At 37.3% G+C, this 144,179-nt stretch overlaps 2 protein-coding genes across 3 annotated transcripts; one reads left to right on the top strand and one right to left on the bottom strand.

Annotated features, from left to right (window-relative positions):
* The first annotated feature begins 49,886 nt into the window (after positions 1-49,886).
* LOC149804308 (uncharacterized) lies at positions 49,887-70,207 on the top strand. Its single transcript, XM_089932492.1, has 2 exons — positions 49,887-50,146; positions 69,038-70,207. Exon 2 carries the CDS (start codon positions 69,079-69,081, stop codon positions 69,805-69,807), a length of 729 nt encoding a protein of 242 aa, XP_089788618.1. The 5' UTR covers positions 49,887-50,146; positions 69,038-69,078; the 3' UTR covers positions 69,808-70,207.
* Positions 70,208-82,581: 12,374 nt separating this feature from the next.
* On the bottom strand, positions 82,582-139,916 carry LOC149804307 (BTB/POZ domain-containing protein 9-like). Of its 2 annotated transcripts, none has more exons than XM_089938659.1 (12): positions 139,834-139,916; positions 133,888-134,082; positions 132,393-132,528; positions 127,558-127,788; positions 108,771-109,035; positions 103,535-103,754; positions 102,702-102,821; positions 100,154-100,263; positions 94,503-94,692; positions 91,386-91,493; positions 89,521-89,599; positions 82,582-85,365 (listed from the first exon to the last, which is right to left on the bottom strand). In XM_089938659.1, exons 2-12 carry the CDS (start codon positions 134,070-134,072, stop codon positions 85,126-85,128), a joined length of 1,884 nt encoding a protein of 627 aa, XP_089794785.1. In that variant the 5' UTR covers positions 134,073-134,082; positions 139,834-139,916; the 3' UTR covers positions 82,582-85,125. The 2 variants fall into 2 exon arrangements, with proteins under 2 accessions (XP_089794785.1, XP_089794788.1); XM_089938662.1 differs by lacking the exon at positions 139,834-139,916 and adding an exon at positions 139,448-139,808.
* Positions 139,917-144,179: the final 4,263 nt, after the last annotated feature.

Genomic DNA, 144,179 nt, shown 5'->3' with positions numbered 1-144,179 from the left:
GAGTCGATGCTAGAGTAACTCCCGTCAACAATTTCATGCATTCCTTGTTCCGTAAAGTGGATTTGTATTTGAATAACAAACTGGTCAGCAGTAGCCTGGATACTTACCCTTACCGAGCGTACCTGGAAAATCTCTTGACGTACGGAAAAGAAGCCAAAAACACTCAGCTGGATGCTTGCGTGGTATGGAAAGCTAACACAGCAGGTGAGAACATGTTTAACGACACAGCCCTGAGAGCAGATGACGATCCTCACAATGTAGGCTTTAACGACCGTAGAAAGAAAATCCTGCAATGACGAAGTTTAGAAGTGATGGATCGTTTGCATTTGGACATGTGGTTGCAAAAGAAGTATTTGCTGAACGATGTGGATATCCGCCTGAGACTGAATCGTAGCAGTACCGCATTCCATTTGATGACCCATGCTAACGAATACAAAACCATCATCCAAGAAGCCAGACTGTACGTGCGTCGTGTGGACGTGTTACCTAAAGTGGGAAACGACATCCGTCACACTTTGAGCAGAACAACCGCCAAGTATCCTATACGACGTGTGGAAGTGAAAACTTTCACCATTGTCTCTGGACCCCGATCCAAGATCGAAGATCATCTGTTCCAAGGACAGTTACCCAAACGTTTAATTGTTGGCATCGTGAGCAATGCAGCACTCAATGGAGCCCACGATCAAAATCCATCCAGTCTAAGCACTACAGAGTCTCCAAAATCGAAGTCAGTCGCGATGGCAAGGCCTTGTATACCCGACCTTTCCAACCTAACTTTAACCAGAAGAATTACTTGAGATCGTACTTGTCCCTGTACGAAGCCACCGGACAGTTAGGGACCAACACCAGTCACGGCATTTCGTACAATGATTGTGCAGGAGGCTACACTTTGTGGGCTTTTGATTTCACTCCAGACCAAGGCAGTGACGAGGGACATTTCCACCCTATAAAACCTGGTCAACTGCATGTGGAACTTCATTTTGCAGAAGCTCTACCCCAGACGGTGAACGTCATCCTGTATGCAGAATTTGATAATACCCTAGAAATCAACAGTTTGAGAGAAGTCATTCTAGACTATTAGAAGCCGTGGAAGACTGCTGTCCCTCTTTACATAGTGCAGAATCTTTGGACATGGAATCTGAGGAGACCATGGAAGGAGAACCCCCAAAACAAAGAGGAAAAGGAAATCGTGATAAAGTCGAGATGGCCTGAACAAGAACAGCATTTAGTCTCCTGCTTTGCTACATACTGGCAGAAACAATTACGGAATGGATCAAGAAAGATTGCTATGAATGTCAAAACGATCATTCCAGTCAAGAAGAAAAATTGGACGAATAACTGGACGAAGCTTAGAGTCTCATCTCGGAAGAAGACGTGTTTCATCGGTGGTATAAAGGCATGCGTGAACATTCCTGTCCTTCATTAACGACTCAAGAGATATATTATATCGAAGCCCTCATGGATCAGAGTGCAGAGACAATACGAAGAAACGGTTACTTGTCAGACAAATTCAAAGAGAAAGTCAGGATCGAATTGATCACTTATCACCTGTGAAGATAAAAACAAGAAAAAGAAAACATCACAAACATGGATACCTGGGAACTTTATTACCTTTTGAACCAAAGTTCGTACACTGCTTCTTGGAACCCTGTCGTGCGCGTTAAAGATGAACTACCTCATCGCAAACCTCAAGACCATCAAGCTTATGTGATCAATACGGACGACAGTCATCTCCCAGGAACCCACTGGGTAGCCGTCTACTTTCCTCAAGAAGGATGTGTGGAATATTTTGATTCGTATGGATTGCCCCCTTTGGAAGACGATATCATTGACTTTATGAGAAGAAATGCGCAGACAACACTATTCAAAAATGTGAAATTACAACGCACAGATTCATTGTTGTGTGGACAATATTGTGTGTATTTTCTGCATCAACGCAGTCTGGGATATTCTTTAGAACATTTAGTGACTTATTTTGGTCGTCATTCTTTTAGAAACGATGAGAAAGTAGATCGATGGTTTTGTGACCATTATGGTTATCTTTTGTCTCTAGCTAGGAAACATAGTGTACATCAATGGCCCAATGCCTTCCAACAGTGGACATCTCAATTTAATTCACAACGTTGTCAACCTTGTCCAAAATAGATAGTTTATTGAGAAGAAAAAAAATTATTGTTGAATTGAATTATTAATTTCTTAAAAATTTGTTAATTGTTAGTTGTGAGTTATTTGAATAAAAAATGTTGTGCTTTGAAAAAAAATGCGTGTCATTTGTTTTGCCATTGGTATCATGAACCATGCTTTTTGACTTCTTTCTATCCTTCACATCAAACTATTTTAGTGTTCCGACTCGAAACCGTGTAGGTATGTTTTCGTTCGCGTCCACGCTTTTACTATAAAAACAGCGGTAGTCTCCAGTCTGACCATCCATTGTCGACTCATCCTCCTACGAAGATGTGATCAAAATTAGCCAAGCTGAACGAAGCCTAAGTGAATTTGCATCGTATCAGACAAAGTCTGATACCAAAGCCTGAAGAGATAGAGAATGTCAGAATGTTAAAAGTCACTGAAGACCTAATAGAAGAGTTCTTCAGAGAGGAAATAAACAGGGAAAAAGAAGAATGGACAGAGAAGTACAGACTTCAGAAACAGCAGAGAGAGCAGAGAAAGCAGCAGCAACAGCAACAGGAACCTGACAGAGGTTTTGTCGACTGCCGTGTCGACACCAAAGAGTTCTCCTTCTCTTTCCGAAGAAGCAGACCTTATCCTGTGAGAAAGTCTGTCACCAGAGTAGACCGCGGTCTTAGACCATAAAAGATAGGCAGGATTAAAGAAGAAGAGAATAAAAGGAAGAAGGAAGAGGATAAGGAAAGAAAAAGAACGATCCTGCCTCACCAGATGATAAGACCAGTGTATGAGGTGAAGCCATTGTCCCCTCCAGAGCCAGTACCAGTACCACAACCACAACAACAACGTCAACAACAACCACAACCAGTACAAAGACTAGTGGTTCACCAGAGAGAAAAATGGGAGGAGGAGCTAGAGAGAGAACGGGAACAAAGACAATGACAGCATCCTAGGTTGCGGGATAGAAGAAGAAGAAGACAGAGGGCAGTTTTCACTATCCCAGAGACAGAAGATTTAGCCTCTGCACTCCCATCTGGTACAGTCAACTGGGATAATGACTGGAGCAGGAAATGTGTTTGTGGGGCAAGACCTGGAAGGTGTCATCACTGACAGGTGCATTTGGAGTTCAAGAAAAAACAGCCCTTTTCAGGGCTAACCAAAACTCTTGAAAAGAGACTATTCAATTTGCCAATTGTATGAGTGTGGAGTAGTGTCATTATAAACACTTACTCCTTTACGAGTATGAATGTGTGTGTGTGTGTGTGTAAGTGTGTGTGTGTAAGTGTGTTTTTATTTTGCTTCTTCGCGTGTGTGGATAGTATATTTTGGGGTTTGTAAGCACTCACGTTTGTGTGGATAGTAGATTATTGGGTTTGTAAGCGTTCACGTACGTTTGTGTGGATAGTAGATTATTGGGGTTTGTAAGCGCTCACGTACGTTTGTGTGGATAGTAGTGTGTGATGTTTTTTAACCTTACCTTCTGTGTGGATGGTATATTTTGTGTTTGATTTTGCTTCTTCGCATGTGTGGATAGTAAGTTTTGGGTTTGATTTGGCTTCTTCGCGTGAGTGTATGATAGATTATGGTTATGATTTGGCTTCTTCATGTGTGTGGATAGTAAATTATGGTTATGATTTGGCTTCTTCGCGTGTGTGCATAGTTTCGGTTTAATTTAGCTTCCTCGCGTTTGTGGATGGTAGATTATGTTATGATTTGGCTTCTTCGCGTGTGTGGATAGTAGATTTTGGTTATGTTTCTGCTTCTTCGCGTGTGTGGATAGCATAGTTTGGGTTTGATTTTGCTTCTCGGCGTGTGTGGATAGTAGATTATTGGGGTTTGTAAGCGCTCACGTACGTTTGTGTGGATAGTAGAGTGTGTGGTTGTTTAACTTTCCTTCTGTGTGGATGGTAAATTGGGTTTTTGTTTTTGCTTCTCCGCGTGTGTGGATAGTATAGTTTGGGGTTTGTTTTTGCTTCTCAGCGTGTGTGGATAGTAGATTGTGATTATGTTTTTACTTCTCCGCGTGTGTGGATAGTATAGTTTGGTTATGTTTTTGCTTCTCCGCGTGTGTGGATAGTAGATTTTGGTTATGTTTCTGCTTCTCAGCGTGTGTGGATAGTATAGTTTTTGGGGGTTGTTTTTGCTTCTCAGCGTGTGTGCATAGTATAGTTTGGGTTTGATTTTGCTTCTCAGCGTGTGTGGATAGTATATAATGTGGTTAGATTTTTGTCTCATTACCTTTTGTGGATAGTAGATAATATGAGAAGAGAAAAGTAGGAGGATGTTTTCCTTCATGTCCGTGCTTTACACATAAAAACTCAAAGCGTTCGCCCTTGCACCATTCTATGCAATAAGCGCAAAGAAGATGGTAGCAGTCACAACAACTTAAAAGACAGTTGTACTGGATAGTGGATGGAGCCTGTTTAGTGTAAAGGCTTGAACATGAATGGAAACATTCAGTTACCAAAGACGTTGTGACAAGTCAAGCAACCAGCCTCAAGGTAGCTATGGATCTTGTCCAGGGAATAATAGAGGAAGAAGTAAAGAGATTAAGAGGCTTCATTCACCCTCCCTATGTGAGAGTGGGAACATTGAAGGAGGTCATTGATCATGCCACGAGAGTCAGGTGCTTCTTAGAAGATATCTTGGAATGGAGTGAGTGGTCCTTTGTAAAGTGGGGAGTAGGTCAACTCAAGAAAGCAGAAGAACTGATGAGGAATGTGCTGACAGAAGAAGTCATGAAAATCAAAGAAACCTGGACTAAAGAGAGAAAGGAAAGAGACAATATAAAGAAAAAAGACGTTGAGAGGCTTAACAATAACTGGATCAAAGTCCAGGAGAAGTTTAGAGCATTGGGCCATCCAGACTGGATGCCAGAGTCGGAAAAGAAGAAGAAAGGAATAGTGGGAAAGGTCAGGAGATGGATGAAGAAATGGAGGAAATAGAAGAAGAACCCACAGGCCCTTTTCAGGGCCCCTCATATGCTTCGAAAAGAAATTGCTTTCTTGCCTCCCCCAAACAAAAATTTGTTTCCTGTTGTATAAGTGTTAGTTTCTTGTCTGTGTTATCTCTGTCTATATTATCTCTACGGTAATGTATTTTTCCCATTGTCCCTAGACAGTCCTAATACCTTTTGTCCCTCTATAGTCCCACCCATGTTAAAGTCCCATTGTCCCTAGACAAGCCCACCATGTTAAAGTCCCATTGTCCCCAGAATTGATATACCCTTTTCTAACGTTAAAGTCCCATTGTCCCCAGATAAGCCCACCATGTTAAATTCCCATTGTCCCAGAATTGATATACCCTGTTTTAAGATTAAAGTCCTATTGTCCCTAGGGTGGCCCCATTCACTACTCAGGTACTCTGGCTTGCTATGATAATCTGCACACGAGGATAAGACACACTCCGTTGAATATATACAGACAGGTACTCTGGCTTGCTATGATAATCCGCACGTGAGGACAAGACACACTATATTATACTGGCCGAGTACATGAACACTTGTAGGCAGAATATTCTTACAGTAGTTAGGGTGCCACTATCAGGGTCAGTTTTGGGACAAGTGATTGCTTTATATAAATGCATTTGAAAATTGTGCTTAAAATTCCTTTTCATAACAAAAACCTTCCTTTTTTGAACAAAATGTATCAGTACTAATTCTTTTACTTGAGTGTGGAATTTTTACCCAAACCTTTCATTTTGATAATAGATCGTGCTAAAATAATTCGTCCCTTATCTTGGAAATTTTCATGAAAAATTCTTTAATCCTCTGTAATTTCATTTCATGAATAGATTCTATACTATGACATTAAAAACACATTGCTGTCTGTTCATGTTCACATTTGATTCATTTAGCTTCATAACACTGTTCTGAATATGCCTGTCTGTAATAATTATGTCCACCTCCACACTGTGGTTCTGTATCTGAATATGCCTGTCTGTAATAATAATGTCCACCTCCACACTGTGGTACTGTATCTGAATATGCCTGTCTGTAATAATAATGTCCACCTCCACACTGTGGTACTGTATCTGAATATGCCTGTCTCTAATAATAGTGTCCACCTCCACGCTGTGGTTCTGTATCTGAATATGCCTGTCTGTAATAATAGTGTCCACCTCCACGCTGTGGTTCTGTATCTGAATATGCCTGTCTGTAATAATAGTGTCCACCTCCACACTGTGGTTCTGTATCTGAATATGCCTGTCTGTAATAATAGTGTCCACCTCCACACTGTGGTTCTGTATCTAAACATGCCTGTCTCTAATAATAGTGTCCACCTCCACGCTGTGGTTCTGTATCTGAATATGCCTGTCTGTAATAATAGTATCCACCTCCACACTGTGGTTCTGTATCTGAATATGCCTGTCTGTAATAATAGTGTCCACCTCCACACTGTGGTTCTGCAGTTTTTTGTATGGTTCTAGAAAGTCCCTCTTTCTCCATGACTACTCTTCGCTTCATTGATCTAAAGAAAAGAGAAAACAAATGTGGTGAGCAAAAATAACAATGCTTTTATTTCTTGAAATGTGACGTCATCTGTACATAGCTTAAATGTGTTTATCAACATTTTAAAAATGTACTTATGCATAAGTAACATTGTAAAAGTAAGTTTATTTTCTTGCATGAGTGTCATGTAGAATGCTGAGTAGTACATGAAAGTTTGCAATGCCTTTGCTCCTTCTCTTAGGTGTGTATTCTGATCATCGTAGCTTTCATACAGATGAGGATTTCTCATGAATATGTGTATCATTTAAAGTGTATCATTGCTAAATAATAACAAGTTCACAAGTGCTTGGTCTACCGAGTCAAACGCTTACATAATCATTCTGGGTTTAGTTAATACAATGTTATATGTTTCATTTGCATGTTTTTTTTTTTTTTAAGTATCCTATCAGTCTGACATTGAACAGCAATACTGCATGATGGTGAATTTAGTCCCTGTAATAAGAGTATGAAAAATGTGTTTCATGCTTTGCAGTAGATATAGTAGTCACACATGAAGTCTTTTGCATATCTGAATAATAGTTGACAATTGCACCAAATCTTTTTGCTTACTTTTACAACTAAGGGTTGATCATAAAGTTTGACATATCACCAATACATTGCAGCTTTTTCGGCAATAAAAAAAATTACATAACTTAATTATTGACTCATATGCTGATACAGTGTGAGAGGCCTTAGAAATCCATATGAACTATGAAGCTATACAAACCATGTAAACAGGGAATCAATGGAAAGTTCACTGTGACATCAAAATGCACCACAGGATATGTCACACCATCTACTGTCTTCAGTTCTCTCTAGTGCTTTATTTTCCGGGTACTTTTCTCAAAATTATGTGTGTGTGTGTGATTTGGATTTTTAACGTAGCTTCAACAATTTTTCAGTCATATCGCTACTATGTCTGCAGTGTGGCAGTTTATAGTGATGTTTAGCACTGGTGCATCATGCCGCAGACACGTAGCATGATGTCCCACCCAGGCCTAACACTAACCTCTTAATGCTGAGCGCCAAGCGAGACAGCTGTTAGTACCATTTTGTAAGTCTTCGGTATATATATATATATATATATATATATATATATATATATATATATATATATATATATATCAACATTAGGAGGCAAAATCTTTACACCGACAGCATTAGGGTATATTTTTTTTTACTCTCCATACTGAACGGATATTAGTATTCACACTCACGAGCTATGGGTATATGGGCTTGACTCTGACCTCGACCGGTATCCACTGACACAGTTGTGTATCTTTTGACAAACAAGATAAGTTACTCCCTGTGCCTCAGTACAAAGGGGTAATTAGCCTTTACAATTAAACACAATCAATACATCAAGTATTCACAACATTTTGGCTTTAGCAGAAAACTTGTGTTGTCATTATTATTATTGTTGAACAGGCATGAAATAAGCATGGGCATTGCCGAGCACGAAATCGGCTAGAAGCGTTGTCCATTGTGCGATAAAAAAAAATCGATGTTTTGTGGTCAATATTGTCATTAAGGATGAGATAATTGACATAATACACATCAAAATAACATCTAGAAGATTATCATACAAACGAGTTATGTGAGCACACTGGTAGACCTTTAAGTCCGCTATTTCCAGCTGTGTCTCCAACGGCTGTTGCTTTAGTTACAGCTGTTTACAATTAAGGAGTATTGAGCATTTGTTTCAAGTCTCACTATGCAATACTTTATTTTCAAACATTATGTATGACTTGGGAGAGGTGTACGGTGAAAGATTGCGCAATGGCATTGTTGATAATGCGGTCAAGGTTGGTGGGTTTAGATTGGTAAATGCAATAGAGACGTACTTATGCAGTGCAATTTTCTGCGCTTTACATTTTTTATTCCATTTCTAAATATATTGTTTAGAAAAATGTATTTTGCTAGTTACGATGCGATAGCCACGACTGGAAATTGAGATAGGTCAAGTATTACACGAAATATATGCTCAGAGAATAATCTATGTCATAAATCACTGATTCATTCTGACAGAAATTACTACATTTATGTAGATATTAAAGAGCAATATTAACATGAATAAATGTGCTCTGCTGTAAGGTAGATAGTAGGTTTACCTGGTCGCTGTTAAATACTGACGCCATTAAGAGATTCTTTTTAGCATAGCTCATGCTGGAACTTAATAACATTTTCCTTTTAATTTAGTAAGGCATTGATGATACTTCGACTTTAGGATATATTTTACTTGATATAAAGTAATATTAACATTTCGTGAAATTTCGCAACCGAAATATATAGTATACTGTAAACATGCAAAATACACCAATACACTTATAAACTTTCTGAAACATTAATAAATGTACGCTACTTGAAGTGCAAATATCTAAAAAGCTGCTGTGTTACCACATTGAGAGAGAGAGAGAGAGAGAGAGAGAGAGAGAGAGAGAGAGAGAGATTAATCAATAATTGATCAATTAACGATCGTGGCAGAAGCTGGACATTTGTACATACACCAAAATGCATTCAGTCGCTACAAATTAAGAAAAGCACGTTTTATTGATTAAATTTTGTAATTAATTGTGTAGAGAAATCACATTGTGAATATTCCGTAATTATGTAAAGCGTTTCGTGTCTTTAATGTATGTTTGGAACAGGCCAAATAAATTATTATGAAAATTCTCTGTAAAGTCAGATGATCCGGATAACAAATTATTTGTCGTCGCTGGTACATGGATATGATTTAGATTCTGAACCGTTGCCGGATTACCAAATAGGCAGATTATGCACCGGCCCAGCCCCGCGACAAAGGATCAAAATAATATTGATAAAACGTATTAGGAGATAATTTGCGAGGGGGAGCCCAGAATTTCGACTGCCTAAGGGCCTTCACATGGTTCAATCCGGCACTGTTCTGAAGCAATTTCCTACGCTGTTTACTACTGTAATTACAAGTAAATATGTAATGGTATGTATTTTCGATGTCATCCCCTCAAACACATAATGGATTATCCCTCAAATGATTAGAATATAGATCATTATGTCAATCACTACAATTATTCTAATTCTACAGAATGGATAATTTCATGTTTCCAACAAAGAATAGGTAGGCACTCGTGTTGTCTAAGTCTATATTTTACCTCTGAGATCGAATAGTTACTTTCACTTTTTAATGAATCTGGAAGTGAATTCCAAACACGAATAGAAGATTGTAAGAATGAGTTTATGCTTATTTTGAGCGTGGCATTTATGTGATAAAGATTATTCTGGTATTTAGGTTATACCTGTTTCTCTCACCAACAAGTGGCGGTAATAGGTCTGCTAGATCAGAAGGAGAGACTCCGTATACAATTTTATGAAAGTAACATAGCTGATGGAACTTTCTTCTATCTCTCAAGGTACACCAACCAGTTTCTTCATAAATCATATGACACCAGACACTTCTATTATGCCTAGTTACAATTCTCTCTGCTTCTAATTGTAATATTTATAATTTGAGAGAGTTTTCTTCCGAACAAGCAGCCCTTACAATATCAGTGTAATAAATATATTTTCTAACGACTTTTGGCTAAATTTATGTCTAAGCGTTTTTAGGGTAGCTATGATTTTTGAGTCGTCAATTTGTTTGGTCCAGTTTCCTAGACTACTGAAAGTTCCCCTAAGATGTCTGAGGAACTCAGCAAAAGAGATGATTTCGTTTTTGAATTTTGGTTTAGGGGTTCTAGATTAAGCTGGATTATTTTTTCAGTTATTGGTTGGATTAAAATCAACTAACCACTGTTTTCATATAATTGATGATTTACTAAAAATGAATTATTCCTAGCACAAACTTCAGTCTTAGAGGAGTCAAATAGTTGTGTGTTAAAAAAAAAAAAATTTTAATTTTTCATTGGAATTACAAAGTGTTCTGACTATAGGATTTTGGGCTTACTGTGAATTCTTTTAAAGACATTTTGGATTATATCACTGTGATAGATTGAACTTCATTCGGAATATCACTGGAACTCTCATTTGGAATATTTGATACATTTGGACTTGTGAAAGGTTTCTTAGGACTATATAGTATGTCATTCGCCATACTGTACGTTAGTGTTTCCCAAACTTATAACATTCTCGTACCCCTTTCGTGACATCGGTTTTATCGGTATACCCCTTCTCCCAGTGCCGTAGTGTTTTTTTTTCTAATGTGAATTTAAGCCATTTATTTCCTGCCAAGTACCTCCTGAGACCCTTTATCGCACCACCGGTAGTACGAGTCCCTAAGGTTGGGAAACACTGCTTTAAGTTATTTTTAATTTTTCACTTTCTATTTTAGGGAAATAAATTATAGTTTGAATTTTATATAACTTCTTGGTTTTCACTCTTTTATGTTACTTAGTTTGATACCATAGAGTCTTAACATATGAGTTCATCACAATACTACGCATACAGCTCTGGGAATTTTGAAAGACGTGCAACTAGTGTCTAACACTCAGTTCATTGGCTTGGATATTGCCTGTTGTTAAAATATGTATCTTGTCTTTTTGAACTACTACTGCTAAATAAAAGTACCCCCCAACAATACTTTTCAAAACATTATGGCTATCAATGCACCATTCCTGACAGATGGAGAATTTTTTCATCAAACTGATATTTTATTTTCTTATTCAAGGTTATCAAATTGAAATGACATGTATCAATCACACAGTTTTGCAGGTGCGATAATTTACCTATATCACACAGATATTACGCAAAAAGGATAATTAAATATACCCATGTATTAAAAAAAAATTCTGACAAAGTGTTCTTTCCAAAATTTGTATTGCAAAAATAGCAATCGGTATCTATTGTGTTACAAAAAAATTCCACCCACCTGTCCCAATTATCTATTTCATTGATTGCTTTCTAAAATACATATATGAACAATTAGATCAAAATCTTTTTAATGTAAAATGTTGAAACTTAATGTAAAATAACGGTGAGATACTTTCGTTTAAACTTTGATTCAAAGAAAGCATGTGTGACACACACGCACAAATAAAGCACGACCATACGATTTCGCAATCTGTCACCTTACCCCATACCCACCACCTCAGACATAATGGCTGAAAATGACAGTACTGCAGAGTGACAATTTAAACAAACAGTATTCTTTACTTGACATAATTTTAGCCAATACTGCGGTAAAGCCGGTGGCGACACATTTAAATAACTGATTTAATTATATTTCTTTATTGCCAACCTATTTTTTTAAAAATATTTCCGCCATCTTTAATTTCTCTACACGTATCAGATAGTGTAACAGGATGAAGCCGGTGGGATTGAATCTAGCGACGACAGTTAACACAGTCACATATGATATGTTTATTTATAATGCCGACTAATGATAAACGAAGCTGACACACTAACCGTGCACACAAATTTACCGAGGATATAACAAAATGGCATCGTCTCTCATTGGATACAATCAAAGCATTAATTTTCAGCAAATAATCATAAATATTCTGGTAGGTCATCTCATATGGTCAAAGTATCATCCATCTAAGCAAAGTCACCATTGATCGCATCATCATGGTTACAAAAACGAATCCACAGAATTTGACGGGTTCCCGTAACAGATTTACAGCCGAAGATTCATACCGTGAAGTGGACAGCAAGACTGGTTCGTATATTTGACGGTACAGAGCAAATTTTGACTATAAGTACAATAATCGTAGTCACATCTACGGCCAGAGAACTCAAGTAAAACGAATTCCCACCGTCGGCGCTGTTTGCGAGAAACAGTGAGTGAACAGTTCCATTACAAGTGACACAAAGAAATTCAATTGTTTTCGTTATCCGCGGAAGAGGTTTATATAGCTTTTAGGGACAATGGATATTAATGAACACTAGCATTATCATTCCATGAGGGAATGGCGGGAACTAAAAGAAAGTAAGAAAGATGGTTTTGTGAAATAAATTGCTCCCAAATCAACCAAAAATATTATCATCACCTAACTCGCATCCAATTCCATGCTAACAATCGGCGGTGGTTTGGTATTCTCTTAAAGGACAATGGTTTTGCATGCTGGGAACGCTTCTTAGTCCTCCATCTTTAGTTTACACATTCCAATTTTCTACATGTACTTGCGTACATCTTGCAGATGTGTAATGTACTATTCACCAAGGGCATATTTTTGCAGTCATATTAATGAGACATTTTGGTGCATAGTCTGGCACAGACAAAAGTAATATTTTCAGTTGGGTCTATCAGTCACTAATCTAAAGTTATAAACTAGTATCGTTTTTGAAAAAAAAATGAAAGTTATCGATTTATAATAAAAAAGCGAATACAATTGTTTGAAAAGTTTATTATGGTCGTGAAGATTCTTCGACGTATGATAAAAAAAATGAGTGAAATGAGAAAAAGACAGCGTGTATTTACACATCAATTTTAACACATAAAACGACTTAAACGGAATGATGGTCATACCAAAAATTGGTAATCTGTCAATGCATAGTCATTTAATTAATTAAGATTTTTGTCGGTGTTTCAATCACCTTTTCCACGTATCAGACGAATAATAGGCCCCAAACACGTGAATCAATCCTCGTCAAAGAAAAGCTGGAACTATTTTCTCTCCTTAGCTTTATACTTTGTTGAAACGTTATAACTCAAGGAACAATGTGTGGACAATCTGGTATGTGAGTGTCCATTGCTTGTGATAAAATATGTGGTTTCTACAGTGAACTCAATACTTTGTGCCTAGGATAAACAAATTAATTTTCTAAAATTCAAAGCGTGAATCTTTATCCAATGACTTTTTCTCCTGCGTGTCCACTGCTACTATGATAATTCAAATTGTGATTTATTTTTGTCTTGTGACTTTCTGTCCCATGTATATTTGCGACCTTTTATCCTGTTCATTTCTGTCCGTTTACCCTTCTTTTATTTCACAAATAACATAATCGTCACATTTATGACAACACATTTGCACATGTGACTGCTAAATAAACAATCAGCATATCAGTCCCGCTTTCTCAAAGCCCATTTCAATCAGGTATCTCAATGTGCTACTTTGTTATGCATGCAGATAAGTCACTTTGTTTGAATTGGCCTGAGGGCAGATGTTTTGAGGTCAACCGAGACCCGATCTGAATGTACTTCAGTTCATTTAACTGATCAAACACCTGTGTTAAATACCACTCGTAAAGTCATATTTAGTAACAATACGTTCTGGACCAATAACAAATCTGCATTAAAATGAAAGCCATTCACCTGAACTTGACGAACTCAGTTTTGTTACACAAGAACAATGTTACCCAGCAAAAACAGGTTCCCACTCGGCGATGTTGGCAATGTTGTTAGATTTTCAGTTATTGATTTTGTTCAAGCGTCTAATCCCTAAATGTGGAGAACTTTATGCTTTGATAGCGGGCTTTAAAAACACTGTAGAACCTAATTAATTAAGATTACAGTAATGGTATAGAAAGTCGGAATTTTATTTCAGATCTCCGCATTTACGCCTGATATCAGTAATAGATAACTTAATGACTCAACTTAATTACTACTTTCCGGATTATAACTGTTTGTTCGCACTTGGAAATGAATGTCGGTACGCTAGTAAACATAGACAAAGACTTATGTGACATATGCATCTTTTTTGTGTTTGTGATAAATCCTCGAAATTAGGTACACTCGAATATGCATTTTTTAAAACCCGTATCATGAAATTTGAAACCCGTGAAAATAAAGTGTTTTACAGTATATCTAAGATATATTGTTGATTGTATTCATCTACAACATATATTACACGCAAAAAAATTAATAAACAGCAGCATCATTGGATTGACTATCTTGTGCTAGGCCTGGATAGGGTACATATGTCCTGTAGAACTACTCCATTCTTCATGCGATCAAGGGACACTACATAGCGTGATTGCCTTCACTTAATGATTCATTCTCGTCTGACGACTTTTTATACTTGCACTCGAGAGCTCACTGAAGCAGCTAATCAAGTATAGTTAACACAAAAGTACATTGACATGCTTTACTCAATTAGTATGAGTAAATTAACGTGTTTTACTCATTTGTGTATGAACATTTATATTGAATAAAACATGGAGTCGCAATATTTTTTGTTATTTCATCAGTATATAATATATACAAGTCTTGAGATTGTGTTGAATCAAATTTGTTGACATGCGTTACTGGTCGTTGCTGTAGTCTGAATATACCTCCCCGTTTGTATGAATCTTTCTACTGATTTCAATAAGGAAAATCTTTAATATGATAAAAAGTACACATAACGTAGTCAATTCATTCATTATTTTATAATTTCTAACCTGAATGTGACCAGACTGGTTGACCAGAGTGGTCCTAACACTGGCATTTTATGCGCCTTTCATGCTTAACGGACTTCAATACTAACACGGTACCATGTTGCGAACACTATGGGCGAATTGATTTCCTGATATACCGGTACCAATTGCGCAAGTCCAGGTGGGTGGAACCTAAGGTGTAGGAAGATTGCATTCAGAAATAAAGAATAACACCAGCTGTGATTGGTGCATTATATAAGAGTCGTACTTTCTGTTAGGCTTTAAAAAAAAGTTGAACCTCTTGGCAACATGTGAGTTTATGTTAATTTCTATCTAGATCATATTTTGTATTTTTTATGATTTTTTAAAATATGTTACACATGGCTGAAAATGTGCCTGTTGTGACTAGATAACTATTACCCCTGTCTAGTTCCAGTAGAGTTATCTCTCTTAAATGCAATGGAGTACCTGGTTCTGTCATTGTCAAATTGACAATCTAACACTGCTCTCTAGAAAAGTATGTGACATGCACGCTAAAGTAGGATAGAAAATATATTTATTTCCTCAAACATTAGCATTAAGGTCTATGGAAAAACAATTGGTACCGTGATACCTCCTCAGACAACATTGTGACGTGGTTCATCCTATTCGGTAACTGCTGGATAATTCCGTAAATTACCATAATGTTGAGAGCTTAGAGTTATATCCCTTTAAACACATGTACATAGAAATCACACCGCTTGCTAAATACAAATTTGTAGTTGTCTTTCAGCAGCAGGGACGGCGAACCCTACAAAATGTAGGAGGTTCCAAAGGTCGAAATAAACCCTCCAAAAAAGGGATTTTAAATCGAAAATAAACTATCGACTACGTTTCAAGAGGAACCTTAGGGGGAAAAAACCCAAGAGTTTCTCTCGAGTTAGTTTAAATATGATGTTTTGGTTGAAAAAAAATTAATTCATGGCGTTTCGATTACGAAATGAACCCAAGTCGTTGTCGTCGCGTCCCTGCTGCTCTGAAGTAAAAAATTCTGTAACAAATAATGGCTAATATCGGAGAAGCACATTCCGCTAGACTAGCTCGAGAGCGATTAGAAGCAATCAAAAAATTTCTTCCTGTGAGAGATTCTGTAAGACAAAAATTACAAGCGCGGCAAGAAGCACAAGTTGAATACGCTGCAAGTACAGAACAGTTGTTTAAACCCGTTACAACAGCTACTGAAAAAGCTGCTGCAATTACTGAAAGAGCATTATTGGGAGATATTAAGGATGAGGAGGAAAGAAAAAAAGGTATTCTTCCAATATTAAAACAGACCGCTGAGCAAGCTGAAAAAATAGCAAGAAGAACTAAACAAACAAAAAAGATTTTACGAGATCTTTCGACTGATACAGATGAAGCTCAACCTCAACCCGGTGAAGAAATACTTGAAGATATTGAGCAAATTCGTACTGAAGTCGCTGACATGAAAGAACAACTCACGCCTAAATCAAAATCAAAAAGAGATGTTAAGTTAATTGACAAATTTCACAAAGATGCACTTGATGAAATTAAATCAACAGATGTGGATGATTTACCCTTTTTAATACTGCAAAAATTGAGACGACAAAATACAGTTTAAAAACCAGGATATGACAAGGTAAGTGAATCCAGATTTATAAAGTGGATATATCGCGTGTATTTCGACAAGTCAAAAGTCAGTAATAAAGAATATAGTGATTTGGTAGGTAAAATAAGAGACATTCAGCGAACGCCACCGCCTCCTTATACACCACTTCAGACAACTCCACCATCGCAGCAAACTCAACTCCAACTCCCAACCCAACCCCAACTCCAGCTTCCAACCAAATCCCAAACCCAACCTCCAACTCAACCTCAACCCCGATCTCAACCTCGTATTATAAGGTTAGCACAACGACCTGAAATGTTGTTTACCAGAAATGCTCTTGATTTTTTTAATAATCGGAGTAATTTAATTACTGCTGCTGCACTACATTATCCTCACAAAAGCAATTTTATGAATCCTAAAGACGTTGAAAAAGTAACAGAGGAAAGTTGGCCTGCTGCATTATATTTTGCCTCTAGAAGATCAAATGTTGACATGAATGACCCCGGTTACTTAAGATTTAAGCAAGATGTCAGGAACTATAGAGTATATCACAGGGGGGAAAGGGAGGGGAAAGGTCTAGGAGGTGGTTTTATTGACTATCCTGGTTTAGGAAGTGGTTTTATTGACTGTCCTAACAATATCATTAATGATGTTTCGCGGTTAGAAGTTCTCATAGGAGGAAAACGAGCTGGAAATAATTCACCAGAAATAATTAATGAAGCAGCTGATATTTGCAGACGATTATTTCAAGGTGGTATCATTGAGGCTGATATTTACCGAGAATTTATTGATGAGCTCGTTGACGATTACAGCGATTAGATAAATAATAATTAGATAAGATGATCATACATGACTCTAATCACATGTCCCAACGAGTTAGGGTGGTAAATTCGCGATATCCTGTCTACAGTGCGTATTACGGAGACGGACTTGGAAATGTTATTCAAGGATTATTTACAAGAATAGCTCCAAAGGCGGGGCCAATTGCAAAACAGTTATCAGCAAAAGCCATTGATATTATTCGCGAAAAAGCTCCTGGCGCGATCAGTGATGTTGCTAGTAAGGCGTTTTCGTCAATCAAAGACAGAATAATGCAATTATTACGACGGCGAAAAATGGTTCAGCAGCAACCAGTAAAATTACAAAGCACAGAGGTTATGCCTGCGGATGTAAGTAAAGTAATAAATCAGGCTGCAAATCAAAAACTAGCAGCACTAATAAATCAACAGGTTGGTGTGCCTTTCTCCAAAGAAACATAAAAAATATAACTTAGAGTTTAATAGCAGGAAGTGGTCTTCATGTTAGACGATGATTTAAATCAACACAATTACAATAAGATGTTTCAACGTGTATCCAACGTAGCATTCGTAATGGATAAACCAGTTAGAAAAGATGAATCCTTGCGCGATTATCAATATTATTCCTATGATGCAAAAACACCTAACGCGCAGGGGAGAATTGAATTTCAAGTTCATGATACAAGTAGATATTTTCTACCTTGTGAAGCATATATAGAAGTTGTAGGTAAAATCGTAAAAGCGGATGATACTGGATATGGGATAGGCGATCGTGTTGGTTTTGTTAATAACGGCATAATGGCGCTATTTAACAGAGCCACATACTCGATTGATGGAAAAGATATTGAGTCGTGTTTGGATAATGTCGATGTTGCCACGATGATACTTGGTCTTGCAAGATATTCCAATGACTACACAAAATCGGCTGGTCCAACGATGATGTTTGCAAAGGACACAACTAGTAATCCAGAAAACAGAAATGTAAGGATGAATACGGCTGGGGATGCAGTTGCATCCATGAATGAAGATTTTAATTTGGGTTTTGCCGTACGTCGAATGATGTTAAACGAAGATGAAGAGTTTTCCTGCGCTATTCCACTATCTCATATTTTTGGATTTTGTAGAGATATCCGAAAGGTTATATTCGGCGCTAAGCATGCAGTAGTGCTTGTCAGAAAAAACTCTGATAATGATGCAATATGGCGAGCTAATGGAGTTAATCCTGGTAAAGTAGTGTTAACAAAACTATCTCTGTGGATGCCAACAATGACTCCATCAGTCACTGAAGAACAACGGTTACTTTCTTTTATGAATCAAGGTGGAAAATCATTGTTATCATGGTTATCAATGACAACAGATAGCACTTCTATTAACGCTGCTGGATTGTTCACGTGGCAATTAGGATCACAACAGGGGGTGTCAGCGCCACGACATATATTTATCGCGTTTCAGGCAAATCATAGAATAAATAACCAAGAAGAAACTATAATGACATTTGACCCATTTGGTGTTTCTGAAATTTCATTAAAAATAAACGGACATCAAGAGCCCGCTGAAGACATAAATCTGAATTTTGACCAAAATGATGTTGTGTGTGCATATGATCGATTGATGTCTTATGATGGACGTGATCAAAACGTTGACACTGGGTTGCAAATATCTCAACGTGATTTTACAACGTTGTATCCGATCTATTATTTTTCGTTGGAACATTTGGATTTATTCAGAAAATCTGTCGTTGATATAGTTATTCGGGGTCACCTGGCTCGAGTACCAGCAGGAGTTCCACCAGCAGTCCCTGGAGGTGCTAGGGCAATTGCTGTTATACTTAGCGATAAAGCAATGTTACTTGAAGGTGTTGGTGGCAGAATGAGAGTCGTTGATGCACCAGTGGTAAACATGTAGTTTTCAAAGACAATTAAATCAGTCGCGTTTATTATAAAATGTCATATAGTCACGTTAATGTTACTTTGACTTCTGGTCAGATAAAGAAATTACAATCGAAAAACGCAAAAGTATGTTGGGCGGCGATAACACTAAAAAACGATCAAATCGCTGGTGGCTATCCAAATAAACTGTCATTAACTAAAACCCAACTAAAATATTTCAATAAAGCAAAGCAAGCAAAAACCGGAGTTCAACTTGATGTCGCTCCAAAAGCTATCAAAGATATGATTAAATCAGGTGGTATATTTCCACTTCTCGCAGCAATACCAGCACTGATAGCTGCTGCTGCCCCAGCTGTCGCTAAAGCAGCCGCGTTGGGAGCTGTTGGAACAGCTGCCGGAATGGCATTAAAGAAAGCCACTGGAAAAGGATACAAAAAAAGGACGAGGTCTCAGACTTCCAGGAACTCCGCCTTCATGGTACCCAAAACGATTCTGAAAACCGCTGATTTTCTACCAATGTCCAATTTTGATTTGCTCGATGCTGCTAAACAATTAAATATAAAAAATTTCAGAGGCGTCTTTATGAGAGATCAACTACCACGACAACCGAATAATCCAGAAACCGGAATTATTAATCTTGATAACAGTGACGGTCCAGGAACTCACTGGGTTGCTTACGCGATCGATCCACGTGGAATTATCTATTTTGATTCGTATGGGTTAGCACCACCAGTTGAATTCCTAAAATATGTGCAAAGTACTCCAACTCCAATTCCAGTTTGGTACTCAACACTACCAACACAAACACTGACCGATCCACCGATATGTGGCCGTGAAGTATTAAATGTTCTCACCGCGATATCAAAATCAATCAAACCACCTCATAAAATCGTGCATGAGTATATCTCGAGTCGATTTAGATAATCCTTAAGAGAATAATGGTAGATATTTACGGAAGATCTCTTCTCAACAGAAAAATGAAACTCACTGATATAGATTTATCAAAATATGCAACCAAAGATGAAATTGACAATCTTTTAACGTTAACCGGGATAGACCCAGATGAGGTTGTTATTTTTCAGGACCGATACGGAAAATTAAAAACCAGCGATATCAAATGGAATGATATAGTTCGCAGGGTTCTTGGAGCTACCCCGGATAACATCCCTGTGTTTACTGACAGTGGAAAAATCAGAGACTCTAGTATATCTTTTGCAACCATCAGAGATCAAATCTCAGCAAGTGTAACTAACCGCTTAAAAAATACCGGTGACACAATGACAGGTGAACATAACATGAACGGGAATAAAATAGTAGCTGTAACAATTCCAAAATCTGACAATGATGTTGCAAACAAACTATATGTTGACAACGTAGACAGTAAATTATCCACACTGCGGGCTGAGTATGACGTTCACGTGGGCGCTTTTGGAAGATTTCGCAGAAACCATCAAAAAATCGCAGAAGAATTCTTCGGTTCTCCGTACACTGTTGACATAAAACTTTCTGATATCAAAACCAACATTGACACGATCAAACAAACACAGCAAGGTGTCAAACCAACATTAACACGATTGAAAAAGAACAACAAGATATCGCAAGTGGAATTCCTGATATCGTTAACAAAACCAGTTTGATTAAATTCCCAACTGGGGTTACTCCTGGTCATTTTAATAACATAGTATACACGATATCATCTGGATTTTCAACATGGTCTAAACAAAATAATACTATCAAATATACCGCAACAGTTACTGGCGTGTACAGGTTTTCTGTGTTCAGTGCTACAAAATTTGAGATATTTACAAAATATCCTTGGCGACATTCCACTGATAAGTTTTCAGGGGTTGTGACTGTCATATTAAACAAGGAAACCGAAGAGGAATTCATACTAGAAGCAGCCGATAAGAAATTAACCGCAACCTCTTACTGGTGGTGTTTGGAATTTGTAGCTGAAACACCTGAATTGGTTACTGCGTAAGATAATAAATGACGTCCTTAACAGCATCAACGACAACATTAGATGCGCAACAATATAGATACGATCAAGTGCGTGAATGGCAATCAGAGTTAAAAACCCTCATCGATAAATATAACCTAAAAGTAAAAAAATATAAACGACGAGCGGTTATCCTGGATGCGTTAGTGTACTCAGTATCCGCGTTAGTTGCATCTACCGGAGCAGTATTATCAACACTAACACCAGTAACAATCGTAGTAACAATTGTCTCTTCATCAACTGCCATCGCAGGGGTTTTTAATATAATCGCGAAAAAAAATATCCTCGTGCACGAGCAGAAAATACCACGAGTATGTCATGCAACTAAACACAGTCACAACCGCATGCTCAAAATTATCGTCGTTGATATCATCAAGCATCGATGATACAACAATATCAGATTCCGAATTCTCATTAATGGTTAAGATATACGAAGACTGCACTCGTCATTTAAAAACAACCAAGAACAATAATGACGGAATTACTTCATCGAGTTCTGCTCGACATAGTCGAAAATACAAAACCCGAGAGAATTTCGATGATAACGGTAAGTTCGACTAATCCTGAATTTAGTATTAATTTTCCAACTGCAATTCCCGTAAAAGAATCGCACTAGCCCAATTACGAGTATATCACAGTTGCCCCAATATCAGATCAAAATCGTTTGGTGGATTACCAGCGAATAATTCGTTTGTGTTTGCACATAAAAATAAACCCGATGGTACTCCCGACTGGGATGTCATTGGAATACCAACGGGGTCTTATCAAATCGAAGAAATCAATGAGGAATTACAACGTCGAATGAAAAATATCACAGGAAAGGAATCTAAAATTAAAATGACTGTTCATGAACCAACCCTGTCTTCTGCCATCGAAATAAGCACCCCAGACTACGCTGTGGATATATATCAGAGTTCGATCAGAACAGTATTAGGATGGCCTGAAATTCCACCACCAGCACCACCAATACCACCAGAACCGAAAAAGTCTGATTATATCACGGACGCACAGTCATACCACGAAATTGAACCATCGTATAAAAATAGTTTAGCTAAAATAAAAAGTGCAATATTGGGTGAAATTGCGAATTTTCCTGATAAAGATCGTGTATCATGGCGTTTTATTTATGTATTATTACGTAGAGGAGAAGCAAGTATATCCGAGGTTATTTACCTACCTGAAATAATTAAGTATTTTAAAGAAATTAATCAATTACATAAAACACAGCTACAACGACTACGGCAATATTTCCAAGAACATCTTTTTGATATAACTAGTTTACGCAGCGAAATCATTTCACTTATCGATATACTAAATCAGCTCGCATCTGACATGGAATATATCAACCAACGAGTAATTCAGGCAACAATTGATCATGCTGACAGCAATAGAAATAGATATAGACAGCAATTTTTGGAAGCATATTCACTGACAGAAGCTACACTGCCAGATTATAAATTTCCCGGGTATAATGTTCCCGAACTAAAAAAAATCAGTTACTGATCTCATTGATGAATATTTTCCTGATATACTCGCTGCGTGGAGAAAAACACTACCACCAGCAACTATTCTCCGACACAACAATGACTCGGAAGAGACAGGCCGGCATGTATCTCCAGTCATCGTAAATATAAGCGAAGTGGTCGCGGTCAATCTTGTGTGTGATGTCATTGATGGCAGCTACAGCACGGACACCACAGTATCAAATCAAGCTCAGCAAGGATATGTTCTTTATTCATTCACCCCGAAAGACCCACCTGGATATCAGATTGTGCAAGAGCCGATCAATCAGGTTTACTTACGGTTTCATAATCCACTGTTATCAAGAATCAATTTCAGACTAATAGACCAATCTAACCATCTTCTGGATTTAAGACAAGAAACTTTGCATATTAATCTGCTTGTGAAATCTTAAAGATTTTTAATCTTAAAGATTTTTCAATCTTAAAAAAAATTTCACATAAAAATCCTGACAGTGTTATAAGAATTTATTTTTTTACTGAAAAACTGTCAAATTTCTCAATTCTGCAGGGTAATATGCCTATCAAAATCATGAAAATTGTCCAATTTCTCCATTTTGTAGGGTAATATGCCAATCAAAATCATGAAAATTGTCAAATTTCTCAATTCCAAAGGGCAAATACCCCAGCATGGTCATGAAAAATCAACAATTTTCCATAAAACATAAAATTTCTTATAATAAAAAACTTTGATTATGTTAATTATAAGAAATTTATATTTTACTGAAAAATTGTATAATTTCTTCATTGTGTAGGGTAATATACCTATCAAAATCATGAAAATTGGATAATTTCTCCATTCTGTAGGGTAAAATACCTTTCAAAATCATGAAAATTAATAAATTTCTCCATTCTGCATGGTAATATACCTAACAAAATCATGAAAAATTATTAAATTTCTCCATTCTGCACAAATTCAGTTATAAAAAAAATACCTATGAAAAGAATTTTATTCCTGACAGACTTTCTAATTAATTAAACGAGTATCATATAATGTACCAGCATGTGAAGGTTTTTATTCACGACAAGCAAGCACTTCAAAAATATATCAAGAAGGTGTTTGTACAACTCCCTGTCGGCACGGTTGATTTGGTGGTTGATATATTCGGTAATGAAGATTTTTTATTAACGCAGGAACAGTTGGATGAACTACAGCAAAAACGTATTTGTATGATCACATGTGATAGAGATCAGATTTTAAATTACGCGCATTCGTGTATGACACTTACTGAACTTAAAGACATTTCATTTAACCCTGTGGATGAAATTAATCCAAATCCCGATGCAGAAGATACAAGTGAAGATAACCTACCGGATTGATGCAGGTCAGATTAATATAGGTAAAAAAAGCGAGTAAAATATTTTTTTTCTGTCCAGTAGACTTCTACTTTCGATTTCCACGTACCGGGTTTACTTTCATATCCACGTACCAGGCCTACTTTCAATTTCATTTCTCAGTAATTTCATCCTTGACTTCATCCTTGATTTCATCAAGGCAATTTAACTCACGGTCTGACATAATTTTTTCAACTGCCTTACCCGCGTGCCTATTATTTTTTTAGCCTCATACTCTTGGGATAACACTAACCTGATTTTTTTCTATGGCACGAGATAGAGAGACAAATTCATCTAGTTGCTGTTCTTGTATTGTAGCTAGTGATTTATACAACGCTGTTTGTATTCTCTTTATAAATTTATACTGAGCAGACAAAATATACCGACCTTCTAATATAACGCTTCAAAATCAGACATGATTTTTTCAGGATTTAAGTCAAGATATATGAATTTTATTTTCTTGTAATTTTTTAATAGCAGTAATTACTTGGTTGATATTTTCGTAGTTCATATTTATATAATTATATCTTTAAAACAAAAAATAAAATATTTTTAAACAAAAAATAGACAGTTTCTTGATGAGCGGTTATCAAATCATTGGTCTGGCCTGTGTATTTTCACGAAGGTCCTTTCAGACTTTATGTCTTACAGATCGTTTCTTATCGATTCTCGGCATCCTTCGTGATTTGTTTCTTTCCTTGACTTTGTCAAGGGCCGCATTCTTTCTGAATGTGAGACCCATGTGACGTAGAGCTTTCTGCATCCAAGGCAACTGTTTATTTTTGGGGGGGTCACAGACATACCTCCAGCGAATTCTCTAAACGAAAGCGAGGCAAAATGTTAGAGTATTCAGAAGTCTGTCTGTGTTTTCATGTACATACCCACCCCTGGAAATTAAATCCTGGGGTGACAAAACGTCACCCCACGATTTAACGTGAGGTGGATATGTACATAAGGACCCTTTTTGGGTCCCCCCAGTCTTATAAAAAACCATCAGGATCGGTCCCGTCGAACCAATTGTCCATGACGAGATTCGATCCGAAGACAGTGATAAGTCACAGAGACAAAAGTCAAGTGAACTAACCACTGCGCCACGGTCACAATCTGAAAAATATAAGATTGAATAAACATCATACAAGTAACTTGACAGAGCTTGGCAGCTGAATTCTATTCTAAACTAGATTTTAAGTTCTGAACTAGATTTTAAGTTCTGATTTTATGAAAATAACGTTTATTTGTACTGACAATCAAATGCGGAAGTATCGCTAGCTAGTGTGTATACAATTACAAATGGCCGCATACAGTAGTTCTACTTGCCGCTGGATAATACACCTTTTACAGTGTTGTGCAATCATCTGAAACATTTTACCTGAACTGACAATCGCAAGGTGAAAATAGACTGTTGTTACAATTGGCTGTGTAAAAAAAAATATCTTATAGTTTTGTTCACTGCATCATTGACTTTTACACAGCCGCTGCAGAGTTATCTCCGTGATCTGCATCTACAAAACGAAATGAAATATAGTTATTAAATTTGTATGAAAACGTTGATTTGATTTTATTTTCTGCAACACGTTGGACTAATATCGGGTAAATACCGAAATACTTGCTAGCCGCGCTCATTGACTTAAATATTTTTTCTTCACTGGTGCTTATGTTGAGAGATATGACAACCCTGGGAATTTTTACAAATTTACCAGTCCCCCCTCGTGCAGATTTTTCACTTTGTGAGATGGCTTGTAAATTTTGAAAAGAGTTATTAAGTCTATCATTATCTATATGATCGATCACAAGTCCATCTTCGATCACTCCATTAAATACCTCAAACACGAAACGATGACAGAAATAATGTTTCTTTCCAGCTCTGAATTTTAGATAACCAAAAATACTAACAGTACCAACTGGTTTTTTGAATCGGCAATTCCTAACTGTGCCATCGCGTGACGCTTCGTAATTCTTGATGAAAGGGTGTCGGACAAATTCTTGGGTCATTATAATAATGTTATTTGTCTAATTTATATTTGTCTGAAAACTTAGTTATATAATCGCGCTGGCATTTCAATATATCATTTTTATTTTTTTTTGTTATAATATCTTTAAAGCTCGCGGTATCGATTACCCCCACACTTTGCGCATAATTGTGTTTTACCTCTGACCCCAATACCACATTTTAGACATGGAATTGGTCCTGACTTTCCTTTTTTGATACTTTGGAAATGCTCTCCGCAGAATTCTTTTTTGCATGATTTGTTACAGACAGTCACAGACCCTACTCTGAACCACCTGCAATGGTTCATTATCTATATAATATTTTTCTTATTTAAATGTTTGCCTTAAATGTAATATGGAGGAGTTTGAGAGATTATCTGCAATCAAGCCTAGAAAAGCTTCTAGATTTGATCTTGACAGACTAACCCCTGATTCGCGAAGACGAGCTTTAACTGATCTGTTTAATATTATCAGAGATGCCAAAAAACAATTTCGTAAAGATGGAGCATCTCACGTGTGGTCCACATTCAAAATTATACCCGACACTGACTCTGTCGACGAAGTCATTGATGCTATAATGAATGATGCACGAGCGAAAACAATCATCGATTATCTTGATATTCATCAAGACAATCAGAAATACTATTTCAGAATAAAGTTTATTGTGCGCTCGGATGATGATACTTGGATTATCTGTGATAAACGTGACCCTGTCCTTCCTGATAGAAAAACCGCTCTATTAAGTAAAGATTCTAAACCAGGAATACTGACCGGGATTGACAAACCATATTACACTCGAGCGTATCCTTTAACAGCGGTCATTTATGGAATTTATCCGATTAAAAACCTAACAAAAATAAACTTACTCCGATGAGATTTTCATCTTTGACTTTATCAAGGTTAATTTGTGTAGCCGAGCGAGTAATAGAACATTTTAAAAATGCGAAGCGTGGATGCGGCTTAACTGATCTGCTACATGAAAAAATAAACAAATGGGCTGAATCAGTTAAGGATACAAGAGCTTCAATAAACGATGTTGCTGAGTTAGAAAAAATACTAAGATTTCCAATGATAATAAAAACATTAACGGGAGAAATGTTATATAAATCGAAATATAATCGAAATGGAGCGCCAATTGAAATTATTGACCATAACTCTCACGCTTGGACTAATGCAGTCACAATATTTCCACGAAATCGTGTGTGAGATATTACTCGTCAGATAGTTTTTGGGGTGGAATATTTGATGCTATTAGCCAAATAAGCAAAAACGACCCTGTATCAGTGTGGTTGTTTAAAAGTTCTGAAGAAGGTGAGTATGATCAATTTGTAAGACCTAACGGTGAATTATATCGTAAAGAATCTCTCCACGAAGAAATGAGAAAACTCGCACAGAAATATTCAGACAATACTGAGCAGTTATTAACGAATTGTTTTACAGTTCCGTCAATTGCTGCCCATGCCTCTCGAGAAAGAAATTCATGGATACCAACACACGCTGAGTTTCTTGAAGATATCCAGAATAGTTGTATCGAATACGGACACGGCTGTTTGTGGAACACTCAGTATAATATTAGTGAGATGATTTCTGTAGACATGACTGCGTGTTATCCTGGAAGTTTTCTTGGGATGGGCGAGTGTGCTGGATATTTTACGAGATTTGGTCATCCTTGTCATGAGATGGTCAGAGTATCAATTAATGGTCCATTACCTGATTTTGATCTGACAGGATTTACTCGTGTAACGTCGTTTAAATTCACTATAAATCTTCATCCGATTTGTTATGTTTGGTTTGGCAGACACTTCTCGGAGAAACGTTGGGCGCCAATAGTGTTATTACGATATATGCTTGACATTAAAATATTAATATCGTTGACGGTCAGTGAAGCAATTATATCATACCGAAAACAAATTTCGGTTTGGTTACCAACACCGGAGTGTATCAGTCTTGAAGACTGTAGACAGGAATATCCAAATGTATCTGAGGATGTTATAGTTGATATTCTTAAATTTAAACTTAGCCACAGTGAAAAAACCGCAAAAGATCTCGTGAGAAGAATAATTGGTAAATTTACTCAAGGTGGTGCATATGATCATAAACGACATCATTCACGATTGATTATGGATGAGGCTGAATTGGATTTTATAATTGCTGATACCACTACGAGAGATATACTTTGTAATCGAGAAGATGCTTACTTATCTGACGGAACAAAATTGGGTACTATTGTTAGTTATATCGAAGGAGAATCCCCTCAGTATACTCATTTAAGATCTTCGATGCTCGCTTATGTTTCTATAAATTTACTATCGATGATAAATAAATTTCCTGATACTGCAGTTAGAGTCGCTACAGATTCATTTTATATCGATAAAAAGTATTCAGAATTATTAGTTCATTTCATAAGCAATGATGAATCATGGAGTTCATGGAGAATAAAAAAAGAAATGTTACACTGCTATTGTGAATCCGCAGATGTCGAGATTAAAGATAGTTATTATAAATCAGAATTATCAGAAATGTCGAGTGCACCAACTGTGTACGATCCCGTAACCAGACACAAAACTGTTTATTTGAACGGGGCGGGAGGGTCTGGTAAGACCACTCGAGTAATCGAATTATTTCGACAGAATTCAGATATAATCGTACTAACACCAACACACAGACTTGCCAGGGAGATGAAACAACGAGGAGTTAATGCTAGTACTTATCATAGCTTTTTCAAATACAGTGGTGGTGTGTGGACTCCAGATCGAATGGGAGAGAAATATATTCCAAAGGTTCTTATTTGGGATGAAATATGTACGGTACCGTTAGAAACATTACAAATATTTCTCGATTGATTATTAACAAAAAATACAGCTGTGGTTATGTGCGGCGATCACGGTCAACCACCTCCGTCTGTTGGACCATCTCCACACGATTGGTTAAAGAATTTTGTGGATTATTACGAAGTAGTGACTGATGATCATAGATCTCTCGATGCAGAATTAAAAGAATTTAAAACATTAATCAGACTACAACCGAATAAAATTCAGTGTGAAATTATGCGCGAGGTGATTTCAGAAACTTTCTTGAACGACTTTTGGAAAACATGGAAACCAAACGATTTGATAGTGGCAAGTAGAAAGATAGTCAGAGACACACTTCAACGGCAGTTATTTCAATTATACAAAGAGAAATTCCCAACATTACCAGTGCCATTGTGTTATAGACCAGCTGATACGCGGTTACAGAATATTGACATTGATATGCCAGGACAGACCGAGAAACAAAATTTAGTATTAAATGATGTTGTTACAGTGGATGTCAATGTTGTTGAAGATGTATTAAAAATAAACAAATCCCCGTGGACGCTAGGATACGCAATGACAATTCATTCATCTCAAGGATTAACTATCTCTGATACAGTTGTTTGGATCGTTGATGATCGTATCGAGTGGTCAAATTTAGTCTACTTGGCTGTATCCAGAGTCAGAAGAATATCTCGACTGCGAAGGATTATCTTGGATGAGTCAATAGCTGATGAAATTAATAATGAAAACATCAGTGATATCATCAGAAAAAAATTAGCTGGTTACAAACAGAGTGACAAAAAAAAATAATCGCAATTTTGACCTCGATGTTGAATTTATCATGACACTGAAAACAACAGCAGAATAATCACTGTGCGAGTTGTAATTGTATGATGTTATGGCAGTATTCGGATAAACATTCAAGACAATTTACTGTAGATAGAAAAGATAATCGTCTTGGTGATACACGAGAAAATGTGATGCTGACCTGTCTTGAGTGTAATCGAAGTCGAGGTGCTAGTTAAGTGATTTAGGCGGTAATTGTGTATCCTCGGGAATTACTTGTAATTGTTCACGTGTAAATCCACGTTGAGGAGCAGTTGAATCCAACCTGTAGATTGCTGGTCTACCAGTAGATCTAGTTATATTAGCTATCTTGTGTGTAGTGATACTCCAGATAGGATCAGTCGCTCTTTTTTTACCCTTTTCAAGTTCACCTGGTTCATATAAATATCTCACAGTAACATCACCCAGTATTGGTTGTGCTGTAAAATCACGTCGTACGGGTATATGTTTTTAGGTAATTGCGTTAATAGGTTTCATGTTGGTCGTTCAAGTAATCTCGTTATTTAATGCAGCTATCACGCTTGGTAATCTTGCGACCCATTCGCGTGATCTTTTATCTTGAATAAATTCCTTCGCGTATTGATATCCAAATAACCGCTCAGCAAGTGTTCGATTAAATCGCTCAACAATTGCCTGATCACGATGAATTTCAGTATGCCCTCGTTTGATGGTGACGTTATGTTACTGCACCCTGAAATTCTTTGCCAGGATCAACTTGTAATAGATTTGGCCATCGTAGAGGTCCTCGTTGATAAATTCGTTCAAAAGCACTATCTACTTCAGATGCTGTTTTAGTCATTAAAGGTTCAGCATCTTTGTATCTACTTGCAACATCAACTACAGTTAACGCGTACTTGTATGTATTTTGACGTCTTCGGATTTTAATAGCATCGTGTGGCAGAAATAATATATCAGCTTGATGAACTTCATTTGGCACACTAACATTAAAATGCGCAAAGTGAATTTGTTTAGGCGGTGGTAGATAAATTTGCCATATTGCCTGTTTGGATAACCAATTTTTAGCAGTATCGCGCGTAACTTTTGCTGCTTCAGCGAGTTTATTAATTGCTGCGCTACCTCTCCAATATCCTTTTGGGGAATAATAAATCGACTCCATTATAATTAATTACCAGCACCTAGTGCTAATTTACCTTTCATCGCGGATTTTATTAACCAACTAGCTAATTTTTCCTTGAGAGATTTATCAGTGATGGAATTTAACGCATGAATTAATTTTACATCCGCTAGAGGCCTATCTTGTAGATTTTTACCTTTATAGGCTACATCATGAGCATGACACGATTTATCAATAGCGTTTATCGGATACTCACCTGGTTTGGGTTGATCCTGGTCATCAAGTCGGATATCAAGTCGGGTTCCAGGGCCGCAGTAACTATATCCTGGAAGATGTTTTTCTCCTGGGTATTTAGCCCACGGAGTACCGGGTAGTTTTGTTAATTTTGCTGCAATATCACCCCCGTGTTGCTTTTTTCTTACTTGATTTTGACCTTGGTTTTGACTTTGGTTTTGGTTTTGGTTTTTCACCTGACTTGCCAGTGGAGATAAATTTAAATTTCTTTGTACCGCATCGCTCACACTTGCCCGTAACCGCAGATCTTTTATTTTTTGTTGTAATGGTTGTTAGATCACTTGTCGGTGTGCGCGCCCTACATTTCACACAATATAAATCCATATTCTTTTTATATATTTTCTAATGGAAATCACTAACTTTTCTGCTACAAAGCGACGAGAACCAGTTAAGCATCAAGCAGCGCTACCAAATTCTGTTCGTATGATTATTATAGGTCCATCTGGAAGTGGCAAAACACAGTTGTTACTTAATTTAATAATGAAATTGATGAAGTGGGATAAATTATATTTGGTAGCACCATCTGTAGACGATCAACGTTGTTATGATGTAATAAAAGATTATAACGAAAGTGCAAAATTGGTAAGTGAAGATGGAGATGATGTTGTTGAGTTTATTACCGACATTAATGAAGCACCAAGTATCGATTCTATTGACGGATCAATAAACAATTTAGTGGTTTACGATGATATTATGCTGGATAAACAATCAAATCCTGCCAGGATATTTTCCAGAGGCAGACACAAAAACACGGATGTCATTTATGTAACCCAGCGGTATACACAAATTCCTAAAGTAATCAGGGATAACTGTAATATCCTTGCTGTCTTTAACGGAGTGGATACTCATACGTTACGAAATATACATCAAACTTGGTGCAGCGGTGATATGGATATAAATAAATTTAAAAATTTCTTTAGGCGTGCTAAAATAACTCCGCACGGATTTGTAACTATAAACTTACATGATCCTCGAACACGGTATCGAATTGGGTTAGATAAAATGTTTTAATTCAGAGCAGCAGGGACGCGACGACAACGAATTGGGTTCATTCCGTAATCGAAACGCCATGAATGATTTTTTTTCAACCAAAAAATCATATTTAAACTAACTCGAGAGAAACTCTTGGGTTTTTCCCCCACTAAGGTTCCTCTTGAAACGTAGTCGATAGTTTATTTTCGATTTAAAATCCCTTTTTTGGTGGGGTTTATTTCGACCTTTGGAATCTCCTACATTTTGTAGGGTTCGCCGTCCCTGCTGCTCTTTCTTTTCCTTTGCTTGATTCAGTATAGTAAATATCGGGAGCAGACGACATAGCATTTTCTTTCTATGTACATCTATGTGTATTCGTGATTCCACCCCTTCACTGAAAATGGAGTTGTCCAGGAACTGGAAATGACTGGCGAACAGTGTCATCTTTTACACTGAAAACTTCCGTTTGGAATGAAACGTGCAGACGATAACGGTGTTACCTGGGCATAATCATTTTTGAACTTATAAATCAATAAATGAACTATGGTCTGTGCATCTTTTTATCTGATTTGTACTTTTCGTTTTTATTATATTGGTGGGGGGGGGGGGTAAAAAAAACGGGATGTGTATTCAGACTATAGTTGTCGGCAAATTGAGAATTTGTCCATCATAAGTTTCACAGTTTAGGTTGCAGGGTCCAGTTTCGTAAATTGGCTCCTGGCAAATTTTTTAACTTAAGGCTGTGGTGTGACTTTTTCAGGAATTAGTCTTTACTGTTTAAAGATATGGATATATTTGTGAACTAGGTGTTTCGGACTTGTGTTTTTCTTGAAATTGACGTCAGCCATGTACACCTTCCATAGTTACTCTGCAGTATGTTGATAGTCGTCTAGGAAGAAGAGCTAGCCTCCCATAACAGTAAACACATGGGTTTGAGGTAAGTAGAATATCTCAAAAGCGGCTTGGATGACAACTATTTTCATCAGCCTGTTTAGTACACAATGTTTTGTAGAATTGTCATCTGGGAAAAGGGCTTGTGTTTGCACTATGAGCATCACATGGTGTCAAAAATGACCTTCGGACATGAAAATTGCGGGTAGAAATTTGGGATTGGGATGCATAAACTTCTGCTATGAACTGTCATTGACTTATATGATCAAGTGGATAATATTCTTATGCTTGTTTTAATATAGGTATCTAAAAATATTGACCTTTTTTTTACTTCACTTTTGTATTTGATTTTTATGCCAGGTCGCTGATTGGGGCATTAAATTTATACATAAAATCTGCCCCCTGCCCCCTGAACAGTTTATCAATAAGAATGGGGGATGTGACATCATCTTCAGTTTTCCGGCCTGAGTTTCCCACGTTGATTTACAGCAGCTATACTCGGTATACTTTGCAACAATAGGTATGGGGCATATGCAGGGGTTTCTGTTACATGTATTGTGCAGTTGCTTTTGGTTGGCAGTTTCAATGGGAATATCATCCTAACATAATTAAAATGTTAAGGCTGATGAAATCACATGACCCTATGTCCCGAACTATTCATTTTCTAAGTTGGGCAAGAAAACATTCATGCCGCTAGTCCTTTTAAAATCATTTCAGGCAATCGATGATTTTCATGATTTAATTACTTTATCTGTCTATAATAATCATTAAAACACCCACCCCCGCGTACTGAATGCCAGAATCCACCTCTATTTATTCACATCTTGTAAAATCTCACACATACCGTAAGTAGTCATTGACAACTGTTGCATGTGCGTGGGTTCTAGTTACTGATTGTCTGCATGTTGAAGAAAGCGACCGCATTATCATCTTCGCTAGCCAAGGTTCCGATATGATAACCCTTTCTAAACCTTGGCGTATCTAGCAGATATTTCCGTGCTTCGGGTCTGTGCATTTCAATGAATGCGGTGGCCACCGCATCCAATCAAAATTAAGTTGTTCAAGTTTGAACACTGTTCCTACATGATCGAGACAAGGGGAGCACACAACCTGAATGGACTGATAAAAAAGTAATTTTCCACTGCCAGTCCGTATTCGTACATATACATGTACATTTCACTCAAATACGCCTATAATGGCACCCCTCTAGTACGTAGTCATACTTTCGATGTTAAGCTTATAAAGTATCCTTCTTAACTCTACTGCCTCTATCATTTCCAGCAGATGTACAATGCACCTTTGTTACACGCTATTGGTTAGTTGGCATTACATACTAAGGGATTCAACTCATGAAAACCTATAGATGTCGCTAGGACAAAGCACTAAAATATCTGTTCGATCCGCCAAAGTGTATATAGGGTTATCATGTCCCACACCCTCTTCGTTAATCGAGCCATGATGGTGTTTGCTATCATGTCGAAACCTTGGCTATCGAAGATGTCGTATTATTGGCCAGTTATAATACTTAAGACCAGACAAAGCCAGCATGATTAGTTAGCAATGCTTTAGTTTTAGAGTCTTGTTATAGCATGTTACTTTATTAATCAATGTAGTTGCCACATGAAACCAGAAATGAAGATGTCCTCGTGAAAAATCAGAAAATCCATTTTCATTTTTCACTTGCAATACATAATACCTACATGTATCATTTCATTGCACAGCTGTATCATCATCTATTTAGTGAATGAAACTTTTTGCAAGTATTCTTTTATTTTCTTTCTTTCTTTTCCTTTTTAACCATAACATCACTTAGTCAAGCCGACCTCGCGACTCCAGATGCAGTTAAGTACATATTTTAAAACTCGTATAGAGGCGGATATCACTGCTATAAAGGTCTCGATGACTACAAAAAATTAGTACAAACCAAATATATCTGAGGTCTACCCGGGAGGATCAGCCGAGAAGGGCGGAAATTCTCAAAGGCCTAGAAGTCAAAGCTTTAGACGTGACACGTGCGGAGGGCCTACATAATATAGGGTACGGTCATTTCCTGCTCGTTCCTAACGGACGACTGGGAACAAAAGAAACAAAGAAAAATTGAAATATAAGTAAGCACTCTATTAAAATTTAAGACGAGATTAGAAAGATGATGAGGGAAAAATAAAAAAAAGATGACCGATCAAGGACAAAGAAAGGCTTGAAGAAAATAAACAGCTCTAAAGAAAACAAATAAGAACAGAAAGATTGACTGGCTGTACAAAAGAAGGACGAGGAATATTTGAAAGAGGAGAACGAGAAGACCTGAAGACAGGGAATCAACAGACCTTAACATAAAAGGAGAAAAAATACGGAGTAAGGATTTAATTATAGGAGAAATTTATGTATATTATCAAAAATATATGTAAGACAAATTATAGACCCAGAAATAAAACAAGTATAATGTACGGAAAAGTAACATATAATGTGATATCTGCATTACACTATTAGAAATAAAAAAGAAATTATACAACTAAACGACGACAAATCTCCAGGATAGTGATGGTGTATTATATATTTTTTTTAATTAGTCCGAACTTATTCGAACTCTAGATAGGGTCTGTAATATTGTCTTCTTACGGCATAAAATGTTATAAATAAAATAAAAAATGTTTAGTACAAATTATAATAAAAACCAAACGTGTGGGGATAAGGGGCAATTGCGAATAAAAACCTATCAATAAAGTATATATTAGACTACATACAAACCACTTGTAACAAGGGAGCAATGAATTTAATTCATTAAGAAAATGACTTTATAGGTGTTTAATGTAATTAAATGATGTTTACACAAAAATGGAGTCCAGCCAGGGCCCGTGATGTGGGTCAGTTCAAAGTCAGTTCAGTGGACACGCACACTAAGTTGGATTAGCGATCAGCCAATCAGAGACAAGGGTCTGCTGTGCTGAGGTAGCTGACAGCAGTCATTCACTTTACAAGTGATCAGCATCGAGAGTGGTCTGTTTTTGTGGGGGCCCCGAGTGGCCAAGTGGTCTAAAGCGCTGTCCGTTACGGATCATTGCCATCTCACCTCTGTCTGCGCCGGTTCGAGTCTCGGATTCAGCCAATGTGGGTATGTGAGAAAGCTTGCCAGAAAGCTTCTCGTGGGTCGGTGGTTCTTTTCGAGGGTTTCCCCTGGTTCTTCCTCCACCATAAATACTGGCCGCCATGTATAGCCTATCCTGTGCTGAAAAGTGGCGTTAAACCCCACAGCAACAACAACAACTGTTTTTTTTTTATATTTTGTTGTTCGTATCCTCCACCGCCCCCACCACCGCCTGCAGTTCTTTTATATCTGGCTCACCCTTCGCCTGCAGGTTTTATGATTAACCTCCCACCAGCATACTAATTCCACTATCTCTGGAGGTGGCAACCAGACCTCTCATACTAATAGGCTGCTCTTGACGTATCATCGGGCATTCTGTCCCCGATCCACTCGACTTACAGACATAACAAATTTTGGCGACTCTGCCTCAGTACAGCGGCAATTATGCCATAACAGTTATGTCAGTCAATCATACTGGCGAGTCCGCCTCAAAACATCGGTAATTCTGCCTGGACATAAGTCAGACTGGCAATTCCGCCTCATAGTTACTGCATGCTTCTCTACCATCTTACCACAACTAACCTTGTACAGCGGAGGGTGAGACCCAAGGAATGCCAAAGATGTATACTTATGTACTGTTTTATAATGCTAAATAGTTGTTGATTAAAGAGTTTGAGACTACCTCTCTATTAGTTCTTCATATGCTTTAATATCATATATGCAGTTCACCTGTCAGTCAGTCCATCTAGAGGTACATATGGTCCACCTGTCCACCATTCCATATATTTTAGATTCTGTAAGACGGATTTATCAAAACTGTGTTTAAAAAGGTTGTTTTTTTTAAATGTTGGTTTTTGTTGAATGTTTGTAATTGGGTTAAAATAGTATATGCTGAAAACAACAAGTAAATTTGAGATTTAAAAAATAAAGATCATTAAGGCAAGGTTACGCGCTGTCCATGATGCTATTTGTGATTGTGATATAATAACAGTAACAAAGGAATAAAATATATCAGAAGAGACTAATAGATTGAATTTGTAGATGAGTGCATAAACGTTATGTCAGATAAATATTAGTCCCACACCGTACTCCCAAAAATATAAGTTGTGTGAAAAATTGATCCTGTTGTACTCAAGTGAAGGTGAAATACTATACAAAATGCTGCCTAAAAATAAAACAAAAGAAATATGCCGTCAGCGACAAACTTTGCTTGGCGCTAAATAGCAATTGTTGCCGAACACACACACACACACACACACACACGCCTCTAATGAGGAGCTGTTAGTGTTTTTTTTATATTGAATCCACACAAAAATATAAGTAGTACTCATGCGATAAGATTTGTATTATGTACATAAAATCAGTTTATAACGATATTTTGGCAAGGAAGTTAATAAGATTGATTCAGAGAAAGTAAATTCAACGGAACGTAGAGGAATACAATATAAGGCTGCAACTGAATCAGGGGTAACTATGTCCCCACAGGACACGATCGGCTCTTGGTAGCAGCAAAGATATGAAAACCATCTCAACACTTAGCGACAGAAACATTTTGAGCTACATTGGGTTGATAATTACCTATGGCATAAATTCAGTAAATGAAGAATATATGTTTTGCAGCTATTGCAAACAATATGACAGCACACAGTTATCATCTGCTGCCTTAGTACTGACCCATGTGGAAGACATATAGGTGGATCTGCTGCCTTAGTACTGACCCATGTGGAAGACATATAGGTGGATCTGTTGCCTTAGTACTGACCCATGTGGAAGACATATAGGTGGATCTGCTGCCTTAGTACTGACCCATGTGGAAGACATATAGGTGGATCTGCTGCCTTAGTACTGACCCATGTGGAAGACATATAGGTGGATCTGCTGCCTTAGTACTGACCCATGTGGAAGACATATAGGTGGACATTCTTTAAATCCAGCTTTAAATACTAAAGTAGCAAAAGTGTATCATCAGCCTCTGTTTTTGAAACGTTAAGACATTTGAAGAAATAAATACACTGCACACGTGTTCCGTTCCTTCTTTCCATGGATTAAACTGCATACATAGGCAGTTGATTCAAACCTTACGAAAAGTAACAAGGTATGTGGGATACACCAATTTTCTGAAACTACTTGCCCTGGACAAGTTGAAGAAAGTGTATGTTAACAGCCCTGACTGTTGACGTTTAGTTTTTTCTACAGATACGTTAATGGGCATGGTAATCATCCACTCCAGAGGGTACCTTCAACACACACAAGACACCTTCAACACACATAGGACACCTTCAACATACACAAGACACCTTCAACACACACGACATCTTCAACACACACAAGACACCTTCAACACACACAGGACACCTTCAATAAACAGAGGGCACCTTCAACACACACATGACACCTTCAACACACACAAGACACACACAATACACCTTCAACACACACGACATCTTCAACACACACAAGACACCTTCAACACACACGACATCTTCAACACACACAAGACACCTTCAACACACACAGGACACCTTCAATAAACAGAGGGCACCTTCAACACACACATGACACCTTCAACACACACAAGACACACACAATACACCTTCAACACACACAAGACACATTCAAAATACACAAGGCACCTTCAACACACACAGGACACCTTCAACACACACACGATACCTTCAAAACACACAAGACACTTTCAACACTCACAATACACCTTCAACACAAACATGACACCTTCAACACACACAAGATACCTTCAACACACAATACACCTTCAACACACACAAGACACCTTCAACATACACAAGACACCTTAAATACACACAGGACACCTTCAACACACAGTACACCTTCAACACACACAATATACCTTCAAAACACACAAGACACCTTCAACACACACAGGACACATTCAAGACACACAAGACACCTTCAACACACACAAGACACCTTCAACACACACAAGACACCTTTGACAAACACAATACATCTTCAACACACACAAGACACCTTCAACACATACAGGACACCTTCAATACACACAAGACACCTTCAATAAACAGAGGTCACCTTCAACACACACATTACACTTTCAACATACACAAGACACCTTCAATATACACAAGACACCTTCAACAGACAGAGGTCACCTTCAACACACACAGGACACCTTTAACACACACAAGAAAACTTCAATACACACAAGACACCTTCAACACACACAAGACACCTTAAAAATAAAACAGGACGCATTCAATACACACAAAGACACCTTCAGTAAACAGAGGTCATCTTCAACACACACATGAAACCTTCAACACACAGAAGACACCTTCAATACACACAAGGCACCTTCAACACACACAAGACACCTTCAATAAACAGAGGGAACCTTCAACACACACAGGACACCTTCAACACACACAGGACACATTCAATACACACAAGACAATAAACAGAGGTTGCTTTCAATACACAGAGGGCACCTTCAACACACAAGACACCTTCAATAAAGAGAGGGCATCTTCAACACACAGAGCACTTTCAATACACACAGAACACCTTCAATAAACAGAGGACACCTTCAACATACACAGGACACCTTCAATACACACAAGACACCTTCAATAAACAGAGGTCACCTTCAAAACACACAAGACACCTTCAACACACACAGGACACATTCAATACACACAAGACACCTTCAATAAACAGAGGTCGCCTTCAATATACACAAGGCACCTTCAACACACAAGACACCTTCAATAAAGAGAGGGCACCTTCAACACACAGGGCACTTTCAATACACACAGAACACCTTCAATAAACAGATGGCACCTTCAACACACACAGGACACCTTCAACATACACAGGACACATTCAATACACACAAGACACCTTCAAAAAAAGACGACACTTTCATCACACACACAGGGTACATCAAATACACACAGGGCACCTTCAACACACACAGGACATATTCAATAAACAGAGGACACCTTCATCACACACACAGTGTCCATCCAATGCACACAGGGCACGTTCAACACACAGAGGACACCTTCAATAAACAGAGGACGCCTTCATCACACACACAGTGTCCATCCAATGCACACAGGGCACGTTCAACACACAGAGGACACCTTCAATAAACAGAGGGCACCTTCATCACACACACAGGGCACCTTCGATAGACAGAGGACACAGTCATCACACACACAGGACACCTTCAATAGACAGAGGACACACTCATCACGCACACAGGGCACCTTCAATAGACAGAGGACACACTCATCACACACACAGGGCACCTTCAATACACAAAGGGCACCTTTAACACACACAGTATACCTTCAACACACACAAGCCACCTTCAACACACATGACACCTTCAACACACAGAGGGTACATTAAACACACGCACACATGCCACCTGCAATAAAGCGTTTTGAAGCGCAGCTGGTTTTTTATTGCAGTGTAGCGTTCATCTTAAGATAATAATAATAATAATAATAATGATAATAATAATAGTTGATTATGTGTATGCTATTATTATTATTATCATTATTATTACTCTACCAAAAGTATATGTACATTAAATTCACCAGTACTTTCAAAATACAAATGTCATGATTTTAAGTCGATGTGGTAATGTAAAATTAACACGATGTCTTACATCTGTGTAATTTTGACATTCTAATTAAGGTGTTAAGTTGATTCAATATACCCATCTGTACTGTGAATATAAATATCAAAATAAGTAATTATTAAAATATATCATTTAGCTCTCAGTTGCGCATTCTGGACTCGCACCACACAGACACCATCGTAATAATTAGGAATTGCATATTTATCCCGATTCGGGTACTCACTGAAATTTTGAACAGATGGGTTACTTAATATATCTGCTGGCAGTGAATGTTGATACAATGTTGTTGTCGTCATAGCGCACCGAATAATATCTGGTGATTAAGTAGTGTATTTCGCCAGAAATTTGCCACTTCACATAGGCCCCTCCTTGAAGAGTAAAATCAGGGATTTTTCTCTCCAAATTTTTGGAGATCTAATCTTATTCAGTTACACGACCTCAGGTAAACCCTTCACCTCAGACGTCCCTAGTCTACTTAAGCAGTCAGCTCCTACATTCTCGCTGCCTTTAATGTATCGTACCTGGACTTGGTACTGCTGTAGAAATAATGACCATCTCATTAGTCGTCCATTTGTCAGCTTAGCTTGAGCTAAATAGGCGAGTGGTAGGTGGTCAGTTTCCAAAATAAATTTTCGTCCATACAGGTAACGTTGAAATTTAGATATCCCAAAGATAATTGCCACGCATTCTTTCTCAGAGACCGAATAATTGCGTTCTGCAGTCGACAATTTCCTGCTACTGTAAGCAACTGGGAATAAGCTTCCGTCATGCTCTTGTAATAACACTGCCCCTAAACCTCTATCACAAGCGTCAGTACGTAAGACAAAATCTCGTGTCACATCAGGCAATTTCACTACTGCGTCTGACGTCAGTCTGTCCTTTAACGTCTGAAATGCTCCTTCACATGCGTCTGTCCATATAACTTTCGTCGGAGTTTTTTTCCGAGTTAAGTCAGTCAGAGGGCTTGCAATAGCGCTGAAGTTAGCAACATATCGACGATAATACCCTGCCAGTCCCAAGAAAGATCGAACTTCCGTCTTAGTGGTCGGTCGTACTGCATCCCTAAGTTGGTCGACCATTGAACTATCTGGGGTTAACGCGTCTTCACTGAGGGTATGACCTAAGTAGGTTAGTTTTCTAAACCCTATATGGCACTTAGATGGTCGTGCGGTCAGTCCCGTTTGTCGAAGTCGCTCTAAAACATTTTTAAGCAGAATGATATGATCGTCACAAGTAGCTGTCGCTAAGAGCAAATCGTCCATGAAGTCTGAAACTCCACAGTCCCTCTTAATGGTTCAAGTAGTTTTCGCATCATACGTGTGAAGACACTCGGCGCATTCTGGACCCCGAATGGCATGACTACCCACTGGTAGGTCCCATCTGGAGTTGCGAAGGCGAGTTCTCCTCTGTCTTCACTTCGAACTGGTATTTGCCAGTATCCCTTAGACAGATGGATTTTCGAAAAATACTTCGCATTGGTTACCCCGGCAAATATGGACTCAGGGTCAGGTAAAAGTTCCACTTGGAATTCCGTGATCTTGTTCAACTTCCTGTAATCGACGCAAAATCTGTGTGTACCGTCTTTCTTCTGCACCAACACAACAGGAGAGCTATACGCCGACTCCGTGGGTTCTATAACTCCCAGGTCTATCATAGCTTGAATTTCATTTCGGACCGTTTCTAATTTCGCATAGGGTAGCGGATATGGCTCTAACTTCACTGGTTTCTTATCCAGTAATTTCAGGGTGAACTCCTCCAACTCCGTCTTGCCAGGTCGTTCTGTCAAGACGCTTGAATAATCTTGGAGTAACGACTCCACTTCCTTACGTTGCTCTAACGTTAACGTCCCGTCAAGCACAACGTCGACGTAGGTTTCTTCCCTCGTCAAAGGACAACTAGGGAGTACACGAATGGTCCCCTCCATGAAACTTGAAGTTTGTTGTGCTCTAACGGTAGTAACAACGACACCTTGTCACACACCTCGAAGTGACGTTCCTTCGTCCTTTTGTTGTAATATTTGGCCTGACGCCCCCTTGCGTCACAGAGATTCTCCTGAGCCAATTTGGAAACCTCTTCCAGCTTGTTGCGGAGATCAACAACATATTGGTATGTTGTTCGCACTTCCTCGGATGCTTTCTCATCTGTCCATAATTGTTTTAACACAGCCATTGGTCCCCTGACTGTCCTTCCATATACTAATTCAAAAGGAGAAAAACCCAAACTTGCCTGTGGCACTTCTCGATACGCAAACAGTATCGCGGGAAGGTATCGATCCCAATCCTTAGGCCGACCTTCACATAGCTTCTTCAGAGCCTGTTTCAATGTCCCATTGAAACGCTCCACCAAACCATTGCACTGCGGGTGATACGGGGTAGTCGTCAGGTGTCTAATAGATAGTAATATATTTACTTCTTCCATCACCTGGCTCACGAACTGCGTCCCCTGGTCAGTCAGCATCTCCTCAGGGACACCAACTCTAGACCAAACTCCTAACAAGGCCTCAGCCACCGTGACTGAGTCAATGTTTTTCAAGGCCACTGCCTCTGGGTACCGAGTGGCGTAATCTACTATCGTTAGTATATAACCGTTACCGCTTTCTGTCGCCGGCTTTATCGGACCTACCAGGTCCATCGCCACCCTCGAGAAAGGTTCGTCAATTAGGGGGTGGTTCCTAGTGGCACCGGGCGATGAGAGGTCTTAGGTGCCACCCGCTGACACTTGTCGCACGACAAACAATACCTCCGAACATCCCCATACACACCTGGCCAGTAAAACTCCCTCACTAACCTATCTCTGGTCTTCGCCACGCCCATGTGGCTTCCAAGTAGACCCTCATGTGCCAGCCTAAGCACTTCCGCTCGCTTCGCTCTAGGCACAACAACTTGCTTGAACGTATCGGTGCCTTTCTTGGCGTACCGATACAAAATACCGCGTTTCGTCACGACTTCACCTCGCCGTCTGGCATTTTCCGTATAGACCCATCCTTTGAGTACCTGCGTACCTTGTTGAGAGACAAATCTTCCTCTTGAAGTTTCCTCAACTCGCCGGGTAGCAAATTGTCTATGGGCGAAGTCGTGGGTCGTAGAGGCTTTGACCCTGACCTTCGCTTCATATCCCTCGTCTCAACAGAACCGACGTATACAGGTGTACACATCATAGGGTTAGGTTGTGGCAACACATACCTACACCCTTATATTACATCATGAGACAGGCCAGACAAACACGCTGATTGAATTCGTCTCTTTACATACGGCGAATCAAGATCAATGCTAACGACCGGAAGCGAATCATTCGTCCGGTTAGCAAACTGGACTTCAACCGTCTCGCCTGTATAATCCCCAGGCTTGACATACTTACTATCCACCAAGGGAGGATAACTGCAGCCAGTATCATGCAGTACGGTTGCCCTCTCACCGTTAACCGTAACTACCGCTGTATTAGTCAACTCCACTGTTTCTTGTCTCTTAACAGAGTTACCGAATTAATCGTTGTCGGACGATACTTCCTACAATCCTTAACGACATGGCCTGGTATGTTGCAGCCGTAACACACCGGCTCACCTTTCCTGCCCGTGGTATCCTTCTCTGCCCCCTGAGTCTTCCCCGACCCACGGAAATGTTCTCGGCTGTGATTTCCGGCCCCTGGCCTCCCACCATTCTGTCCATTCCGTCTTTGGGGTGCCACCTCAGTGGTCTTTCTATGCTCGCCGATTCCAGGTCGGTCCCTGCCACCCCAGGTGGTTGGACGCGAGTGCGCGCTATCATAGCGCTCGGCCATCACGCTTATATCATCCAAGGTCGAGAACTCATGCTCCGCTAAGAACACTATTAAGCCCTTCCTGTACGTACTTAGGACGTGCTCTTTCAACATTTCTTCATCATACGTTAGCGCGGTGCCAGACATTTTCATCCATTTATAAAAAATTACGCGTACTCGGCTATGGAATTGCGCGTGTGTTTCGGTAGCTCTCTTCGACGATTCTCTAAAGAGTTTCCGGAACGTTTCCGCCGACAGCTCATAGTGCCGTAGTAGCGCTTTCTTCAGAGCATCGTAGTCGTCTATCTTCTCCGGTATCATATTGTGGTAGACGTCTTTCGCGGCTCCCTTTAAGAATGCTGAAACATTGATAGCCCACTGGTCTCTGGGTAGCTGATGAACCAGTGCCAACTTTTCGAACTGTGTCAAAAAGTTGTCAACAATTTCGTCCTTGTCATTGAACATGGGCATGGTGATCTATATTGGTTGTCTGTTTTCAGATCGTCTACTTGCGGACCCTGAACGTTCGTTCAGATCTTCACTCCTCCTGATCTCGGCTTCGATCCTCAGTCTCTCCATGGCTAACATATGTTCGCGTTCTCTAGATTTCTCCTCGGCCTGCAATCTGGCTAGTTCCAGCTCTCGCTCAGCTGCTTGTCTGTCTTTCTCACGTTCACGCTCAGCTGCTTGTCTGTTTTTCTCTCGTTCCGCGGCTAATTGCTCCTTGTGTTCCCTAACACTTCGTTCGACAAAATTCCGCTAACTGGGCTCCATTGTACCCTAACTCTTTTCTTCCTATTGATTTAAATTCCCTAACTAATTGTCTGTCTGTCGCCATCCTGGTCTACTTGTAAGGTGACACAAGAATTAAGTCTTTTACCTATAACTTAGGTTCTACTGCCCTATTTGAAAATAGTCCCTCACGTATTTATCGTATGCCTGACTCAGAGTTACCAGACGGTCCCTGTACCAATCAATCAATAAATAAACGGGCAGTACGCAGCTGGAATGACTCCCCAAATTAGTGCAGCGCTTACCCACTAACAAGGCGTAATTTATTACTGCTGGTTTTGCCTAAATATCTCTTCTCACAAGAGAATAGAAAGGTAATTTTCCACTTGCTCGACAAATTTAGAATACGACTTGACAGCAAGGTTATGTGTCTCAGTTCTTACAATATTTTCATCACAATATGAAAAGAAATGGCAAGAAATTCGCATGCACAATATATATGTATTTTAAAAATATAGCAGACAATGACTCGATTCACTCTGATCCTTATTTCTTATAGTAATAATGGAATTATTACTATCTTGATACTGATTTTGTTCTATATTTGCTCAGACTCTTTTACTCGAATGAAAATATTCTGATCCCGGACGAAGGCCCCACTTGTAAGGCGGGGTTGTTTTCTGGTGGTGACTTTTGCTGGGTGTCCCGCTTAATTTTGGTTTCTCGTTATCTAGGGGTTGACCGCCCTTGATGTTATTGCCCGGTTCGAGTAAATAAAAATATAAGTGGTGAAACTTGTAGGTGAAATAGATAGAGATCTAAGCAGATATATAGAACAAACTAACACGAGCCCCCCCCCCCCCCCCCGTACATGTAAACAAACAATTTAATCAATTACATAAAACAACTGTGAAAATTCATTACATCTTTTAGAAATAAAACTTTCACCGAATTACAAAGAAAACGCAAACAGATTTAAATAAAATAGCCGATCTGTTTACTGATAGATTTAGTTCATCATAGGATCGAGTGAACAATCGAAGTCAACGTCTTGTACGATTGCATAACCTGCTCGTCCCCAGTTTGTTCTGCTTCCACTGTAACTGTTCAGAACCTTGGATCTCAGGATGATACTTTCCACCATCCGTCTCAGGATACTCTCAGAATACTTTTCAGAAATTAATACGTCGCAGGATTGCGCCACAGGATTAACCGTCTCACTGCACTTCTCTCTATACTTCTCAGTATACATCTCAGGGTAACGTCACATCATATGTCACAGAAGCTATTTTCTCCCTTTTAAATAAATATAAATAGAGACAGCCTAAATGTCCTGTTATTTATGATACAGGGGATTTTGCATTATTCTCCCTCGTTATCAGATTATGCTATCAGTGTTAGACAGATGCTAAGGCTATCAATCGACTCCATTATCCTATAATGACCCTAGTCAGTCAAATGGCTAATTCGTTACGCATTGACATCACACATTAACACACACGAGGCCTGGGGTTCTGAGCCAGCCTCAATTTACACAGCGAATAAATGGGATACATTACATCAATTACTAGATCATTTCAGATCAACACACACTTACTCTTAGTCATACGTGAAATCTTCTAAATTCGGTGAATTCACACGGATTCTCGTAATCATATTAACTAATGTAATGCATTAAATTCTTAGAACCTAAATCTTATGCAAACAAGACGGCAAATTCAAAAATTCGTCAAACTTATCTAAAGAAGATTAATGTACGACTTCCTATGCATAAACTCAACACAGTTATAGGTTGGGTCGGGAATCCGGGCACTTTTTCACATCCGGTCATTTTCAGTGCATAGTTACGACCGCCAAGGTGAAAACGACCGCCATTGTTCTAGTGACTTTAGGAACGTGTGGGTGACATTTATACATTTTAAAATATGCCTAAGATTTGCAATTATTGTTATAAACGCAGTGTGGATAAATGTACATAGGTTGAAAAATACGCAACTTTCAGTACTTATTAATCAAGGTTTAATATGACAAATAAAGAATAATAATTATGGAAAAATATGAATTAATGAGAACTTTCAAAAAATAATTATGATCACAAGTAATACCGACTGAATATTTCAGATTTTGATATAGTTTAATTAAAGAAAAATAGGTTTGAGAAAAAGTGTTCAATTACTTCAACAAAATATTTTGTCAAAAAACAAACTTACCAGGTGTATCTGTAAGATAGTTGCAAATATTAGGCCAAGTCATTTCAGGCCATTTTGTTGGGTAATTTACCCAAATAGTTGCTGGAAATTTAAAAAGGACAATCATTAATTTCCACAACTTTTAAGTTTCTGTAAATATCGTGCATTAGCATCGCAATCCAGCGTCTCTTTGTAAATGTAAGACATTGCAAAAATGGCCACTGACCTTATGAACCTTGCATTTATATTCATTTTATAAATGAAAAGTGTACAATACACAAATTATATAACAAACAGCCTTCAAACTGCCTTGACACTAATTGGCGTATATTGTCGTTTACACATGTACATGACACGTACCGCAGGAGTCTGACGTTTTATCAATAAAGTACGGCAAATCTCTGACAATATGAAATCACCTTATCGGTAATATATTCTCCTTTTCTATTGTTTTTTTTCTTCTTCCCCTTCTCTCAATCATTTTCATCATCATCATAATAAATAGTACATCTCTCATATAAGTGTCATATTTGCTTCTCCACTATTATTTTCTGTCATGAAAAAAAATATCAGTACAAACAACAGATAATCTTACCAGGTGGCAACCTCTAGAAAATCAATAAAACACATTGGATTCTAACAGAAAGGGTTTGTGACCGTAATGGTCAAAATAAAGGTTAATTCGGTGGATTGGATTCATGACATGATCGTCCGAGAGTTATGCGTACGTCACTGTCTTTTGAATGTATATGTGTAGTTTTTCAGTCTTCTTGCGATTCTGAAGCGATAAAAGACGCGTGAGAAAAGTCGAATCGAGCGGAGGGTTGTGGTCACGCTTGCACTCCTTGTGTTCATTTATATTACCGATAAGGTGATTTCATGTTGTCTGAGATTTCGCCGTATTTTATTGACAAAACGTCAGCCTCCTGTGCACGTACACACCACTACCACCCTTATCAACCTAAAATATATTACGTCTATAACAATATTCAACAGACACATTCGTGGTTTTATATCCTGCTTTTACAGAAGACTATCCAGCACTTCTGAACAGAAAACAGAAATAATAAACAAAATACAGTTAAACTAAAATGGTTTGCATAGCGAACATAACTAACGCTACTGTACTTTTACTCAGCAATTGTTTTCACCTCCGCAATATGGCGGAAAGTAGGTCGCTAAGCTTGTGACGTCATGCCGACCCAACCTATACTTCATAAAGCAAATTATTACACGAATGTAGAAAAAAAAATTCATGCAAATACAAGTAAATAAATTCATCAAAGCATTATATATGGCATCAACAAATTACATGGAATTGTCACACTACCTTTGCTTTCAACGTTCCTCCCTCTAATCGCCAAATTATTTCGTCGGTTTCTTTGGACAACAGTTCTTTTACGAGGAATTTCTCGCAAATCCCTGGAGCCTACTCGGGTTTCTCTCGCAGAAAAGCTTAGACTGATTAAAATTTCCGATGTGGCGATATTAAAACCTAGAGAATTTTGTGTGGGGAAACTTGCCCCTTATTTAACGTAACCAATCAGAATCAAATATCTCTGCCGCCTTTTTCAGAGGCGCCAAAGTCGGGGTCAGCTTGACCTGGTAGTTTGAGTAACAGAGTTTCTGCGATTTCTCAGTTGTGACAACTTTACCGCGAAAATGAAGTTTACAGTGTCCCTAATAGTCCGTCTGGCTGCTGTATAAACAAATGCTTAATTAGGAACAAAATTATCTCTCTAAAGGACATTTCCGAACACGGTAGTATGGCGATATGATACGCGCCTGTCTCCATAAATCTAATTAATGGTTCTCTGGTCTCAACTAATGTATTCTTGTTAGATCGCCAGAAATTTGCCCCTTCACAACATTACAATCTGCATTTCGAATTGTCCATGCAAAAACCTATATTTCTGTTTTCAGATTGTACATTTGACGACGACTTTTGATTATACTATTTTATTGCACAGAATGGCCTGGCAAAATTGCTAAATTGTACATTTGACGACGACTTTTGATTACACTGTTTTATTGCATAGAATGGCCTGGCAAAATTTTAAATTACTAAATTGTTAAATTGTACATTTTAATAGCAAATATCAGATTTTATACGATTTTCTTGAAGACATTTTCTCAATAAAGAAGAAAATATCGATCAATTAAAATCGTTTAGAATGCCTAAATCCGGCAATAAGAAAAAAAAATCTATTAAAGAAGCCTTCCCAAATACAATTCTTGTTTTTATTTGATTTTATCTTGTAATTCGGTTTCAGTACCATAAATGTGCCATACGCTCGTCCAATCCAAGGTGAATCAATCGTCGCAGCGATGCCGAGAGCGTTTCCATGACAACCTAATTAAGTGCTTACTCAGTGTCACTGAGGGATGTATTTCAATAACTGTTGATAATTGAATCGTTTCGACACGCTGACATAAACTAATTAGCAAGCTAATTATTTCCAACCGATTACAGCATGCCAACATTCTGTAATATCCCGGTGAATTGCCAGCCAAGTGAAAATACATAAAATAAACCGAGTATTCGGTCTGGAATAGTATGTTAGTACAAAACAGAGCAAGAAGACAGTGAATTCGGTTGCAGTGCCAAGTCATCGAAAAACATGTAAATATTTCTCTCTCTTTTATTTGCAATGGAAATCCGTGCTGATAAATCAGTCTTAGAACTAATATTTAATTGACCTTTCCATATCATCCACAATACTAAAAAGATACAATTAGTCACGAAAACAAACACTTCTTACTGTATGTACGGCGTAGACTTCAACCTCAACCACTGTTGGACTAATTTCATCCTACCCGACACTCTGCAGTTCTGATCATAAGGTACGTTGTTTCTGACAGTGTACTTTTATTTACCTTGATCTTGATACATCGGCATACCGTATTATCTTACTCTCATCAAATATTTTTTTTTAAATTTATATTTTTATTTGCAGACAAAGGAACGCAATAGATTCTGATGATATGACTGAAATCTTAGTCACACATTTAAAATATTGGAGAATATTTTTCTCCTCACTGAAACCATCTAGTATTAACAACAATTGCATGCCATTAAGTCGGGAACATAATATCCCATTTGTTACATGGGTATAAATTTAAGAAAGGCCAAAATGTAATAGATTGTACATTCTACATTGGAAAATATATACAAGTTTAAATTACGAGTTATGTTCGTAGCCTGTATCTGACAATAAGTATTGGTGTTGAGGTGAAATAGAGACGGCAAAACACGTTATTCTTGACTGTCTTAAATAACATGATCTTTGAGATCACACCTTACATCTGGGAATTCAACCTTTATTATTTCGCAACCTCATACTACCCACAGAATATAACATGCAAATATTTTTGGTCAGGCCCGGCCCTAGGATGTGCGGGGCACAAGAGAGCAAAAGCACTTGTGAACTTGTATACGTACGGTTGAAACGGAAATGTCACATGCACCATATGCAGTGTGGTTCAGCGAAGCAGCAGGGAGGGCGAATCCTACAAGCTACTTTTTTGATACACCCCATCCACTGAAACTTTTCCCGATAGAAGCGTTATTTCCATGAAATAACACTTTTATTCAGAAAACGAGACAAAAAAAAATGTCCTTGAAAATGCTTTGTATTTCCGCTGATATAACGCAAGTTACTTCAATAAATCCGACTCGTATCCGACATAATTTCCACGGTGAGGTATCATCGAAAAATCAGGTGTAGTTTGCACCCTCCCTGCTGCTGTGGGAAGACGAAGATTTCCAAGGAAACATTTTCATGTTAACGGAATTAAATCATTGATAAATAAATAATGGCAAATATCGGAGAAGCACTTACAACTAGATTGGCACGACAACGACTAGCCGCGATTAAAAAATTTCTTCCGGTTCGTGATTCCGTCAAAGAAAAATTAAAAGCAAGACAAGAAGCGCGAGTTGAGTTTGCAACATCTGCGGAGGAATTATTTAAGCCTATTACAGCAGCTACTGGTGAAGTTAAAACTGCAATTGTAGGAAAACCTGATCCTGCTGACCCTACCAAATCAAAACGAGGGCTACTTCAAGCAATAGAAGAACTTAAACAGCAACAGGCAGATGCAGGTGCCGCAGCTGATCCAGGTGCCGCCGGAGTAGTGACAGTTGCTAAGGAAACATTTATTAATAAATTTACCGAAGATGGTATTACTGAAATAAAAAATATTCCGCTTACTAACATAGATGAGCTTAGGAAGTTTTCTACTTGGATTGTCTTAAATTATCCTAACCGGCAAGATTTTCTAAAACCAGGAGCTGGCTCGGGTATGACTCAGGGTGAGTGGCGGGATTATGTTTATAAAGTAAACCGAGGCATTTCTCGAATAGCTAGCATTGATGATACCTATAATTTTATAAAAACTGGCGTAATTGGGGTTAATAAGGAACTAAGAGACCAACGAATGAAGGCAAAGGAAAGGGAAAGGCAGGCAAAAATACAGGAAAGGGAAATGAAAAAGCAGGCAAAAATACCGGCGAAGAAAACACAAGCTCTAAAACAGACCCGGCAAATGACACTGCCCGATCCAGTGCCTGAATTTTTATCGCCTGAACAAATGGGCGCTAGTGCTCCCGATGATGATGATGATTTTTCCACTCCTGTTTTGTCGCCCATTCCGCCGCCCGAACAAATAGGAGAATTAATCATGAAAAAAGATAAACTGATAAGGGAACAGTTCGATCTTTCAATAAATAAACAAAAAACAGAAAAACTGGACCAAAGCAATCCGGAAAATAAGGCTAAGCACAAAGCCGCAATTTCTGCATATTATAGAAATAAAAAAGAAATTAACGCAATAAACAAAAAAATTGCTGAATTAGAACAACAAGAAAAAGAGAAAACAGGCAGCGGATACGACCACATCTGTCCTGATAGCGTCGTCAACGATGTGTCCAGACTAGAAGTTCTCATCGGAGGAAAACGCGCCGGAAACAACTCCCCAGAAATTATAAATGAGGCCGCAGGTATCTGTCAGCGACTATTTCAGCGTGGTCTTATGGATATAAGTACATACCGGGGGCTCATTGATGAACTCACGGATGGTTACCACAGCGACTAGTGAATTTAGTTAGAGAAATAATAATTAAATAAATGATCGTGCACAATTCTCAACCCAGACACGCTAGCGTGTTACCAGTCCGCGTAGTGAACTCACGATTACCAGTATACAGAGCAACCTACGGAGATGGTCTCGGTGATACAATTACTGGTTTGTTTTCAAGAATAGCCCCTAAGGCATTACCGATTGCAAAACAATTGTCGATGAAAGCTATTGATGTCATTAAGGATAAAGCCCTTGGATCTGTTGGTGATCTCGCCGGGAAAGCATTCGCGTCAATCAAGGACAGACTGTCACGGTTAATTCGCAGATCAAAAAAACCACCACCGGTGAAACTGGCGAGTACTGAACTTATGCCAGCGGATGTCGGTAAAATAATAAATCAGGCCGCCAATCAAAAACTTGCAGAGCTTGTAACCCAAACACCCGAACAAATAAATACAAGCCTGATATCAGGAAGCGGATTTCGTTTTAGAAGACGATAATTTTATATAAAATGTTTAAACCTATATCTGATCCAGCGTTTGACATGGATGCACCAACACTAAAAGATGAGTCCGTGCGCGATTATCAGTATTATTCTTATGAGGCAACAGTACCTAATCAACGCGGACGAATTGAATTACGAGTCCAGGATACAAGTAGATATTTCCTGCCCGCTGAAGCATTTCTTGAAGTCACGGGTGAACTTGTAACAGATGTTGTCGCTAATACAGCATACGGAGCTAATGTTCGAGTTGGTTTTGTTAACAACGGTATCATGGCGCTGTTCAAAAGTGCTTCATACAACATTGACGGAAGAGAAATTGAAATAATTCAGGATAATGTTGACGTTGCTACAACAATCCTGGGATTAGCGAGATACTCAGATGATTACACTAGATCAGCTGGTCCGACTATGATGTTCGCTAAGGATAATTCTGATCATCCCGATCACAGAAACGTTACTGTAGGTAATGTAAGAAACGCAGCTGGAGATAATCCAACGCCCGCAGTATTATCGATGAATGCAGATTACAATTTAGGTTTTGCTACACGTAAATTAATGTTATCAGGTGACCGTAGGAGATTTTCATGAGCAATTCCACTGTCTCACATCTTTGGATTTTGCAGACATGTCAGAAGGGTTATTTTTGGAGCCAATCATACAGTTGTACTTAACCGAAAAAGTGATGACGTTGACGCTATCTGGCGAGACGATGATGCTGGTGTCGCTGCCGGTAAAGTAATATTATTCAAGCTTGCGTTGTGGATGCCAGTGATGTCCCCATCAATCACTGAAGAGCAACGGTTACTCTCTTTCATGGACACAGGTGGTAAATCATTGATATCATGGTTGACAACATCTACAGATTCCATTCAGGGTGCCGGTGCTGGGCAATTCACGTGGCACATAGCATCACAGCAGGGGGTGTCAGCACCACGACATATTTTCGTGGCACTCCAGACTAACGCAAGAGTAAATAGTCAAACACGATCGCATATGATATTTGACAAACTTGCTGTCTCTGAAGTTTCGCTGCGAATAAACGGACATCAAGAACCATCCGAGGATATAGCGATAAATTTTAAAAATAATCAAGTTGCACGTGCGTATCATCGTTTGATGACATTTATGGGACGTGATCAAAATATTGATACCGGGTTGCAGATATCACAACTAGATTTTACAACGCTGTATCCGATTTATTACTTTTCGCTGGAACATTTGGATCTAACAAAACAATCTGTCGTTGATATACACTTCAAAGCTCATGTAGGTGAGTTTCCCGTTGGTGGTTTCAGAGCGATCGCAGTTATACTCTCCGATAAGGCAATGTTGCTTGAAGGTGTTGGTGGTCGAATGAGAGTTATTGACGCTCCAGTAGAAAACATATAACAATTAGATTAGTTTCTGAAATATAATGTCATACAGTCACGTTAATGTCACCTTGACTTCCGGTCAGACAAAGAAATTGCAATCGAAGAACGCAAGCACGTGCGGGACATCAATAACACTAAAACGAGATCAACTTGTTGGTGGTCCAAACAAATTGTCGTTGACTAATACTCAGCTTAACCATTTTAATAAGGCACTAACAGCAAAAACCGGTGTCCGACTTAATTTCTCTGCTGCAGCTATCAAGGACATGACTAAAACCGGTGGAATATTTCCTCTTCTCGCAGCAATACCGGCGTTGATTGCCGCGGCAGCACCCGCCGTTGCAAAAGCCGCAGCACTCGGTGCAGTTGGAACAGCGGCCGGAATGGCACTTAAAAAGGCAACCGGAAATGGATACAAAAAAAAGGGGAGATCCGCTCGCGGATCAGGGCTAAGACTACCAGGAACTCCGGCATCATGGTACCCAAAACGGGTTTAAAAACGCTTCGTGAGACGCAGTCTCCAATGAGCAATTTTGATTTATTAGATGCTGTTAAAAAATTGCGTATAAAACATTTCAGAGGAGTATTTATGCGAGATCAATTACCGCAACAACCGAATAATCCAGAAACTGGCATTATCAATCTCGACAACAAAGACGGTCCTGGAACTCACTGGGTTGCTTACGCGATCGATCCACGTGGAATTATCTATTTTGATTCGTACGGTTTAGCACCGCCAGTTGAGTTTCTCAGGTATGTCCGCGGAGTGCCTCGCACTCTCAACAGCAGATTTTATAATGTTCCAGTGTGGCAGTCGACGTTACCAACACAAACATTAGTTGATCCGCCCATTTGTGGGAACGAGGTTTTAAATGTTCTTGATGCAATCTCAAGAAATCCAGCAACGTCTCCGCATCGAGTAGTGCATGAATATACCGCATCGAGAAATGCTAGGCATTTTCATGCTCGCATTTAAAAAACAGCAATAAGAATAATGGTAGATATTTACGGAAGACCTTTCACAAGAAAAGTCAAACCAAGCACAGATGTTGATCTCTCAAAATATGCGACCCGAGATGAAGTCGATAATCTTTTGAATATAGCTGGAGTTGACCCAGATGAAGTTGCTATTTTTCAAGACAAGCAAGGAAAACTAAGAACGAGCAACATTAAGTGGAATGATATAATTCGCAGAGTTCTTGGAGCTACCAAGGATAACTTCGTTGCATTTAGTGATGGCGGCCGGATCAAAGACTCGAATATATCAATCGCAAGCATCAAAGACAGTATTGATAAAGGTGTTGACAAGTGCGTGAAAAAAGACGGTGACACGATGACAGGAGAACTCAGCATGAATGGAAACAAAATAACCGTACTCAGAGATCCAGCCTCGAACGACGATGCAGCAAACAAACAGTATGTGGACACAGCCGACAGCGTCATAGATACCAAATTATCCACGTTACGAGCTGAGTATGATGTTCATGTGACCCAGTTTGGAAGACTTCGCAGAAACGTTCTTAACACCGTAGATGAGTTCTTCGGGAAACCTAATGCCGTCAGTATGAAACTCACCGAAATTAAGGAAACATTAGATAACGTAGTAAATGGAATTCCGCAGATAATGGAAAAATTTAATTTAATTAAAATTCCTGCCGGAGTAACCCCAAAAAACCTTGTGTGTACGATAAAATCAGGAAGGGAAACATGGTCACAACAAAACAAGACTATTACACATACTGCAGATGTTACTGGAATATACAGACTGACAGTACTCTCTGCTGTAGAATTTAAGATATCTACCAGACATGATTTAACTAGCAAGTTTTCCCGAGTTGCGTCTGTGGTGATAAACAAAAGAACCGAAGAAACTTTTACGCTGGAAGCCGAAAATCCGGAAGGATTAGCCACAGTCAATTACTGGTATTGTCTGGAATTTGTCGCCGAAACACCTTAATTGGTCACCGGGTAAAGTAATAATGGAAGCATCCGCGTATAGATACAATCAAGTCCGTGAGTGGCAATCTGAGTTAAAAACTGTCATCGACGCGACGTCCCAAAAAGTAAAAAAATACCGCAGACGCATAACAGTGTTAGACGTTATGGTTTATTCAGTATCCGCCGTTGTTGCATCCGCGGGAGTAATACTATCAGCGGTCACTCCGGTAACAGCAGTAGTCGCTGCCACGATCTCTGTTTGTGCGACCACAACCACGGCAGGAGTTTTCGGCATCATAGCAAAAAAAATATCCTCGTGTGCTAACACAAAATTACACGATTACACGACAAAATTAAATACAGCCACGACCGCATATCAGAAATTATCATCGCTGATATCATCATCGTTAGACGCGCAATCCAGCGATGCTGCGTTGATATCAGATTCTGAATTCAAACTAATGTCAGATGCGTACAATGACTATTTGAAAACTAAACAAATAAATAATGTCACAAGAACTGCTTCAACAAATAGTCACAAACACAACACCGGTAAGGACCACAATGATCTCAGTGTCCTCGACGACACCACAATTCGGTATTAATTTTCGAACTCCAATTCGTGTGAACGAAATCGCGTTGGCAAAGCTCAGTGTGTATCACAGCTGGCCCAATATCAGGTCGGAATCATTTGGTGGTTTGCAGCCGAATAATTCGTTAGTGTTCGGGAGACCCAGCGCGGACCCACAACAACGTGAACTTGAATGGGATACAATTACACTCCCCACTGGGAGTTATCAGATCGAAGAAATCAACAATGAGATACAACGCCAAATAAAACGAATCACCGGCAAGGAAGCCAAAATATCTGTGACCGCGCACGAACCAACGCTGTCTACGGTCATTGAAATCTCAACACCGGGATACGCCGTGGATATTTATAAAAGCTCAATCAGGTCTGTATTAGGATGGCCACAAGAACAACCCGAGGTCGGACCGGATCTACCAAAACCTGAAAAATCAGATTTCGAGACCACGAAAGAAGAAGTACACGACCTTTTCGCGAGACCGCGGACCAACAAATTTGGTATACCTCAAAATCCACCAATAATTGATGGAGTTTATTTCAGTTCAGTCCTCGAAGACGAGTTGGGGTTAAGTTTTCACCGAACCGGGCACCCCCCCGACCGTGGTTTCTCTTTTATGCACGTAACCGCGATAGAATCTAGTTTATTTGATCCGATCAAACAATTTCATAAAGAACAGCTAGAACTGTTGCGGGGATATTTTCAAGATTATATTTCTGATATAACAAGACCACGCGGGGACATTATCACAACCATAGAAAAACTAAACAAACTCGCATCCGCGATGGAATTTATAAATCAAGAAGTAATTCAAAGATTTCTGGATGATCCTACCCCGAACAGAAGAATAAAATTTGCGACGTTGTATAATATCCGCGTGGAAGATATTCCAAAATTTAAAATTCCTGGATATAATGTGCCCGCGATGAAAAAATCGGTTCAGGATCTCATCGCGGAATCTTTCGAAGATATTCTTGCCGCGTACACGCGAACAAAACCGCAGCCGGTTATTCTCAAGCACGACAACAGCACTACCGCGGACGGCAGACACATCTCCGTCGGGATCGTAAATATCACAGATGTTATCGCGGTCAATCTTGTATGTGACGTCATCGACGGTAGCTACAGCGCTGGCAGCGCTAGCGCTGACACAACGACGGCGACGCAGGGGTTTATTCTGTATACGTTCACACCAAAAGATCCGCCCGGGTTTCTGATTGTGCAAGAACCAATCAATCCCGTCTATCTACGGTGTAATAATCCGTGGTTGTCAACGATAAATTTCAAACTCACCGACCAACGGGGAAATTTGTTGGACCTGCGTGGCGAGACCGTCTCCGTGAACTTACTGGTGAAATCCTGAAAATGCGCAAAGCACATTTTGGAAATGCATAGCGTTTCACAATTAAAAAAAAAACAGTTGTGTATAATGGAACACGAATACATCCACGCACGAGTTTATATCCATGATAAGCAAATTCTTTACGAGGCAATAAAAACCGCATTTGGAAACTCAAAGAGTTTCTCGGGACAGTATTTCCCCGTTAAAATAATCGTTGACGTGTATGGCAACGAAGACTTCTTGTTAACTCCGTCACAATTGACTTTGTTACAGCAAAATCATATGATCACAGCTTGGTGTCAACGAGAACAGATTATGAACTATTCTCATTGTTGTATTGATGCGCCCGCGCTCGAGCAAATCCTGAAAATGTAAAACATTTCCAAAATCTGAAATTGGAAACGCTAGCATCGCTCATGCAAAAAAAAAATGTATTATTTTTTTTTTACCGTGAAAATGTACAAAGCGTGAGACACTTTCAGTGTGTGAAACTCAAAGAGTTTTCGGAAGTGTTAGCGTTTCCACGCACTTATACTTCGTCGACGGAGTCACAAACACTAGTACCCGTAGGCGCTTCCGTGTCAGAACTCGAAGAGTTTTCGAAACTCGAAGAGTTTTCGGAAGTGTTAGCGTTTCCAAGATTCTTTATGTGACCTTGTAGCCGTCGTACCCTGGTGTTGATTAATTTTCGAGTCTCATATTGTTGTGACAATCCAAGCCTGATCTTCTCAACTGCGCCGCACAGTGGAACGAATTCAGATACCTGATCGTCAGTTATCGACGCAAGTGACCCGTAAACGTAATTCTGTATATTTTTAATGAACCTATAACACGCGGCGAGATTGTTCTTGCCGGCGCGCTCATTCAACGATTCAAAATCTGACATAATTGTTTCAGCGTTTAGTAAAATATTAAAACCACGCTGTTGCAATTTTTCGAGTTCAACAATTATGACATTTATGTTTTCGTGATTCATATTATTATATTTTTTATATTTTTAAATTGCATGAGAGTGTTTACGAGTTATCGTCGAGGATAAGCTGTATGTAGGAAAATGAAATATATTGTTTAAGCTTTTTTGAAAATGCTGTTTTGTAGATCCCATTTGCGACTCGTTGTACCGAAGGTTGACAAATACCGAAATATTTGCCAGCTGCGGCCATTGATTGAAATATCATTTCTTGGCCCGTCTCTGTATTTCGAGACTTAACAGCCCGTTTTCCAACTGTTTTACAATGACCTGTGTTACCCAGTAAGCAGTTCTTGCGTTGCGTGACCATCCGAAGATTGTTTATGGCATTATTGGCCGGATTCCCGTCAACGTGGTCAACGACAAGACCCTTAGGGATCAATCCATGGAAACATTCATAGACGAAACGATGACAGAGATAATCTTTTCCTCCAGCATGGAATTTTAGATAACCGGTATTGGATACAACACCGATTGGTTTCCGTCGCCGGCAGTGTCTGACTGTACCATCGTGTGACGCTTCATAATTTGGAATAGTTGGATGTGGAACAAATTCTTGTTCGGGGACGAATTCTTGATTCATTATACTATAAGCAAATCATTTGTCTAATTCATAATTTGTCTGAAAACTTATTTATGTAATCACGCTCCGAGAGAGTGTTCGAGGCTGGATATTTTTTATCATAATACCGTTTTAGTTCTCGATAGCGTTTTCCTCCACACGCTGAACATAATTGCGTTTTTCCTCGTACTCCAATGCCGCATCTGATACACGGTATCGGTCCTAGACTCCCACCGCGGACCTGTTGAGCATGTTGTCCACAGTATTCGCCTCTGCAACGTCTGTTACACGGCGCTGATGAATTTAGTTTGATCCACTTGCATGAGAAACTCTTTGAGTTTCCGTTCATTATATATAATATATTTGTCTATTTAAATATTTGTCTTAATTATAATAATGGAGGAATTTGAAAGACTATCCAGAATAAAACCCGCAGGTTCTCGATTCGATCTTGACCGGTTAACCGCTGATCCACGACGAAGAGAGTTAGCAACGGTAATTGGTGTTATCAAGGATGCCAAAGAAGAGTTTCGTCGTGATGGTGCCGCACACACGTGGTCTTCGTATAAAATTATCCCGGAAATGCAGAGCATTTCTCCTCGAAGAGTTTCCCGTGAAAACTCCTTGAGTTTCATCATTGATGGTACCATCAACGATACAATCGCGCGTAACATAATTGGGTATCTCGACGATAGAAGATATTTCGTGCAGATAAAATTTATTGTTGGAGTCGACGACGAGGGAACCCGAAAGTGGATTATCAGAGACAAACTAGACCCTGTTCTTGATCCGCGCGGAAAAACCATTTTGTTGAGCAAAGACTCAAACCCGGGAGTACTTGTTGGGATTGATAAACCGTATTATGCCAGAGCGTATCCTGTGACCGCGGTCGTTTATGGAATTTATCCGATAAAGAAACCAAGTGTCGATAAACTCGCCCCGATGAGGGTGTCGCCGTTGACAGAGTCAAGGATGAATTGTGTAGCTGAGCGAGTAATGGAACATTTTAAAAATGCACCACGTGGAAATGGTCTAACCGAGATCAGAAAAAATAAAATAACAGAATGGGCTAAACGAGTAGCGGATACAGGAGCGTCAATAAATGATGTTGCCGCGTTGGAACGCTCGCTGAGATTTCCTATAACGGTTTCATCGTTAACCGGTACGGTATTGTACGAGTCAAAATATAATCGCAATGGAGCTTCAATAAATATTATCGATCATAACAGTCACGCTTGGACTGACCAGGTTAGGATATTTCCGCGAGACCGTGTTGTGAAGTATTACTCGGGAAATATGTTTGATTGTATTCATCGGATAAGTAAAACCGATCCAGTGTCGGTGTGGTTATTCTCGAGCGAAGATGGAGAATATAATCAGTTTGTGAGACCCGACGGGGAAATATACAGAACGGCGGCGTTACAGCACGAAATGAAAAAACTCGCAGAAAAATATCATGCGACGGACACTGATACGTTACTGCGACATTGTTTTACTGTCCCGGGTGTTGCCGCACATGTAGCCCGGGAACGAAATTCATGGAGACCAACTCCAAAAAGTTTTCTTGCGGATATCCAACAGAGCTGTGTTGAATACGGACACGGCGGTTTGTGGAATACTCGATATGATCACCGCGGTATGATATCCGTCGACATGACGGCGTGTTATCCAGGAAGTTTCCTTGGGCGTGGAGAATGCAGCGAATATTTTAAACGGTTTGGCCACGTTACAAACTCGATGACAAGAGTTGCTGTAAACGGACCATTACCTGATTTTGACCTGACAGGATTTGCTTGTGTGTCGTCGTTTAAATTCGCTAAGGATTTACATCCTGTGTGTTATGTTTGGTTTGGCAGACATTTCGTTGAGAAGCGATGGGCACCGATAGTGTTATTGCGATACATGCTTGACAGTCGAATACTGTTGTCGCTGACGGTCAGCGAAGCGATTATATGTTATTGTCGTCAAACCGAAGTTTGGTTGCCAACTCCGGTTACGTCACAAGAAGTCATCGAAGATTGGTCACGAGAATATCCAGAAACTTCTATCGACGATATTATCAAAAATGATGCAAGCACAGCAAAAGATCTAGGACGAAGAATAATAGGGAAATTCACTCAAGGTGGAGCGTATGATCATAAACAACATCACAGTCGATTAATCATGGACAAGGCTGAATTGGATCTTGTTGTCGCTGATGCAGCCACGAACAACATACTCTGTAACCGCGAAGATGTGTTTCTGTCAAACGGAGAAAAGCTAGGGACTGTTTTTAGTTATATCGACGGAGAATCATCTCAGTACACACATTTGAGATCTTCAATGCTAGCTTATGTATCCATAAATTTGTTGTCAATGATTAATAGATTCCCTGTTGTCGCAGTAAGAGTTGCAACGGATTCATTTTATATTGATAAAAAACACTCAGCGCTGTTGGATAATGTTATATCGGATGATCCATCGTGGGGCTCGTGGAGAATAAAGAATGAAATGTTACACGGATATTGTGAATCGGCTGATGTGACAATCGAAGATAAATACCGCAGCGCAGAAATGCCTTCGACGTCGTTGTCGCCGCCGGTGCACGATCCTGTTACAAGACACAAAACAGTTTATCTGAACGGGCCTGGTGGTTCTGGTAAAACAACTCGAGCGATTGAATTATTTAGAAACTCTGACATGATTGTGCTAACACCCACACACAGACTTGCCAGGGAGATGAGACAACGCAAAGTAAAAGCTTGCACGTATCACAGTTTTTTCAAATACAGTGGTGGTACGTGGACACCATCGCGGATGGGGACGAAATATATCCCTGAGAAAATCATCTGGGATGAGATAGACACTGTGCCGTTGGATACATTAAAACAGTTTCTGGATTGGCTGCTAAAAAAAAATACCGCAGTGGTGATGTGCGGCGATCATGGTCAACCACCGCCATTTACAGGTGAATCTCCACACACGTGGCTAAAAACTTTTGTAGATTATTATGAGGAAATAACTAACGATCACAGAGCACTCGATGAAACGCTGAAAGAGTTTAAGGCGTTGATCAGGCTACAAACCAATAAAGTCCAGTGTGAGATAATGCGTGAAATAATTCCAGAGACGGAGCTGAGCGACTTTTGGGAAACGTGGAAACCAGATGATTTAATTGTTGCAAGTAGAAAGATAGTCAGGGACACGCTTCAGCAGCAGTTATTTCAGTTACATCAGAAGAAATTTCCCATGTTGCCAGTGCCGTTGTGTTATAGACCAGCTGATACGCGATTGCAGAATATTGATGTTGATATTCCAGGAAAATCGGAAAAACAAAATTTAGTATTAAATGATATTGTTATCGTTGATGTTGATGCTGTTGAACAGGCACTGAAAATGAGCAAATCCCCGTGGACGCTAGGATACGCTATGACCATCCACAGTTCGCAGGGACTAACTATTTCAGATACAACAGTTTGGATTGTTGATGATCGCATCGAGTGGTCAAATTTAGTTTATTTAGCCGTGTCAAGAGTAAGAAGGATAGCTCAGTTACAAAGAATTGTATTAGATGATGTTATCAACGACAGCATCAACAGATCAATCGCTGATGATACAATAAGAAAGAAATTAGCCGGTTACAAACAGAGCGACAAAAAAAATGGCAGAGAGTTTGATCTCGACGAAACATTTATTATACAATTACAACAACAGCAGAATAATCACTGCGCGAGTTGTAATTGTTTATTGCTGTGGCAGTATTCGAAAAATAATCCAAGGCAATTTACCGTAGATAGAATAGATAGTAATCGCGGTCATACGCGTGAAAATGTAATGCTGACCTGTCTTGAGTGTAATCGACGCAGAGGTGTTGCTGCAGTTATTTAAGTGATCGAGGTGGTAATTGTGTATCCGTGGGAATCACCTGAAGTTGCTCGCGTGTGAATCCACGCTGAGGAGCAGTCGAATCTAATCTGTAGATTGCGTTTCTCCCAGTTGATCTTGTTATGCTGGATATCTTATGTGTAGTAACACTCCATGTGGGATCGGTTGCTCTTTTTTTTCCTCCTTCTAGTTCGCCTGGTTCGTATAAATACCTAACGGTGACATTACCCAGCAGTGGGGACGCTAGCGTCCGTGGCTGCGTTGAAATATGTCCACGTTCGACGCCGGGTATATATTTTTTTGTGATTGCATTTACAGGTCTCATGTTTGTTGTTCTGGTAATTTCATTATTCAGCGCGGCTATCACGTTTGGCAGTCTTGCAACCCATTCACGAGATCTCGTATCGTAAATGAATTCCCTCGCGTACTGGTATCCGAATAATCTCTCAGCGAGTGTTCTATTAAATCGCTCAACAATTGCCTGATCCCGATGAATTTCAGTATGCCCTCGTCGTATAACAACGTTATGCTGCTTTGTCAACGATGATACCGCGCCCTGAAATTCCTTGCCAGGATCAACTTGTAATAATCGGGGCCAGCTTAGAGGTCCTCGCTGATAAATTCGTTTAAACGCAGAGGCGACTTCGGACGCTGTTTTAGTCGCTAACGGTTCTGCTTCTTTGTATCTACTAGCAACATCAACTACTGTTAGCGCATATTTGTATGTTTTTCTACGGACAGTATCATGAGGCAGGAATAGTATGTCAGCCTGATGAACTTCATTGGGGGTACTAACATCAAAATGTGCAAAATTGATTTGTCGAGGTGGTGGTAGGTAGATTTGCCATATTGCTTGTTTTGATAGCCAATTTTTGGCAACCTTGCGTGTTACTTTTGCTGCGCTGGCGAGTTTATTAATTGCTGAGTTACCTCTCCAGTATCCAGCCGGGGAATAATAAATCGCTTCCATTTTTATTTAATTATCCAGCGCCTAATACTAATTTAGATTTCATCGCTGATCTTATTAACCAATTAGCGAGTGACTCCTTAAATGATTTATTTTTTATGGCGCTTAGTGCATGAATTAATTTCACATCCGCGATATGCCTGTCTTGTAGATCTTTACTTCGATAAGCAACATCATGTATGTGACACGCTGCGTCGATAGCGTTTATCGGATACTCTCCCGGTTTTGGTTTAGATTGTTCATCAAGTCTGATATCTAGTCGGGTCCCTGGACCGCAGTAATTGTATCCCGGAAGATGTTTTTCTCCGGGATATTTAGCCCAAGGGGTACCTGGAAGTCGTCCGAAGGTTGCTGCAATGTCACCTCCGCTGACTTTGTCAGGCTTTTTTTTTGAAATCTAAATTTTTTTGTGCCACATCGCACACACGTACCAGAGAGTGCTTGTCTGTTATTTTTTGTTGTAATGGTTGTTATGTCGTTTGTAGGGGTTCGTGCCTTACACTTTACACAATATAAATCCATAATTATTATTCTTTATATACAAATGGAGATCACTGATTTTTCTGCGACGCGAAGGAAAGAACCAGTCAAGCATAATTTCGTGCTACCAAATTCTATCAGAATGATCATCATAGGACCGTCAGGATCAGGTAAAACGCAACTGCTACTGAACATGATAATGAAGTGGATGAAATGGGACAAACTATACTTGATAGCTCCGTCTGTGGATGATCAACGTTGTTATGATGTTATAAAAGATTTTAATGAGAGTGCAAAAGCGCTGAGTGAAGACGGCGAGGATGTTGTTGAATTTATAACTGATATTGAAGAAGCTCCCTCCGTGGAAGACCTTAACGGGGAAATAAATAACCTAGTAGTGTATGATGATGTGATGCTGGACAAGCAAAAAAATCCTGCAAGAATATTTTCACGAGGTCGTCATAAAAACACTGATGTGATTTATGTTACTCAGCGTTATACACAAATACCAAAAGTAATCAGGGATAACTGTAATCTTCTTGCGGTGTTTAATGGAGTTGATGTTCACACGCTGAGAAATATTCATCAAACCTGGTGTAGCGGCGATATGGATATTAATAAGTTTAAGAATTTCTTTAGTCGCGCTCAAAGAACCCCGCACGGATTTGTGACAATAAATTTACACGATCCCAGAACAAGATACCGTATCGGACTTGATACACTGTATGGTTAACATGAAAATGTTTCCTTGGAAATCTTCGTCTTCCCACAGCAGCAGGGAGGGTGCAAACTACACCTGATTTTTCGATGATACCTCACCGTGGAAATTATGTCGGATACGAGTCGGATTTATTGAAGTAACTCGCGTTATATCAGCGGAAATACAAAGCATTTTCAAGGACATTTTTTTTTGTCTCGTTTTCTGAATAAAAGTGTTATTTCATGGAAATAACGCTTCTATCGGGAAAAGTTTCAGTGGATGGGGTGTATCAAAAAAGTAGCTTGTAGGATTCGCCCTCCCTGCTGCTAGCGAGCAAGAAATAAATCCTCCAAGTTTAGAATAATAGATGGACGCAGCTAAATAACTTATCAGAGAAATCGATTTTCAAATAGTTTCTTAAACAAAACGTTCGATTATTGGTTCAGCTACATACCTAGTTATGGTGGGTGGTGGCTTCCATATGAATTGTTATACCAGATTTGCACTTATACAGTCAAAATAACTTACAAGCTCTTATAAAATGCACACATCGTCTATCGCTCAAACGGTTAGTAAATTCCTGAACCGGCTATCCGCAATACATTAATAGAACCGTAGTAACACAAGTTTGGTTTTGCATGAGCTCTATGTATACATTTCACCTTCAATTATTAATTTATATTCTTCCCCCACTGCATGCGGCAATCTGTGAGGCTGATTGTCAGTGTCACTCAAACGCTGAAGTTTGTGTCTTGATAGCCTACGCTGAAATTTGTGCTTTGACAGCCTTACAATTATTTGGACTGAACTGTCAAAGTAAATAAACAGGGTTTGCGTTATTTTAGTGCATACTTGGCACGTATGTATTGGAATAAAGTTGAATAAGGATAGTATTAAAAATACAAGAGACCGCTGCGTCCTATTAGTATCTATGGCTTGCTACATACATAGAATATCTCAAATGGTTTGCTGCATACATAGAGGATCTCAAATGCCTTGCTACATACATAGAAGATCTCAAATGGCTTGCTACATACATAGATCTCAAATGGCTTGCTACATACATAGAAGATCTCAAATGGCTTGATACATACATAGAAGCTCTCATATGGCTTGCTACATACATAGAAGATCTCAAATGGCTTGCTCCATACATAGAAGATCTCAAAAGGCTAAGGATTAAATATTAATTAAATGAGTTTAATAATGTACAGCTTTTGCGAGCTTTGGCAAGCGAAATTTAAACATTATTCAACGGGTTTAAAAAAAAATTAATATTAAATCATTACCTATTTGAGAATCTGTTTATTACATAGTTTTAATTTAAATGGTAACAGAGAGAAAGAAGAAGAAATAATTTCGTTCATTTTTGCTTCGATGATGCACCTTTCATTTGTTTCTCGTAAAATAGTCCCAAACGATTGTCAATTTTGTCAAAGAGCAAGTGTCCATTTGAAAAAAATAACTTTTGACTCAGACAATATCGTGTTTCAATACAGACTGTATCTGTTCCATTGACACCGTTCTTAGGTCAGATGTTAGAGTATCTGCGCAAATACATTAGACACTGTGTTGGTTTTATTGGAACAAACACCCGATTTCTTGAAATTTTCATTATTAATATCAACAACTAAAATTCGCGCCAATGCTAAAGCAAAATAGTTTTCAAACATTATCCGGTAATGTTTGCCGTGTACAATTTCACTCTCGTTCTCTCTAGTAACGTTTCCGAGATATCAATTTTATTTCTTGTTCTGTGTCGTATTTTGGAACGACAGATTAAAAAACACACGTAGCACGTGTGCGTGAATCAGCGGGAATGAGACATTAAATTCACATTTCCAGTTTGTTGCTACATTTCTGTAAAGTGAACAGCCATACATTATACCCGTTATGGTTATTTGTTTCCTTGTCCATGTCTCACACGTTGAAAGGGCAGTATGATGCATTGATATAAATTTGTACAGCTTGCGGAATGTGTGTGTGTGTGTGTGTGTGTGTGTGTGTGTGTGTGAGAGAGAGAGATTTGGATTTTTAATGTAGCTTTAAAAAAAGTTCAGTCATATCGCTACGATGGCTGCAGTGTGGCAGTTTATAGTGATGCACTGGGTCATCATGCCGCAGACATGTAACATGATGTCCCACCCAGTCACATTATCCCGACACCAGGCCAACCAGTCCAACACTAACCTCTTAATGCTGAGCGCCAAGCGAGGTAGCTGTTAGTACCATTTTTGTAAGTCTTTGGTATGACTCGGCCGGGTATCAAACCCATGACCTCCCGCATCCGAGGAGGCCACTCTTATCACTAGGCCACCGGAGCGGTCTTGCGGAATGTAATGTCTCTGCTAACTGCACGGGAGTAAAGAATTACCATATACTGATAGAAAATATAATCTTACATAGAGGAGTGTGGTCATGCTGGATTGCTCATTGACTCAACAGTGGCGGAAATATGCATTGTCTTCAAGCCTGGGACAAGTGGATATTACATTGGGCAAGTAACATCTCACGTGATCTGTCCAAAATTGTATATAGAACATGAAAGAAAAATTCTTTATGATTAGTTTCCGGACAATTTCGCATATTTATTAATTATAGTAGTCCTTATCAACTCATATGTTCTTTTTGTGTATATGTAATACTTACTATCAGAACAGTTACCGTTTCGGTGGGCTAGTGGTTAGAACGTCCGCAGCGGATGCTGGATGTCGTGGGTTCGAGTCATACCAAATGACTTACAAAATTGGTGCTAACAGCTGCCTCGCTTGGCGCTCAGCGCTAAGAGGTTAGTGTTAGGACTGGTTGACCTGGTGTCAGGATCATGTGACTGGGTGGGGCATCATGCTACATGTCTGCGGCATGATGCCCCAGTGCTAGACAGCAGTAGCCTATAAACTGCCACACTGCAGACATCGTAGCGATATGACTGACAAATTATTAAAGCTACGTTAAAAATCCAAATCACACACACACACTATCAGAATAGTTAAGAGGGAGGAGGATAAGCGTGTTGCCAATATGATTAAAATCAGATATCCACTGTTATACGTGAAGACGCTTTGGCGTCATGTTCTAGTACTCTATGTTATTACCATATTCGCTAATTTTATCAACCAGTCAGGTGAAGTCTTCTATCTTAGCGTTTGGAGACTGAGCAGTGTGGACGAAGAGCATGAATATGTATTTCCATTGGCTAATTTGAAGGTCACCAGAACATTACCATTACGCGGTCGTCATCAGATCTTCACTTAGGACAGCGGAGATCTGATTTTAGTTAGACTGAGGGTGTTGCCTCACTTATCAATTGCATGTTTATCCACAAGGAAACTCATAAAAGCCATTTTCCCGTTTCTTCATTGCAGAATAGTTACTTAATCGACGAGAAAAGGTGATGTGCGTTTAAATGGCATCCATTCAACATCCGAATAATCTTATGGGCAATAGAGAGGTTTACAGAGACCATGACATCGAATTGCATGATTCATCCAAGGACGAGTTGTATAATTCATCCAAAGACGAGTCACATGATTCATCCAATGACCAGTCGCATGACTCATCCAATGACGAGTCGCATAATCCATCCAATGACAATTACTCCCCAAGAACACAGATTCCAGACGATTCTCTTCCTAGTCTGTACAGTAGCTGTGAACTAGACAATGCTAGACTTAGTTTGTTGGATGATGTAAATGATGACAAAGATGAGAAATGGTATCGACTTAAGTATAAATTAGGTATGTCTCGTGATAATAAAGAAGCTGACTCCATAAGAAAGAAAATGCACCATTGTATGTTTGATGTACATTCCTCTGAGTGGTGTCAAGTTCCATTGATTGCAAACTGTGGAACAATAAATGCGCCTTCAATCCAAATGAATTCGGAGGACAGCGCATCAACTGCCATGGACAAGCCTGCTGATGAAGGGTCCAACTCGTCTCCTGTCATGAGTCATGGGAAAACAAATTCAGATACAGTAATATCTGAGAGCGATGACGCTATTAAGGAATCAGATGCTTGTACTATTCAAAACTCAACCGTGTCAAAAAGACACCAACAGGGGTGTGAAGAAACTGAGATAGATTTTAATTCAGAGCCCGAATACCCATGTCTGGCCTCGCTGTATTTAAACTAGATCGCTATGATGCAATATCGACGAGTAACGCTGAATGCACTTCTCCAAGGATCCGAAAAATGAATCAGTTGACTTTGTATACATGGATATTGAACTGAGATTATTAGTACCATTAAAGACTGAATATATTACACACAAACACACAAACACACACACACACACACACACACATATGGCCAAATTGCTGTGTTTTTTTTATTGCTACTCTTGTTCGGCTAATAAAGATCTCATTAAAATACAGTCAATGAAATTGTAACATCTGATTTCCTTCATGGCCGCCTTAGCTGCTAAGATTATAAGCTTTTTAACTTTACTCCTGCTTGAAAAGTCGAGCTGTCATAAATCGAATTGAAACCGCTATAACTATAATAAGTCTCAAACACCGCATTGTAATGAAATTCAGAATAATTAAATACACACAAACCCTACTGATGTTTTGCTTATGAGCTATATTGCCAAATGGATATATGTTTATGAATATTTTGTTTGAACGAATTTGCAAAAAAAAAGTTTGTTTAATGAAACCATTTTCATTACAAGCAGTTAGGACCTTATTTTATACAAAAACATATCTACCGAGAGAGCACAGTTCATCAAAATGCTGACCGTCAGAACTCTCTCTCTCTCTCTCTCTCTCACACACACACACACACACACACACTGTACCAAGCCTTGTTCAGGTTGTTTATAGCGAATTTAATGCAAAAGCAAGTAGCCGTTGTCTTGCAGAATTCCATGCAAAATTATTAATTCCAAGTGTGAAATGCTTGTTTAAACTTTCGTAAACATTCCAAGTGTAGCTATTACCCGAGAACATTTTCAGAGGCAAAATCTTTTTTTTAAGAATAGCGATCTAACTTCGTACCTACTAACATCACTATTGGTAGGGTTCTCTCGCAGGCTTGAGAAGCAATCAGGCACAGGAATAAAAAATAAAATGCATAAATTTGTATTTAATTCTATTCACTACAACTGGAGTTATTCACCATAAATGAAATGAGAATCTATGAATGATTATTCCTCTCGCATTTAATTAATCTTTACAGTCATATTTTTGTACACAAATTATATACATCAGATGTAACGTATTGATGATTTTTATTTTAAAAAGTGTGTATATGTTTTATACACAACACAACAAACTGTTTTAGAGCTCTGTATAAGCTCGCGACTTTGTGTCCTGGTTTTGAATTTACACACCATTTAAGTTTAACATTGGAAAATAAAATAAGAAACAAACACCAATTAATAAAATTTCCAGGTCTCAGAATGAGAAATTGCTCGAAATCGAGATCAGATTTCCAGCATGCAATTTATAACAACACGAGAAAATATTCAGCTTCTGGGACCTCTAATACATTATGTATGCAAATTTGGGTATTGTTAGCTGGAGTGGAACTGTGATTTTATTTACTGTGTTGGAGTAAAAGTCAAGAATATTTATTTTAAAAGTTCTATTAATTAAATACCAGGTGTTAGTAGTTTACTCTTCAAGTATTTATGCAAATTGTACAGCTCTGAAATATTAGAATCTGATTTACAACTATTGAGCTTGTAAAATTTGACATTCAATTTCTTGAAAGTGGATTCCGGTTTCGGTGAGAAGAGCAAGAATCCCAAAATGTGTGTATAAAACTGCAGTGAAATCCGAAATAGCGAATGTAAATATTATGGTCTATAATTAATGTAAATATTATGGTCTATAATTCTAAATATAGTTTCTGTATCATTTTCAGGATGTCATGTGAGCATATTCTAATCTAGTAAATTTAAGGGTTCTTCTGGCAAATTAGGTAATTGTTCCCTTTATCTCCTTTGGGGCAAGCACCTGCATGTATAAACACAATTCAGGGAGTCAGGCACTTATTTAATGGGCGGTCCTTATTATATCAAGACTATTATAGAGTCCATGACTAGTGTTTTAAGAAGCCCTTTAATATTTAAGCATTGTTTAAAGAGTGGAAGAAGACAAATAAGTGCCATCAGAAAGCGTTAGTGACTGAATAAATACAAGTTTCAAATGACTCCATCCCCAGACAGGACTTAACTATCGCAAATGTCTAGAGAAAAACTTCCACCTTATCCTTTGCAGGTGACAGCCTTTCTAACTAAATAATTAACACACTTAGCTTGTCAAATGTATTTAACATTATCGTAATTTAGCATCTCACGCTTTGTCAATAAACTGTGAGGTGCTATCAATCTTGCAGTTATAACAAAGATAGCAATAGGGAACGGAAGGAACAAACGAATTTCTCTTGTGTACAGGGACATCGTAACTAACTGAACAGTCTGAGTTTTGTTAGTATTTTTGTTAGTATTATAAATTTCGGAATATGTGCAGGATGCCTAAAATAGTTGTAATCCTAACACGAACTGATGACATTTGAAAGCACGTTTTGAAACTACTTAAGACATCATGGCAGGACAATACAGCTATAGGTTCAAAACGGGGAAAAAAAAATGAAGGAGAACGGTGAAAACGAATTGTTTCCCTCGATCCATTTCAGGACATCGTTGCGCGATACTGTTTTATTCCCGCACCTGAGCATGTTTGTGGTGGGGGTAGGGGTGGCTGCTAAATTCCCCGTTTACGTGTATTGCTAACGAAATGCTCGCTTATGTACTTTATATAATTATTTATCGAACGCGGATGAGCTTCTTGTTTGTTTTGATTGCTCGCAGCAGCGTGTCCACTCGCAGAATAGCATTTTCTGTTCTAGTGAATAGATAAGTTTTACGGTAATATCTTTCAACTTTTAATTCTCTTTTCGAGCCTCACTGACAAAAATGAGAGTTGAGAGGACTCTGGTATTTTGGCGCTAGTATATAGCTAGCTGTTATTTATGCGTTTCCAGGAATTGAAATATGTTACCCATGGTGTTGTTTTGTCTATAGGTCAGGGTCTTAGAAAAATGTCCATAAGCGATGCCGAGAACTTCAATGTGAGTTCATCATTGAAGATGCTTTAGATTAACATTTGATTTTATGAGTTATTAGGGTTAGGACACAAACACAAATTCAGTACTGACAAATCTAATGCACGGACGGACAATATAACGAAAATAAATCTAATGTAGGGACAAAATAATGTACTTAATGTGACGAGTTCTTGAGTAATTGATTATAGGAAGAAAATTGGAATTATATAGATTAAATGACCATGGTTGGCTTTAAGAAACAAAATCCTATTTGTACCTTTTCTTTCCAAACACGGTCACTTGTATAAATGTGACTGAAGCAAAAATGTCATACACACTGTATGGTTGAACGAGCAGCAAATAAATAAACCAAATTAAAAATAATCGATGGACGCAGCTAAATATTATATCGGAGAAAATAATATCTAAATAACGTTTTATACAAAACGTTGGCAGTTGGTTAAGTTAGATAACGTGTTCTGTGGGCTTTGGCTGCCATCTGGATTTTTCTACAAGATTTGCAGTTATACATTCAAAATAACTTGCAAGCAGTTATAAAAGTTTTTTTTTTTTGTTGTTTTTTTTTGTGTGGCTCAAACGGTTAATAAATTCCGTAATCGGCTAATTGCAATGTATTAATCAAAAACAAACCGGTTGAATCGCAGTGGGAAAAATTGCACTCACAGAATGTGAAATGGCACAGGTTACAGCATAATCAAAGCTTCCGATTTCCAAAATCTAGTTAAACTTACGTATTACTGTTAGTGATACAAGTTTGGTTTTGCTTGAACTCTATGTATACATTTTACCTTCAATACTAGTCTTATATTCCTTCCATTGCATGCGGCAATCGGTCAAGCTGAGGGTCACGATAATTTAATGTCTAAAGATGGTGTATTGTTAGCATTATAACGACGTCGACGCAAATCCTATAGTCGTCTGAACTGTCAGAGAAATTACACTCAGTATTTGAATGCGTACTTGTGCACATGTGTGTTTGTGTTTGCATAAATTGTGAGTAAGGGTGGTATCAACATTATCAGCGGACGCTGCGACCTTTTATTAGATACAGCTTACAACAAACAAGTAATTCAGGACTGTTTTTAATTTTCTGATTCCTTGTCGTACTGTCTTTCCCGTCTTCATATAAGTAAAGTTTATCATTACCATGATAAGATAATGGTGTACCAAACATTTCAACATTGTGTCCTGTTAGATATGGCTTGCTACATACACGTAGTTTGGAACCGTTTTTTTTTTTTTTAAATTATTTCCTGATGTACGAGTACTTCCTTCATGTACTGTCTTTCTCGCCTTCATTCAATTAAAGTTTGTCATTACTTAAAAGAACAATGGCGTACCCAACACGCACGATAAAAAACAACAACATAAGAAAACAGTGTTCCTGGCAATATTAGACTGACTTCCCACCGTTAAGCATGAGAATGTTTAACTAAAATCAAGCAAGATTTTTTTCTGAGGGTTTTAGATGACCTGCAAAACGTAGAAAAACCTTTATAGACACTCCAAACCGGTATATTATCGTATTATTATTCTGTCCGCCACGCACCCGACCCACGGTCTGAAACGTAACAAGAGCGGTTTAGGTGCGCTGATACCTTGTTAGATTATTTGCCATGACAACTGATGAAAGCTTCGTTCTGTCGAGTCTAGTGAGCCCAACAGACGACAGCGTTCACGTGCCTTCGGACCCCATAAACGACAACAAACGCGATACTATGGTCAAAGAAGGAGTTATCAAAGGCATCAACAATATTAATTTCGTGAGTACAACTTTGCCAGTATCATCGTGGTTGGCTTTTCGAGTTAACCTGATTGGATGTTTTCCTCCGAAAATGACATTGCTGACTTCTCTGCAAAACCAGAATACCTGACTGAGGGAAATCGCACACGGACACGAAAATGAGGGTCAACTAAGTTGTTCTCAACTCTGCGCTAATCCAATATTAAAATTTTAGGTTGCAATTTGTATAGCAGCGCCTCCAGCACCAGATCTTACAGGTAAAACAGCGGGTCGCGCGTTCTATAAAGTATCTTGCTTGCATGTTCCTTTGAGTCCTTCTGAAACATCACAGACGGACCAGCAGGCCTCGAGTAATCGTTTATACGTTATCAGTTTCGCCTATTACCTTGTAGCAGACCTTATATATTATCGGTTCCGTCTAATACTTTGTGCCAAACACTGTTGAGCAGATTGACTGATTTTACTAACCGGCGCAGGCATTAATGGCGTGGACCACTGCACATACGCTTTTGATTGTCGAGTCACTAAACGTCATTGTCTATCTTGAATTGATTGAACTGAGATCAATACAAGATTTATCGACTGATCTTTAGCTGCGCTTTCGATGCTGTTAACGACTCGCACTTGCAGATTATTTAGTTATGGGTCAGCGAGCGAGGCCAGAATCTCAAGCACCATTGGTGGGCCTGTGAACAATTCCCAGATAAAATCACCGAGGCCTTTCCGCAACACGCCGCGCAAATGGGTCTTCTCGCCTTGACAACACTTACAGCTATCTCAAATATGCGTACTATTCTATCATTTTATTCAATATCAGGCTAGTATCTAATGCACACCTATAGTATTGTTAGATTCTCTCCGCAAAGTTCTAACTCGTGCCCGTCATGGTCCACGAGGGAACAATTGTATGTGTATGAATCAACGATTGTGACATGGACGATACACAGGTGTGCGGGAGTAATCGACAACATATTGCACGGAGAGAACCCAAACAAGATGAAACCCTGCTCGGCCGTGCTTTAGTCGGAGGCTTTGTCACTGCCACAGATGGCGTGACAGGTCAGAAGTCTGAATCGTCTAAGAAATCCTGACAATGTCTGCGCGATATGGTATCTGGTCTGGTCGGGTCATGCACAAAAATTCGTTTGTCCGCCTGAATATCTCTGGGACAGTCCAAAACTATTCTTAGCGATGACTGTCGGATATCAGCCGCATGATGCGGAGATTCAATCTAGATGGTGGAGCTGAATGGGGACTCATGTTTGCGTATGCACATTTTATAGTCTTTCCTGGTCACCAAGGTGATCCTTCGTCGGATCTTATAAACTGATCGAAACAGTATCGTACACTCCAGTGGAAAGTTCAAGAACTTTCCAGGACGGGAGCACAACCGAGTTATTCGCGTGGAGACCGAGGAACGGTCGTTATCGGATATTAGGCTAATTGTCATAATCTCTCAACGATGCTAGAGGGAGGTCGAGTGCTCGATATTGTACCGAAGCAATCTGCGTTTGGAAGAAAAAAACCACGTAGACTGCTGGTTTTGTTGACGAATTCATGATCCTGGTGACGCTCATATTTTGATCTTCTTGAATGGGTAAATTTTATCAGTTTGATATTTAATTCATAGAGAGCTCTCAAATACTGCCAACATTTCTGAACAATGATCTTTAGATATGTTTTAATTTAAAAATTCATACAAACCTGTCTGTTGCCAACATTAAGTCAGATTTATAGATTTATGAAATAAGCGATAATTGTTTTAATTTGTTATTCATCCTCCTTAAATTCTTTTCAGGTTGTAGGACATATTAACAGAGACTAGTTATTTTTCTCACATTATGGTATTGCTGCTTCAAGTATTTGGGTCGATATTTTATTTTAATTAACAATATTTAATTTGCTATATATATTGAATTTGTATTTGTTAGGTTTTTTATCCATGATTATAGGTTCTGTATTATTTGCCTGGCTCTCAACTAATGCAAGCAATACAAAATATAAACATGATAAATCCTCCGTAAAATTGTCAGAAAAGAATCAAATTAAAAGATATAAATTAAACTGTAAAGCACAAGGTCTTTATTCTTAGAAGTGACAGATTTAGGACTAAAGCATGCAAAGGAACTCAACATTTTCACAATTAACAAACGCATTAAAAAAATGCAATCGGAAACGTCAAACACATAAACAAATATCCACTTACTAACGTCAAACTGAGGATGATTACATAAGTAACACAAAGAATATGTACCTGCATGTAAAGTGAAAAACGCTGCTGACAATGAACAGTAGTACAAAAGGCAAAAACTGCAATCTAAAACAAGTGAATACAAGATAAATATTTCTCAAATGATCATGATTATTCATATATTCGAAATCAGTAAGTTCAATTACACACGGAAAAGAAATTACTTTTATGGTGAACAAAATTAAAATGTTATGTGAAAGAAATATTAGTGTATTACCCTCATTTTCATAAAAAGGAGCTCAAAGTCAAACTTAAGTGTAGTCTAAAATGCACAAACATGGAAAGAATGAGAAAATTATCAGTTGTGATTTATGTAATTTCATCTGACAACTACTATTTATTACATGGTCCAATTTAATAAGAAACTTAATAATAATAATAATACTAGTACTACTACTACTAATAATACAAACAGTACTACTACTAATAATACTACTAGTACTACTACTACTACTACTAATAATAATACTAGTACTACTACTAATAATAATACAACTAGTACTACTAATAATAATACTACTAGTACTACTAATAACACACCTAAAAAAGTTCTAAAATGAATGCCTTTGAAAGTTACTTATGGGAATGAATTAATGAAGGATTAAAAAATTTGCCTGTAAATACTTTGTTACTAAGTTGAGAAAGAAATCAAAGTATTCAGAATACTGATGACTTGGGGCTTGGGGTTGAGAAATATGATACATTAAAACATGATACATGAGATGAATACAAACTGTGATATACTGATAATCGTATTCCTTTTAACATTAAATAGCCCTCTAAAAATATGTAATCCGAATTTTAAATTTACAAGTCATAAAGAATTATTTAAAACTTCATACAGCATTCAGATTCGAGATACTCAAGCAATTACTATTAAAGCTATCAAAGAGTATTGACAATATAGCATGAATATAGTTTGAGTTATGACCCTTTAACAAACCTGACTTCCTTTTCCATGGTTAATAAGCCTACAAAGTTAATTATATAAAAGTGCCTTTTATTTGAAATACAAACTTTTCTTAGCAATTGAGCTCAGACAGCATACCATAGGCTTGATAGGGATAAATCACTACAAACTAATAAAATCAGTCATCATAAAATTGTCCTTAAATTAGTTGGATCTAGCATGAAAATTAACATTTCAGAAACGTTTTCACCATGTTTCATACAGACCTTACTAACAAAGCAGAGCACACACTGAAAATGAATCAAAGAAAAACTTTTCTAAAATTAAACTAGGTGACTACCACTCAATGTTTGTTAAGTATTGACCAAAAATGCAAGCTTTTAACATACTGTAAGGAACTACTACACAGGACCAATGTCATGTTCCAAAAAAGTTTTTTTTTTCCTTCAAAATTAACTATAAACACTGCAAATAAAACCATTGACTCTTATGACCTACAACAACATATCATTAGGACTGTGTTTAAATAAGGCATGACATGTCAGGTATCATTGTTCAGCTAACAGTATAATGGAAAAATTCCAACACACTTCTCAATAGTTTCAATTACATTTCTAATCCAAATATAAAACACCTTAAATTAGTAGGATCCATGAAAAAGATTTGGTAAAAAAATTGTGGGAATATATCACAGTTTGTGCCAGTCAAAGCATTTGAAGTTGAATGAACACATATATTTCATATTGCCCTGCATTTTCTAAGTGTATGAAAATATAAAGGATATAATATTCAATACCTGATCTGGTTTCTACACGAAAATTTGAAAACAAATTTGCAGACAATATCTGAATATCTGAGAGCACCATTTTAATAATACACAAAATATGTATGCAACTTTACTCTAGGGTTTTATACAAACATCTAGTTTCTAAAGAATACATAGAAGTTAAAAAACAACTTGGAGGCTTCTGGAAGGGTGAGAATTTTTTTCACACGAGTTTAAATTCTAATTCTGGCCAAGAGCAACTATATTTATATGAGTGAGAGAGAGAAGAGAAATAAACGTGTGATATGTGACAACTACTATGATGTTGTTGTTGTGGGGTTTAACGCCATTTTTCAGCACATGATAGGCTATTTATAGCGGCCAGTATTAATGGTGGAGGAAGAAACCCCGGGAAGAACCACTGACCCACGAGAAGCTACTGGCAAACTTTCTCACATACCCACATTGGCTGAATCCTAGACTCGAACCCACGCAGACAGAGGTGAGATGGCAGTGATCCGTAAAGGAGAGTGCTTTAGACCACTCGGGGCCCCTAACTACTATGATAGTTAAATGGATGATCATGAACGACTTAATTTCATGCAATTAAAGAAAACAGAGTAAAATGTGTTTTCGAAGCTAAGAAAAGTATACAACCATGCAGTTCTTGATCACTAGTAAAGTTACGGTTCAAAAGAAAATGATTTACATAAATACATCACAGAATAACAATGTGAAACCAAGGACATGGTGTTCATAATGAAAGAGTTACTAAACACAATTTGTACAGTTACACTATCAAGATGCTGGCCATGTCCTGCATTTGAGCTTCATCCATGCACTATATTCCAAATCTGAAGAGGGTGGGATGGAGTGGTCTTGAAAGTAAGAGGAAAAAAAAGTAAAGAACTTTAACACTGAGGTTAATAAAGGGATCTGACAGACAAATGGGCAGACATACAGACACCAAAAGTGATTGCAATGTTGAACTGCTGCCAAAGCAGGCTCAGAAACAGGTCAAAGTGACCTGCTTTTGGCAGAATGATGTTCAATTCAACCTGATGCATGTCTGCACACTAAGCTGCACAATACTGTGAATAACAAATTAAAAGAAGTCAAAGAAGCAAAATATAGGTCAAATTACCTCCTTTTGTGAAAGGTGTTGTATCCACCAAAAATGACACCTAAATTTCCAAGACACTGTAGCCAATAATACTGGTGAAAAGTGACCAAATCACAAAACATTAAGTCACAGAAGAGAAAATCTAGTTCAAACTGATCCATTTCGTGATTTTGGTATCGTACCTAACAAGAAGCGTACACAAACTAAGTCTCATTACTTCCTACTGTACAAGAAAAACTGAGGTAATCAAGAAACTTTAACAAAGTCTGGGAAGCATGAAATGTAGGTCACACTGACCTTCTTTGTTAAATTAATGTTGTAAATATTAAAAAAATGAAGATGGATCCATATACCAAGCAAAACGACTTTGTGGCCAATCAAACTTGAATTTTTTTAATAAATGTTTTAGTTTGCTTATTCTTCAGTAAAAATGTTAACATCAAGGCTATTTTGAAGCTTGTGATCAACAAACTAAAAATGCAGATGGCTTGGAGTGTTTACGTATACTACATTAAATAGCATAACAAAAATTAAATAACTCTGAGATATTGATAAACATATTCCTATTTTTATGATTAAAAGCAAATACCAATAGTTCTTAAAACGCCTGGAATCTTAATTATGTTTTTTCAAAAAAAATTCTTGCCTTTTAACAGAACATTTTATTTAAAAATTTTAATATATTTTGTGAAAAATATTTAAGCAATTTGCCTTTGACAAGCAGTTTCTATTTAAATAAGTGCATTATTTCAATTGCAACACTTAACAGGTCAAACTAAGTCAAAGAAGGTAGCCATTTTAACTAATCATTTCTTCATCGGATTAAAAATTTGAGTTATGTCCCTTTGTATGTCTAGGCTAGCCTTTCAGAGTTGTGATAATGACAAGTGTATACTGAAGCGATTCCAAATCTGAAAATGGTGTGATATAATGCTACTGAAATAAAAGAAAGTAACAAACTTCAACAATGATGTTAAAATAGGGCATGGATGGACATATTAATAGAGATGCAGCTGTAGGAACATGAACACTGATGCAAAAATGACCACTATTTTGAGCTTCCACAAAGATGGACTCAACAAAGATATCTCATTAATTATAATTAAGCTAATGCAACTCTATTTTTAAATATTTATGAATCATTCATCTTGGAAACTTGATCCAAGTTGGGTACTGGCAGATACAAATAGGCACATTATACTTAAAGACATGTCTAGTGCAAAGCCCATAGCCAGGGTATATTTACACTTTAAAAGATATTTAGAAAATATAAGGACCATATATGATAAAAGTCTCTCTGCCCCTACTGTCATGAAACAATATTGATAATATTTCATACAAAAAGTGACCATCAAGCACAGACTGTTCTACTCAAAATTGCATAATATATCACAGACATGATGGTGTTAACTTTAACAAGATGGGTAGATATCTGATTAGTTTGCAAATAAAATATAATTAAAGAAATATGCTTTGCTCAGTTCTTTTATAAGAGTCTTCCTGTATGGAAGACTACTCAGTTCTGTTATAAGAGTCTTCCTGCATGGATGACCACTCAGATCTGTTATATGAGCCTTCCTGCATGGATGACTATTCATTTCTGTTATACAAGTCTTCCTGCATGGATGACTACTCAGTTCTGTTATACAAGTCTTCCTGCATGGAAGACTACTCAGACAAGGAGACATTCAGACTGAAAATCCTCTTCAGTTTAGCTTTCTTGACATAGTGAAAACATTTTGCAATGAAACTTTCACCATTTTTAAGCTGACTAGCAAGCTGAGGATATTTAATTTTGACTCCAAGCAGCCATTTTTTATACTTTATTAAAAACAGCAATAAAAATGTAATCTTAATGTGCAGCTACATGGCATAAAATGACAAAAAGTATATTGCAAATAATTTATGGACAGTCCCTATTAATGAGAAAAACATGTAAAAAAGCTCAACAGCTTCCATGTCATCTATGATCTTTATTCAACATGTCATTTCCATGGCAACTGGTGTCAGTAAGCCAATTTCCACCACATCCTCCAACCCCAGAAAACCAGCTTTATACACATTTTCAAATTTCTACAACAGCTACATTTTCCCCTTCCAGAGCCATTTTTCTCTGGAGGTAAAAAATATTTTTATCCTGGGGAAAAACTAGTGAGCCATATTCCCATACATCTTAAAATACAGACCAGTCTTGCTGAGTAGTTTTCACCTGAGCTGCTCGTCACCCCCACCCCCCAAAAAATGGCTCTGGAATAGACTCCATGCCCCAATAATAATAATAAAAATAATAATAAAATAATATTTTCATTGTGAAAAAAATACTAAAAATAGCCTATTTACCCCTGGAAACTATCACTCTAGGGTTATTTTTTTCACCCAGACACCTCTGCATAACAATACAAAACGAATCACAAATCCAAAATACATTAATAAATTTGAAAAGTTTTTAACAAAGCAAGAACCTATTTCAACTGCATACATCATAACTCCATCACAAAATTTATAATCAACTTAGCAAATATCCCAGATTCAATGTGGGTGATTTGCTGGTGACTCAAATGGATAAAAAACCTCTGATATCTGACATGAATCTGACTGAAAGTTTCAAGAACATATGAAATGCAGACCCTCGACTCTGCATCATAATACAATGATCATGGTTCCCATGCTTTTCTAAAGATAAATTTCCAGGTCATTTCCAGGATGAAATTAATTTTTTCAATGTTCACATATCACCATAACTGAATGGAATTAAAGAACATTCTGGATTATAAACATGCACTTTCTAAATCTAAAGATGGTTCTCTTTCAACACTCTCCAAAACATTAAAGCCAGAAAAGATGATCATGTACAAAACCACAAAATGTATCACACGAAACAAGTTTGATCATATCTGTATAAATTTAGCATGTAAAGTCATTTAAATGTACAAAATAAAAATTCTAACTTTATTTTGCTGACATGCATTATGTTGCTAAGTAGGAACAGCATAATGAACATAAATTAGTTTTGTTTCCTTTCAAATCTTTCAATATATATTATAGAATGTAAACATTTCCTATTACATTTTAAAAAAAAAACAATAAACACAAAAAATTAGAATCTTGTCTTGTAACGAAGAGAGTTTAACCTTGAATTTATCTGTGCCAATAAAATCCCCCCAAAAATAATAAATGCAAATAATTAGAATCTTGTCTTGTAACGAAGGGAGTTTAAACCTGAATTTATCTGTGCCAATAAATAAAATCCCAAACATGATTTTTCAAACAACCTAATCTCATTAAGATGAACTGGTTAAAAATCCATAATTTAAAAAACATTTTCAAAAGGGTTGATTTAAACTTTGACAAAAGAGGTTCAAAATTATATACGGTTGTATAAACAAGGACTGAATTTTCAGTAAAATCAACTTCTTGTAATCTGTTAAACCAGTCCCCAAAACTGTATTGACACAGGGGCTCAAACAGTTTTTTAAATATATAATACAAGGGACAACAATTTTTCATTTCAGCTCAGAGATTCAACAATTTGGACTACAAATTTGGTTTAAAACGAATAGCAGTCCATTTTCTAATCCGGGTTTCCTTTGAATATTCCCACCCAATTGTTCATATTTGGACGTTTAGGTTGGGGTGTGGGGTCATTGCAAATGCATATAGAAAATCTGGAATTTGCCACCGCGGTGTGGTAGCGACATAATGTAGTCACTTACCAGCAGGCCTAGAAAATTTAAACTTACGTTATATCAACTTATACCTGCATGAAATCGATAGAAAAATTATTAATTTTCTCATTATGTCTTTATTCCGCTGACAGACTAGACCAAACTACAGCATTGATGAAACCTAACCCGGTGCTCGCCATTTGCATTACTAGTCACTTCACCAATCTCAAACGACGACATTGGAAGTCCATTAGTCCACTGATATAAACAAGCTCCATTTTAATGTTGAAGAGAAATTCAATTATATTATATGAAAGTCAAATACCCATTGTAAAACCAGCAATCTGGCCAGTCTGATTTATCAAGCAGACAGCACGTCAACGTGGTAGTCCCGTGATACAATAAAACTCCTGAAGTTGTTCTTGGAATATATAATTATGGAAAACTTTGTGTTCTCGTTTTTGTGTTTTTATTACAACCAGTATACGACTTTCATGTAATATTATTTTAACTTTTCTCTACAACATTTGAAAATGTGGGTTGTTAGATTTGTGTACTCATGCGACTAGCAATGCAAATCACAAGTACCATGTCACATTACATCAACTCCAATTTTAATACTCACAATTTCTGAGAAAATAAGTGATTTTCATATCCATTTCATGCATGTATCACTCGATCTATCAACGTTTGAAGTTTACTATGCCATCAGGTAAGCAGCTACACTTTGCCACCACGATGTTTGCCTCTTGTGATGCTAGAGTGGTTTTCATAGCTGCCACGTAAGGAAAGATATGGATATTGAGCTGACTTTGAAAATAAAAGTCCACTAGATGAATCTAATCCAATGAGCATTTGGATTGACTCAGCATATATGTTTATTGCAAGCACCCAAATGATACATAGTGCATCCTCTGAATATTCTGGTTAGAACTCAATAAATTTAACTCAGGATCAGTTTAGGTACAACTCAATTACGTGATTGTTTCGGGCATCAAGTGGTGGCGGAAAATTCCTGACTTTCATCAATATTTGCAAAATTCCAGGACTTTTCACGGTTGGGAAAAAATGATAATTTCTCTGACTTTTTCCTGATTTCCTGGTAGAGTGGGAACCCTGAATGATACAATGCTAAAATATGACAGTTTACTTACATACAACTATACCAAAATAACAAAACTATATGTAATGGCTAAACAGCCTCTGAAAGATCTTGTCCAACACTACACTATTTGATATATGAAATTTCAGCTCACATAAGGATACATGCATTAATTTTTTTCACCATTTATATTCATGACAACATGTTGATAAACCAGTGTGTGTGTGTGTGTGTGTGCATGTGTGTCTGCCAATGAAGCAAAATTTCTCCAAAGAGCAATTGTGCTCTAGGGTGAAAAATAATCCTAAAGCAACTATTCTCAAGGGAAAAACAGACTCTAGTATTTCTCCTGGGAAAATCAGCTTGGGTGGAGTAAACTACCTTGTGAGACTGACACATGAACACAAAACATAATGACAAAATAAAATAACACCACCTCGTACATATAATATATATAATAAAGAGACAATTTAACTGAGGGCAAAACATGGCAATTATTCAAGAAAGTTCTTTTAAAGAATGTTTAAATTTAGCATGCTCATGAAACATTTCTGCAAATATTTCTCAATAAGACTAAATTTCACAAATAAATTTCATCTAAACGTTTGCACAACTTTGGTGCTTTCATATATTTTGCAATTTTCATATCAAAGCTAATAAAGATGACAAACATACCCAAAGGAGACTGCAATAAAAATACTGGGATGTTTTATATGAAGACAAAATTATCAAAAAATCACAGCCTTTTGCTTCTACCATAATTCTACAATATCAGCCAAAGCAAACATCTCATGTGATGAAACCATCATTAAACCCTAAGTTTCGGAATCACTACTCATCAATTCTGCTCTTTCTACGTCTGGAACATCCAAATTTGGCAAAATATCAGGACTCACAAACAACTCTGTGCTGGTAGTTGGATTGCTTCTGTGGCTACCTGACACACTACCAGAGGAAGAGCTGTGTGGCTGCAGATGGGGTGAGTTTGTGCTGGAGTGACTTCCCATGGTCAGTTGTGCTTCAGATGGTGCTTCAAAATGAACACAGTGAAAGACCTGCAGGGAAGGAATATGGATAATTTTTCTCTTGTCCGTATTCAACAGAAACTTTTATTCTACTTATATTTAGGTAAAATACAAATCATTTACAAATAAAGTATATAAAAATAAAGCTTCATTTCACCTTTATACCCAGGAAACTAGCAGATATACTGTATCCCCAGCCCGTCTTTTTTTTTTAAACCTTGTATCCCCAGCCCCTGCCTTGTTTTTTAAAAATGATGCTTGTTTCTTTTGTAAAATTATCCATAATTTACATCTTTTAAACAGAATAAAATTTAAAGTTTGCATGGGACTGAACAAAAAGATTTGCTGAAATCCACAGCATTTTCCCCACTAATGCCTGGCACCCATCTGACAAGGTAAAAAGGAGTTAAGGTTGCTAATAACTAAATGGGTATAGACATTCAGCACTTTTGACTCCTCATTTCTTCTCCTTAAAACCCCCATTTCTCCGATTAGGACCACTATTTCTCCATTCAGGAATGAATAAAATGTTACAAATTGCTGCATACATATGTAAAACTTCTAAAAATATGACACCTGCAATAATGACTGACATAAAATACACATAGACAGACAGGATCACACTCTGAATTTCCTTTTCAACACTGACTGACATAAAATACATTTAGACAGGATCACACACTCTGAATTTCCTTTTCAAAACTGATATAAAATACATATAGACAGACATGATCACACTCTCTGAACGTCCTTTTTAACACTGACTGATATAAAATACATTTAGACAGGATCACACTCTCTGAATGTCCTTTTTAACACTGACTGATATAAAATACATATAGACAGACAGGATCACACTCTCTGAATTTCCTTTTCAACAATGACTGATATAAAATACACTTAGACAGGATCACACACTCTGAACGTCCTTTTCAACACTGACTGATATAAAATACACTTAGACAGGATCACACTCTCTGAATGTCCTTTTTAACACTGACTGATATAAAATACATATAGACAGACATGATCACACTCTCTGAATGTCCTTTTTAACACTGACTGATATAAAATACATATAGACAGACAGGATCACACTCTCTGAATGTCCTTTTTAACACTGACTGATATAAAATACATATAGACAGACAGGATCACACACTCTGAATGTCCTTTTTAACACTGACTGATATAAAATACATATAGACAGACAGGATCACACTCTCTGAATGTCCTTTTTAACACTGACTGATATAAAATACATATAGACAGACAGGATAACACACTCTGAATTTCCTTTTCAACACTGACTGATATAAAATACATACAGACAGACATGATCACACTCTCTGAATGTCCTTTTTAACACTGACTGATATAAAATACATTTAGACAGGATCACACTCTCTGAATGTCCTTTTTAACACTGACTGATATAAAATACATTTAGACAGGATCACACACTCTGAATGTCCTTTTTAACACTGACTGATATAAAATACATATAGACAGACAGGATCACACTCTCTGAATGTCCTTTTTAACACTGACTGATATAAAATACATATAGACAGACAGGATCACACTCTCTGAATTTCCTTTTCAACAATGACTGACATAAAATACATACAGACAGACATGATCACACTCTCTGAATGTCCTTTTTAACACTGACTGATATAAAATACATTTAGACAGGATCACACTCTCTGAATGTCCTTTTTAACACTGACTGATATAAAATACATATAGACAGACAGGATACCACACTCTGAATTTCCTTTTCAACAATGACTGATATAAAATACATATAGACAGACAGGATAACACACTCTGAATTTCCTTTTCAACAATGACTGACATAAAATACATACAGACAGACAGGATCACACTCTCTGAGCCTCCTTTTCAAAGCTAATATGGGTTATCTGAATAAGTATTACATTTTTCTTTTTCTTCCTTAATATCATAGGATTTATCATTACTGAGTGTGGACTACAAATGAATGGGAGGATCTTTTGAAAGTCTCATCTCCATTCATAATACAATATTTGTAACTTTTACTGAATTCTACTGTGTAAGTTTCTAAGTAAAGCTAATGTATTGAACATGCAACTTTTCTAATTCAGCTGAACTCCTACAGATTGTGAACTGTTTTTTTCCCCATTTGCATCCAAGTTTATCCATTCCCACCATTTCACATTTTCAGAAAATGCTGACAAAGAAATTGACATACTTCTCTAGAAAATGTTATCACATATTTTGTGAAGAATATGAAATAGCCAGAGTGTGTCAACAATAACACAACTTGCTTCAATGAAGGTTTCAGTAGTCTCCAGCAGACACTGTAAGCATTATCATACAGGAGCAATAAACTGATACTGACAATGAAATGTTTGCCCCTTTTCTAACAAACTGTGTTTTTGCAATCTTTTATCTTTACATTTGAACTTTAGAACTTTTCAAAATGTGAAATTCTCTAACTTTTTTAATTGACACTATAGTCAGTACTGTGCTGACATGCTCATAAACACACACACACACACACACTCAGACAGCACATAAAAGACATGCACAACGAAAGAGAGCATACTTTTCTATAATATGAAAGTAGAGCTGCAATAATAAGTTCACACAAACCTGAGATGGCCCATAGTGAATTACTACTGAAATGAGGGAGTAGTCTTCATCAAGATGTATCGCTCACCAAGAACTATGTACACAGCCTGATTTTTTTATTCAACCAGAATAAATTTCAACACAATACAACCAAAGCAAGTGATACAGGAAATATGGGTCATAGTGATCTACTTTTGAGATGAGCATATAGTACTCATGAAGATGCATCTGTTTACCAGGTTTCATGCTTCTAAGAGATTGTCTATGTGATCATGACCTAAAAGCAAAAACTTAATTTAAGCCAGTAAAACATGAAATAGTTCACAGTACCCTTCTTTGTTGTATGGGTGTGGTACTAATAGAGATGCATACAATCATCAAGTTGATGATTTTCACATGAACAGTATTTGACACTGAAACCAAGTCAGTGAAGTAGAAAATATAGGTCACAGTGACCTATTTTTGAAATAAGATACACCCCTCACCAAGTTTCTAGGTATAACAGTATGTACCCTGAGTGTATGAAACCCATCTGATCAAGAGTTCAAACACAAAATACTGGGTCACTTCCATCTCACCTCTATCATCGTGGGTTCAAGCCTTAGACTTGGCCAATGTGGGTATGTGAGACAGCTTGCCAGTAGGTTCTTGTTAGTCTTGGTTCTTACCAGGATTTTCCCGGGTTCTTTATCCACCAGTTATACTGGCCTACATGTGTATCATATCCACTATGTATAGCATATCCTGTTCTGAGAAATGGCATTAAACCCAAAACAACAACAACACAAAAACATAACCTAAGCCAGGAAAATGTGAAATGTAAGTCATAAAGACCTTCCAATATTGAAAGACTGTTTACCAACTGAGATTCATTCATCTAGTTTGATGACTCTAGCACAAAGAGAACCTGATAAATAAAACTGAAGCACAAATTTTAACCAAAGCCAATGATGCCTGAAATATGGGGCACATATACATGGTGCAAAAACCTCTTTGGTCATAAGCTAAACTCAAAAGCTTAACATTTGCCATAAAATTTCAAATGTAGGTCACAGCACCTTCTTTTGCTGCCATGGTGTGGTATGAAAAGCGATGAATTTTCTAGTTGAATGATTCCAGCATGAATACAGCATGAGAAATAAACTCAAAACAAAGTCAGTGAAGCATGCAGAATGGGTCAAACTGACCTAATTTTGTTATGTGGGTCTTGTACCCATGAGGATGCAGCCTCTCATCAAATTTCAAGAATCTAGGTACAACAGTGTATATACAGTATGCTAAAGACCAAACCTGAAGACAAAAACTTAACATCCAAAAATGCCCAATATGTAAAGAGTTAGCCCCTTAGCCTCCACCACAGGAGGAAGGTACTACAAAACACACTCCAAACTGTTGCCTAGGACCTAGGAAGAAACAATAGTGGATATACAACGAAGCTGTACATATGTATGTCTTTTTATCTGTGGTGACCATCACTGAGACTGGTGCAATCAGCTATCTGCTACTTTATAAAGGTACAATAAAAAGTAAAAAGTTGGTAGGACTGAAGCTAGTGCAGAAAGTTACCTCATTAGCAGTGTTGTGTGTTCCTACAATTTTGATAAATGCTACTGGTCTCTTTTCAAATTTAACTGTCTGCCAAGATCTGCAAAATGTAAGAGAAAGCATAATACAGTGTATTATATTGATATTAAAATGCATATATATGATTCTTATATAATCTTTAAAGACAACCTTACTCTATTGGACATACATCAATGATTTAAAGCTATCATTTGTTTATACACCATTTGCAGTCTCAATTACAACTAAAATGGTTTACAAAATTGATTTTCTCAAAACGGCTCAAGCATTATCTTCAGGATTTATTCTGGCCTTTTTCAAAACAGTACCAACTGAGATCAACATTATCCATCAAAACCAAAAATAGAGCAATTTAAGAAAAGCTTCCTTTAAGCTGGTACAGTTCTGTAGAACAAGCTTCCATGGCACATACAATCTACATAAAATGCTATAGTAATTAAGAAAAGATATCATGAATATGTAAGTGTTACTTATAGAATTTAGTATCTAAGCTTCATAATGATTTATCTAAAATATAAAGAAAATCCATCAAGGAGTTTAGGAAATCTATGCTGCAAAAAAAACCCTGTAAACCAAAACCTTCATGCACATTTTTCTATTATAGTGACCTTGACAACAAGGTCTAAGGAGCAAATAAGCATTTCCAGATTTGTCTTAGCTTCATAACAACTAATGCCAAATGTGATTTGCATCTATCAAGAAGGTGAGTGTGTGTGTGTGTGGGATGTGGATTTTTAACATAGCTTTAACAATTTTTCAGTCATATCGCTACTTTGTCTGCAGTGTGGCAGTTTATAGTGATGTCTAGCACTGGGACATCATGCTGCAGACATGTTAGCATGATGTCCCACCCAGTCACATTATCCTGAAACCAGGCCGACAAGTCCTAACACTATCCTCTTAATGCTGAGTGCCAAGCAAGGCAGCTGTTAGTATACCATTTTTATAAATCTTTGGTATGACTCTACTAGGGAACGAACCTACGACCTCCCATATCCATGGCGGACACTCTAACCACTAGGCCACCAGAGCGGTGTATCAAGAAGTTGAGGAAATATTAGTAAATGATAATACTTTAACAAATCCATAATGTTAATTTTCTGTTACATTATTGGGAAGTTAAGCATTTCCACTGTCAGCAGTATCAAAAGATTACAGGTTTATCATTCGCATATATTTATAAAAAAAACTAGACAGATTATCAATGTACTAAGAATCATCCACAATGAAGCTGAGACAATTCATTCTGTGACATGCCTGGCTGATCCATTTACTTTTCTCTTCCCACTAATGTGGACAAGAACAAAATTCAATAATAACTTTAACGGTATGAAAATCCATGCCTAACCAATATTGGCCTATGTTAAATTAAATGTAATTTAGTACAAATGTACCAACCAGCCAGTAAGGAAGGACAGACAGACAGCAAGCACCAAATGAAGATGTTCCCACTGCATTTGCAGTTGGCTTAAAAAAATTAACATTAGAAATGTCAAAGAATAAGGTGAAGAAAGTATCTTTATTGATAAAGTGATGACTGTACACTCATAGTGCTAAATGCTTGCTCCAACTGCAAATGGGTACCAGCTTTTGGCTGGTGACATTAACCCATTTAAGACTGGTGTTCCATATAAGTTAGTTATTCTTAGCCACTTTACCCACAGAAAATGAGGAGATTTCTGGCCAAGGTATTCCCAAAACATTTATTCTTAGCCACTTTACCCACAGTGTGTTCTGTTAAATAAATTTTCAAAATACAAGGCCTGACCATATAAGCTTACATTTGACTCATGAAGACCTCATAAAAAGACAATTTCTGCTGAAAACCGACAAATATTTTCACATACTTGCACTCTTCACGTCGTCTGTCACACACCATGTGCCAGGACTGCTGGTCTGCAGACACCTCAATGTAGTAGCTGTAGCTACGGTCATCACAGTCCCACAGCAAAAGCCTGGCAGGAAAATAAGGAAATTAAATAATATTTTGCTGATGTACAGTGAGACAGCTGTTAGTACCATTTTTATAAGTGTTTGGTATGACTCAGCTGGGGCATCCTATGACATCCCGCATCTCAGGCAGAGGCTCCAACTGCAAGGCCACTGGAGCAGTCTAAATTACTTATTTACTTGCTAAACAGATGATTTTCCTAAAATATGTATCAGTATCAGAAAAGCTTAAACTGAAACTCATCATTGCATGTACAGGCAAGAATTCAAACTGGTAAAATCTATATCTTATGGTTTGTATAATTCCAAAACACATACAATACATATACTGTACCAATATGTTTAAAGGATATTTAACAAGAAACCCACTTTCTGCAAGCCTGCCTTTAATACAGCTACTAAAACCTTCAATACTGAGGTTAAGTGTGGATGGATGTAAGGACAGACAAACAGACACATGGATGCTAAAGCAATCACCCTGTCAAGCTTGTGACAAGGCTAAGGAGACAAAAACTAGAGGAATAGTGAACAATTTGCTCTCATAAATATTTCCCACCTCTATCACATCCACCCATATGCTCTTGATGGAGGTCCGAGTACAGCTGCAAATTAAAGGGGCAATAACTCTTATAACACGAGTCCCTCAAAGGGACTAATGTTTTACTATTCAAAAATAATTTCCAGGATTCCATGATTAAGATCATTTCTTTGTTTTGTTAACTGCTGAGTTTTGAAACCATCTATGATGTTCTTGGGCAGCACGATTTTCAAATTAGCCACAGTGGCAGACATATTGGATAAAAGATTACATTATTTTCAATTAGAAGAAAATAGTCACCATTTGAAGACTTTTGGTGAAATCCCATGCTAATATAATCATCGATTCAGAGCAATTGTGACAATATTTTCAGTGTAGCGGCCACATCTGAGGTCAGATTGGGACCATTTCATAAGTGAACTAAATATCATAATTAGTCTTCTGGTGAAAACATGGTTTTCCATTTATTAGGAGTAGCAATAACAAGATGGCTGCCATGGTGGCCATACTTGATGTTAGATTGGCAACATTCATTCAATATCAAGGCATCGTAAGAAGTCTTCTATAATATGAATTTCCATCAAGGAGGAGTAGCAATAAGATTATAAAGATTTCTGCTGTGGCCATACTGGATGTCACATCAGACAATATAATTTAAGACCAACTAGATGCCATCAAAAGTCTTCTGGTGCAAAGCCCATTCTGACATGGCTTTTCTGTTCAGCAGGAGAAGTGACAACAAATTTTTCAAGATGGTTGCTGTGTTGATCATATTGGATGCAAGATCTGCACCATTTTCATTTAGTACCTACACAACATCATAAAAAAGTTTTCTAATGAAAAACACTATTTTGATAAGACCATAGGGTTCAAAAGGAGAAGAAATAAGATTTTCAAGCAAACAAATCATAAGAAATCTTTTGGTCAACACAACTTTTGTGTTTCAGAGGAAAAGCAATAACAAGATTTTCAAGATGACTGTGGTGGTGCAATATTAGACATCAGATCTGCACCATTTTCATTTAGGATCACATCATGCAAAGGCTGTTAGTGAAAACTTCATGTTTATGTGACCATCCATTCAGGTGGAGTAGTGATAACAAAATCTTCAGGATGGCCATCATGGCAGTCATACTGAATGTTGAAGTGGAAATGTCTTTCTTTTCGAACCAACTAGAAGACATCATAAGAAAACCCTATCTCTCTATGAAGATCCATTCAGGAGAAGTAGCAAATATGAGCTTTTTAGGATGTCTGCTAAAGGGACCATATTGGATGTCTGAACAGTACCATTTTCATTTCGGATCAACTACACCTTGTGTGTATAAAGTTTGACTGCAGTTCTCCAAGCAGTTTTGGAGGAGTAATGATAACAAACTTGTGCTAATGGATTGAAGGATGTCAGACAATGGATGACAGATGATGGAGAACAGGCCAAAAATCCCATCGGCTCTTCTAGTCTAAGACCAGCAGAGCTAAAAAGCACAGAAAATATCTCCATAATAGAACTACAAAATCTACTAGGTATCACTAAAATTCATCAGTTAACTGCAAAACTGCAATCAAAAGACCTTTTCATTCACTGCATCCAACTGTAACTTAAAATAACTTATGAAATTGTGGTTCATACACATATCTTCAAATGACCATAATATCTACCAAGTTTCACTGAAAACTGCATGATTGTTTGCATTAACAAAATCTGATATATAAGCTGTAAGTAAAATGGGGGCAATAACTCTGACAAATGGGCAATTACTCTAATAAAAATATGTGAGAGCAAAGTTATTTGTCATCATGTAAATTTTCTGATGATACTCATTACATGTACAAAGTTTCCATAAATAACTATAAGACTAGTTGTTGTCACAAGATACTGTCATATACTACCATTGACAGCAAGTCCAAAAAAGCAATAACACTACCAAAACTTGCAGGAATACAGAAATATTTCAAGTTTTGCATTTTTGATTGTGATTAAAGTATGTACCAAGTTTCAAAGCATGCCATCAGAAACTGCAAAACTAACTGCTTTCATAAGATTATTATAGACTGTATTCAGCTTATGCAAAAAGTAACAAAAACACAGTAAACTGGATATGTATATCTTCTGTTGACGAAAATAATGATTACCAAGTTTCTCAGCAAAAACCATAAAACCTGTTGCATTTACAGAATAATGGATGGGTGGACACAACCAATCCTATATACCCCCATCTCTATTCAGAAGGGTATAATATAAATATATTTTACTAAAACCTGTGAAATGTTTTTCAAGCTAAATTGTCTTTAATAAATTTTGGATGAACAAATTAACAGATGCAGTGATCAAAGTTAACTATCAAAACACGCTTACTTTAACAAATTAACAGCAAAATCAATACCAAATATTCATGTCTGCTATGAAAATTGCTGTCAATAATTCCATAAAACTGATTAAATGAAGTAAAGAGCTTGTTAATTTCAGTAAGTGTACCTCATTGAGTCAATGATGTATGGCTGGGCTAATTGGACAATAATAGCACCACTGCCCAGTTGGTGACATGTGTAGCCAGAATCCCAATCATAGTGCCTAGTGTCTCCATTAATCAGGGCATTTCGGCTGCGGCTTACTCCCTCAATCACACAGGCACTTTTCTGAATAGTGGCCACATTTTCTGTGGGAACTGGAAAATGAAAAATGTTACATATATATATATATATATATATATATATATATATATATATATATATATAGTGTAAAGTGTTGAATTTTCAATAAGTGTTGAACCTTAAAGTTGAATGCATTGAGCATTAAAATTTTATCACATTTAAGCCATAAAAGTCTTTGTGAAGGGTCACTTCAACCTTTCTTCTTTCTCCCCCCAATGTCAGCGTTAAACTTGAAAGGCCAGCATCTACAACTCATTGAAATTTGACCAGGGCATCGCAACGCTGTCCTGAGAAAGTAAACATTTGAGCTACCAACCATAACCACTTGATAGGAACCCATGTCAAATAGTCATTTTCAAAAGGAAATTGATATGCAACATAGTCAGATATTCTAGGCTGTCCAAAATCTGATGAAAAAAGAAATGATTATCTTGGGACAAAATTTAGGAACTGCTGCGCATGATTGGTTAGAGTAAATTAAGGCATATACTTTGGAAGTAATGTGAATTTAAAGTGTCAAGCTTGGTCGAAATTCTTTAGTCTGAAAATTCCTAAAGAGAAGTTTGGCTCAGAGGAAGCGTAAAAAGAATAGTGCTTTCCTGTTAAACAAGAAAAGGGGACCAGGTGGCTGTCTTGTAAGAAAAGACAGCTTTAGTGCTAGGATGTACAATTTCTGAAAGAGAACAACATTAAGGTACGCAATTTTAATTTTCATGTAATTTTCTAATTTCGATTGTCTGTTTGATGCAAATGTGTTTAATATGACTAGGGTCCATCTTATGTATCGTTTATTCAATTTCATGGGAAATCTGTTGATGCTAGAGTTGTTATGCAATTTATTTCTTTAATTTTACAGTTACTAGTTCATTGATAGTATTGACGATTGCATGCTATCCAAGTTTTCATATGTGTAGGATTTCATAGGGTTATATGAAATAATTTCCTTTGTCTGTTAGGACGATACTGATTATGAGTTAACGATAATCACATATTTATATCTGATTTTGTAATGTTGAAATAATCTTGTAGGTTATGGATTGCTGTGAGCTAGAATTATATGAATTTTATGCAACAGTAATCGAGCATGTGGTGGCATAGGTAAAGAGATATAGTAATGTCAGATAAATGGCTCACGTGTCAATTCATGGTTGGTCACTGTGAAGCAAGAGTGATGATCTATTGAATTAGGTCAGAATTTATGCAGTGTTTGGATAGCTAGTTATGCTTTTGAGTAATGTAAGTGAGGGGAGTTTATGTACATATAGGAAGTGAAATGTATTGAGATTTAGGGGTAATCTTGTCCTTTAAGGAAACAGCTTTCTGGGAGAGATGGGAAAGTCCGAAGATGTAAGTCCAAAAAGAGATGACGTGTTTAGAATAAAAGACTAGGAAGTCTAGAAAGAGATGAAGCATTCAGAATAGAAAGACTAGAGAGAATAGGAAGATGTGTGATACACAGGTCAAGAGAGGAAGGTGATGCAATCAGTCATGAACATTGTGCTCTTTTCACCAATTGCTATGACGAAATAAATAAAAATTAAACACTGCTATTAAATTCTGTTGACATAACTTAGGTTGAATTGGAGTTGCTGCTATTAATTATTATTGATTAAATTTTGCTATTTTTCTTGTCTAAGGGGGCTCGTATTGCATTATTTCTTCCCAATAGTCTTGCTTAGTTCTCTGTTGATGTTCTATCTATCCACTCACACCGTGCCATAAAATATGGGGAGGTCATATCCTAGATAACTCCAGCCACATTATGTATATAAACTGTGAGTTAAAGATACTACTAGGATACTTCAAGTCATCTTCAATACATAATAATTTAATTTTTCTTTTTCATTGTGATTTTTTTATTTTACTGGTTCACAAATAAATAAAATTCACTGGACCTGCCCACTGATACTATTTCTGGACCATATGCAGAGAATCATGGCTAAAATAAATTGCAAGTTAAACTGATGCCATTTTTGTTTACATAAACAGATTATTGGAAATTGTAGCTCCTGAGTACTTACAGATTACAGTGTGCAAAAACAATTAATGTCATTACTTAATGGACATGAAAAAAATCTGAAAATATAAAGTTGAATATTTGACATTAAAAGTTAAATAATGAGAGAGATATAGAGAAAGAGAGATGGCAGGAACCATACATTTGACATTCTTCTTTCACTTTTAGATTTAGGCCTATTTTGAACCAACTTGGGTTGATCATTTATGTCGTATTATTATTTTTATATTATTATGAGAGGGAGAAAATATTATACAAGAAAACTTTAATGAATGTCAAAGTTTTCTATGAAAAGCATTTCACCAAATCAATAACCCGCTCTTGTGGTATTGTCTTTCTCAGTGTCAAGAAGAATCTTTGTCAAGCTTGGCAAATATTTTTCATGCACTTCAGGTGGAGTCTGAGTGTGGACTGGGTCCTATAGTTTCACCTCTTTCGTCAGATTGATACAGGAGAGTGAGCATATAGGTATTAGCTGATTGCCATTTATGACAGTAACATGACTGCTTGCAAAAAACACCAGGTTGCATCATTATTACAAATGAGCCATCAGAATGGAACTGCAGGTAGATTGGGTCCACAGACGTTGCATACAGCTCACTCTGCAAGTGCTATCAAGAAGCAAGATTTGTGTGATAACTGGTTCAGTGAGGTGGAAGACAGGGGTTCAAACTTAGAGGAACCGAGCCACATCAAGAACCAAAACTGCTTCCGTTTTAGGAATAAATTAAAGAAGTGAGGTCTAAATATGTCAAATTTGGCCAACAAGTCAGAAAGTTCATTATAGGGGCCAATGTTATTTCTTCTGTGATGTCTGCGTGTGTTGGTGAGGACAGAGTAGAACAACTTGATTGCAACAGCAGGGTAATGGAGGCAATGATTAGTGTGACATTATTAACTCTACACCAGTTGGTGAAAACATGCCACTTCCCTCCATATGTCTACAATGTGGAGGGCTGTCTTTCTGTTGCAATCCTCTCCCTGATCAAAGATCAAGGCATCCCTGACAGAATCCCAGCAGGAAGGAGTTTCTCTGGAAATGGATAGAATAGTAGTGACATGGACATTCCAAGAAGTATGGGGTTCACTATGATTTACTGGGTACATTCAAGGTCCAATTATAGTGGGGTAAACTGACTATCTTGCAGTTCTTACCTCTGTTTCTAAAATTATCAGCTTTTTTTTAAAAATGGTGGGAACTCATATGCCAAAATTCTCTCCCAGACGACTGAGAGGTCCAGTGGTCAAGGATTGTGGATATCAAAGTGGGCAGTTTGTTTTTCCAACTTGTAGCAAATACGTCTAGCACTGGTTGGCCCCATAGGGTGCAGATTCAATGGAAGACTTACTTTTGGAAAAATCCACTCCGTATGAAGCAACTGGCCTCTACCTGATAATGGGTCAGCCTGGACATGCCCTGGATAAGCTGTACTTGTAAATTTATGTAGGGTACGTCAGCACAAGTATTCACAAATCATAATGCAAAGGTCTGGTGATTTCATCCCACTTTGTTTGAGGTAATAGCCCACCATGACCAAGTTGTCTGACATTATTAGGTTAGTCTTGCTTTTGGATGTGTTCCATCCATGCATGGGAGGCATTAAGTTGTTGTTGTTGTTGTTGTAGGGCTTAACGCCATTTTTCAGCACAAGATAGGCTATACATGGCGGCCAGTATTAATGGTGGAGGAAGAAACCGGAAACCCCCGGAAAGAACTACCGACCCACGAGAAGCTACTGGCAAGCTTTCTCACATAACCACATTAGCCGAATCCGAGACTCGAACCGACGCAGACAGAGGTGAGATGGCAGTGATCCGTAACGGTATGCGCTTTAGACCACTCGGCCACTCGGGGCCCCGGAGGCATTAAGAATGGTCTTTATTTCCAGGAGGCTGATGTGTTCCATCCATGCATGGGAGGCATCAAGAATGGCCTTTATTTCCAGGAGGCTGATGTGTTCCATCCATGCATGGGAGGCATCAAGAATGGCCTTTATTTACAGGAGGCTGACGTGTTCCATCCATGCATGGGAGGCATTAAGAATGGCCTTTATTTACAGGAGGCTGATGTGTTACATCCATGCATGGGAGGCATTAAGAATGGCCTTTATTTCCAGGAGGCTGATGTGTTCCATCCATGCATGGGAGGCATTAAGAATGGCCTTTATTTACAGGAGGCTGATGTATTCCATCCATGCATGGGAGGCATTAAGAATGGCCTTTATTTCCAGGAGGCTGATGTATTCCATCCATGCATGGGAGGCATTAAGAATGGCCTTTATTTCCAGGAGGCTGATGTGTTCCATCTATGCATGGGAGGCATTAGGAATGGCCTTTATTTCCAGGAGGCTGATGTGACATGTCTAACTGCTGTCAGTCTGGTAGCAAGTGTGCTCTTCAACACGACGAATTGGCATTTGTGCTGATTGTGGTTTCTGATTATGGGGCTTCCAAAGGTATTCTTGCTGCAAGACACCCTGTCTTGCCACTGAAGCAAGACGTGTATGATTTCAATCCAGATCTTAGCTTGATGACCAAAATGACATGAGAACAGGCGTTCAGTATGCAGAGGGTCAATATAAAAGCAGCCAAGATGCAAGAGATCTGCTGGTGAATATTCTCAAATGCACAAGTTATTTTGTTGGAAGACATATGAGGCCGAAACAAGTCAAAACCTCCACACCTAAATGAATAATGTTGAGAAAGAACAAGGTCCAGCTTCTTGACATTGATTAACCTCTAAAATGTGAACAAGGTAAAGAAGGCTGTTCATATTTTAAACAAACTGAACTCACCAAATATTTTTGTAGCATGTCATCCAGACATGCCACTATTGCTGTGGAGCAGTCATTTAGTGACAACCCCATGTTGATATGACCATCCATTCAGTGGTAACATGTTCAAGATGTCCATAGTGGCAGCCATATTGGATGACCTAGCAGCACCATTTTCAGTTTGGATGAATTGGATTACGGGATGAATGTCGTGTAATGTTTCATGGTAATCCTCAATGAAGTTTAGGAGGAGCAGCAATAATAAACTTGTGCTAACAGGATGGATGACAGATGATCGACAACAGGTCATCCATAAACTCTTCTGGCCCAATAACCAGAAGACCTAAATATACTGTTTTAGTGGAAATGTACAAATTTGTCTGCAAAATCTAGCAGATGTACACTTTAGCAAACTTGTTTGGAATCTCCATGTCCACACTAAAAATAAAGAACAAACTTCATCTTAAACTACCAATGGAAATATTTCACCATAATGTGAAGGTACAAAAAAAGTTTCTATCAGAGAAGAAATATTACCATGAAAGAATTGTCCTAGTTTTGCATCCTTTGTTGTGATGTTAAATTTGGAATGACATGGGTTTTCATTTGTTATCTGGAGGAATAAAAAGGTGTATTTTTAAAAGTAAAATGATTATTCTTGAAATTTTAAATTCCATAACATACCTATAAGTCCCTGTTCAAGCTGGAAAGGTTTTGTTGTGTAGAAGGCTTCAACGTGCACCAGGTGAAACACTCTGTTGACTGTGTTGTGTGTACCAACAATCTTGACGTACCTGTGCAGACCATAATCAATCCATAAATGAGTTTGCTAAGACTAACTGTAGTTAGTGATGTGGAACCCCTCAAGAATGTGATAGTTGGGGCCAATAACTGCAGAATGCATTACGTTACGTAAAGTGTGTTATAGTGAAGTTCCCCTGTATGGTACTAAATCCCATTTAAAACATCCATCAATGACACAAATTTTCATGAAAAGAGGTTTTGAAGCAACTTGAAACTCCATCTATCAATGCATACCCAAAATGGCCTTAAACAAGCAAACCAATTTTGACATCAATTAAGCATAATGTAATTACACACATACACCAATTTCGACATCAGTTAAGCATAACGTAATTACACACATACACCAATTTTGACATCAATTAAGCATAATGTAATTACACACATACACACTAATAAAAAAAGTTGTAAGAACTTGGGTCGGCATGGTAAGACATTTGGGAACCTTTTTTATTTCACTCAATCACAACGTATAAAGCCTAAAAAATTTATGATGCAATTTTTATTTTGTGATTAGAATGCTCATTACACAGAAACACAACACAAAGGAACAACTACTGAACCTTGATTTCACTGAGAACATGATATGAATATACAGGGTTATCACTGTTCTGGCAATGTTTTAACCTGAAACTTAAATTCAAGAGTTTGATCTAAAGCATCCCAAGACATCTTGTGTTCTTGGTAGGACACAGCATACACAAAGACTCTACTATAAATATTAACTTTGACTTTCTATCTAAAATCAATCAGTTATTTGCAATCTTGAAGGGAATCCTTTACCAAAGACTTCAGCTGGTTTGATATTTCTCTGGCTTACTCAAGTATTTATGTAAACAGGAACTGTAAACATAATCCTGTTGATGTGAATTTGAAGAAATGTATGTGTAAAACTCAAACTCCTACTTTATAATTTGATTATTTTATTATCAGTTTCCAGATTTTCAAAAACTGTGGTATCCATCTTTAGAACAATAGTTTGACATTCTTAACTTGACAATGTGGCCACTAATACTGCCTCTGATGCTGATTATCAAAAAACTCTTTGTGAAAAATACTTGTTAACAATGATTAAGTGGCACAACAATTAACAACAGCAGCTAGCAAACATTCTGAAAAAAGACTGGATTTTAAATTGGAATTGAAAAAAAAAAAATCAGATTTTGAAATTGGAAGAGATTAACAATTTCAAGCACCAAGGTGACAACTCTGCCCTGGCTGAGTCACACCAAAGATTTATAAAAATGGTACTAGCAGCTGCCTCGCTTGGCGTTCAGCATTGACAGGTTAGTGATAGAACTGGTTGGCCTGGTGTCAGGATAATGAGACTGGGTGGGACATGATACGACATGTCTGCGGCATGATGCCCCAGTGTTAGATATCACTATAAACTGCCACACTGCACACATAGCGATATGACTGAATATTTTTAAAAGCTATGTTAAAAATCCAAAACTCATAAACATACACACACACACTCAAACACTGAGGTATACAACATTAAATATTTATCAGACAAATATCTGTACCTTGTTTTCCCAAAATCAGATTACATTTGTTGTACAGTACTTAATCTTGTTGATGTCAAATCCTTTTAAACTCAAGCTACATGTCAAATTGTAAACTTGCAAAATAAGTGGCAATGAATAAAGTCGACAAAATATTAAGTCACTGATGTATGACAAGGGTTCAACATAATACAATATCTTGCCTGTTACAAAGGTATCATGTCTACAACTTTCAAAATTGTCAATGCAAAAGATTATTAACTACGACAATGCTGAGGCCACCACTGGTGCCATAAAAGTTGTGCATGCATCTTGTTCTCTGCTATTTAGGCAAAACAAAAAATATTTGTAATCCCAAGATGAAGTAAACAACCACACTGACTACAGCTGATACAAAAGGATAGCTTACCTTGTCATATCCAAACCTTGTTAAAATTAAAATGTGTTCATAAAACACAAATGTCCTCTCAACCTCTGGTTTACATTACTATTTTACACAATGAAAAGCCATAGTTTATGATAAACCCACTCTCCACTTTCACAAAAAAAAATTCTCGGGGTGGGGGGGAGGCAGCAAACAATTACCTAAGACACCTGACTGATAATACCCCTACCTTGGGGGGGGGGGGGGCAGCAAACACTTACCTATGATACCTGACTGATAATACCCATACCTTTTTTTTGTTGGGGGGGGTCGGTAAACACTTACCTAAGACACCTGACTGATAATACACATTTACTAGAATAACCCTTTGGATTATCTTGGAAGAAATATTTTATATGACTTAAACTCATGACTTTATGCAGGTTTGATGGAAGAAGGGATGGACAAAGATTAGACAATATGCCCTACCATTTGTATGTTGTGGCAAAAGAGAAAAACTCAGGAGATCAAAGGTAAAGATATAATTAGAACCCACCTGACTACTCTTGATGGGAAGTGAAGCTTCTGCCATGAGCGACACATGTATTTTGTATTATCCACAATTCTCTCGTAGTCCTTATCATCCATTGAGGCTTCCACATAGTACGAATAGGACCTGAAATTTAGGGTCTAATAAGGTAAAAAGTAAAATGCATTTTATACAGGATCCTTTCCTTATAAATACTGTATATCTCACAAGTCGAGTGCAAACTGCACAAACCAAGATCTGCTTTTGCATAATGTACCATCAGATCTGGGTCTATGCAATTTTTTTTTTTTTTGGGGGGGGTAATCAGTTGAACAAACAAATAGACCATGATCTGCTGCCACTTTATGTGATGGCAGGTCAGGGTCCATGTTGTCTGCAGGTGGACTCCACTTATAAGCAAGTATGTACAATATATGAAAGAATTTATAAATGCAAGACTAACCAACATAATTATTTGATTGTTCAATTCAATGCAGGTGGACTCCACTTATAAGCGAGTATGTACAATATATGAAAGAATTTATAAATGCAAGACTAACCCACATGATTATTTGATTGTTCAACTGAAAAAACTCCTGCATAAAATAAAGATATTCAAGCACGTCTAGGAACTTTATTTTTGCTAGACAGTGAGAAAAGTAGTCTCAAACAACTTGTGCTTTAAACCTAATTTAATAATGACAAAATCCACAAACATATTGGCATGAAGCTCTGAAACTAAAAGCATGTTAGAAAAGAAAAGGAAATTTGTGTAACAAGAATATTTCTAGTCGCCAGTTATATTTTAAGTTCATCAAGGAAAAAGCTTATATATTATTATAAAAGTAGTCCACACTCACCTCGTGTCTTTGTCCCACAAAAGCAAGACAATTGTGTTGATAATATAAGGTTGTTCAAAACGCACTACAATCCCTTGTCCATTATCATCATCAATAGGATGTCTTGTAAAACCACGGTCGAGGTCGTAGTTCTGTGTGTCTCCATCCAACAGAGCTGCCTTCATTTCTCCTCGAATCACCTGGGCCCCATATCGAGTGGTGGCTATATTCTCCTCAGGAACTGGAAAACACGCCATAAAGAATTGTTCAATTACAGTTACTTACGTTTTTATTCTTCATGGTAAATATACAAAGTTTTTAAATGTCCTTGTCCCCAGAAAATCTTGCTCTCACAAACCACACCAATAACCATACCCAGGGGTCATAACTAGGGAACTACCTGGCCAGGTCAGCTTTTACCAGGTGGTGCAAAACCCAGCCAGGTCCAGGCAAATATATATATATATATATATATACACATATATATTAGGGATGGATGGGTTGGGAAATTTTGCTGGGTCCAGCTACCCAGCAGAAAACTGAATATGGGTTATAGCTAACATATGGGCATGCATGGATGCATCTTTGAACTTGAAGAAAATATCACTCAAGCAGACCAAGCAGAAGTAGAGTACCTGCATCATTGTGATGTGGTCTTTTGTGCTGCTGCAACAGATCGTATTAGATCAAACTGAGACCTCTGGGATAAAAAGTCTCTGATGTAAAAATAAAAGAATGTCATCTCTGAACTCAATTCCACGCCTTGGATGATGTCACTCAAATGCCATCCTAGTATTACAGTGTGACCCCACTATAACATGGTACTTGGGAGCCATAGAACCCAACCGTGTTATAGACTGAACCATGTTATAAGCAACCAGGTTAGTTAGCTGAAGAAGATTATGCATGTACCCCAAAAAATTTGTGGGGGAAGGAGGTAGGTAATAAATGCAGGCGGTAAAATATGTACTTCATTGGCATAGTTACCATCTTAAATCGATGCATATTAAATGAGAAATACACCTGTAGTGAAAACAGAGAAGGCATATATAATATTTTACGTTATTTAGAGAACCATGGATTGGCACATATATGTTTATACTGTTTATATATACATGTTTAATGTATAGCATGAATAGAGAATCAACACAGTGTACTCACCCGCGAATCTCATCACATACATTGAATCCACAATACAAGTAATTCCATCGAAAATATGCACACACAGATTTAAAATATTCAATAATTTTGTCACAGGTCATATAGGTCTCAATTCAGTGGAAACATAGCACAATCATGTAACGGACACACATATTTAAAATATTCAATAATTTTTTTTATTAGGTCTGAATTCAGTGGAAAAACAGCACAATCACTTAACGGATGATGAAGGACATTTACTTTTCAGTACGTCCCAAGTCAGTAAAAGTCAGCTTGTGTTTTAAGCCGCCATTGGTAGCATTCATAAGCATTAAGTTTTTTCCTGCAAAAAGGAAACTTTCACGGCACAGTAAACATGTTCCAGTCACGTTGGGAAATGAAAAACAATCCACCATATTCCATTGCTTTTATTTAAGTTTGGTACTGACTTTCTTTGAAGAAAGGTTCTTTGTTTTTATTGAATATTGTAGTGGGCTTTCTTTGATGAAGGGTGCATGCGTTATTTAAGTCACTGCTAAAGGACAGCTTTGGAGAACCAAACAAATGCACTTGTCTTATTGTGGCAGCAACATCAAATAATTGTACTGCATGATTGAGACTGATCTTTTTTTTCCATTTGCTTAGTACATTTTCATAACAATCAGTGCTTCAAGGTTATCTGTTTTCTTTGAAATTTCTGCAAACTATTTTATCTGGGTATAGTTTAAAAAAAGGAATTGGCCATCATTTGGTCGATTGTAGTTACTGTTCCTACCTGCCTACTGAATAGACCAACAAGTAAGAAGTTGTTTTTATTGGGTTTTTTCACATCTGTGGTGTTGCTTTCCATGCATGCATCAGAAATTTAACAAAGGGTCAACATACAATAAAGACGCAGGTGTTCAGGTTTGATGATAGGGATTATTACAGAAAATTTGAGTGTTCTGAAGGATTTAATTCTGAGTGAAAAGAAGAGGAATTTTACTTACCATCCACATACAAATGTCAGTCTTTGTCAATATATTAATTACGGGCGAGCGGCCGAAAATCCGATGAAGGACAGATTACAAGATAATACCATGACTGCGTTATATCTGAATTCGTGTTATAATGGAGCGCGCTATAGCAGGGTCACACTGTATATGTAACAAATGAATTGCTGAAAATTCAAAAGTCAGTTACTGTAGTAATTTTTGTTGAAATGAAGTTATCATTTTTGTTTTCTACAGAAAATAGTTGCAACAACATACTGCCATCAGATAACTCTGTCAGGGGTGTTTCCTTTTAAATTGCTGCACAGATGTAAAAGAAATTTGATCTTGAGTTTCATTTCCAACTTATACAGTAAATAAATTTATAAACTTAAAGGAGACCAGAAACCAATGGAAATATAGAATAATAATCAAAGTGCTATAGCAGAAAACCTTATTCTGAAGTATCATCTGCGACCATAATGCCAATATTTAAATATTGGCCTATCTTCTGGGAGCTGAATTTCTGTGACCTCGTATGCAAAATTTCCGCGCCTATTCGGTTACTTTCGGGATGTGACGTCATAGTAGCGACTCCAGCAGCCCAAGTGGAGTTGCCAGAGTAAAAGACAATACCGTTTTGTGTTGCTTACGGGTGTAATAGAACATTAAGAAAAGCCTGTGGACATATTATTTTTTCTTTTCCGAAAGATAAAGGCATAATGAAAGAACGGGTACATTATTACAAATGAGTCAATTTCAAAGCAACACCATACAGCACTATATGCTCGTTACATTTCTCAAAGGAATGTTACGCGAGGGATCATGAAAAAAAGCAGCTCAAAGATATGCAAATGCTAGGCCTAGACTAAAAGTTGTCGCTGTTCCAGACATACCTTTTGACATTTTAAATCCTGGGAAACGTGTGAGTTACAAAAATAGGCAGAAGGACGAGTAAGTGACCACAAAATGCAACAATCAATCCACATATCTTTGATCTAAAACAGCAGTGCTAAAAAACAAATCTGATAGCCCGACACCCTGGGCCCCTTCTGATTTTAGTTCCGGCCCATCCTGTATTCAAAGTGAGGTGCCCGTCAGGCTTGTCGAAACAAAAATTGTTTGCCTGAGGAAACTTTGATCGCGCTGGTGAAATGAGTAAATGTATTTTCAAGATGTTGACATACATGCCTTAACACGGCACAATCTAAATCAAATCACCACTGTCCTAGGTGAAATTTAGATTTGATTTTAATCAAATGGAAGCTTTGCTAAAAATAACATTCTAAACCTGTCGTGTTTCGAGAAAACACAATTTTCAGTACTCTTATAAAAATTAAAAATTAAAAAAAAATGCATTGTATACGTGTAGTATGCATAAACAGTAATCTGTAATAATTGGAACTGATATAAAACTATTCCTTGGGCAGTTTAAAAAGCAGCGATTTAAAAAAAGGTCAAAGTTTCACATTAACTGTCTGACAATAAAACGGGGGGGGGGGGACTATTGACCCCCCCCCCCCCCCTTTGCCCCAATGTGCAACCGCCCATTTGACGTGCCATTTCTCCCTGTGATACGCCTTATTATTCCCCCATGACAAGCCCCTTTTGCACATTCTGGTCAGTTCTGGCTAAATTGCAAAATAACTAAAGTTTTGATTTAAGTACGCAAACAATAAAGCCAGTGTGACTAATGAACATAATCTTTATCCTTGCATTGATCTTGTGAAAAGGACTGCCCTTAGGACATACTTCAAAAGAAACCATGTTCGACAGTGTGTGCATGTGTAAGCACCAGCAATTGATTACCAAATAAACGATGCCTATTTTGTTGTTACTTACGATGCCATGGACTTCATTTTAACAGTTCAAATCTGCAGTCACAAGTTACCGTACATGTGGCAACTGGTTTTCTCAAGTTTTATGCCCCACCTTATTTCCTTAGGTTTAAGTCTTAATGCATGTAACACTGTTTGCTGAATAAAATATTTATTCAGAATTAATTCTTTAGGGCCACATATACTGCATGGTATATTTTGTTTTATTCCTTGTAATTTAATCATGGTAATTAAACTTTTCATATATGGTAGAGGAATATCAGGTGTTAAATGGCCGAGTTTCTTTGGCGGAAATGGAGATGTGATTTTGTCTGCAGAGAAAATTTCAAAGTGATCATTCATTTAAGCTAATTGGTGACAATTTTATTCTTTTAATTTTTTTTATACTATAGTACTGTTGTAGTTGTTTAAAAATCTGAAATTTACTTGAATAATGTTTAATCTTCATGTTCTATTTACCGAAGAAGAAAAAAAGAAGAAAAACACTGTTGTATGATATTAATTATTTCGTCCAGTCCCGGGTTTAGACGTGTGTGCGTGTGATTTGAATTTTTAATGTAGCTTTAACAATTTTTCAGTCATATCGCTACGATGTCTGCTGTGTGGCAGTTTAGAATGTGGATTGCATAAGTTATATTTAAAAATGGTTTGGGGTTGTTTTTTTTCTTCTTCTGACAAATGAAAATTGACAGACATAATGTAATAATCGGGACTTCGCTGCCCAAAATTGAGAGATATTACTAGATCGGGAGGTAGATGAGGAAATACCCCCAAAATCGGGAGGTTTTTCTCCCGGCTTGAGAGTTGACAGGTATGAACTGTCTGGGCTTGTGGAATTTTATTCAGGACTTTAGTTTAGTTAAGTCACCAACCCGGGGCCTTTGCCTAACAAATTTCTTTTAGCACTTACCTGTACAGTACACAAACTATTATATCAGACTGCAGATTCAACTTTTGAATGTGCAACCCAAATGTGGTCTCCTGTCTGCCTCGCTCGCCAATGTTTATGTTTGTATTCAAGGACTGGCTAGTTTAGCGTCATGGTACTATGTGATATATCATCTCATCAAAACTCGGAAAAACTCGGCAATTTACGGAATCATGGTATCTTCCACGCAATATAATCACTACCTGGTTACGATATTTAATTTTAAACATTTCAGTCGAATTAAAATCTGTAGAGAATTACATACGTAAAAGGAAAATTTTGATTTCTAGTCTCCTTTAATGTTTATACAATTTTTATCACACAGATGACATTGCTAGGGTTCATGTCACATTAATAGGAATGTTATAAGACAGCAGTACCTAGAAATCCTCTATACTTCAGATCCATGTCTCGTGACTCTGTCTGGGTCTTGATTGCATCCAGAATGGCATCAGGGGAGACAAGTCCTGTATCTCGCACAACATTAAGAAGCTCTGGCATTGTCATCAGGGGTAGTCTCACTGCCTCCAGTATGGGTGTTGGGTCCTGGCCCTGGTTGTGCTGTGCCCATTCTCTCACTGCCTGGAAAATGTCAATCTCAGGGGCACAGAATGAATCTCTTGATATGAGATCTTTCACAGAATTCTAGAGAAGACAATAACAAAGGCCTTATTTCATTCAGTGTCATAATCATAAATAAAGTGACTTTTCCTTCATTTTTCAAAACAAAATCCATTTATGTCTAGGAAATTATACTAAATATTAGCCCTTGGCACAAATTTCAGTGTATTATACTTTATAGCAGCACTGTACTCAAGTCATAGGTCATGAAGGCATGCTGTACTGACTATTTCAGTGACAAGTGTAATTTTTGAGAATTTGATTACCAATGTTTTTAAATGACTATCATTCAGTTTATTTTGCTGTGCATCAATTAATATTCCTTGCAAGATCATTATATACCTATATATAACTATGAGGAAAAAAAAGTCTTAACATTTTACAAAGTTTTAACTGTGTTTCATCATATTTTATTCATCATGATACAGTTGAACTTTCTACACCCACTTCTCCCTATTTCTGTCAACTCTGCCTTATTTTGGCTGGAATGAGGAGCCAGATTACCCTAATATTAGAGTTCAGCATGGACCATGTTAAACTCCTTAAGAAAATTATTAAACATTTTCTGATCTTTCCTGGAGATTTGCAACCCAATGAAAAATGTAACATGCATTCAATAGAAAGCAGCATTAAAGCCTAAACAGAAAATAAAATGTTTATCTGGTTCAGCAGACTCTTGAGTTTTGCACTGGATGACAAAGCAAACATATTTGATTTTGGCTAGTTCCAAAATAAGGCCACGTGAACTCAAAATTCCAGACATTTCATTCAAATGTAATTATTTCCAGAAAAATAAAGCATAACCTATGCTGATCATTTTTTTGTTTCCTACCTTTCCTTCTCCTTTCTGAAATTGCCAAACAAAACATATATGTCTAAACAGTCTATCTTGATCACCCCTTGCACAAATATGATTGAGAATGAAAATCTGTAAAGAAGGAGATGGAAATACCAAAGGTAAGTTTGTATCTGGCTAGAAAACCCAACATGCATTGAAAAGATTTATGGAATCATAATTACCTCTGAACCATAAACACCCCTCCTCAATCAAGAGGGCATGTAACTAGCTTCTGCTCCTTGCAGAAGTTAAAGGGGGCAGAAAGACAGCTTAAATTGCAAGAATTGCAGATGAAGCCTTACTGAATGATTCCAAAGATGACTAAGATAAAGCCCACAAAACACAATAGTCCATCTCAGCATATGCAAGTGAAACACTGGTCTCTTTATGAGATCCACTAATGAGGATCTAAGCCAATGGTCTCTTTGAGATCCACTAATGAGGGTCTAAGCCAATGGTCTCCTTATGAGCTCCACTAATGAGGATCTAAGCCAATGGTCTCTTTGAGATCCACTAATGAGGGTCTAAACCAATGGTCTCCTTATCAGATCCACTAATGAGGATCTAAGCCAATGGTCTCTTTGAGATCCACTAATGAGGGTCTAAACCAATGGTCTCCTTATCAGATCCACTAATGAGGATCTAAGCCAATGGCAAGACACTTGGAAAATCTAAACATGTATGCATGACAGTGGACACCAAGCATACTCAGAAAGGAACAAAAAATAAAAAATCTGCCACTGCAGTGAGAGAGGGCCATCTTGATTAATGTACTTCATAGATGCACCAATTAGATTCTCCACTCTGCATCATAGACCGTAGCCGTAGAATGTCCCCTGGCCTGGACAAAGCATTTATCAACCATGCTTGAGAACTCTGCCTGGCAGATACACTTCAGATATACCAAGAATGAAAATAGACAGTCTGAGAGCTGGATTGAAAAAGAGAGTCCCTGTGCTGCAATAGTAGCAGACATAGCTTTAAAAAAAATTCAGTCATATCGCTATGATGTCTAGCACTGGGGCATCATGCTGCAGACATGTTGCATGATGTCCCACTCGGTCACATTATCCTCGCACTAGACTGAAAACTCCTAACAATAACCTCTTAATGCTGAGCGCCTAGTGAGGCAGCTGTTAGTACCATTTTTATAAGTCTATGCTATGATTTGGCCGGGGTTTGAACCTGCGACTCCTGCATCCAAGATGGATGATCTAGCCATTAGGCCAGTGGAGTAGTTGGCATGTTGGTTAAGGAACATGAAATGATGGCTATAATGACCTGTACGTGGCATGTCCAATTGAAACAAGGACATGTCATCGTCTATAATACAAAGTCTTCTAAAGTGACCTGTACGTGGCATGTCCATTTGAAACAAGTACACATCATCTTCATTAATACAAAGTCTTCTAAAGTGACCTGTACGTGGCATGTCCATCTGAAACAAGTACACATCATCTTCATTAATACAAAGACTTCTAAAGTGACCTGTACATGGCATGTCCATCTGAAACAAGTACATGTCATCGTCTATAATACAAAGTCTTCTAAAGTGACCTGTACGTGGCATGTCCATTTGAAACAAGTACACATCATCTTCATTAATACAAAGTCTTCTAAAGTGACCGGTACATGGCATGTCCATCTGAAACAAGTACATGTCATCGTCTATAATACAAAGTCTTCTAAAGTAACCTGTACGTCGCATGTCCATTTGAAACAAGGACATGTCATCGTCTATAATACAAAGTCTTCTAAAGTGACCTGTACGTGGCATGTCCATTTGAAACAAGGACATGTCACCTTCAATAATACATAGTCATCTAAAGTGACCTGTACGTGGCATGTCCACTTGAAACAAGTACATGTCATCGTCTACAATACAAAGTCTTCTAAAGTGACCTGTATGTAGCATGTCCATTTGAAACAAATACGTCACCTTCATTAATACAAAGTGTTCTAAAGTGACCTGTACGTGGCATGTCCATTTGAAACAAGTACATGTCACCTTCATTAATACAAAGTCTTCTAAAGTGACCTGTATGTGGCATGTCCATTTGAAACAAGTACGTCACCTTCATTAATACAAAGTGTTCTAAAGTGACCTGTATGTGGCATGTCCATTTGAAACAAGTACATGTCACCTTCATTAATACAAAGTCTTCTAAAGTGACCTGTATGTGGCATGTCCATTTGAAACAAGTACGTCACCTTCATTAATACAAAGTGTTCTAAAGTGACCTGTACGTGGCATGTCCATTTGAAACAAGTACATGTCACCTTCATTAACACAAAGTGTTCTAAAGTGACCTGTACGTGGCATGTCCATTTGAAACAAGTACATGTCACTTTCATTAATACAAAGTGTTCTAAAGTGACCTGTACATGGCATGTCCATTTGAAACAAGTACATGTCACCTTCATTAATACAAAGTGTTCTAAAGTGACCTGTACGTGGCATGTCCATTTGAAACAAGTACATGTCACCTTCATTAATACAAAGTCTTCTAAAGTGACCTGTATGTGGCATGTCCATTTGAAACAAGTATGTCACCTTCATTAATACAAAGTCTTCTAAAGTGACCTGTACATAGCATGTCCATTTGAAACAAGTACATGTCATCTTCATTAATACAAAGTCTTCTAAAGTGACCTGTACATGGCATGTCCATTTGAAACAAGTACAAGTCATCTTCATTAATACAAAGTCTTCTAAAGCGACCTGTATGTGGCATGTCCATTTGAAACAAGTACATGTCATCTTCATTAATACATAGTCGTCTAAAGTGACCTGTACGTGGCATGTCCACTTGAAACAAGTACGTCACCGTCATTAATACAACGTCTTCTAAAGTGACCTGTACGTGGCATGTCCATTTGAAACAAGTACGTCACCTTCATTAATACAAAGTCTTCTAAAGTGACCTGTACGTGGCATGTCCATTTGAAACAAGTACACATCATCTTCATTAATACAAAGTCTTCTAAAGTGACCGGTACATGGCATGTCCATCTGAAACAAGTACATGTCATCGTCTATAATACAAAGTCTTCTAAAGTGACCTGTACGTCGCATGTCCATTTGAAACAAGGACATGTCATCGTCTATAATACAAAGTCTTCTAAAGTGACCTGTACGTGGCATGTCCATTTGAAACAAGGACATGTCACCTTCAATAATACATAGTCATCTAAAGTGACCTGTACGTGGCATGTCCACTTGAAACAAGTACATGTCATCGTCTACAATACAAAGTCTTCTAAAGTGACCTGTACGTGGCATGTCCATTTGAAACAAATACGTCACCTTCATTAATACAAAGTGTTCTAAAGTGACCTGTACGTGGCATGTCCATTTGAAACAAGTACATGTCACCTTCATTAATACAAAGTCTTCTAAAGTGACCTGTATGTGGCATGTCCATTTGAAACAAGTACGTCACCTTCATTAATACAAAGTGTTCTAAAGTGACCTGTATGTGGCATGTCCACTTGAAACAAGTACGTCACCTTCATTAATACAAAGTGTTCTAAAGTGACCTGTATGTGGCATGTCCATTTGAAACAAGTACATGTCATCTTCATTAATACATAGTCGTCTAAAGTGACCTGTATGTGGCATGTCCATTTGAAACAAGTACACGTCATCTTCATTAATACAAAGTCTCCTAAAGTGACCTGTACGTGGCATGTCCATTTGAAACAAGTACAAGTCATCTTCATTAATACAAAGTCTTCTAAAGTGACCTGTACGTGGCATCTCCATTTGAAACAAGAACACATCATCTTCATTAATACAAAGTCTTCTAAAGTGACCTGTACGTGGCCTGTCCATTTGAAACAAGTACATGTCATCTTCATTAACACATAGTCGTCTAAAGTGACCTGTATGTGGCATGTCCATTTGAAACAAGTACACATCATCTTCATTAATACAAAGTCTTCTAAAGTGACCTGTATGTGGCATGCCCATTTGAAACAAGGACATGTCATCGTCATTAATACAAAGTCTTCTAAAGTGACCTGTACGTGGCATGTCCATTTCAAACAAGTACATGTCATCTTCATTAATACATAGTTGTCTAAAGTGACCTGTACGTGGCATGTCCACTTGAAACAAGTACGTCACCTTCATTAATACAAAGTCTTCTAAAGTGACCTGTACGTGGCATGTCCATTTGAAACAAGTACATGTCATCTTCATTAATACAAAGTCTTCTAAAGTGACCTGTATGTGGCATGCCCATTTGAAACAAGGACATCTCATCGTCATTAATACAAAGTCTTCTAAAGTGACCTGTACGTGGCATGTCCATTTGAAACAAGTACATGTCATCTTCATTAATACATAGTCGTCTAAAGTGACCTGTACGTGGCATGTCCACTTGAAACAAGTACGTCACCTTCATTAATACAAAGTGTTCTAAAGTGACCTGTATGTGGCATGTCCACTTGAAACAAGTACGTCACCTTCATTAATACAAAGTGTTCTAAAGTGACCTGTATGTGGCATGTCCATTTGAAACAAGTACACGTCATCTTCATTAATACAAAGTCTTCTAAAGTGACCTGTACGTGGCATGTCCATTTGAAACAAGTACAAGTCATCTTCATTAATACAAAGTCTTCTAAAGTGACCTGTACGTGGCATGTCCATTTGAAACAAGTACACGTCATCATCATTAATACATAGTCATCTAAAGTGACCTGTATGTGGCATGTCCATTTGAAACAAGTACAAGTCATCTTCATTAATACAAAGTCTTCTAAAGTGACCTGTACGTGGCATGTCCATTTGAAACAAGTACAAGTCATCTTCATTAATACAAAGTCTTCTAAAGTGACCTGTATGTGGCATGCCCATTTGAAACAAGGACATGTCATCGTCATTAATACAAAGTCTTCTAAAGTGACCTGTACGTGGCATGTCCATTTGAAACAAGTACATGTCATCTTCATTAATACATAGTCGTCTAAAGTGACCTGTATGTGGCATGTCCACTTGAAACAAGTACGTCACCTTCATTAATACAAAGTCTTCTAAAGTGACCTGTACGTGGCATGTCCATTTGAAACAAGTACACGTCATCTTCATTAATACAAAGTCTTCTAAAGTGACCTGTATGTGGCATGCCCATTTGAAACAAGGACATGTCATCGTCATTAATACAAAGTCTTCTAAAGTGACCTGTACGTGGCATGTCCATTTGAAACAAGTACAAGTCATCTTCATTAATACATAGTCGTCTAAAGTGACCTGTACGTGGCATGTCCATTTGAAACAAGTACATGTCATCTTCATTAATACATAGTCGTCTAAAGTGACCTGTACGTGGCATGTCCATTTGAAACAAGTACATGTCATCTTCATTAATACAAAGTCTTCTAAAGTGACCTGTACATGGCATGTCCATTTGAAACAAGTACAAGTCATCTTCATTAATACAAAGTCTTCTAAAGCGACCTGTATGTGGCATATCCATTTGAAACAAGTACACGTCATCTTCATTAATACATAGTCGTCTAAAGTGACCTGTACGTGGCATGTCCACTTGAAACAAGTACATCACCGTCATTAATACCAAGTCTTCTAAAGTGACCTGTACGTGGCATGTCCATTTGAAACAAGTACGTCACCTTCATTAATACAAAGTCTTCTAAAGTGACCTGTATGTGGCATGCCCATTTGAAACAAGGACATGTCATCGTCATTAATACAAAGTCTTCTAAAGTGACCTGTACGTGGCATGTCCATTTGAAACAAGTACATGTCATCTTCATTAATACATAGTCGTCTAAAGTGACCTGTACGTGGCATGTCCACTTGAAACAAGTACGTCACCTTCATTAATACAAAGTCTTCTAAAGTGACCTGTACGTGGCATGTCCATTTGAAACAAGTACATGTCATCTTCATTAATACATAGTCGTCTAAAGTGACCTGTATGTGGCATGTCTATTTGAAACAAGTACACGTCATCTTCATTAATACAAAGTCTTCTAAAGTGACCTGTACGTGGCATGTCCATTTGAAACAAGTACAAGTCATCTTCATTAATACAAAGTCTTCTAAAGTGACCTGTATGTGGCATGTCCATTTGAAACAAGTACAAGTCATCTTCATTAATACAAAGTCTTCTAAAGTGACCTGTACGTGGCATGTCCATTTGAAACAAGTACACGTCATCTTCATTAATACATAGTCATCTAAAGTGACCTGTATGTGGCATGTCCATTTGAAACAAGTACAAGTCATCTTCATTAATACAAAGTCTTCTAAAGTGACCTGTACGTGACATGTCCATTTGAAACAAGCACAAGTCATCTTCATTAATACAAAGTGTTCTAAAGTGACCTGTACGTGGCATGTCCATTTGAAACAAGTACATGTCATCTTCATTAATACATAGTCGTCTAAAGTGACCTGTATGTGGCATGTCCACTTGAAACAAGTACGTCACCTTCATTAATACAAAGTCTTCTAAAGTGACCTGTACGTGGCATGTCCATTTGAAACAAGTACACGTCATCTTCATTAATACAAAGTCTTCTAAAGTGACCTGTATGTGGCATGCCCATTTGAAACAAGGACATGTCATCGTCATTAATACAAAGTCTTCTAAAGTGACCTGTACGTGGCATGTCCATTTGAAACAAGGACATGTCACCTTCAATAATACATAGTCATCTAAAGTGACCTGTACATGGCATGTCCACTTGAAACAAGTACATGTCATCGTGTACAATACAAAGTCTTCTAAAGTGACCTGTACGTAGCATGTCCATTTGAAACAAATACGTCACCTTCATTAATACAAAGTGTTCTAAAGTGACCTGTACGTGGCATGTCCATTTGAAACAAGTACATGTCACCTTTATTAATACAAAGTCTTCTAAAGTGACCTGTACGTGGCATGTCCATTTGAAACAAGTACATGTGATCTTCATTAATACATAGTCGTCTAAAGTGACCTGTATGTGGCATGTCCATTTGAAACAAGTACACGTCATCTTCATTAATACATAGTCTTCTAAAGTGACCTGTACGTGGCATGTCCATTTGAAACAAGTACAAGTCATCTTCATTAATACAAAGTCTTCTAAAGTGACCTGTACGTGGCATGTCCATCTGAAACAAGTACAAGTCATCTTCATTAATACAAAGTCTTCTAAAGTGACCTGTACGTGGCATGTCCATTTGAAACAAGTACACGTCATCTTCATTAATACATAGTCATCTAAAGTGACCTGTATGTGGCATGTCCATTTGAAACAAGTATAAGTCATCTTCATTAATACAAAGTCTTCTAAAGTGACATGTACGTGCCATGTCCATTTGAAACAAGTACAAGTCATCTTCATTAATACAAAGTGTTCTAAAGTGACCTGTACGTGGCATGTCCATTTGAAACAAGTACATGTCATCTTCATTAATACATAGTCGTCTAAAGTGACCTGTATGTGGCATGTCCACTTGAAACAAGTACGTCACCTTCATTAATACAAAGTCTTCTAAAGTGACCTGTACGTGGCATGTCCATTTGAAACAAGTACACGTCATCTTCATTAATACAAAGTCTTCTAAAGTGACCTGTATGTGGCATGCCCATTTGAAACAAGGACATGTCATCGTCATTAATACAAAGTCTTCTAAAGTGACCTGTACGTGGCATGTCCATTTGAAACAAGGACATGTCACCTTCAATAATACATAGTCATCTAAAGTGACCTGTACGTGGCATGTCCACTTGAAACAAGTACATGTCATCGTCTACAATACAAAGTCTTCTAAAGTGACCTGTACGTGGCATGTCCATTTGAAACAAATACGTCACCTTCATTAATACAAAGTGTTCTAAAGTGACCTGTACGTGGCATGTCCATTTGAAACAAGTACATGTCACCTTCATTAATACAAAGTCTTCTAAAGTGACCTGTACGTGGCATGTCCATTTGAAACAAGTACATGTCACCTTCATTAACACAAAGTGTTCTAAAGTGACCTGTACGTGGCATGTCCATTTGAAACAAGTACATGTCACCTTCATTAATACAAAGTGTTCTAAAGTGACCTGTACGTGGCATGTCCATTTGAAACAAGTACATGTCACCTTCATTAATACAAAGTGTTCTAAACTGACCTGTACGTTGCATGTCCATTTGAAACAAGTACGTCACCTTCATTAATACAAAGTGTTCTAAAGTGACCTGTACGTGGCATGTCCATTTGAAACAAGTACATGTCACCTTCATTAATACAAAGTCTTCTAAAGTGACCTGTATGTGGCATGTCCATTTGAAACAAGTATGTCACCTTCATTAATACAAAGTGTTCTAAAGTGACCTGTACGTGGCATGTCCATTTGAAACAAGTACAAGTCATCTTCATTAATACAAAGTGTTCTAAAGTGACCTGTACGTGGCATGTCCATTTGAAACAAGTACATGTCATCTTCATTAATACATAGTCGTCTAAAGTGACCTGTACGTGGCATGTCCACTTGAAACAAGTACGTCACCGTCATTAACACAAAGTCTTCTAAAGTGACCTGTACATGGCATGTCCATTTGAAACAAGTACATGTCACCTTCATTAATACAAAGTCTTCTAAAGTGACCTGTACATGGCATGTCCATTTGAAACAAGTACATGTCACCTTCATTAATACAAAGTCTTCTAAAGTGACCTGTACATGGCATGTCCATTTGAAACAAGTACATGTCACCTTCATTAATACAAAGTCTTCTAAAGTGACCTGTATGTGGCATGCCCATTTGAAACAAGTACGTCACCTTCATTAATACAAAGTCTTCTAAAGTGACCTGTATGTGGCATGCCCATTTGAAACAAGTACAAGTCATCTTCATTAATACAAAGTCTTCTAAAGTGACCTGTACGTGGCATGTCCATTTGAAACAAGAACACATCATCTTCATTAATACAAAGTCTTCTAAAGTGACCTGTACGTGGCATGTCCATTTGAAACAAGTACGTCACCTTCATTAATACAAAGTCTTCTAAAGTGACCTGTACGTGGCATGTCCATTTGAAACAAGTACACGTCATCTTCCTTAATACAAAGTCTTCTAAAGTGACCTGTATGTGGCATGCCCATTTGAAACAAGGACATGTCATCGTCATTAATACAAAGTCTTCTAAAGTGACCTGTACGTGGCATGTCCATTTGAAACAAGGACATGTCACCTTCAATAATACATAGTCATCTAATGTGACCTGTACGTGGCATGTCCACTTGAAACAAGTACATGTCATCGTCTACAATACAAAGTCTTCTAAAGTGACCTGTACGTGGCATGTCCATTTGAAACAAATACGTCACCTTCATTAATACAAAGTGTTCTAAAGTGACCTGTACGTGGCATGTCCATTTCAAACAAGTACATGTCACCTTCATTAATACAAAGTCTTCTAAAGTGACCTGTACGTGGCATGTCCATTTGAAATAAGTACGTCACCTTCATTAATACAAAGTGTTCTAAAGTGACCTGTACGTGGCATGTCCATTTGAAACAAGTACATGTCACCTTCATTAACACAAAGTGTTCTAAAGTGACCTGTACGTGGCATGTCCATTTGAAACAAGTACATGTCATCTTCATTAATACAAAGTCTTCTAAAGTGACCTGTATGTGGCATGCCCATTTGAAACAAGGACATCTCATCGTCATTAATACAAAGTCTTCTAAAGTGACCTGTACGTGGCATGTCCATTTGAAACAAGTACATGTCATCTTCATTAATACATAGTCGTCTAAAGTGACCTGTACGTGGCATGTCCACTTGAAACAAGTACGTCACCTTCATTAATACAAAGTGTTCTAAAGTGACCTGTATGTGGCATGTCCACTTGAAACAAGTACGTCACCTTCATTAATACAAAGTGTTCTAAAGTGACCTGTATGTGGCATGTCCATTTGAAACAAGTACACGTCATCTTCATTAATACAAAGTCTTCTAAAGTGACCTGTACGTGGCATGTCCATTTGAAACAAGTACAAGTCATCTTCATTAATACAAAGTCTTCTAAAGTGACCTGTACGTGGCATGTCCATTTGAAACAAGTACACGTCATCATCATTAATACATAGTCATCTAAAGTGACCTGTATGTGGCATGTCCATTTGAAACAAGTACAAGTCATCTTCATTAATACAAAGTCTTCTAAAGTGACCTGTACGTGGCATGTCCATTTGAAACAAGTACAAGTCATCTTCATTAATACAAAGTCTTCTAAAGTGACCTGTATGTGGCATGCCCATTTGAAACAAGGACATGTCATCGTCATTAATACAAAGTCTTCTAAAGTGACCTGTACGTGGCATGTCCATTTGAAACAAGTACATGTCATCTTCATTAATACATAGTCGTCTAAAGTGACCTGTATGTGGCATGTCCACTTGAAACAAGTACGTCACCTTCATTAATACAAAGTCTTCTAAAGTGACCTGTACGTGGCATGTCCATTTGAAACAAGTACACGTCATCTTCATTAATACAAAGTCTTCTAAAGTGACCTGTATGTGGCATGCCCATTTGAAACAAGGACATGTCATCGTCATTAATACAAAGTCTTCTAAAGTGACCTGTACGTGGCATGTCCATTTGAAACAAGTACAAGTCATCTTCATTAATACATAGTCGTCTAAAGTGACCTGTACGTGGCATGTCCATTTGAAACAAGTACATGTCATCTTCATTAATACATAGTCGTCTAAAGTGACCTGTACGTGGCATGTCCATTTGAAACAAGTACATGTCATCTTCATTAATACAAAGTCTTCTAAAGTGACCTGTACATGGCATGTCCATTTGAAACAAGTACAAGTCATCTTCATTAATACAAAGTCTTCTAAAGCGACCTGTATGTGGCATATCCATTTGAAACAAGTACACGTCATCTTCATTAATACATAGTCGTCTAAAGTGACCTGTACGTGGCATGTCCACTTGAAACAAGTACATCACCGTCATTAATACCAAGTCTTCTAAAGTGACCTGTACGTGGCATGTCCATTTGAAACAAGTACGTCACCTTCATTAATACAAAGTCTTCTAAAGTGACCTGTATGTGGCATGCCCATTTGAAACAAGGACATGTCATCGTCATTAATACAAAGTCTTCTAAAGTGACCTGTACGTGGCATGTCCATTTGAAACAAGTACATGTCATCTTCATTAATACATAGTCGTCTAAAGTGACCTGTACGTGGCATGTCCACTTGAAACAAGTACGTCACCTATATTAATACAAAGTCTTCTAAAGTGACCTGTACGTGGCATGTCCATTTGAAACAAGTACATGTCATCTTCATTAATACATAGTCGTCTAAAGTGACCTGTATGTGGCATGTCTATTTGAAACAAGTACACGTCATCTTCATTAATACAAAGTCTTCTAAAGTGACCTGTACGTGGCATGTCCATTTGAAACAAGTACAAGTCATCTTCATTAATACAAAGTCTTCTAAAGTGACCTGTATGTGGCATGTCCATTTGAAACAAGTACAAGTCATCTTCATTAATACAAAGTCTTCTAAAGTGACCTGTACGTGGCATGTCCATTTGAAACAAGTACACGTCATCTTCATTAATACATAGTCATCTAAAGTGACCTGTATGTGGCATGTCCATTTGAAACAAGTACAAGTCATCTTCATTAATACAAAGTCTTCTAAAGTGACCTGTACGTGACATGTCCATTTGAAACAAGCACAAGTCATCTTCATTAATACAAAGTGTTCTAAAGTGACCTGTACGTGGCATGTCCATTTGAAACAAGTACATGTCATCTTCATTAATACATAGTCGTCTAAAGTGACCTGTATGTGGCATGTCCACTTGAAACAAGTACGTCACCTTCATTAATACAAAGTCTTCTAAAGTGACCTGTACGTGGCATGTCCATTTGAAACAAGTACACGTCATCTTCATTAATACAAAGTCTTCTAAAGTGACCTGTATGTGGCATGCCCATTTGAAACAAGGACATGTCATCGTCATTAATACAAAGTCTTCTAAAGTGACCTGTACGTGGCATGTCCATTTGAAACAAGGACATGTCACCTTCAATAATACATAGTCATCTAAAGTGACCTGTACATGGCATGTCCACTTGAAACAAGTACATGTCATCGTGTACAATACAAAGTCTTCTAAAGTGACCTGTACGTAGCATGTCCATTTGAAACAAATACGTCACCTTCATTAATACAAAGTGTTCTAAAGTGACCTGTACGTGGCATGTCCATTTGAAACAAGTACATGTCACCTTTATTAATACAAAGTCTTCTAAAGTGACCTGTACGTGGCATGTCCATTTGAAACAAGTACATGTGATCTTCATTAATACATAGTCGTCTAAAGTGACCTGTATGTGGCATGTCCATTTGAAACAAGTACACGTCATCTTCATTAATACATAGTCTTCTAAAGTGACCTGTACGTGGCATGTCCATTTGAAACAAGTACAAGTCATCTTCATTAATACAAAGTCTTCTAAAGTGACCTGTACGTGGCATGTCCATCTGAAACAAGTACAAGTCATCTTCATTAATACAAAGTCTTCTAAAGTGACCTGTACGTGGCATGTCCATTTGAAACAAGTACACGTCATCTTCATTAATACATAGTCATCTAAAGTGACCTGTATGTGGCATGTCCATTTGAAACAAGTATAAGTCATCTTCATTAATACAAAGTCTTCTAAAGTGACCTGTAGGTGCCATGTCCATTTGAAACAAGTACAAGTCATCTTCATTAATACAAAGTGTTCTAAAGTGACCTGTACGTGGCATGTCCATTTGAAACAAGTACATGTCATCTTCATTAATACATAGTCGTCTAAAGTGACCTGTATGTGGCATGTCCACTTGAAACAAGTACGTCACCTTCATTAATACAAAGTCTTCTAAAGTGACCTGTACGTGGCATGTCCATTTGAAACAAGTACACGTCATCTTCATTAATACAAAGTCTTCTAAAGTGACCTGTATGTGGCATGCCCATTTGAAACAAGGACATGTCATCGTCATTAATACAAAGTCTTCTAAAGTGACCTGTACGTGGCATGTCCATTTGAAACAAGGACATGTCACCTTCAATAATACATAGTCATCTAAAGTGACCTGTACGTGGCATGTCCACTTGAAACAAGTACATGTCATCGTCTACAATACAAAGTCTTCTAAAGTGACCTGTACGTGGCATGTCCATTTGAAACAAATACGTCACCTTCATTAATACAAAGTGTTCTAAAGTGACCTGTACGTGGCATGTCCATTTGAAACAAGTACATGTCACCTTCATTAATACAAAGTCTTCTAAAGTGACCTGTACGTGGCATGTCCATTTGAAACAAGTACATGTCACCTTCATTAACACAAAGTGTTCTAAAGTGACCTGTACGTGGCATGTCCATTTGAAACAAGTACATGTCACCTTCATTAATACAAAGTGTTCTAAAGTGACCTGTACGTGGCATGTCCATTTGAAACAAGTACATGTCACCTTCATTAATACAAAGTGTTCTAAACTGACCTGTACGTTGCATGTCCATTTGAAACAAGTACGTCACCTTCATTAATACAAAGTGTTCTAAAGTGACCTGTACGTGGCATGTCCATTTGAAACAAGTACATGTCACCTTCATTAATACAAAGTCTTCTAAAGTGACCTGTATGTGGCATGTCCATTTGAAACAAGTATGTCACCTTCATTAATACAAAGTGTTCTAAAGTGACCTGTACGTGGCATGTCCATTTGAAACAAGTACAAGTCATCTTCATTAATACAAAGTGTTCTAAAGTGACCTGTACGTGGCATGTCCATTTGAAACAAGTACATGTCATCTTCATTAATACATAGTCGTCTAAAGTGACCTGTACGTGGCATGTCCACTTGAAACAAGTACGTCACCGTGATTAACACAAAGTCTTCTAAAGTGACCTGTACATGGCATGTCCATTTGAAACAAGTACATGTCACCTTCATTAATACAAAGTCTTCTAAAGTGACCTGTACATGGCATGTCCATTTGAAACAAGTACATGTCACCTTCATTAATACAAAGTCTTCTAAAGTGACCTGTACATGGCATGTCCATTTGAAACAAGTACATGTCACCTTCATTAATACAAAGTCTTCTAAAGTGACCTGTATGTGGCATGCCCATTTGAAACAAGTACGTCACCTTCATTAATACAAAGTCTTCTAAAGTGACCTGTATGTGGCATGCCCATTTGAAACAAGTACAAGTCATCTTCATTAATACAAAGTCTTCTAAAGTGACCTGTACGTGGCATGTCCATTTGAAACAAGAACACATCATCTTCATTAATACAAAGTCTTCTAAAGTGACCTGTACGTGGCATGTCCATTTGAAACAAGTACGTCACCTTCATTAATACAAAGTCTTCTAAAGTGACCTGTACGTGGCATGTCCATTTGAAACAAGTACACGTCATCTTCCTTAATACAAAGTCTTCTAAAGTGACCTGTATGTGGCATGCCCATTTGAAACAAGGACATGTCATCGTCATTAATACAAAGTCTTCTAAAGTGACCTGTACGTGGCATGTCCATTTGAAACAAGGACATGTCACCTTCAATAATACATAGTCATCTAATGTGACCTGTACGTGGCATGTCCACTTGAAACAAGTACATGTCATCGTCTACAATACAAAGTCTTCTAAAGTGACCTGTACGTGGCATGTCCATTTGAAACAAATACGTCACCTTCATTAATACAAAGTGTTCTAAAGTGACCTGTACGTGGCATGTCCATTTCAAACAAGTACATGTCACCTTCATTAATACAAAGTCTTCTAAAGTGACCTGTACGTGGCATGTCCATTTGAAATAAGTACGTCACCTTCATTAATACAAAGTGTTCTAAAGTGACCTGTACGTGGCATGTCCATTTGAAACAAGTACATGTCACCTTCATTAACACAAAGTGTTCTAAAGTGACCTGTACGTGGCATGTCCATTTGAAACAAGTACATGTCACCTTCAGTAATACAAAGTGTTCTAAAGTGACCTGTACGTGGCATGTCCATTTGAAACAAGTACATGTCACCTTCATTAATACAAAGTGTTCTAAAGTGACCTGTACGTTGTATGTCCATTTGAAACAAGGACGTCACCTTCATTAATACAAAGTGTTCTAAAGTGACCTGTACGTGGCATGTCCATTTGAAACAAGTACATGTCACCTTCATTAATACAAAGTCTTCTAAAGTGACCTGTATGTGGCATGTCCATTTGAAACAAGTATGTCACCTTCATTAATACAAAGTGTTCTAAAGTGACCTGTACGTGGCATGTCCATTTGAAACAAGTACAAGTCATCTTCATTAATACAAAGTGTTCTAAAGTGACCTGTACGTGGCATGTCCATTTGAAACAAGTACATGTCATCTTCATTAATACATAGTCGTCTAAAGTGACCTGTACGTGGCATGTCCACTTGAAACAAGTACGTCACCGTCATTAACACAAAGTCTTCTAAAGTGACCTGTACGTGGCATGTCCATTTGAAACAAGTACGTCACCTTCATTAATACAAAGTCTTCTAAAGTGACCTGTACGTGGCATGTCCATTTGAAACAAGTACGTCACCTTCATTAATACAAAGTCTTCTAAAGTGACCTGTATGTGGCATGCCCATTTGAAACAAGGACATGTCATCGTCATTAATACAAAGTCTTCTAAAGTGACCTGTACGTGGCATGTCCATTTGAAACAAGTACATGTCATCTTCATTAATACATAGTCGTCTAAAGTGACCTGTATGTGGCATGTCCATTTGAAACAAGTACACGTCATCTTCATTAATACAAAGTCTTCTAAAGTGACCTGTACGTGGCATGTCCATTTGAAACAAGTACAAGTCATCTTCATTAATACAAAGTCTTCTAAAGTGACCTGTACGTGGCATGTCCATTTGAAACAAGAACACATCATCTTCATTAATACAAAGTCTTCTAAAGTGACCTGTACGTGGCATGTCCATTTGAAACAAGTACATGTCATCTTCATTAATACATAGTCGTCTAAAGTGACCTGTATGTGGCATGTCCATTTGAAACAAGTACACGTCATCTTCATTAATACAAAGTCTTCTAAAGTGACCTGTATGTGGCATGCCCATTTGAAACAAGGACATGTCATCGTCATTAATACAAAGTCTTCTAAAGTGACCTGTACGTGGCATATCCATTTGAAACAAGTACATGTCATCTTCATTAATACATAGTCGTCTAAAGTGACCTGTACGTGGCATGTCCACTTGAAACAAGTACGTCACCTTCATTAATACAAAGTCTTCTAAAGTGACCTGTACGTGGCATGTCCATTTGAAACAAGTACATGTCATCTTCATTAATACATAGTCGTCTAAAGTGACCTGTACGTGGCATGTCCACTTGAAACAAGTACGTCACCTTCATTAATACAAAGTGTTCTAAAGTGACCTGTATGTGGCATGTCCACTTGAAACAAGTACGTCACCTTCATTAATACAAAGTGTTCTAAAGTGACCTGTATGTGGCATGTCCATTTGAAACAAGTACACGTCATCTTCATTAATACAAAGTCTTCTAAAGTGACCTGTACGTGGCATGTCCATTTGAAACAAGTACAAGTCATCTTCATTAATACAAAGTGTTCTAAAGTGACCTGTACGTGGCATGTCCATTTGAAACAAGTACACGTCATCTTCATTAATACATAGTCATCTAAAGTGACCTGTATGTGGCATGTCCATTTGAAACAAGTACAAGTCATCTTCATTAATACAAAGTCTTCTAAAGTGACCTGTACGTGGCATGTCCATTTGAAACAAGTACAAGTCATCTTCATTAATACAAAGTGTTCTAAAGTGACCTGTACGTGGCATGTCCATTTGAAACAAGTACATGTCATCTTCATTAATACATAGTCGTTTAAAGTGACCTGTACGTGGCATGTCCACTTGAAACAAGTACGTCACCTTCATTAATACAAAGTCTTCTAAAGTGACCTGTACGTGGCATGTCCATTTGAAACAAGTACACGTCATCTTCATTAATACAAAGTCTTCTAAAGTGACCTGTACGTGGCATGTCCATTTGAAACAAGTACATGTCATCTTCATTAATACAAAGTCTTCTAAAGGATAAAAAAAATTTAATATGCAGAAACCAACTTCATTTTTTCTGTGCAAAATGAATGAAAGGACCTGGATTCTTCTTGCCACTGACCAGACATACAACCATTAATCACCTTGGAGAATAAATCGCTCCATTTAATGTTCAACCAGCATGTGTATTCTGCCACCTATTTGTGGTTGGGTAAACATGGGCAATCTAGGTTCAAAGACTTGCTACAGGGCGCAAAAACAATGTCCAAGGTTGAACTAGTCTGCTTAAATTCTTATTATATTGAATGTTAAATACCATAAACAACTGTCTGAGAATTATGAAATTTTTGTGAATAAAGTCTATTTATTATGCTACTGAAATAATACTTTTATCATATTTGACAAAATATTTTTGAAAAGATAGCTGTCGCTAAATGTTCTAAAAGTTTGTGATATATAGATTCTTCACAAAGGAGGTACATACTGTCCCAAAAGGTGTAAAAACGATTTATTTAACATAAAAGCCATTTCATATAACAATATTTTTGCAAGAGATTGACAGACCTGTGAGAGTCCAAAAAAGGCCTCATTGCTGAGGATGTGGGAAGCATTTCTGTCCATAAATTCTTTGCAGACCTGGCAGAGCGATGTCAGACTGTAGATGTTGGCTAAATCATAGATCAAGCACACATTCTTGATGTTGAGAATGGCCTTCAGGTAGTCAGAGATTGCTGTCTCAAGTTCCACGAAACCATAGCGATGAGCCATTCCAAGAATGTCGAGCAGATGCTCTTCCTGTAAGAAAATTCAAATATACTGTTTGAGTAATAAAGATATAATGAGGTTATTGGAAAATTATGTGCATAGTTATGCCATCATGTATGATATTTAGCTCACATAGTAATTCTAATAACCTATAATGTGTCATCTTCCTTTACAAAGCACGGCAAAAAAGATGTACTTATCTAACAAATATGTATCATTTTTCATTGTGTGTTCCACCAACACTAATACCCAGTATGATGTAATAGGACTTTACCACATGATTACTCAGTAATATTGCAAGTGAGACAACTGCATGCAACAGTACTACATCAACAGAGCACACTAAGACACTCCAAAGAAATATTCTTTGTTTATTTTTCATTTTAGAATTCAAAATAATGACCTGAAAAGATGTATCTAGTTCAATTTCAAAACAATCAATCAGTAGTACAATGGAATGCATGCACCATCTGTATCAGACTAAAAACTCATCATAACATTAATAAAGTTTTTCTTTTATTTAGTATAAGTTGCCATAGTTGATAGCAGATTGGCATAAGGGATATGTTGTTTAAAATTCTCCTACATGTACATACTGTTAAATTTAATCAAATTCTTTCAAGCGTGTCTCAAAAGTCCTTATTTGGCATCATCTGTAAAAATTTGAAAGAATTAATGCCAGAATGCTAAGACAAATTTGGTCAAATTATATTCAGCAGTTTTTGAGATGAAGTTGTTTAAAAGTTAGTAACAGTGGCCATATTTGATGGTGAATTGGCATAATTTCTAAAATTTTGAAAGGCATTCATTTCATGAAAGGCTGCTTTTCATTAATAATGGTTAAATTTCATTCAGTAGGTTTTGAGAAAAGTCACTTAAACCTTTACTGTGTGATGATGCTTTATCTGAGGCCAACCTCTTTCCTTCACAATGCTGCTTTTTGACAGATTTCATGACACGTTTAATTAAGATACCCAGTACTACCAAAATAAAATCTTGTATGCTTGTAACTATCACTGAGAAAATTAATCTAGAAAGTAAAGAAAATAATTAGTATAATCACAGGATTAAAAGCACCTGCAATTGAATCTATGCTAATCCATTTGATGTGACAGCATGCTCGCATTGGAAACATGCTCCATAACCTGTGGTTGCACTGTTCCTTGAAAATTGTATTATTACTGTTGAAAGATATTTTATAATACAGATGGGAATATAATATTCTCTGAACTGGTTTAGTTAACTGTTATCAAAGTTTCAACACAATAAAGGAATATTAAATCAAACTTTGGAAGGTGGCTATTCAGTAAAAATACCTATATGCATTGACAGCTTAAATTTATATCCATTATCTTGGCAAATAGATATGACCAAAATCCACTCTCAAAAAATGGGTTTCTGATATTATAATAAACATTTACTTGGTAATACAATGCAGCTGATAAATATACAAATGAAATCCTTAAATATTCATCTCTATTTCAGAAACAAAGGATAACCATTAACCCACATGGCAGTGCAAAATTCTACTAAACTCAGCTTATCGATAGTGCACTGTTTCAATACTTTTAATTCTTAATTAAAGGTCACATATAATTTTTAAATCATCATAATTTATAATTTGTTAAATTTCATAAATATGATAAGTTCTTGAATGAGTGAATCATGCAATTCACATTTCAAAAGCTATTAAAATCATTACATATACCGTAGATTGCAAATTTCTCTATGCCAGGTTTTCAAAAACTATGCTAAAACTTAAATTTTTCATCAAAACAGTAATTTTTCATTAATAAATGATACACGGAAGAAATTTGTTGTTGTTGTTGTAGGGTTTAATACCATTTCTCAGCACAAGATAGGCTATACATGACGGGCAGTATTAATGGTGGACGAAGAACCCGGGAAAGAACCATTGACCCACAAGAAACTACTGGCAAGCTTTCTCACATACCCACATTGGCCGAACCCAAGACTCAAACCCATGCAGACAGAGGTGAGATGGCAGTGATCCATAATGGTGAGCGCATTAGACCATCACTCAGCCAACTCTGGGACCCCAAGGAAGAGATAATTAATTTGATAATGGTTGATAAATAACTTCCTCAGCAATAGCGATGACATTGTGAGGTCTATCATTTAAGTTTCAGTTTCATCATTTTGCATAATAGGAAATGGGAGTAGTTCTTATATTTATAGAATACAGTACATAAAATATAATAAAATACACAATACAGAATATAGTACATAAAATATAATAAAATACATAATACAGATACAGTACATAAAATATAATAAAATACACAATACAGAATATAGTACATAAATTATAATAAAATACACAATACAGAATATAATACATGTAATTTTTGACAATCCATGAGATCTTGAAATGCAAATGTTAAAGGAAGTACTGATGCAAGTCCAGATCTTTCTTCCTTGACAACTGATACTTGTTTCTTTTCTTTATTTTTAAATCCTAAAATCTATTGCGTTTATGATTAGTTCATTTACGTCGATGATATCTGACACATGAATATTAAAACTGTACTACTGAAGAAACAACAAACATATTCCTATGGTATTCTTCATACCTGCCAGGTTGTTTCTTTGTTTAGGTTTCTTTTGTTTAACACCATTTTTCAGTGCAAGATAGGCTATACATGGCAGCCTATATGAATGGTGGAAGAAGAACCCAGGGAAACCCTAGTAAGAACCACTGACCCATGGGAAGCTGCTTTCAAGCTTTCTCACATACCCACAGTGGCTTAGACAAAACTATGCAGAAAGAGGTGAAATGGCAGTGATCAGTAAAAGCAAACACTTTAGACTACTCTGCCACCTGGGGCCCCCATATACCTGCTAGAATATTATTACTAATTTACAGTTCAGGCTTGCTGTCAAAAGCACTATTTTTCCAAGCTGAGAAAATTCAAAGCATGACTGACTTGGTAAGAAAGTAGAAAACAAAGTAAAAATGCATTCTGAAAAAATAAGTAATTTTGTCATGATGATTGAGACATGTTTGCTAAGACAACCAATCATTTCATCCCATGCATGCTGAAATAAAGAATATCCAATACTATCAGTGTCCATGACATATTAATTACTACAAAGACAATTATTATTGTACAAGAAGTAAACTCAAAAGGAAAACCAAATTACTTACTTCATGGATAAATCCTGTGCAATTCAGGCATTTTCAACCTTAGGGCCAATCAAATCCCATTGCCTGATGTCCAGGACTATTCATTTTTAATGTTGGACAAGTAAAATTTCCAAGTTGCTAGTCTGGGACAAGTGATTCCTAACTATTTTAAAAACTCAGGTAAGTCTGTATATTTGTGCTTTAATCACTTCATCTACCATTATTTGGCCATTCATGCCCTCTGGGCATACTGAAAACTTTATTATAGTCCTTTCCATGTATGTATTTCCATCCTGTATCACGCCTAAGGGTGGTAATTGATAACGTTCTATTTCTGCTTGATTGCATTTTGGGCTAAACTACCAAATTATTGACAAAACAAAACAGTATATTAATTAGCAGTGCTCTGAACAGCTTTGTTGTAATTGTGTTTACTCAAACCAGATCCTCATGAATAGTTCACTCCGATTTTATTCCAGTGAATCAATGTAATGGAGCTAAATGATGGAACTTTATTGAAATTAGTGTTAGTTCCTTTTATTAATTCATTAAACGACAGCAATATTGTTAAAGTTTTAACTGATTACACAGTGAATTAACTCCCACATGTGATACTGCATTTGAAGCAAAACAACAACTCTTGTATTTAAACAAAACAATTTATGTTAGATCATTTTAGAGATACCTGTCAATATGGTTAAAATAAGTTTGCCTATTTATTGCCAGAACAGTAATAAGTAATATTCGGAGCAGAAATTTTTTCCATGTGAAAAGTGGAGGGATAAAACATGACTTCAAATGAGTATGAGATAATTATTTCTCCAAAGAGTCATAAGCCAAAACCAGTGGCAGCAAAAATTGTCAAAGATGACATAAATGAAAGACAGGTATTTTCAGCAGCAATGGGTTGATTGACTTAGAAAGAAAGATGTTTTGCAGTTATTGTAAAGAATATTCCAAACTGGCATGGATTGGATATTCAACCAGTGTATTTGGTAGTGGAACTGACAGGATTGAAACATTTTGGGACAAGTTAAAAGTAAGGTAGGTCAGGTGAATTTTCTGAAACCATTTGTCCTGGACTAGTAGGTGACAATAAATTTGATCAGCCCTTAACATCCACAGTGACGTGTAGTAAAGGGTTATAGGTTTTCCTACCTTAAATTGAGGCCATGTTAGATGACATATAAAGCATCATCTGAATAAACCTGAGGCTTTAATGCCAGAATGCTCAGTTAAAAATGTATGCAAACTGATTAAGCAGTTTTTAAGAAGTTGCCCCCCCACCAAAGGCAATGGTAACAATGCACAATAAAGGACCATCCATAAGCCAACTTAGCCTTTGGGGCCAGATGAGCTAAGAAATAGTTTCCAAGGCAAAGGCTATCATGCAAGATGGTGATATTTGGTCAATCATTTCTTTTTGATAACTTTATGTCTGGGATATGCTGCATTGGCTTAATCTACTAAATATTATCATTAGTACCTTGACCTCCAGTAGGTTCATCTTGCCCGTGTAGATGTACTTAAGCAGTGATCTAAAGGCTGTGGCCGAGGTCTCTTTCAACTCCACCTCTGTTGTCCCTGGCAGGGACTCTTTCATCCCACCATAAAGCATGGCTCTGACATATAAGAAAAATGTACTGTTGCAAAGTTCAAATATTAACTTCAGCACAAGGGAAAATTTTCAACCCAAAGGCAAAGCGTGTAGCTTCAACATTCTTTCCCACATTTCAGGATCATAGTAGGGGGAGATCTTGGCAAAACCAACACTTTTGATTCTGCATTTTCATTTCAACATGCTGGAATAACAAACCTGATTCTCATCTGGACATGATTAAACATATACATCCCCTTTTGACCACAATAATTATATTCTGCCAAAAATAACAATTCTTAACATCCATAGTTTGCCAATTATAAACATGCATACGCATAACCTTGTAGACATATGCATTAAAATCATCTATCATTCCAATGTAATAGCTTCAGGTGCCCACAATTATGCTTGGAGTTGTGATGCTCCCACCAAACTCTCACATATGAACCTCTTGGAAGTGAGTGGACTTCCATGCTTGTTCACCACAAAACACAGATAAATATCTTTTTGAAAGTTCTGAGATTTATTGCTATGATAGATTGATGAATTTATTCAACATTTCACCTTAAGACATAGTAGGCAGGCAAGATTTGCCCATAATATTTGTCATATACTTTCAAAAACGGAACCCATTTTTGACATTACCGTCTAATTCTGTTTACCAAATAACATGGCACTAATTCATATCAGACATTGAAAATTTTCAAATTTTTAAAAAGCATAATGGGTGTTATGTGCATTTAATTCTATTTAACTCTGCTTATGTCAGCTGCTACTTTTTCACTCACCTCAATCAAAGGTCAGTCTTTTTTTATCAAAGACTCACAAACTATCATGAACTACCTTTGATTCCTTTATTACTTGTAACACTGCCATAAAATGTCGGCCTTCTTTTGTTTTTTTATCAAAGACTCGCAAACTATCATGAACCACCTTTGATTCCTTTATTACTTATAACACCTCCATAAATATCCCACCTCTGGCATTAAACTCTCTCAAAATTTCAACAGTAAAATAATGAAATTAAAGCTTGTTGAATACATCAGCCAATTTGGGTACTGAGCATACAAAATTGCAATTGTTTTTGCACTGGTGGAACAGAATTTCTGTCCAACTGCCAGCAGAATCACATGCATACGTCTGACATGGTTTACTTGGCTTCAGTGGTTCTGGTGATAAAAACATTATAATTGAACAAATTCTCTCTGACATACCAAATAAATCAAATGCTATGACCGATTAAACATTCTATGAAAGGTACATTATAACCAAGCTTTTGGAATGTACAGTAATTAGGACTTTGGCTGGGGAAATTCAACTCAAAACTTTCTAGTGGAGAAAACATTTTATCCAAGAACATAACAAACAAGCTTTACTATACCTAAAATACTCTGATCTTGCAGCCAGAATGACTTTCTGAGCACTGAAGGGGACATTTTCCACCACCAGAGTGATATCACTGTACTCCGGGTTTTCAATCAACTCTCCTAAATTGTCTGACAACGATGTCACATGATCAATGATCCCTGCAGGGGTTGGGGATCTCAGTTGCCTGTGATCACACATTACTTTTTACCTGAAATTAGACAAAACACAAGAACAATTTGGAACAAGTCAAACAGGTCAATGGCATGCACATTTTCACTCTTTCAAGATATGTCATTCGGGGCAAGGTCTTAACTTGGAGCTAATGCTGCAACTCTAAAATTACTTGTCTATTCGTGTTCAGTTATTGTACATGGTTATATTGGCGTTAAAGCCTCAATGCTGCCATTATGAGAAAAAGTCGTATGTGCCAAATCTTCTGAATAATAATGAATATTGAAGGCGGTTGGTCCTAAACTTTGTTGGGTTCCATTAAAACCAGATAATATCAATATTTCATTGTATTATAAGCCATGTAATTTTTCCCTCGAACTTTACATGTACAAATTAATTTGACGTTAATCGGTGACATTCACGGGTCAACCAATTTCAGTCAAAAGCTGGAACACAAGATTTCACCATTGTAAATGTAAGAAGCCAACACCACAATATGCTGAATATGGTAAGTGATCCTTATGTGATATGCAATTCTCATTTTGAGTTTGATTTGATGCAGTACTCAGCTTAGCCTTTATTTTTATCTAACGAATGCTGTATCTACTCAGATCTGCTTGTAAAAAGCAGGCCTGCCTGTCTTCCTCCCCAATCAATGTGTCTGCCATGTGCAAATATTGTTGTTTTAGATTAGTTACTACTGGAATTTGTTGAATGTAGCACATCACTAATTTTGGACCACCTCTGAAAAATGGAATTATGAACAACTTCATTAATAGAATTTAGGGGTGGCACTTCTTAATTTTAAATTGTCATTTATACACAGCATCTTGATTATTTCAAAGAATGGTTTATATCAGATACCTTTTTTAACAAATCATTTTCATCCTTCCAAACTTAAGTTCGACTGGAAGAATGGTTAAATTTATGAAAAACCATGGCATTATGGCTTTTATCTTGATAATTTCCAAGATACGAGTCAAGGGCAAGTCCCTACTCCTGAACCATAATCTGTGCTGGATGCACACTTGTATTTATCTCCTTATGCCCTTTATATGTATACCTTATTATACAATGGGGATCCTAACAGTTTTCAAGTTATGACCCAGGGAAAAGTCCCTCACCCCTAGGATATGACCCAACCAAACCAGTTATCGAAAATATGTTTCTCACCATACCAATTAAAACAGAAGCAACTAAATATAATAAATTTATTAATTAAGCTAAGATATAATCTTAGAATTTAAACCTGTTAGATATACAGTATCCAAATGGTGAATCAAATATGTTTCTTTTAAGAGTAGCAGCTGCTTTCAATGGAAAATCTCATTAAGTATTGGAAAACATCATTCAAATAGGTAAACATGAAATTAAAAAGACATTATTTATGTCTGATACTGATCAACATCTTTCAATATTATAATTATCAAATACATAATGGTAGCTGTTGCACAGTTAGATTCATAAACCATCTTAGATGTTTATTGGGACTGCTACTGAAATAAATACCTTCATTACTGAAAGAATAGGTCAAACATCTGGGTCTATTATATTTCATTGAATAATATCCTAAAATTGTGAAACTAACATGCCCTACTTTCTGGTAATGTTTTTCATACTTAATAGACTTGCTGTTTTTAATTGTTTGTAAGTCGAAATCGAACTGCAAACTGCACAGATCCAGATCTGCCATCACGTAATGCACTGGTGCAGTTTGCAAAGAGTAATTAGTAGAACAAACAACAAAGACCATGATCTGCAGCCAAATTATGCTATGGCAGATCATGATCTTTGTTGTTTGCAGTTTGCATTGACTTAACAGCAAGTATATACAATACTTATGTTCCTATTAATACTTATGTTTATGCATCTCTGTTAGGTTCTTCCATTCAGCTTTATAACATCAACTTATAAAATATGTATCATCCCATACCCTTTTTTGATGCTACCCTGTACTGATGCATTGTCACAATTTTCTAGAAGACTCCTCTCAGTCACATCACAACCTCAGCATTTGTTTACAATGAACAACATCGAGTCACACAGAAACATTTGTCAAAAATTATACCATTATCAGTTATGAAATGAAACAACTGAAACCATGAATAATACTCCATTTCATGGATTCTCTTCATTAAGTCTTCATAAAAATCATGATCAGCTATTATGACGGGGCCAATCAATTTCCTGCCATAATTTGCACACAGTCTGCTAGTCAACATGTGTTAACCATGTGACTCACAATTGATAACTGCATCAGTAACAAAGTTTAGAATGGCGTAAAACATTATAAAGTTTTATGAGACTCTGTTGTTACTTATAGTCTGAGGTGGTTCTTTGTTATTATAATTTGGGGATATTTAAATCAAAAATAATTTTATGATATATTTTCTAATTAAATCAATACCCTCTATATTTTTGCTAATTAAAACAAATACATGTACATGTAGTAGTTTGATTTTTATCAGATAAATAAGCAATTTTACTTTGACAGTAAATTTTCTATCAACCTTTAGGAGATTCCTGATATTTAATTTGTTATGACCAACTTTTTTAAAAATATATTAGTTTGATAATGGTAAGAATCATGAGAAATTATAGCATAACTTTCTCCTGTAACACTTTATGTCATTTCGGATTATTTGCATTTTTTGAGACATAAAATAAGAAGGATACAAAACAGTTTTAAAGTTCCCAACACAGTACATTCAATGGCTGACATTATGTATAATCACAATTCCAATCAAGTATTGGAAAAAAGCCATACACTAAATCAAATACTTTTTTGATATGACCAAACAATGTTATCATAATACCAGCATTATTTATCCCAATTTAACTGTTTTAGCTTTTGCAACAAAATCTGTTCCAAAATGAAGATTATGAATGATAAATTAAAGTTCATTATTTAATTTTTCCTATAAACTTGAGTTTTCTATATGTTATTGAGATTGCCCTGCAATATATTAATTTCACTGGTGCAAATGTACAATGTTGTCACAGGAATAGGCGTATGTCAGGTGCATCAAAATCGATGATGAAATACACTATCTCTACCACAAGGGGTTCTCTGGTTGGCAGTACAGACAATATCAACCAAGGACAAATCCCCCCTCAACAAAATGAAAGATAGGACATAATTCCCTCCCCCAAGCATGTGTTTAGACAGCTTATTTGACAATTAATCCTTTCCCGATTTCAGCATGTTACCCTATGATGACAAAAACATACAAGCTTTTGTTTTGAAACTTTAAGAATAGTATGTAAATAGCAATCTGTGTTTTAAGAACAGAATAACTTAATTTTGATTGGATGCGGTGGCTTGCTACAGCATCCAATGAAATAAACAGACCCAAAGCACTGAAATATTTGCTTGATTCACCAAGGTGTAGATAGGGTTAACATATCGGAACCTTGGCTAACAAAGATGCTGCCTGGGCCATTTGAAGTTTTGTGTCAACTTCCCTTGAGTATATAAAAGACATAGCATGTGGATTGGACATTAGATCTTAACAAACAAGGAGATTAAGATGCCTAATGATTGTTTTGATCTAAAGACTTGTTACACAGACTTGCTTTGTCATCTTGCTTTTATAAGCTGACAGGGTTCATACAGAATACTGAATTATAAATTCAAAGACTTTCCCCAAACTTTCAGAGACCATAAACATCGATTTTCAAGACCTATTTCACTAACTATTTGTAAACAAGTTATGTTATACAATAAAAAAAACTAATGCAAAATACTACAACGATGAAATGAAACTGAACAGGTCATCAAAAGAAGAAAAAAAAACAACAGGAAAACTTGACTACATCCGATTCTAACAACCTTGGACAATTTTATTTGTGATTACGGAAAGAAATTAAAATGTATGGGTTTATTTCAATTATCAAAGACTTTTAAAGACCTCAGGGTAATCTGCTCAATTTTCCCAAACTTTCAAGGTCTTGAAAATGCTACCTCATTTTTTCCATACTGTCAAAGACTGTATGAACCCTGTAAGCATCACTACACATAATTTTAATCCATTACATTAAACCTTTCTGTGATGTTTTTAACACTTTCTTTTATTATATACCTTATTTAGGAAACCAATGCCAAGAATTTGGGATGTATTTTAATTTAAGGAGGAATAGAGCATTACTAGCAAAAGATGGAATTAAGTACTGAGTTTACTTAATTCTGACTACTACTGTAATATCTTGTAAACTACTTAAAAGCCACAATTCTATTGCATAAACACAAAATTCCATAAATAAATGAAACATGAGGTATAGTGAATGATGATATGTCACCTTTCTTCTCCTCATCCCATTTCAAAATAGGCCAGCATCAGATGGTTACATAAACAACAAAATCCACACTAATCTACCCAAATCCACCAGAACTCCCTTTTTAAGCTTCATATACAAAGTATATGTTCTTTAGGCATAATATATTACATGAAAATATCACAAGAGTAGGTAAGTTGCAGTAGATGGAAAGAGAATATCTCTTTTATTAATTTACACAATAGTTCTTTATTCTTTTTAGTTAAAGTCATAAGAAAAGAGATATGAGCTATCATCTTCATCTTTTTAATATATATATATTTTATTATTTTTGCTTGAAACTCTTTGATTTAAATAAATTTATTAAAAATCAAAATAAGCTCTAGTCTTACCTCCATGTAGTTCCAGCTGGAAACAACATAACTACATGGTAGGTAATATGAGTGATTTTGTGTATTTAGTTATTCTAGATATAAATCAACATTTAAGATAGTTTTTCAAATACACACAAATACATACAAATATACCTTTAATACCTATGATATGCAATGTAAACAAGGAACTACAGTGAAAAGAAGAAGAATATTTCAAATCATGAAACTGTTATATCAATATATACAATTTTAATACTTATACAAATATTTGTTTACATATAAATTATACATAAGAGTGTGTTCAAGAAATAAAAACATGATCTACTGTAACTTATCTACTGCTCTGTTATGTCATGTAATATATGGTATCTAATGAATACGATTTGTATATATTACACATCAAAGGTGGATTTGGTGGTTGTGGGTGTCTTGTGTAACCCGTACCACATCATATAATCTGATACTATAATGATAACATATTGCAAACAAGTTACCAGTGTAGATGTATATCTGTGATGGTTTAAAGTTGAAAAATTTAGACTGAGGAAGGGGATTATGTCCTATCTTTCATTTTGCGGGGGGTGGGGGTGATCTTGACCTAAACCCATCTGACTGAATTGATAATAAGAGTACAAACGAATATATCATTGTCATTTTTTATCCAAACTTTGCTAAAAAATAATGCTTCTAAATTAATGAGAGATATCAACATGAAAGGAGTATATTTCTAATAAGGTGACAGTAAGTACTTACGTGCGTCAAAACCGAGTATTGCCGGCTATATTACAAAGCAACGTAGGCTGTAGTTACCTATCGCGTCTGTAATTACATTGCAAGTTTTACATCTGTTTCTGTCATGCTCTTCCTTGGATGATCATAAAACTTTCTTGTATGTGTTACCAAATATAAGACTTTTTTGACCAGTATCAAACTGAGAAATCACTTCATATACAAAATATTATGTTAACAGTACAGTACCCTTCAAATCTTAAACTCTATTTCCTTTCCTTTTCATGCAATTAACCTCAGTTGCATCTGTGTTTCATGCCATTACTCTTGCATCCACTTTTAATATTTTTCTAATGTAGGCATACCAATCGTATTATTGGGTTATTATTAACACAAAACGTGAATAATACCTCTATTCGTAATTTTTTTTTCAGCAGTCAAACCGAAAACATGATGGTTGAACTCCAAACGGTGTTTTAGTATTTTGTTCCAGTGTCAATTTCTCCACTTCTGAAAGGGACAAAAAAATGCATCATTATAGAATGTTAGAAGATGACTTTAAGTTTAGTTTATTATGTAAGAGTAAAATTTGTCCTTTCAAAATATCTTTACACGTTTAGTTTAGGAATTAATTGCATTGGGAGGGATGTATTTCTTAGAAGATTAAAATATTACTGACACTTATAGACTGGTAACCTCTCAAGGCATAGTTAACTTCAGCCCAAATTCGGCAGTTCGGCACGGGACGGATGTTTCTGCCTACTTATACATGTACTTGAATGTTGTTAGTACATAAAACAAAGTTCATATATATAAATAAAGTGAACATAGATATTGTGACAAGTGCTAAGACTGTAATATTAGGAGATACAAGTACAGATGAAATACATGATCAACCTATGTATTTTTGTTTTCTTCCAGTCAAATATTACATGAATATAAAATGAAAAAGATGTCCCTGTATTAGATGGGTTGAAAGTTTTTCTTAAAGACCATTATAATTAAAATATACTGTGATTAAATTTAAAAAGAAAGAAACATTCATGTTGATTTCAGAACAGCAGGAGCCATTTTTCCACTAGTAACTAAGAAAAGTTTGTGTTTTAAATTCAGATGTAAGTTTTATAGGACAATAGTATAGATTGTGGTTGCAATATACAATGTCACCTTATGCATGACCAAGTAATATCATGTAAAAACTCTCTATTTGTTTTTTATTTCATCTTACAGTGATGAAAAATTATTGTCTAGAACTTTTGTGCCTATTTGTGCTGATATATATCTATCATCATCTATCTTATCACCATCTATCTTACATCAATAAAAATAAGAAAAAAAAAAAAAAGGAAAAGATTGTTGAAATCCCTGTCAGACTTGATATTATTACTATTTGCTGAAAGCATATGCATGTGTGCAGTTTATAATTACAATGGATTTATTAGTGTAAATTTTCTATTTTTATTGTTATTCATAATTAAAAAATAATAATCTTTGTTAGAGTTCTTTTGATGACAAGTACAAAAATGAACGTTTATTTTTTTAAAGTGTAATTACAACAAGTTATAAAAGGTTTTCTCATAATGAAGTTAGATGATAGGAATTACATTAGGTGTACTCTTAGATCAAATCTGCAAAAATTGGTTATCTGTTTAAAAAAATTCTTATATTGACACGGATTTAAAATTTGTGTGTGTGTATGTGTGTGTGTGTGATTATGATTTTTAACGTAGCTTTAACAATTTTTCAGTCATATTGCTAGGATGTCTACAATGTGGCAGTTTATAGTGGGGCATCTAGCACTGGGGCATCATGCCGCAGACACGTAGCATGATGTCCCACCCAGTCACATTATCCTGACACCAGGCCGACCAGACCTAACACTAACCTCTTAATGCTGAGCGCCAAGTGAGGCAGCTGTTAGTACCATTTTTGTAAGTCTTTGGTATGACTCAGCCGGGGTTCGAACCCACGACCTCCCGCTTCCGAGGCGGATGCTCTAACCACTAGGCCACCGGAGCGGTAATTGCAATTGCAATACCATTAATGGTATCAATGTCAGTCAACAGTAGCATCATGGTACTGTTCAATACACGCTATACCATCGGCAGAAAGGAAATCAAAGCAATTCTGTACAACAGTGCACGCTATACCATCGGCGGAAAGGAAATCAAAGCAATTCTATACAACTCTGACATTGCCTTGACAATTATCGGACTTGCTATATACAGTGAAGATCCGCTGTCCCAACTATGATGGTTACCATGGATATAGCAAACAATGCAAATCCTCTCCTGTATAAACATGGGCAACCTAAAACCATGCAGTTGATAATGACGCTGATGTTAAGGTCATATTTACTGACGTCATTATTACTGAATTTGCGCGGTGCTGTTTTAATTTTCGATTCATCTTAGTCAGATATGTGGGTATTGTATAGATGTCGGCATAGTTATTTTTGGGATCGATCCAAGCATACATCCATGTTAATCCATAAGACTACGACCAATGATGCAATGTGGCAGGGCACTGGTGTCGTTGATGGCAAAGTTGAATTATTTACCTTAACATTATAAATGCTAGTGCTAACCTCTTCACTGACGGCAGAGTGAAGTCGGCTACTGCTGTTTTATTCAGTGCTGACATTACAAACTCAAATGGACAGCGAAGCATGTGGACATCTTATTTTAAACCTCTGCACGCACTCTTGGAAAGCAGTCTGACCCGCCATGCACTTCCTGATTTTGTATTACCACTTAAAACTTACACTTGAAACGTATAGGAAATATCTATTGATATTTAAGGACATGCAAGCGCATATAACCGACGCCATGATGACCTGGATCTGACAAAGTATGGCACTAAAACCGATTTGAGTTGATGGATTGATGCTGGCGTCGACTCAGGCGAGCTTGTGAGTTTTGAAGAACAAACTGGAGAACTTGAAATATCTAACATGGGCATCTATGATATTGTTTTAAAGCCTTGAGGCGCCATACTAATAACCTGGCCATAATCACCAAGAATGAGGAATCAGTAACTATGGCGTGTCTTTGCTATTATCAAAGACTACGTGAATGTATAGATCACCCAATTATAATCACAAATACCATGCTTAATAGCTTAATGAAGCCAAATTCAAGGACTATTAACCAAAGAAGCAGAGAAACAAACTGACATTGTTACCTTAATAATTGGTTGACCTGTTTTCCGTTCTCTTGAAAATGACTCTGAAAGACCTAAACGTCAGGTCTTAAAGGTATAAAAACCCGGATCATACTTATTTATCACGACCAGAACTATGGAGTAAAATGTCAGTGTTGAAAAATGATCAGTAGCATCTCGTTTTTTTTGTTCACTAATATCACGTATCAACACACCCGACAGTCTTGTTGCAGAATATGTCACACTCGTGTTAATATAATTTTTTTCCGCCGGAGATGAAATTCAATTTGAGGTGTTCAACGTCTATTCGGAAGGGTGCTTAACAATTTTTGGTGTTGTGTTTAAGATTTTTTCATTGCATGTAGACGATCGACTCTGAAAAAGATGACAATGTTGCGGAATTTACCGAATGGGTGTTTGACCAGCTGATAGCAGATACTAACATCCATAGCAACTTTGTTCCGCATGTCGATGAATATCAGAGTGGCGTTACCAAGCCCTCATACACGCTCAGATATAATGTACATGAGGGCAAGATATAAATCAACCACTGAAATCACTTGCCTGATGTGCTACTACTGACTCGAAGTCAACTTGAAATCATCACATTAGCGTGCGAAAACACCCAGAAAAAGAACCGTTACAGTCAGGAATGAAATCAAAGACCGTTTCTACAACTGCCTAATCCATCCCAGTTACATTCCCCAGCGATTATCTTAAACCAAAATGGACTCAACTTAGAAGAGAAAGATCTCGACTGTTATTCAACAAGGATTCGCTTGTTTGCATAGCAGTTTTGGATGAAAACGATCGTTAGATGCACGTAGCAAAGACGTAATCAGCATTGGTTCTTTATGAGTGTATTATTGCCGGAGACTTAAATATTCCTCCAGAAGGCAATTTCAATGATTGCATAACAGCTGTATCAGTAAAGAAAAGTGACGTGCATCAGAGTGCTGAAGATGATTAAGGCTAGCCTGTTGAACAATTTATCTTCACAATGACAACATTAATAGTAGAACTGCGATTGAACTTCACAATTAGTTATGCGAAAAATTAAGCTAAACGGGAAATTCAACTGTGAGATGAAGTCACCAAGAAAACCGTTGAACTATCTAAATACAAATGCATGTATGTGGTCGTAGATGCTTTTGCGGAATCACCATCGTATCTACAGTTGACCTTGGTGTTGCTGGAATTGTATTTACAGTAAACATTACAGGTACACTCGTCTGATTTGCTGTCTGTGGCTATATTCATAGCAACTTGTGACACTGGTAGTGCTGAAAAAATATTCTTGAGAAGGTTACATTCATTAATACATGCCTATTTACTTATCACAGCAGCACAAACTAGTCTCAGTTCAACAATATACTATACTTTGTGGTCTTTGAAGATAAAACGATTAATATGTCTGAATTCCCGGCGGTGTTGTTTGAAAAGGAAAACCACCAACGTCTCCACACACAGAAACGGAACCGGGACAGTAGTGACCCGTAAGAGGTAAAAGATTTGTAGTCGGAGAAAGTTGAGTAATTGTTTGCCTGTGCATATTGACCTGTCTGTGCTCACACCACTGCAGCTCCGACCCCTG

Source organism: Sinohyriopsis cumingii, chromosome 2, assembly GCF_028554795.1.
Source record: "Sinohyriopsis cumingii isolate HCF-2022 chromosome 2, ASM2855479v2, whole genome shotgun sequence".
NCBI lineage: Eukaryota > Metazoa > Mollusca > Bivalvia > Unionida > Unionidae > Sinohyriopsis > Sinohyriopsis cumingii.
This window is presented reverse-complemented; position numbering and strand designations above follow the sequence as displayed.

Bases quoted from the DNA above. Each gene is read 5' to 3' on its own strand.
- LOC149804307 (XM_089938659.1), bottom strand. From the start codon at position 134,072: ATGTGTGATCACAGGCAACTGAGATCCCCAACCCCTGCAGGGATCATT. The intron at 103,755-108,770 runs GTACTGCTGTCT...CGTGTTTTCCAG, and splicing joins GAAGTATAGAGGATTTCTAG to TTCCTGAGGAGAATATAGCC. The intron at 94,693-100,153 runs GTATGTTATGGA...TTCATTTTCCAG, and splicing joins GCTTGAACAGGGACTTATAG to TTCCCACAGAAAATGTGGCC.
- LOC149804308 (XM_089932492.1), top strand. From the start codon at position 69,079: ATGGCATCCATTCAACATCCGAATAATCTTATGGGCAATAGAGAGGTT.